Source organism: Giraffa tippelskirchi, chromosome 6, assembly GCF_054371585.1.
Source record: "Giraffa tippelskirchi isolate mGirTip1 chromosome 6, T2T-mGirTip1v1.2.pri, whole genome shotgun sequence".
Taxonomy (NCBI): domain Eukaryota; kingdom Metazoa; phylum Chordata; class Mammalia; order Artiodactyla; family Giraffidae; genus Giraffa; species Giraffa tippelskirchi.
In genome coordinates, this window is record NC_137280.1 from 1,442,079 (window position 1) to 1,549,201 (window position 107,123).

The 107,123-nt window shown below is 42.8% G+C and overlaps 4 protein-coding genes and 2 long non-coding RNA genes across 13 annotated transcripts; 3 read left to right on the top strand and 3 right to left on the bottom strand.

Annotated features, from left to right (window-relative positions):
* Positions 1 to 13,644: 13,644 nt before the first annotated feature.
* On the bottom strand, positions 13,645 to 32,874 carry IMPA1 (inositol monophosphatase 1). Of its 2 annotated transcripts, XM_081504888.1 has the most exons (9): positions 32,811 to 32,874; positions 29,887 to 29,949; positions 29,380 to 29,513; positions 27,508 to 27,612; positions 26,244 to 26,289; positions 23,967 to 24,075; positions 20,500 to 20,608; positions 16,299 to 16,450; positions 13,645 to 15,224 (listed from the first exon to the last, which is right to left on the bottom strand). In XM_081504888.1, the coding sequence occupies exons 2-9, from the start codon at positions 29,947 to 29,949 to the stop codon at positions 15,109 to 15,111; spliced, it is 834 nt and encodes a 277-aa protein (XP_081361014.1). In that variant the 5' UTR covers positions 32,811 to 32,874; the 3' UTR covers positions 13,645 to 15,108. The 2 variants fall into 2 exon arrangements, 1 of the variants encoding a protein (XP_081361014.1); XR_014057895.1 differs by lacking the exon at positions 20,500 to 20,608.
* Positions 24,465 to 28,925, top strand: LOC145511488 (uncharacterized). The gene is made up of 2 exons (XR_014057896.1): positions 24,465 to 27,822; positions 28,105 to 28,925. It is a non-coding gene; the product is annotated as an uncharacterized LOC145511488 (long non-coding RNA).
* Positions 32,875 to 38,670: 5,796 nt separating the features above from the next.
* On the bottom strand, positions 38,671 to 41,951 carry SLC10A5 (solute carrier family 10 member 5). The gene has a single exon (XM_081504889.1). It carries the CDS (start codon positions 41,949 to 41,951, stop codon positions 40,635 to 40,637), a length of 1,317 nt encoding a protein of 438 aa, XP_081361015.1. The 3' UTR covers positions 38,671 to 40,634.
* On the bottom strand, positions 39,356 to 65,806 carry ZFAND1 (zinc finger AN1-type containing 1). Of its 7 annotated transcripts, XM_081504894.1 has the most exons (10): positions 65,735 to 65,806; positions 64,354 to 64,441; positions 62,704 to 62,746; positions 61,898 to 61,929; positions 61,741 to 61,780; positions 58,806 to 58,933; positions 58,629 to 58,720; positions 57,435 to 57,556; positions 45,804 to 45,959; positions 45,458 to 45,710 (listed from the first exon to the last, which is right to left on the bottom strand). In XM_081504894.1, the coding sequence occupies exons 3-10, from the start codon at positions 62,719 to 62,721 to the stop codon at positions 45,540 to 45,542; spliced, it is 759 nt and encodes a 252-aa protein (XP_081361020.1). In that variant the 5' UTR covers positions 62,722 to 62,746; positions 64,354 to 64,441; positions 65,735 to 65,806; the 3' UTR covers positions 45,458 to 45,539. The 7 variants fall into 7 exon arrangements, with proteins under 7 accessions (XP_081361022.1, XP_081361023.1, XP_081361020.1 ...); XM_081504896.1 differs by lacking the exons at positions 45,458 to 45,710; positions 61,898 to 61,929 and adding an exon at positions 39,356 to 42,093; XM_081504895.1 differs by lacking the exon at positions 64,354 to 64,441.
* A 194-nt stretch (positions 65,807 to 66,000) lies between these two features.
* Positions 66,001 to 67,719, top strand: LOC145509076 (uncharacterized). Its single transcript, XR_014055844.1, has 2 exons — positions 66,001 to 66,210; positions 66,274 to 67,719. It is a non-coding gene; the product is annotated as an uncharacterized LOC145509076 (long non-coding RNA).
* A 7,417-nt stretch (positions 67,720 to 75,136) lies between these two features.
* Positions 75,137 to 105,073, top strand: CHMP4C (charged multivesicular body protein 4C). The gene is made up of 5 exons (XM_081504904.1): positions 75,137 to 75,664; positions 96,412 to 96,589; positions 99,160 to 99,274; positions 102,533 to 102,695; positions 103,267 to 105,073. Exons 1-5 carry the CDS (start codon positions 75,235 to 75,237, stop codon positions 103,329 to 103,331), a joined length of 951 nt encoding a protein of 316 aa, XP_081361030.1. The 5' UTR covers positions 75,137 to 75,234; the 3' UTR covers positions 103,332 to 105,073.
* The last annotated feature ends 2,050 nt before the right edge of the window (positions 105,074 to 107,123 follow it).

Consider the following 107,123-nt stretch of genomic DNA (forward strand, 5'->3'; position numbering starts at 1 on the left):
CACCAGGGAAGCCCTCATGCCAGCTTTCTGAACCATTTTCTTTCTTTTAGGCATCAACCCCGGGATTTTATCTCATTTTCATGAAGGAACAAATATTTATTTGTGTAAGTGATGATAATGTGATGAGAGATGGATAAATGGTGTGTAATTCTGCCTCATGGTTTCTTCATTACCCCATTATTTGTCAAAATATCACCATGTTCGGAGAAGGAGATGGCAACCCACTCCAATGTTCTTGCCTGGAGAATCCCATGGACAGAAGAGCCTGGCAGGCTACCGTCCGTGGGGTGACGAAGAGTCGGACAGGACTGAGTGACTCACACACACACACACACATACACACACCATGTACAAAGCAGCAGGCTTTCCATTTTTGTTGCTTCTTTCTAACTGCAGTGAGCACCGTGCCATTCCATTGTAGTTACACACGTATAAGACTGTGACTCCTTAAACTCAGTTCTCAGGTAGAGCTGTTCCATTTTGGGGTGTGGAGTCTGACAAATGTGAGTGTTATCACTCACTAACATTGTGACAAGGGCTAATCAGTTAATAGTGTCATCTCCAGTTTGCATATGCAGGTTGGAAGATGATCCTAAGTAATAAGAGATCCTCAATGGGCCAATATGAGGTTATATTCAAGGGTAGAACTTCTGTATCCTGCATAAATCTCAGGATTAATATGGCCCAATCTCAACTAAATGTGGCAGTCAAAGGAAGCATTTGGTTATAAAAATCATCACTGAAATAAATCAATGTATACCATTTATCTCTTAGGGAAATTTAGTCAATAATGCTGGGCAAAATATTTTTAAATGCCCTTTTTTCTTCCCTTCTATTCTCCTATCTTATAGTTGCTCTAAAAGAAATCTCTCTCTCTCTTTCTCTTTCTGCCATTTTGCCAGATTTTTGTTTTCTTTCATGTATGTCTCTCTCAGCTCTAATCTGTAGATTGGGCTTAGCTTCACTGGTATTTTAGTTTGAGTTTCATTCTCTGCCTTGCCTATTCCCTGTATTCTCAACAGCCATGGAGAGCCTGAAGAATGACTCTCTTTCCTTTCCTCCCACGCCTGCAGTCCTATCTCCTTTTCTTACTTTCCTAATCATGCTCTTAGAAAAAATTTAAAAAAGAATCAAATTGACTAAGATAGAGCAGGGGAGGGTGAAGCTGATCAGCTCATACAAAATCCTGTATGTATGGGCTTAGTCAGTTCAGTCGCTCAGTCGTGTCCGACTCTTTGCAACCCCATGAACCACAGAACGCCAGGCCTCCCTGTCCTTCACAAACTCCCGGAGTTTACCCAATCTCATGTCCATTGAGTTGGTGATGCCATCCAACCATCTCATCCTCTGTCATCCCCTTCTCCTCCCGCCTTCAATCTTTCCCAGCATCAGGGTCTTTTCCAATGAGCTGGCTCTTAGCATCAGGTGGCCAAAGTATTGGAGTTTCAGCTTCAGCATCAGTCCTTCCAGTGAATATTCAGGACTGATTTCCTTTAGGATGGACTGGTTGGATCTCCTTGCAGTCCAAGGGACTCTCAAGAGTCTTCTCCGACACCACAGTTCAAAAGCATCAATTCTTCGGCCCCCAAAGAATGTTCAAACTACTGTACAATTGGGCTCATTTCACATGCTAGCAAGGTTATGCTCAAAATCCTTCAAGCTAGGCTTCAGCAGGACATGAAATGGAATATTATTCAGCCATAAAAGGAAGACTCACCATGTGCAACAACGTGAATGAATTTTGAGGACATAATGCTAAGTGGAATAAGACTGGATCCATCCTTACAGCTGGCCTTTTGAGTATGGAAACCTCCCTAGGGGTTTTACTCATCTTTGTGATCATGGCATCTGGTCCCAACACTTCATGGCAAATAGATGGGGAAACAATGGAAACAGTGACAGACTTTATTTTTTTGGGCTCCAAAATCACTGCAGATGGTGACTGCAGCCAAGAAACTAAAATACACTTGCTCATTGGAAGAAAAGTTATGACTAACCTAGACAGCATATTAAAAAGCAGAGACATTACTTTGTCAACAAAGTTTCATGTAGTCAAAAGAAAACAGGAAGAAAGAAAGAAAGTGAAGTCGCTCAGTGGTGTCCGACTCTTTGCGACCCCATAGACTGTAGCCCACCAGGCTCCTGTGTCCATGGGATTTTCCAGGCAAGAATACTGGAGTGGTTGCCATTTCTTTCTCCAGGGGATCTTCCCGACCCAGGGGTCCGCTTTGTAGGCAGACACTTTTACCATCTGAGCCACGAGGGAAGTCAGTCAAAGCTATGGTTTTTCCAGTCATGGTATGGTTTTTCCATCTAGTCAAAGCTATGGTTTTTCCAGTAGTCATGTATGGATGTGAGAGTTGGACTATAAAGAAAGCTGAGTGCTGAAGAATTGATGCTTCTTTAATTCTTCAATGCTTCTTCTGAACTGTGGTGTTGGAGAAGACTCTTGAGAGTCCCTTGGACTGCAAGGAGATCCAACCAGTCCATCCTAAAGATTAGTCCTGAATATTCATTGGAAGGACCGAGGCTGAAGCTGAAACTCCAATACTTTGGCCACCAGATGTGAAGAACTGGTTCATTGGAAAAGACCCTGATGCTGAGAAAGACTGAAGGTGGGAGGAGAAGGGGACGACAGAGGATGAAATGGTTGGATGACCTCACTGACTCAATGGACATGAGTTTGAGTAAACTCCGGGAGTTGGTGATGGACAGGGAGGCCTGGTGTGCTGCAGTCCATGGGGTTGCAAAGAGTCGACACCACTGAGTGACTGAATTGAACTGAACTGTGTTCCCAGTACATAGACACACTTAATATTGTTGAATGCGTACATGACCGAATGAATGAATCTGACTTTTACTAAGATTTCTACCACCCATTTTCTACTGGATGCTACCTACTTGTTGACAATCCCTGTATCTGCAATAGATGCCTGCTTATTCAGTATCCCCAGCAGCTATTCTAGATCTTTCACACCCCCGCTCATACCCTGTGCCCTCTTCCCACCACCATCATCCCTCTTTCAGTCAACCCGTTCTCTCTTCCCAGCTTGCTGGTGAGAACAAGCTTTGCACGCAACCATTTAAGGTTATGCCTCACAGTCCCCAGCTCCTCCCTGGAGTTTGCTGCTAACAGAGACCTTTTCCAAATCTCACTATTATGATTAAGGGCACACTTTTTCCTACCGAATGTCTAAAACATATTTTGAACCACATGGAACTGTTTTTAAACCCAATGTTTTCTCAAGAAGCCCTGATTCCCCTTCATGTTACCAGTCTCCAGAGTTTGTTTTATGAGAAATCAAAGAAAAAGGAAAATTTATGTAGATGTGTCAACCAGTTTTAGGCTAAAAATAGTTACTTCTAGAAGCCTATCAATTTTAAAACTAGGCTATTCCACATCAAGAAATCTCGCTTATTTTTTCTGAGCTCTAGATAACCTCCATTTTCCTAATAAACTTCAGCAGGACAGAAGTCAGACGGCGTCTGGGCCGCCTGACGGCTCAGGGGTCACGTGTCCTCCTGCTGACACAGGAGACATGGGTTCGATCCCCTGGAGGAGGAAATGGCAACCCACTCCGGTATTCTTGCCTGGGAAATTCCATGGAGAGAGGAGCCTGGCGGGCTACGGCTCATGGGGTCGCAAAGGGACACGACTTAGCGACTGAACAACAAGATGGCTTCCGCGGACAGACACAGAGGATCCGCTCCGCAGAGCTCAGGTTAGCTATGCGACTGGCTTTCTTTGGGTGAAAGATTGCTGATAGGCAATCAGGTTCCCTGGGCCCATGTCAGAATGGAGGAGTTTTGAGCTGATTCAAGATAGAAAAATGCATTTAGCCAGTTTGCATAGGAATTATTGTCAAAAGACTTTGAGGGGAATTATTTGAGCTCGGGCCCTTTAAGTATCTCATGTCTGGTTCTCCAGCAGCAGGAATTGGTGTGACCAATAAAGGTGATTTATTGAAGGAGCACCTTTCAGGAGGATCCTATTAAAACAAAAAAAAACCAAGGGAAGAAGGAAGGAGCCGAGATAAACTATCGAAGTTTAATAAAGTCTGGTCTCGGCGTCCCCCACGGGGCCCTCAGAACATCAGAGAGGCTCCATAGTAGAGCCAAGGCCAGTCTTCCGTACTTCTGTGTCAACCAGGAAGGTGTGTACCTTCCCGGACTAGATGACTTTCCTTGCCTGAGTTGGGGGCAGGCAGCTGTGAGCTGCCAACAGTGACTACTCAGAGCAGCTGGGGAGGGGTACACAGGAAAACAGAAACCAATGTGTTTTGACCACCTTCTGCCAGGCACTCCACTTGGTGCTTTGCATATGTGGTCTTGTGTAATCTTTCTAAACCTGTTATATCCCCATTCTGTAAATAGTCAGCTGAGGTTCACATTTATTCTAGGCTCTGTAGTGGATGTTGTTGTCCAGTCGCCAAGGTGTGTCTGACTCTTCGAGACCCCATGGACTGCAGCACGCCAGGCCTCCCTGTGCCTCACCATCTCCTGGAGTTTGCCCAAGTTCATGTCCATTGAATCAGTGATACCACGCAACAACTCATCCTCTGTCGCCCTCTTCTCCTTCTGCCCTCAATCTTTCCCAGCATCAGGGTCGTGGACGTAGTGGGTGACCACATCTGGGGTTGTAGCGGATGACCACAACCCAAGTTCAAGTTCTGTTATCTTTGACTGGGTTCAAAGCCATTTGTGTCAGAAATAGAGTCAATATGTTGAGAATATATTCCCAGCGTATCATGAAAGGTACAGCATTAATTGAAAATCTAAAATCTGTAAATAGCAAAACTTCTAGACTTTCTGTAATGTTGTTTTATTATTTTTTGACATTTAAAACTATCTATCTTTAAAATGAAAGCTATCACAGGGATTTCAGAAACTAAGCCTTAATTCTGTATTTGCTAAGTGCATGATCTTTGGCAAGTTACCTAACTATTGGCAGTCTGGGTTTCTTGATCTGTAAAATAAGACTTCTGATAATATCACCCAATTAAGGTCATTATGCAGCATTATTTATTATCTAATTTAGATAGTATACATGTAAAGAACTTTGCAAACTAAATATCATGCTCTGAATGATAGTTTTACTGATAATGAAATTTTGTGTTCATACAGCTTTGCAAATATTTTTTATATTTCATAGTGCTCATATTTATTCTGTCTAAATGCCCAAATGCTACTGAATTGATATATTGCAAGTCATTTAGGATGTGGATTTAAGTGACTTAAGTCACCCAGGAAGTATTGGCAGTTAAGAATATGAACATGGTTCTCTTTGACCTCAAAGCTTATGTGATTAGAAATGGAAATAACTGGTGTGTTTATCCAAAATCTCACAAGGAAAATTAAAAATGAAAGTCAACTCTGCAAGGATAGAGCATTAATGGCTTTAATCTAAAACTGTCCATGTTCTCAGCTAAGGAAAGAAAATTGTGTACGTGTGTGTGTGTGTATGTGTGTGCATTGAGTGTAGGAAGGAAAAGTGTATAAAAATAAGTTCTTCCGTGGAGTAGATGACCAAGGAAAAAGGGACAAGTGCAGTTTTCATTTGGAATCAAGTCTTCGGGCAGCTGTAGCTCAGCGTTTAAGGAGCCTCCCCTTTGGCAAATAAGGAGGCATGCTGGCTTGTTCACGCCAGGGCTGGTCCAGAGTCACGTGCTCACCTGGGCTGTACGGCTGGTGATGTGGAACCCCTTTGAAATAAGATTTGTTCCCCTTCAACTGTTATTCTATTATATTCTTAGGAACTTTTTTCTCTCCCAGAAAGCCACAGCCTTGAGTTTTGCTTCAATAATACAGACCGACTTGGCAATGGAAGAAGGCAGACTGTTGCTACAGATTCAATAGGAAATGGTTATAAAAAGGGCTTCAGACCTTTGAGGAAACTGATCTTTCACTTTGGTCTGTTCTCCAAAGAGAAAGAAAATGCCATCTCCTTGGAATGGGGGATGTGAGATCTATTTTCCTTCTCTAGATTGTGTTTAGAAGCCGTGGGGCAGCCTTTCACCCGCCCAACGCCCGGCGTTGCCGGAGCAGGGTGCCCAGCGTTGGCGCGGCAGGCTTCGGCCTTGCCGCTTCTCTTCTCTGCAGTCTCCAGCGTGACCCAGTTCCACCTTCTTTTCTCAAATGAGTGATAAAGGGAACATGACCAGTAATGGGACAGTTTAAAATCACGTGCAATGAGAAGACCTCAGCATCTCACCTGGGGTAAGCCTGCCCAAGGTGGAAAACTGGCTTCTAACCATGAGGACACAGTACTGTGCTCAGTCGCTCAGTCGTGTCCAACTCTGCGATGCCACGGACCGTAGCCCACCAGGCTCCTCCATCCATGGGATTTCCCAGGCAAGACTACTGGAGCGGGTTGCCATTTCCTTCTCCCAGGGATCTTCCCGACCCAGGGATCAAACCTGAGTCTCCTGGGTTTCTCGCATTGGCAAGCAGATTCTTTACTGCTGAGCCACCTGGGAAGCCCAACCACTGGATTAGGAAGCCTGAAAATCTTAACCTTTTGCTTGAACCAGTGAACCAGGGAAGTTACTCAGTTGTGTCTGACTCTTAGTGACCCATGGACTGTAGCCTACCAGGCTCCTTCATCCATGAATTTTCCAGGCAAGAGTACTGGAGTGGGTTGCCATTTCCTTCTCCTGGGGATCTTCCTGACCTGGGGATCGAACCCAGGTCTCCCGCATTGCAGGCAGACGCTTTACTGTCTAAGCTACCAGGGAAGCCCTTTTGCTTAGGTTTGTCATATTCAACAGATCTCCAGGTAGGGTTACTAATGTAATATGGGTATACCTTGACATGAATAGGCTCATTTTTTTCAGGGGTGAAAAGTGAAAGTGTTAGTTGCTCAGTCTTGTCTGACTCTGCGGCGACCCCATGAACTGTAGCCTGCCAGGTTCCTCACTCCATGGAATTCTTGGGGTTTCCCTGGTGGCTCAGATGGTGAAGAATCTGTCTGCAATTCAGGAAACCTGAGTTTGATCCCTGGGTTAGGAGGATCTCCTGGGGAAGGGAATGGCAACCCACCTCACTATTCTTGCCTGGAGAATTCTATGGACTGAGGAACTGGGCAGGCTATAGTGCATGGGGTCACAAAGAGTTGGACACGACTGAGTGACTAACACTTTCACTTGGGGCTTCCCTGGTGGCTTAGACGGTAAAAAATCTGCCTTCAGTGTGGGAGACCCAGGTTCAATCCCTGGGCTAGGAAGATCCCCTGGAGAAGGGCATGGCTACCCCACTCCAGTATTCTTGCCTGGGGAATTTCCATGGACAGAGGCTACAGTCCATGGGGTCCCAAAGAGTCGGATGCCACTGAGTGACCAACATTTTTTTCAGATGAGGTAACTTGATCCCAGATGGTTTTAAAAGTTTCCCAAGAACGCATTTTCCAGATTTCTGGCCCCAGTGACACCTAGGCCCAGGGTCCTTCCTCCGTCTCAGATTTCTCTCTTCCCCAGGCCCCCATTACTGTCATGCCAGTGACCTGTGAAAAGGGTCTCCAAGTCAGCTCTTTTCCATGACTTTTTTCCCCAGCTAAATTTCCCTGTCAGTGGCTTACAACTTGGCAGGTCCCCAGGGGATTCTTCTGTGGGGCTGGAGGTGTGGGTGATGGTGAGTCCAGGGTGTGCACGGGTTAACTCTTTGGATGGACTGTTTAACAGGCTCTTTGGATAACAGCAGTCTTTGGCCTCAGGAGCTTCCAAGCAAAGGAAGGAAACGGCATGAACTTCAAAAGAGCTCCTGCCCAGAGTGGGTGCCACAGGTACTGATTGTTTATTAGTACTTTAATAGCTGCAAATTAATCTCAAACAGACACAGAGGCCAAGACTAGTTAGAGGTTCAGGGACAGCCTGCTTCACCCTAGTTTCCTGGAAATTTAGAACATTTTCCAGTTTTAGCTCAGAAGTTTGGGATCAGTCTGGAGGTTATGGTTATTTTCAAACCTTTAAACAGACCTGAGCTTGTTCTTGGGTCTTTTCCTTGATCAAGTTAGTGTTATTTTATTTATGTCTCGTATGTTTTATACATTTTTGCTTTAAATTCATTTTTCTACTTTCTTATCTTTTTTAAAAGGCAACTTAACTGGTATCGTTTACATATAATAAATGCACCATTAAAGTGCAGTTCGATGAGATTTTAGAAATGTACACACCCATAGCCATCACCTCGGTTAAAACACAGGGTATTTTCACTCACCCAGAAAGTTCTCTTATATTCTTTTGCAGTCATTCCCTCCTTATCCAGGGCACTCACTATAAAATTTCTATCACCGTTACTTTGGCCTGTTCTCAAAGTTGATTCAAATAGAATCACACATTATGAGCTCTCAGGTCTATTTTCTTTTACTCATATTTTTTTTTGAGATCATCCATATTTTTGCATCTGTCAGTAGTTAAGTATTATTCTTTCCCTAACTTCAACATAATATTTTTTAGATTGAAGCATAGTTGATTGACAATGTTGTGTTAGTTTCTGCTGTACAGCAAAGTGATTCAGTTTTATCTACTTTATTTTTTATATCCTTTTCCATTGTGGTTTATCACAGGATATTGAATATGCTTCCTTGTGCGGCACAGTAGGACCTGTTGCATCTCCATCCTGTAGCTAACGATCTGTATCTGTTAACCCCAGACTCCTCCTCAGCCCCGCCCCACCGTCCTCTCCCTTGGCATCACAAGTCTGTGTCTGTGAGCATGACAGAACTTAATTCTAAGCTTATATAATTTATTAAATGTTGAAACAATTTATACTTATTGAAAGTTGGTAAAAATATTACATCCAGATTCTCCTTATGGTAACATCTAGGAAATAAATGTATTTCTACTGACCCATCTATACACACACCTCTGTTCATTTCTGTGTTGATTAATCTGTATATGCACGTGCACAGAAACATAAGCAGACACACAGATTCTCGCGTGCACACACATGAGGAGAAGCTTGAAGTCTCGTTGACACCTCTGATTCCAACCCAGCGGTCTCCAGGGTTCATTCTAACATCTCCCCTTTGTTAATTTGCAACTTCTTTTCTCTGACAGTGAGAAGCCTGTGTCTCATCATCGACAGTTTATTGACTAAACTGTTCAATCTCAGTCTACATGTAAAGTTGTTTCAGAAGAGTTGTTCATATCCCTGTAAGAAACAGAAATTTCAACTAGAGTACAGAGTGCAGTTTCAACTATACACTGTATACGTGCAATATATAGTCAAAAGTTTCTTTTTCTACAGGTGCGTCAAGAAGTGATTCCTCCCAGACCCGCTTTTTTACAAAGATATTTAGACCAGTGTATTTCTTCCCCTTCCCCTCCAGCGGGGTTATGCCGTTCATCTGTAACAAAGTTAAATTCACTTGTTGCCGTCTACATTTAATCTTCCTTCCTCCCCACTGTCCTGGTTGAGTGTTCACATTTTGCATATGGTAAAAATGAGTTTACAGGTCTAGTTCTACGAGGTTTTAAAAGTGTAGAGAGTCATGTGTCCACCACCACAGCAATATTATCTTAGTAGTTATGTCACACTAGTAGTTCATTATTTTTTAGTAATATTCCATTGAAAAAATATACCATAATTTATTTATCTATTTAGAGAAATTTATTTATCCATCTAGAGATGGTTAGATGGCATCACCAACTCAAAGGCCATGAGTCTGAGCAAACTCTAGGAGATAGTGAAGGACAGGGAAGCCTGGCATGCTGTGGTCCATGGGGTCACAGAGTCAAACACAGCTTAGCAACTGAACAACAACAATTTAACCATTTACTTGTTGCTGGACGCTTGGTTTGTCTCACCCAGGCTTGGCCATTCTAGATATAGTTGCAGTAAACATTCTGATACAAGCCTTTCTGTGGACACAAGCTTTTTGTTTATTTTGGTTAGATACCTAGAAGTGGAGTTGCCAGACCATAAGGAAAGAGGATGTCTACTTTTTAAAAAAAAATCTACTAAAATCTTTCCCAAAGTGCTTGTACAATTTTATGTTAACTAGTGATGACGAATGAACATTCCAGTTCCTCCACATTCTCATCATTGTGCTCTATAAGGTTTTAATTTTAGCCATTCTAAAGTTGACACTATGTCACATGGTTTTAATTTGCATCTCCTGCTGGCCAGTGATGGCGAGCACACTTTGATGGCTATTGGCCTGTACCCACCGTCACACCTACCGAGTCACTTGCCTTATTCATACACTGAGAAATATACACAGGCATTGGATACAGGACGCGGACATGGCTGAGAGTCCATGATTCTGCTTGTCACACGTGGTATGGATGTCCCAGTGTGCTACCCGTGCACTTGTTGGTGACCATGGAGGCTGCTCCCGGTTTCTGACTGTTGCGTGTAAAGCGTCTGTGCACACCTGGGTGCTGGCCTCGGCACGCTCAGGTTTCCTGTCTCCGGGTAGATGACTAGGGCTGTAGTAACTGGGCTGTGACCCCTCGGGTATTCAAGGGCGTTTCATTCCCCGTGGGTTAGGTCTCACGGTAGAGAGTTGACTGTGGCTGACACTCATGATGTGTTTGTGTACCTTTCACCCTGGGTTTCCCAGCTGGCTCTGGAGGTAAAGAACCTGCCTGCCAGTGCAGGAGATACGAGACTTGGGTTCCATCTGTGGGTCGGGAAGGTCCCCTGGAGGAGGGCATGGCAACCCGCTCCAGGATTCTTGCCTGGAGAATCTCGTGGACAGAGGAGCCTGGGGGGCTACAGTCCACGGGGTCGCAGAGTCAGACACGATGGAAGCGACTAGGCATGCACCTTTTACCCTAGCTTTATTTAAACAGTTTATATCCAGCTGTTTTATCTTTTGTGTCTGACAGTTCTCAGATCTGAAGTCCTAAGGTGTCTAAATTGTTGCTTCCTGTAACTTTCACTGGTGGTGGCTTATCATGTGTTTGGTGACCTTTGATTATAAGCTCACAGACGGTTGACTTTAATTTGTGGGCACCCCAAGGTCTAAATTAAGAATGCTGTCCTTCAGAGATTTCTATTTGCTCTGGCTTGAAGGCTTCCAGCTGGGAGCCACTTTACCCCCCGCGCATGGTCCCTGGTAAATGCAGATTCTAAGGTCCACCTTTCCTATCCTCCTGTTCCAAAGCTAGTCTTCTGATTTATTGAACACGCTGAATACAATGTACGGAATACACTGAACATGCATCCTGAAGAAAACCTCAGGATTTACTAGTTGGTCCCTCAGCCATCATACCTCTTTTTTAAAGAGACCTTGGGGATTCTTCTTCCATTTAGAAAGCACGTTTTTATGCAGGATTGACTGTTTTGTTTAGAATAGGCCATCAATAGTAGAAACTTATGCGTTCTTTTAAATTTTTTTGTATATGCTCTTCCTAAATTGGCTTAGTCTGGACTTCCCTGCCGGTCCAGTCGTTGAGACTCCAAGCTCCCAAAGCAGGGGGCATGGGTTTGATCCCTGGTCATCGAACTAAGATCCCGCATGCCACACAGCATGGCCAAAAACACCCCCCAAACCCTAAACGGGCTTTCTCCTCCCCTAAGTCTAGCTAACTCTAGTGATTCAACGCAGTTGTTTCCAACTTCCTGCATTGCTGCCTTATTTGCATACTTATTCTTCTGTTCTGTTACTTCTTTAAAATGCCCAGTTACTTTTTTTCACCTCAGTTATAAATAGACAAACTAGCTACGTACCAACTCTTAGTTACTTTTCCTCTACCTACGTACACCTCAGCACAATCCCTGCCTCCTAATAAATGCTGGTTGAAAATGTTCTATCTTCCATATTTTCTGTCAAAGTGGTTTGTGTCGAGTTGGAGATAATGTTTGTTTAGTGAAGAATTTGCTGGAGGTAGAGGGAAGATGGGGAGTTGAGTTTTCTTAGCAAACATTCCAAATGTGACTGTTGGCGGAAGGATTTCTGAGTGGTGTGAAGAATGGAGATAAGGGGTAGGAAGTTTAAATGTTAATTTTCTTTCAAAAGTCATGCATAGCTAAAAACTGTGGGTCATGAAGAGCTTTTTGTTTTCAAAACTGGCCTTTGCCCTGAAGTCAATCACGTCACAGTGAATAACGTGAACGTAACCATGATGCCCCCTAGTGGCCACTTTCTGCCAGCACAGAGGACAAAGTGGAGATGGTCTTCAGCGAACAGATCCGCTGGGAACTCTGAAACGCAGGTGCTGGTTTTCTGAAACGCAGGTGCTGGTTTTCTGAAACGCAGGTGCTGGTTTTCTGAAACGCAGGTGCTGGTTTTCTGAAACGCAGGTGCTGGTTTTCTGAAACGCAGGTGCTGGTTTTTAAGCCACATTTATCCACTCAGAAATCTAAAAAGATTTCACTTTCTCCAGAAAACAACCACTCATAAAAGAACAAACTAAGGCTGAATAAATAAAACCCATTCTCTTAAAAAATAATTAATACATACCAATTTTTTCCCCCACCAAAATATTGACATTTATTGCTTGACAGTCAGAAACTTGACTTACTCATGATCCTTCCTCCCAAAGAGCTCAGAGTATTATGAGGATACAGACATACAAACAAAAACTCTTACTGAGACAAATTCAATATGGGTTTGCATAAAATCCAACAGGTGAGCCAAAGATGGGGTGGAGAGGAAGTGACCTTTGGCTTACGTTTTGGAGGGTGGGTACACCTCTGTTGAATCTGGTAGGAGACGGGAATTCCAGGCAGATGAAGCTTGGATTGGTGGGCTACTTTGGTCCTTTCTGGTGGTGGCTTGATCACAGGCTGCCTGTGGGGCTTTGGCCAAAAGCAGCTGGAAGGAGTGAGTACAGGAGTCAAACAGTGCAAGGATGCGGGCATCACGTGAGGAATTCGGGTTTGCGTGTTGGAAGTGATGGATCAGAGATAAATTTAATCTGGGGAGTGGTGGTGGTGGTGGTGTAGTTGCTAAGTCGTGTTTGACTCTTGCGACGCCCTCGGCTGTAGCCACCAGGCTCCTCTGTCCGTGAGATTCTCCAGGCCAGAACACTGGAGTGGGCTTCCACCTCCTCCTCCAGGGATCTTCCCGACCCAGGGATTGAACCTGGGTCTCTTGCACTGCAGGTGGCTTCTTTATTGACTGAGCCACAGGGAAGCCCAGGTGTATGTTCCGTGGGCTTCCACCCCAGTATCCTTGCCTGGTGAGGGACTGGATCTGAGAACATGGTTTCTCCGGCTGCGCTGGGTCTCAGCTGCGGGCACGCAGGCCCCTCTGTTGCTGCGGGCAGGCGTCGCTCTACCTGTGGACTTCACTGCTCCACAGCAGGGGGGTCTTAGCTCCCGGAGCAGGGCTTGAACCCGAGTCCTCTCAACTGCAAGGGGACTTGGACATTAACCACCGGACCACCAGGGAAGCCCTTTTTTTACCCCCTTATTTATCTGAGTGATTAGATTTTCAGTGAGAGATCTGGGTGTTGGTGTGGAGGAGAGACTGGAGGGGGCACTAGTGACTAGACTATTGTAACAGTTCAGGAGGTAACTGTCCAGCTGTTGCAGGGGAGACGCGGAACTGGAGAAAAATTCCAGAGACTTTCCGATACATTTGAACACAACTGGTGGCCAACTGAGGTAGGAGGTGAGAGGGACGGGAGGGCGAGGCTATCACCTACCTGCCAGCGTAAAATGCTATTAACCAAGAAAAATGTAAGGAGAGGAGCAGACGGGAGCAGGCATTGAGTTTATTTGGAGACACGTTCAGTACGAGATATCTGCAACACACTGAGAGAGATTTTACTCGGCCTCTGGAAGCATGAGTCTGGAGCTCGAGAGAGAGAGTTCTAGAATGATGCTATCTATTTGGGGAATTCCCCAGCCTTTGAGCGTGGCTGACTAAGACACATCTATTGAACAGAAAAGAATGGAAGTGACAGTGACGACTTGAGAGACTGGGTTACAGGACGCACAGCGGTTCCTGCTTGCCTCCTCACGGTTCACTTCTTCCGGGGGAAGGCAGTCGCCATGCAATGAGGACATTCATCTACGAAGATGGAGAGGAAGGGAACCCTCCGGCCACCAGACAGCAAGGAGCTGCCGCCAACAGCCACACAAGCGAGACTGAGGAGGGGCTTCCAGCCCCAGTGGGACTCTGAGATGCCTGCAGCTCCGTTCAACATCTCGGGTGCAGGCGCACGGAAGACCCTTGGGACAGGATTCCTCGCTAAGGTGCCCGGAACTCCTGACCCCAGACTGTGCCATAATAATCAGGTACCATTTAACGCTACTCAGCTTGGGGACAGCGGGTCCTGTGCGACAGGAAAGCGACGCCGGGGCCACACGCAGGTGCGAGGAGAACGGTGTCTCCGGCTCACGGGCTCCTCCTCTGCTCTACCTGCTGCTACTGCCGATTAAAACAGAAGCACAGCCCAAAGTGGCAAGGTGAGTCTTGTTTGGCGCAGCCACTGGAATGGCCTGGCAATACGAAACGTTACCAGGAACGGTAACGTGAAATATAAAACGGGTGACTAGACAGTTCTTATGTCCAAACCTGAAGGAAAATTACAGAATGACCAGCTCATTACTTTCTGTAGCAACTAGGAATTACTACCTTCAAAATACTCATTCTTTCAAAGCTTATTTCTGAATTGCCTCCTATTTGACAGGTACCATGTTTGGTGCTACACTGATGACTAACACAAGGTTTTCTGCAGAGAAAGAAATCTTGGTCTAGGCAGTATTCATTACATACTTCTTACAAATTTAATTTACTATGGCTTTTGAAACTAAAGAAAAAATTTTCCAAAAAGTTAACTGTTTGATTAAGAATGCATATGCACAGAAATAGTAAGTCAAAATTGCACAGGCTCATAAATACGTAGAAACTCTAAATTGCTAGCTGGCTATTTCCGTTGATGTGATAACGTATCTCATCAACTGCCTGCATACTTTGGGAAAGCACATTCTTACCACAGACATTTTTAAAACAATGAACTATTTCATCCATTCTTGCCCACCTACCGTTAGTAAAACACAGAACACATTGTAGTTTTTACATATGGACGCTGAAAGCGGTTTACACCGATCATAGGATTCAAGAGAAACAGAAGGTCCTGAGTCTTGTAACACCGTGAGTGCGTCAGAAACCCTGGAGACACAACCATGAGTGAGTGTGTGAAGCTGTCAGAGTCAATCTTCATCATCTCTTTGGAGAGGTATTATCTCAATTTCTTTGGCTATCCTTTCTGCTAATGTTTTACTGCTTGAAGCAATTACTCTTCGTGACATCAAATCAAATGGTCCACCTAAAATCAAGTATGGAAAATGGTTATATCTTGTAAAAAATAATTCCTATAAAACAAGCATAGAGGTATGTACTATGGTTGATAATAACATTTAATATTTTCTATTATCTTGAAAAAAACCACACTGTGTCATAACCACAATCTTTAAGCTTTGCTAAAACGTGAATGAGTTTCTGAGCATCTTTAGAAACCCCGGTTGCGAAGGCAGTGGGGTCTGACGCGCGTCAGCTTCATTTCTCCTTTTATGTGCCCGACTGTCGCTTTCATTACTCTCGTTACCTCTTTAATGTCTGGAACCTGTCGACAGAAAACCCGAGGCCAGGGATTTGCACACTGCTCTCCTTCCCACCTCAATTCTTTGCTGCTTTTCTCCCAGACCACTGGTGAATTCTTTTAACCCAGGTTCACTCTTTACTTTTCAAAATTCCATCATCCGTGCAGAGAAAGTATGTAACTCCTCCAGGGCCAGGGCAGAAAGGGATGGTGGAGGAAGCCCATGCTCCGCTGCCACCAGGGTCACCACTCAAAGAGCTCCTGGTATGAACCTCAGATTCGGTGCCTTTCTAGACACTTTCTATAGCCTCTCAAGAGTTTCTGGTACTTATCGTTGAAGAGGCTTGAAAGTGAGAGTGAAAGTTGCTCAGTCACGTGTGACCCTTTGCAACCCCATGGACTATACAGTCCCTGGAATTCTCCAGGCCAGAATACTGGAGTGGGTAGCCTTTCCCTTCTCCAGGGGATCTTCCCAACCCAGGGATTGAACCCAAGTCTCTTGCATTGCAGGCAGATTCTTTACCAGCTGAGCCACCAGGGAAGCCCTTTAGAGGCTTAGCCATTTATTATTAATTGCACACTACCATTAGCTTCTCATTTTTGCCTCTGTCTCCCAATATTTGCTATTTTGATTCTGCAGAAAATTACATGGTTTGTCTTGCCTTGAAGAGCTGAAATGTAAACACTGAAAAAAATATTAAAGGGAAATATTAAAAGATACATCTAAAAAAAAGGCCATACTTGGAGGACAGTCCTATAGGTATGGAAAGAAAACGATGCTTTCCTATTTCGCAGTTTTACCTGTGACATCCAGGAGCACTCCGCCAGCTTCAGTCACAATGATGCCAGCACCTGCAACATCCCAGCAGTGAATCCCCATTTCATAATATGCGTCCGCAGTCCCAGCAGCCACCAGGCACATGTTCAGAGCTGCCGTTCCAACACCTCGGATCCTGACAGACAAGACAGGAAAAAATAATTCTTGAAATAAGGCATTCTTCCTTAGCTTCAGTTTCAAATGTGGACTGAGATCACTTGAACCAATCTACAGAATGTTAAAAAAATAAAAGGTGGTACTTAATTTTAAAATCAAAATATGTAAAATCTAATTATCATGATACACTATATAAATGACAGAATGAAGCCTAACAAAGCAATCATATGTAAGATAAACATTGAAACGATGATACTTTGGGAAGAAAAACACTGAAGAAAATGCTGTAATTCTGCTACCGTGGCATGCGTGTATTGTCACTGTGGTCTAGACCCGGGGACGACAGCCCCACAACACAAGGAGCCTGTAGGAGCTTCATGCAAGTGTGCCCCTGGCCACCCCCAGCAGCGCGGGCATCGGCACGAGGGGCCAGGAGGGAACAGCCCTGCCGGGCTCTGCTGACACCGAGGCCTGCCCGTGAGGACCGCTTCAGGTCTGCCTTCTCACTGAACCTTGTCCTTGGAAATACACCAAGTTAGGGTAAGTACAGACATCATTTTATCAGCCATTATAATAATAACTGACTCAGGAAAGAATCATCAATAAATCCTAAAATGACTGATATTTATGCATCGAAGTATCTCCCTGTAAGATACATAATAATTACAATGGGAAAGACGGCAAGTGATCAAAGTTAGCATCCAGTAATGGGACAAAGGGCTCCCCTGGTGGCTCAGCTGGTAAAGAATCCACCTGCAATGCGGGAGACCTGGGTTTGATCCCTGGGTTGGGAAGATCCCCTGGAGGAGGGCATGGCGACCCACTCCAGTATTCTGGCCTGGAGAATCCCATGGACAGAGGAGCCTGGCGGGCTACGGTCCAGGGGGTCGCAGAGTCGGACATGGCTGAGTGACACACACAGTGGAACAGAGGTGCCCTGTCTGCTGACAGAAGGCGCTGAGGAGGAGGACACAACAGTACTTCTGCTGCATTCCTGCCAAAAGCTCACAGCCAACATCTAATCAAGAGGAAATCCAACAAACTCAAGTCAAAAGGCATGCTATAAAGCAACCGCCCTACATTTTTCAAAAATGTCAAGGTCATAAAAGATAAAGACTAAGCAACCGTTCCAGATTAAAAGGCATTGATGAGGGCTTCCCTGGTGCCTCAATGGTAAAGAATCTGCCTGCCAATGCAGGGATACAGGTTCGATCCTTGGTCCGGGAAGACCCCACATGCCAAGGAGCAGCTAAGCCCAAGCAGCACAATTCCTGAGCCAGGGCTCTGGAGCCTGGGAGCTGCAACTCCTGCGCCCGTGCCGGGGGCCTGTGCTCCCGGACCAGAGGAGCCCCCGCAGGGAGGAGCCCCTGAACCCCCGTGGAGAGCAGCCCCCGCTTGCCGCAACCAAGCCCCAGCACAGCCAAATTATATAAATCTTACAAAAAAAAAAGGCTCGATGAGAGTAACACTTAAAGTGCAGCATATGACTCCGGCTTGGACCTTGGATTAGATCTTTCAAAATTTAATTGTCACTATATTAGAAAATGTATCAAAGCTAATTTCCCGATTTTTATAACTGTGTTGTGGTTATCTTAGAGTATGTCCCTTTTATCAAAAATACACACACTGAAGTATTTGAGAAAAAAGAGTCGCCGTGTCTGTAAATTTTTTACTCAAACTTCTTTTTTAATTGTTTAAACCTCTGAAAATAAAGCAGTCAGGTCTGTTCACTGAGACCCTTCATTATTTTTAAGAAATAAGAGGACTCCACATGTCAGTAATATTGTATGATACATGGAGTCTAATTCTTTAAAAAAGAGACAAATGACTTATTCACAAAACAGAAACAGACAGATATTAAAAACAAGCTTATGGTTCACAGAGGAACCATGGGGGAGGGTCAATCGGGGCTTGAGATGAACACACACACCTGTAAGTAAGACCGACGGCCAACAAGGGCCCACCGTCCCGCACAGCAAGCCCGGCTCAGTCTTCGGGGACGACCCACGTGAGAAAGGAGCCCACAAAAGGGTGAATGTGGATGTGCGCGACTGAATCACTGTGCTATACACCTGACACTAACACAACACTGTCAATCAACTCAAAAAAGAGACACTAGTCCACCTATTAAAGGGAGAAAATCATCCCACAACAAGCAATTCTAAGAATTCCAAGATAGACCCTTATAAAAGTGTCAGCCATGAAAGATTAAAAGAAAAAAAATTTCTCAGAGACTCTACATAAAACATGAAATAATTTAAAAGCCAAGAAAATCAGACTGGCATCAGATTTCTCAAAAACAACATACAAAGCAAAGCAACAGTGAAATAGCCTTTTTAAAGAAATATTCTTCATACTTTCTTTCACTAAGGATGTTCTATCCAGCCAAGCTGTCCTCGGAGTTTCAAGCCCACAGGAAAATAGTTTGGAGTATGCCAGAAGTCATGGAATACCGCACACAGGTGCCCTTCCCAAAGAATCTACTAGAGGATGAGCTTCACCAATCTAAAGGCGATAGGTGTTAAAGCAAAAAACAGAGAGCGGTCTTGAACATTCCCTGAGAAGACCAAGTCAGTTTAGTCAGGAAAGCAAAGCTTAATTTAGCACATTTTGAAAAAGTAACTAGACCTGGATCACCTCTTGCTTCTGCTTCTGAAAATTACAAGCAAACCTTATATTGTTTCTCAAGGTTGATATGAGTTAAGCACTAATCAATTCCCTATCATTTCAGACAATTTTATCATAGCCAATCATTTTGAAGAATCAATAGTCACTGCCTTCTCACTGTAAAAGCTGCTTTATAACAACACACAGCTGAGCCTCATCCCATGTTTTGGCCGGGGTGTTCTTAGTTTGCAAAGCGTCTTTTTGGTGTGTGCACAGTAAATATTGAATTCAGTGACTCAATGGTTTTACTTCTGTTATTTCTGAACTTTTGACACCAGGAAAACTTCACAGGACAGTGAGCATTTTATAAAGGAAAAACTAAGACCACAGGATGGGAGTATGAGTGAAAGAATATGTAATAATAATACGCCTGACAAAGTAGAAAGAATGCAACTTAAAACTGTCACGTTGAGGTTTGACAGAAAACAACAAAATTCTGTAATACAATTATCCTTCAATTAAAAAATAAATAATAAAAAAACTAGATTAAAAGGGAGAGAAAAAGAGAAAAGCAGAGCAAAATTACTGAATGTTATACAGGCAACAGGCGGAAGCTAAGCAGCTCTGGAGTCTTTACAGAACTAACAGAACAATTAAGTAAGAAAGAGAATATTAAGGGCATCATAAAGAGTTTTAATATAAAAGAAACCCATGAGAATAAAATTGAATTGTTTATAAATAGAAAAAGAGTACCTTTTTCTACCTTGCATACCTTGTGCAAATAACTTAAAAACTTAGAGAAAGTGGGTAATGCTGAGGTTATGGAAATGTTCCAGATTAAAGGCAATGAAATAGACATGACAACCAAATGTAATGCTAACCCTAGACTGAATCTTGCCCTGGAGGAAAAAAAAAATGCTATAGAAGACATAGTTAGATAACTGACAAAACTAAGTATGTGTGGATAGAAATAGAATAAAATTATGAAGTCAATAGTTGTACTGTGGTTATGGAAGAGAATACCGCTATTCTTAGGAAATAACAAACTGAATTATTTAGGGGTAAAGAGCCACAAACTAAGCAATTTACCATGAAATAGCTGAGGGGAAAAAAGGAGAATATTTACACAAACACACACATATACACAAAGAAAGAGACAGAAAAGAAGGAATGAGAAAATGATAAAGCAATGGGTACAATGTTAATGATAGCTGAATTTGGGTAAGCTGCATACTGCTGTTTCTGATAGGTTTTTATTTCTGCAAATTTTGTTCAATTTCAAATTATTTTCAAATGAAAGTTTTAAAAATCACATTTTAAAATTAGAATTATGGTACTGACTCCATGTCTATTAATTAAAAGTTCATTTCTAAATAAAAATGTATTCCTTAGAATGTCAAATTATCTATAGCATAATATAATAGAATGTTCAACTTTAGGGATAAAGTGAAAAGAGCTTACCCATGGATGGGAAGACAAAGAAGCCTTTCCATATTGGAAAGAATAATTCTCACAGTCTCTGGTGTTCTGGAAGAGCCCAACTCTGTCACCAAGATAGATTTGGTAACATCTAAAAGAAAAAGTTTCAAATAATTACTACAGTTGATCAATAAGAATCCTGATAAAAAAATTTGACACTTATAACTCAACAAATTGGACATTTTTATCCTTCTTCCTAGTTGAATCATATCTGTTTCTTTCTAAGGCTTTAAATATTTATCAATTTTTCTTCTCTTCTAGTCATTTTATCATTTTTATAATCATCAAAAGGACTCTAGCTTCTTAGACTACCTCCCCAAAAGTGCAGAATATAATCAGTTTGCCTACATCCATGATACATTTAGCCACCAAATACCTTACATATTTTTTTTAAAAAGTAGAATTTAGAAATAGTTTATATATAGATTTGAAATCAAACAAAAATTAAAATTAAATGGTACCACTGTTAAGAGAAGAAGAGCCTCTTGATCAAAGTGAAAGAGAAGAGTGAAAAAGCTGGCTTAAAACAACACTCAAAAAACGAAGATCATGGCATCCGGTCCCATCACTTCATGGCAAATAGATGGGGAAACAGTGAGACTTTATTTTTTGGGGCTCCAAAATCACTGCAGATGGTGACTGCAGCCATGAAATTAAAAGACGCTTTCCCCTTGGAAGAAAAGCTATGACCAACCTAGACAGCATATTAAAAAGTAGAGACATCACTTTGCCGACAAAGGTCCGTCTAGTCAAAGCTATGGTTTTTCCAGTGGTCACGTATGAATGTGAGACTTGGAATATAAAGAAAGCTGAGCCCCGAAAAATTGATGATTTTGAACTGTGGTGTTGAAGAAGACTCTTGAGAGTCCCTTGGACTGCAAGGAGATCCAACCAGTCCCTCCTAAAGGACATCAGTCCTGAATATTCATTGGAAGGACTGATGGTGAAACTCCAATACTTTGGCCACCTGATGCGAAGAACTGACTCCTTGGAAAAGACCCTGATGCTGGTAAAGATTGAAGGAGGGAGAAGGGTCTGACAGAGGATGAGATGGTTGGATGGCATCACTGACTCAATGGACATGGGTTTGAGTAAACTCTGGGAGTTGGTGATGGACAGGGAGGCATGGCGTGCTGCGATTCATGGGGTCGCAAAGAGTCGGACACGACTGAGCGACTGAACTGACTGACTGACTGTTGGTAGGAATGTAAACAGGTGTAACCACTATGGAAAACAGTACAGAGGTTCCTCAGAAAACTAAAAATGGAGTTGCCATATGATCCAGCTGGACATATATCCACACAAGACTGTAATTGAAACAGACACATGTGCTCCTACATTCACGGCAGCACTATTTACAGCAGCCACGATACGGAAGCACCTAAATGTCCATCAACAGAGGAACGGATACAGAGGGTGTGGTACATACATATGATGGAATATCACTTGACCACAAAATAATGCCATTTGCGGCTACATGGATGAACCTAGAGGTTACCGTACTGAGAGAAGTCAGAGAGAGAAAGGCAAACACCATATGACATCACTTACATGTGGAGTCTAAAACATGACAAATGAACATACCTATGAAGCAGAAACAGGCTCAGATATAGAGAACGGCCTTGGGGTTACCACAGCGGAGAAGAGGTGGGGCAGGGGAGGATTGGGAGTTTGCGATTGGAAAATGCAAGCTACCACATATAGAACAGATGAACAAGGCCCTACTGTACAGGGAACCACGCTAACATCCTGTGACCAACCACATGGAAAAGAATACGGAAAAGCATACAAATATGTACAATGGAATCACTTTGCTGTATAGTAGAAATTAATACACTGTAAATCAACTATACTTTAATAAAATTAAAATAACTCATCTGACCTCCATTTACTAACTTGACAAATTACCCAATATTTTCCATTCTCTCTTTGAAACATCGTGACCAAAGCTCAACCCTCAACCCTCCTGGCTCACAGGCTACTCCTGGGACACCTCACACTTCATCTCCGCCCACAGCTGAGATGTGTGCCCACCAGCTTGTTCCGAGCCTTGTTTATAACTGTGAACTCTTCTAACGATCACATAACCTGTTTAAGTGACCAGGTTATTCCGAACCTTGTTTATAACTGTGAACTCTTCTAACGATCACATAACCTGTTTAAGTGAAAGAAATAACAGAAAAGGGGAAAGAGTTCTTTCTATGAAATCTGCCATGTTCCTTCAATTCTAAGATGCACATTTTTTTCACATGTTAACATCTTGAAAATTAGGATGTATCTTCTAATCTCTGGGGTCTTAGAGTTCAATAAAAAGAAAACAAATTCAAAATCTGCCCTCAAATTAAGTGCCTGAGGAGAAAAATTATAAAAGCGTAGGAGGATTCTGAAGTTTTTGGTGCACATAAAAGAATCTGAAAAAAAAAAAAAAAAGAAACAAATTTGCAAGTGCAAACTGTGGAAAATGCTGGGATTGCTTTAGGGAAGATAAGCGCCTCCACAACACAGTGAGGTGTCCCAGAGAAAGCAGACTTAAAAAGGCCAATCACTAAGCTCATTACAAAAAGTTAATGCCTCATTTAAAAAAAATTTATTGAAGTATAGTTGATTTACTATGTTGGTTAGTTTCTGTTGTACAGCAAAGTGATTCCGTTGTAGTTTTATATATATATGTATTCTTTTTTGTACTCTTCTCCATTATGGTTTACCATGGGACCCGAATATAGTTCCCTGCACTATACAGTAGAAAGGTGCTCTTGACCCATCCTATATATAAAATCTTTTTGTCTCATTTTAATGGTTCCCAACTTGAAGAGCCTTTTCCCTTTCAATTTACTAATAACTAGTCCCAATGGCCGGAGAAAGCAATGGCACCCCACTCCAGTACTCTTGCCTGGAAAATCCCATGGACGGAGGAGCCTGGTAGGCTACAGTCCATGGGGTCGCTAAGAGTCGGACACGACTGAGCGACTTCACTTTCACTTTTCCCTTTCCTGCACTGGAGAAGGAAATGGCAACCCACTCCAGTATTCCTGCCTGGAGAATCCCAGGGATGGCAGAGCCTGGTGGGCTGCCGTCTATGGGGTCGCACAGAGTCGGACACGACTGAAGCGACTTAGCAGCAGCAGCAGCAGTCCCAATGGCATCAGAGCAGAGAAGTCTAGAAAGAATCTGAGACGCGGGGGCTGAAGCAGCGACCCAATCGTGCTGCGAGGGTGGGAGGCTTGCTCGCTACCCCGGGGCCCCCGACAAAGCCGGAGCCTCATGCGCACACCGCCTGCTGCGCTGCACTTGCCTCTCCAGCTTCCACGACCGCGTCCACAACAGTGGTCACAATGAGAAAGTACAGAGAAAACAGACACGCTTATGAGTCACGCAACACTTGGCGAACTCTCAGGTTAACATGCGAGCACACGGTGTGAACCACACCAGAAATGAGAGGGTGAGCCTACCTTCTTGGTGTGACACCTGTAGTTTTTGACCATTGCAAAAGGCACCTTTTCCTCTCCGGCCAGTGTACATCTTATCCTCCAGGCAACTGTATACAATTCCAAACTCCATCTGTGGAAGGAACGCAAGCTTTCTTTACCAAACCTGAGAATTTTTCTTCATTCAATCGATACTTTTTCTAAGAAAGCAGCAAGAATATCTGGTATGTTGATGTTTTTAAATGGCTAGACTGCGGGCTATTTAAAATGCTGATTCCCAGCTGCGCCCGAGGCAGAGGTCGTCAGGTCGGAACTCTGAGGCTCCTCCCATCAGTTCCCAGACTCGGGTGTACATTTCGACTTCTCTGCTTCCCGCCTCAGATGAAGACAGATCCTTCCTGTTTTCTATGGTGACTCCTTCCTCCTGTGTTACATTTCTCTGAAAAACTGCTCCATCAACGGATTCCTGTCTCTTGGGCTTTGATTCTGGTACTTTCTCGCCAAAGTGACCCTCCCTCACTAAGCCTTCATTACCTTCTCATTTTCTCTTCATTGCCACAGAGTGGTCTAGACTTTGTGTCTCTCACTCTCTTTCTACATTACAATCTGGCTTCTGCTCTGATCATGCATCTCTTGAAACTCCATGCAGAGAGATCATGAATGGACTCCTACGGACCAAACGTCTTCTCTGAAGACCTGGAGGCTGCGGACCACGAACAGTTAACCCCACACTCTGTGTTCCTGGTGGTGTCCTCCTGGTCCTCCTACCTCTGATCTCTCTTGGGGTCACTTTTCCTTCTGACTTTCTTCTCTGCCTAACCCCCAAGAGCTGTGTGTCTCAGGGGTTTCCATTCTTCCTTGTCTTCCAATTCCCTTTCAGCTCTCTCGATTCTTACAGTTTTCCTTCCAGTCCACAAAGTCAACTACCCCTATATGTGTGGCTCCCACCAACCCCATCAACACAGGTCAGGAGCTGTGCTTCGGGACCTAGGCTTGCAGAAACCTCAACCAAAGAGATCATGCTCACTCACAACCTCATCACGCACGCCTCAGTCCTTCCCCATGAGTCAATTTTATCTTGAAAACACTTCCTGATTTTGGCCATTTCCTCAGTTATTCTCACCAATTCCATCTCAGTTCAGAATTGCCCACCTCTCTGGTGTGACCTTTAACATTGCTGGAATTATCTGGCACTCTGCACTGAAAAAACCTCTCCTGGTTTCCTACCACCTTGAAATCACTAAGTGTTCTAGCACAGGCAGAACACAGGGCCTCACGGCCTGACCACAGTAAGCTCACCTCACCAGTTCTGCTCCGACCATTTCCAGAATTTTACTCAAAATGAACATCTTACTGTCGCCCATACACATCCTGCTCGTCTGATTAAAATGCTTTCCTTTTCTTCTTTACCTGGAAAATTCCCAATATGACCCAACTCACATGACCAAATTCTAAGAACCCTTCTATTTATTACAAAGATTTCCTCAAATTGCTGCTGGCAGGATGTGTTACACCTCTTCATGTTCTTACAGTACTTTTTAAATTTTTTCATAGTTCGACATCTAACTTTTGCACTGAACTAGGAATTCAACAGCCCAGAACTGATGATAAGAGAAATGCTCACTTATCTCCTTTTGAAGGTTCTCACTGATTAATACAATCCTGTGCCTAAGATTTCATTTGCACTAATTTATGTTTTTATTTTCAGGGTGTTCTTAACTCTTTTGTGTACATGTTGATCAAATATATCGCAAGCTCCTTGAAGACAGTTACGTATGGTGTTAGTAAACATCATTTATTCCTTTTTATTAATCAAATACTCAAACAGCATGGAAATGCAATAGGTGTAGAGAGTACTCTACTGGGCTTTAGATATAGCAAGTATTTAGGTTCCTGAATATACTCTGTACTTTCTCATCATGCTTGGCCCCTACCACTTCCTCGTCTTTCCCTTTATTAAATGTCCACTAAAGCATTCCTAGCTCAGCATCCAACTCTTCCATTAAACATTTCAGATCCTACATCAACTCCAATCATATTCACATATATAATGGTGATTAAATACTGAATTGTATTTCAGTTACTTGTGCATATTTTTTCCTTGTAAAATCTTCTCAGAAGACACTACCTTTTCTTCACTGGAAAAAAGTATCACAAGTTTAGCAGGTCTGTATTTTATTTCAAAATAATGCAGCTACATATACTGAATAGAGACAAACCTAAATTTATTATGGAGACTCATTTATCTTTCTCAGAAAAGAGAGCAAGGCATTTTACCAACCATAAATTTAAACAACATACCTTTTTATTTACCACAAAGCCAATTGAAACAGCTACAAAAGGAAATCTTTAAAAAAAAAAAACACACAAATTTACCAGGATAGAACTTATTTTCAACAAACTTTTTTTCATAATATAATTGCTTATGATTTTTTTCCTGTGAACAGTCTCATCCCTCCCCAGAACTGTGTGCACAGTATGCAACCCTCTGCATAAGTGCCGGGGGGGGACGAGAATACACAGATGCCTACACGGAGGATGCTTCTCCAGGCCCGACACGTCTCTAAAAGGGTTCACAAGAAACTGGTAACAACAGCCGACTCCAGAAACGGCTTCTGAGAAGCTGGGGTCGGAAGTGGGAAGGCCACTTGGCACCACATGCCTTTCTATACTTTTTGAATGCCAAGTTCCACGAATACAGCTTAAATGTCAACAAAAACGGGATCATACTATCCACTGTACTATAATCTTCTCTATGTTACCTCATATCATGAGCATCTTTCTGCAGCAACATTCCATCATATACAGATCCTACCTCTTAGCTTTACGGCTTGAACAGTTCTATTTGTTGAGATACGTACAGCCGCGTACGGCAACTTCCAATATGACAGCTATGTGTCACCCCACCAAACTCGGCTACTTGTTGAAACTCTTAATTCCATCAGGCTTTCTTCTATATATCTGGACTTATATACTTAATTTGTATATGTATATATGTATTTTTTCAACATATTCTTCTTAGCATGTACTGAATTACATACTTACTTTGTGCCAGGCACTATATTAAGTTTTTATATAAATGTACAACTCATTAAGTCCCATCAACGATTCTATGAGGCGGTACCATCAATGTGCCCATTTTAGAGAATGAAAAAAAAATCACAGAGGCTTAAAAAGATCAAGTAACTTGCCCAAGGTCACAAGGTCACACATTCTAAGCCCATGTTCTTTTTAACAGTCTTTTTCTCCTGGATAAATGCATTCTATAAAGGCACACTCTAGTACTGAGTCAGTTCCTTAATTGATTTCAAAGCAGCAATGTTGCGTGCATACGTTTTTATGTGGTTTCAACAATGAGAAAAAGAATGGTGAACAGGGCACTTGACTGCACAAGTCTGTAACATTGACAGTTCATTACCTCATCCACAGCGGATGAAAATTCTGCATAACATATTTTACAATCACAGAATTCTCTAAAGTATATGTGGTTATCAAAACCATATTGAACAGTCCATTCAGTTAATACACAAACAGTAATTACAATATTAAAGTTTTAAAAACATACCCATGTACAAAGTTAGTTGTTCCATCAATAGGGTCAATGATCCACGTAGGGTTGTTGGTTAAGATACTTTTTTCCCCAGCTGCCACAGACTCCTCACCAATGAAACTAAAAGCAAATATGACAAATTCTGACTCTTTACACTGTTTTCAACAATTTTCAAACCTTTAGTCTACTATAAAACATAACAAATGTCTACACAACTACACTTTTTTATTGTTTTTCCTTCAGACAGATGAAAGTGAGAAAATTTTATTTCCTCCAGAACAAGTCATGTGAAAGATGACAGAATTCAAAATTCTCAAATGTATTACCAAGGTAAGTAAAGACAGATGCTGAAAAGGGCTTTTATTGCAGATGATAACTTACTAAGGAAATGTGGAGGTTTAAGTCTGCCAATTCTCTCATAACCCTCTCTTCAAGAGGTAGAGCTTAACGTCCCTTGCCTTGAGTGTGAATTTGGACTTAGTGACTCATTTCTAACCAAAAAAACAAAGTATACGTGACAACGTGCAATTCTGAAGACTCTGACAAAATGACACTAAGGTTTCCGTCTTATTCACTCTATTTCTCCACCTTCCCCTTCCCTCTGTTTTCTAGGCGAAGCCGCTCACGCTATGAGCCACTCTGTGGAGGGGCCCACATGGTGAGGAAATTGAAGGAAGCTGCCAGCAGACAAGCCATGAGAAGCTGAGGTCACCAACAACCATAAGCGAATGGATCCTTCAGCCCCAGTTGAGCCTTGAGGAGATGGACAATTTGACTATAACTCTATGAGACCCTTGCCAGAACCACGCAGTCCAGCTACTCCCAGATTCCTGATCCTAGAAAACTCTAACATAATATATGTTTGTTATCTAGAGCTGCTAAGTTTTTAAAGAGTAATCTGCTATGCAGCAATAGATAATACAGAAAATATGAAATAAGTTAAAGAGAAAGAAAATCACCCACCAAAATTACTGTATCAATATGCCTTCCTAAAACATACTACACAGTAAATGTCACGTGAACTCTGTAAATGGTATCTGAGTTCACTGGATTTCTTCTTTCCTTTCCTACTTTCTTTGTTATTTATGTCATTTATTCAAAACTGAAAAGTCCTAATAATCATTACCATGAATTTCTTTTATGTCTTTTTCTCTTAGCTATAAACTTTTTTACTGACAGAAAGCATATGCAGCTTTAAACAATTTTTTTTCTCCTCAGTGGCTAAAATACCAGGAAAGGCCGATGGCCTGATCAAGAAGAACTGGCGAATGACAATGTTAAAACTTTAAAATGATGACAATATTTCAATTGTATTTCTGTGCCCATAAGAGAGACAGATTTTAGTATTTTCTCTCAAACTCAAAGCTACCACCCCTTTAGCACCTAAAAATGTTTGCAATGTAGAGAATAAAACTGAACTTTCAAATCTTCTCTATGACAGACATTTGTCACATTAACTTCCCAGCATCCAACACTCCTCTTTCTATAAAGGAATCCAAATATCCCCTGTTCACTGCTCCTGCGAAGTTTGAGCTCAGGGAAAAAACCTAAGTTCAGCAAGTGATGTTTCTGCCGACGATTTGTAACCTTGAGCTCATGGGGTAAGACATCCAAAGAGAGCCGAGTCAGGAGTGAGGCTACCAGCAGCTTCTGAACGATGGCTCCTAACCCTGACCCAACCCAACCCTAACCCAACCCTAACCAGCCCCGACCCTAACCCTGCCTTCCTCCTGGGCTGCTCAGTCCTACTCTCAGGGGTTCTGACACCCTCCAGATAAATTCCAGTTCAGCTTAAATTAAGCACAGCCAATTTCTGAGTCTAAAGTAAAAATTCTTGGACTCCAACCTAGATTTCATTTTTATCACTGAAACTGACATAAGCAATACCTGTGAGATGGATACTTTTCCTTTATGGATGAGATAAGCATTTTTTCAACTTTTTGGTCAGTAGCAGTTACCAAATCAACCGGAGAACTTTTAACCATAATATTCATTTCATTCTTGAGAGCTTCACGAATCACCTAAAAAGATTTTTTTGGTAAGCAAATAGAAAAAGCATATAAGTCATTTTAAATCAAATTAAAAGATGAATAATAGAAATGATTTGAAACAATCAATCTGTCTGGAATGGTATTCTTAAATATTTCTTACCACAATGTATATAAAATAAACTCTTAGTGGTTATGACTTTCTACGTATAAAAACATAGAATCTTACAACTGATTTCGGATACACAACTGTTATCACAAAACGTTTAATGACATAAAATGGAAGTATTCACCCATTAAGTAAATTGAAAACAAATCCAGATCAATAAAAATACATGTTTTGTTTAAGAAGGCAACCACATACTGCCCACATCCATCACATCATGGCTGAGATTTCAGTTCGTACCTCTCCAGCTTGTCCTGCTAGGGTTACTGCATAATCCATGCATTCCTGCCAAGGATCAGCCATCTTCTCAACAGATTCAACACATACAAAGACAAAGCAGTTACAAATCGCTTAAAAAGTCTTAATTACAGAAGTTCGTTCAAAAAAAAATCTCAGTTTGCAAAATAGTTCCATTCAGGATTCACCCTCCTCCTGATTCTAGGATTCTTTTTTTTTTTTCCAGTATTCATTCACAGGTCCACTAAGAAACATTTTTAACCTAGCTTCCTTCACTTCTATTGTAGAAACAGTTTCATAACAAAAAGTACTCTATGAAAGTGTTTTCAAAGGGCCCATACCATATCACATTTTAAAAAACAACAATCATTTGAGGAATGGAAAAGAAATGACACAAGAAATATTCTAAAAGATAGATGCATATTTGGGTTTAAGAATAAAGTAAAAATTAGGAAAAGAATACAGGGAACAGTCAGCCCTCAGTATCTGTAGTTTTGGCATCCATGGATTCAACTGACCATGGATGGAAATTAAAGAAGTTTTAAAGGGAAGGAGGAGAAAGCAGTAATTGAGTATCAGGCAGTATGGTGCTTTGTACATGTAAAATTATTTTTAAAGAGATTGTAAAGATGAAGAACTTAAAGCTCGGTGAATATAACTAATTTGCCCAAGGTTTTATAGACAGATGACACAACCAGAATTTGAACTCAATTCTGAATTGAAAGTCCACTGCTCTTTCCACTGTGACATTCTGAGGGAAGAAAATTCCAGGACTAAAAAAAAAATATATATATAAAGCTAAAAAGGAATTGCCCCAGGTTTCAGAGAGGGCAAAAAGCAAAACAGTTTTGTCTTCTGAACTGTCCAACTTTCCACTGACTTTTGCAGAGAAGACTAAAATAACTCACCACAGGCTTGACCACACTCTAAAATCCGTACCTAGGACAGTGAAGCTTTTTAAGCTGTCAGACTCAGAAATGTGTGGCACCATTTATAAAGTAACCCTAATTGTGCCATCTTCACAGTTGAGAATAACTGACACAGAGTTTCACCCTGGAGACTGGTCTGAAACCCCAATCATGGTGCTCACAGTATCGGAATGGGGAGGAGAGGGGATGGGGGTGGGGACAAAAGACAGATACTTTGAGCTGTTTCTGCTGGCTGTTTCTTCTTCATATATATATATATATTTTTTTTTTTTTTATGCGTGTGTGCTCAGTTGTGTCAGACTCTTTGCAACCCCATGGATTATAGCCTGCCAGGTTCCTCTGTCCATGGGATTCTCCAGGCAAGAAAACTGGAGTGGGCTGCCATTTCCTTCTCCAGGGGATCTTCCTAACCTAGGGATCAATCCAGGGTCTGCTGCAACTCCTGCCTGGGTGGGCGGATTCTTTTACCACTGAGCCACCGTGGGAAGCCTGTTTCTTAATATAAGCATTTAAATGATTTCAGAAGGAAGCCACTTTTTGAGTTACTCAGAGCAGTTCAAGAATTGTTTCTAAGATCTTCTTTCTTCTTTTCACTCGTACTCCCATTCCCTTCTTCTAGGCTTAAACAGAACTGGATGTTCTCACAGTGAATCTGCTTTCTAGCGGGAAACTGTGCTTAAGCCACTCATATCTCCCCCTTCTCACAGCACTGATATGTGTAACTCCTACCAATTCTTCCAGGCTCATTTCAAAAGTTACCCTTTCTTCTGGGAATTCTCCACTCAGAGGCTGTACTTGTTTAATCATTCGAGAGCTGCGCATTGAGTATTTTTTCAATGAGAAGCACATAATAGGAGAACACTGACCCGGTCTTAGGTACTAGATATGATTTCCCTACGAACACGATTCAGCCTTGAAGGACTAACTCAACTGCAGGACTCCTGCTATGTGAAGAGGAACCAAAAGGCCTAAGTGACAGCTCAAGAGATTACGAGAAACAGGAGGAGGGATGTGGCTGGGGGTCATGGCATGGTGATCACCCCTTAGAGGCATGATTTCGATTTGAGAGCCATGAGGAATCATTCCATGGGGGCTGCAGAACAAGACGGACGGGAGGGTGGAGGGAGGAATGGACGGTAGGAAACTGCTCTGAGAGGGAAAGGTGAGGGCACTCAGCAATAGCGTGGATACGGATCATGAAGGAGGGGGAGAGTTTAATGACGCCCAGATTTCCCACTCAGGCACATGGATGGATAACGGTGACATTAACCGGAACATGGAACGACAGGAGCGAGTCAAGTCTGAGATCTGGGTAGGAGGTGGGGGGATCAAAAGGTTAATTAGGAGAGCGTGAGGAGCCTTTGTGCAGCCAAACGGAGAGGTCCATTAGGCCGCTGAGCACACGGATCCTGACCTCAAAAGAGAGGCACGGCCTGCAGATACAAACACGTAAGTTACGTGAGCAGGCAGCCACCGATCGCCGCCTCTGACGGACACTCCGAGGAGGCCGCCACGCCTGGAAGCCCACGGGCCGCCGTCCGTCACTCCCGGGGCACTCGGGGGTCTTCCCCACACTGTGCTCAGCTGTGGGCGCGCCTTCGCCTTTCAACCAGTCTTACGACAAGCCCCAAAGCAGCGCTTGGTCCGCCTTCGCGGGCTCGGAGGCGAACACCTGAGGCGCGCTGGGCGTCTCTGCCCCGCTCGCCGCCTCCTGCCGCCCGTTCGCGGCGGCACGACACGCGGTCAGGGGCTGGCGGGGACCGCCCGCCCCGGACACGGCCGGGCCTCCGGGACCGGCGGGACGAGAGCCGGTGGGTCACCTCATACCCGCCGCTCAGAGGCCCCGCGGTGCGGGCCCGTCCCGGGCCCTCAGCCGCTCGACCGAGGCCTCCGCGCCGGGCACCCCCGGCCAAGCCCACCCCCCTGACCCGCCCCGTGGGGCCGCGGGCACCAGTCGCCCCTAGGCCCGCCCAAATGCAGCGGGGAGACCCGGCTCACCTCAGGTCGGCGGGCGAGCGGCCGCGGGCGCACCAGCCTGTCAGACGCTCTGCGCTTCCGCAGCGAGAGGGCAGCGGAAGAGGGGAGCAGGAGCGTCGGCCCGGCAGGAAGCCCCGCCCCTCGGTCCGCCCGTGGGCGGGGCCTACCGTTGCCCCGCCCACACTGCCCCCCCTGCCCCAAGCTCCGCGGCTCAGAGCTGCCCGAGCCGCCCCGCCCTGCTTAGGCCTTCCAGGTCTGGCACCTTCTCTTATCTGTGCTTCTTTCTCCTGCCCATACATTTGTCTGTAATTAAAAGAAAATTCCTCTCCTCTATTTTGCCATCCATCGCGTCTTTCATTCCTTCCAGTTTTTCTATTTCCATTTCTTTCTCCCTTTTATTCCATACTACTCTTTTGACAAAACACAAACTGGAGGTATGTCTCTAGCTTTGCAACTTTTGTTTGTTAAACCTATGCTGCGTGAAAGTGAAAGAGGAGCGTGAAAACGTTGGCGTAAAAGTCAACATTCAGAAAACGAAGATCACGGCATCTGGTCCCATCACTTCATGGCAAATAGACGGGGGAACACTGCAAAGAGTGGCTGACTACTTTTTTGGGCTCCAAAATCACTGCAGATGGTGACTGCAGCCATGAAATTAAAAGACACTTGCTCCTTGGAGGAAAAGCTATGACCAATCTAGACAGCATTTTTAAAAGCAGAGACATGACTTTGTCAACAAAGGTCCGTCTAGTCAAGGCTATGGTTTTTCCAGTAGTCATGTATGGATGTGAGAGTTGAGCTATAAAAAAAGCTGAGCCCTGAAGAATTGATGCTTTTGAACTGTGGTGTTGGAGAAGACTCTTGAGAGTCCCTTGGACTGCAAGGAGATAACAAGTCAATCCTAGAGGAAATCAGTCCTGAATATTCATTAGAAGGACTGATGCTGAAGCTCCAATACATTGGCCACCTGATGCGAAGAATTAACTCACTAGAAAAGACCCTGATGCTGGGAAAGATTGAAGGCGGGAGGAGAAGGGGACGACAGAGGATAAGATGGTTGGATGGCATCACTAACTCAATGGACAGGAGTTTGAGTAAGCTCTGGGCGTTGGTGATGGACAGGGAAGCCTGGTGTGCTGCAGTCCATGGGATCACAAAGAGTCGGACACAACTGAGTGACTGAACTGAACTGATGCTGTGTAAACTTACACTATATGTTTTCATGTTGTAGGGGTTCATAAGGAGCCTCTTCCAAATGTTCCACTTGAGCTAAAGGCAACTGAGACCTGGTGAATGCAAGAGAAATTACTGTCTCTCCCTTAACTGCTGCTGTTGCTAAGTCGCTTTAGTCGTGTCCAACTCTGTGCGACCCCATAGACGGCAGCCCACCAGGCTCCTTCGTCCCTGGGATTCTCCAGGCAAGAATATTGGAGTAGGTTGCCATTTCCTTCTCCAGTGCATGAAAGTGAAAAGTGAAAGTGACGTCGCTCAGTCGTGTCTAACTCTTCGCGACCCCATGGGCTGTAGCCTACCAGGCTCCTCCGTCCATGGGGTTTCCCAGGCAAGAGTACTGGAGTGGGGTGCCATTGCCTTCTCTGCTCCCTTAACTACCTAGAATTTAAATTGGGGGGTTTTCTCAGGCAACAGTTTATTACTGGAGGTATACTTTATCTAAAGGGCCCATCTACATGGTAGGGCAAATATCTAATTACCAAATATCTGCTTTTCTTCTTATCATTCTCCTATCCTTGGAAGCTCCCAGGACCCATCCCATTCCTTAGCTCAGGATGTTTTATCAGTTCAGTTAAGTCGCTCAGTGGTGTTCGACTCTTTGCGACCCCATCAACCTCAGCACGCCAGGCCTCCCTGTCCATCACCAACTCCCGGAGTTTACCCAAAAGCATGTCCATTGAGTCGGTGATGCCATCCAACCATCTCATCCTCTGTCATCCCCTTCTCCTCTCACCTTCAATCTTTCCCAGCATCAGGGTCTTTTCAAATGAGTCAGTTCTTCACATCAGGTGGCCAAAGTATTGGAGTTTTGGCTTCAACATCAGTCCTTCCAATGAACACCCAGGACTGATCTCCTTCAGGATGGTATATAGTCCTCACTTTACTTTTCTGCCTCTGACCCTCTCCTGCATGTGGGGTCTGTGACCCTCTTATGTTTGTGGAATTCTCGTTAAGTATAAAATTAAATTTGATTTTCTCCTGTTAACTTCTGTCTCATGTCAATTTAGGGCTTCCCTGATGGCTCAGCTGGTAAAGAATCTGCCTGCAATGCAGGAGACCTGGGTTCAATCCCTGGGTTGGGAAGATCTCCTGGAGAAGGGAAAGGCTACCCACTCCAGTATTGGCCCAGAGAATTCCATGGACTGTATAGTCCATGGGGTTGCGAGAGCCAGGCATGACTGAGCAACTTTCACTTTCACGTCAATTTAATTTAGTCCAGCCAGAACTTAGAAGATTTCCTAGAGGAAAGTTTTCTTTCTTCCAAACAATATACACTATAGTTAACCCATGATTAACAGATAGTGGATAGACAGATAGATAGATAGGTATTTGTTGGCCAGAACCAACTGCCCCTATTAAGAATTCTTCTGGTTACTTACCATTTACTGAGGACTTACCATGCTTCAGGCACTTGTGTTTTCACATGCATTATTTTACTTGAATGGTGTGATAGTTCCATGAGAAGATATAATCAGCTGCATCATATGGATGAGGATGAGGAAACTGAGGCTCAGGGAGGTTATTTATCCTCAAGTCACACAGCAAGAGCAAAGCATAGAAAACACTGACTCCAAAGTCCACACTCAGGGAATGTGGAGTGTTGGCATGATGACGTTGCATCACATGAGGGGCAAGGACTAGTCTACGGTCCTTAAAATGTTTCCTCTTCTTGAAATAACACATCTGGCATCATAGTCTTACCATTATAATGCAAGTGGCAGTGCACAGATATAAGATGTCACAGCAGGATCAAGGAAGCAGGTTATTTGGCTTTTTGTATTTGCAGTGATTTCTTCTCTTAGCTTGAGCAGAAGATGGGATATTGTCACCAATGTATTGCAAATGAGAATTCTCAAAGGTGAGTGACATGAAGCGTGGGACCCATTCTCAAACCTCACAAAGAGCGAGAACTTTGTCTCCTTTGAAAGAATGATGCTGCACCTGATTTGTCTAATAAAAGTTGCTTTTGTTTTCTTGATGAAAAAAAAAAACTTCAGAAATTAGATTTTTGGTTCTTCATTGTCAGTTACCTTAAAACAATAATCTTGCCAACTATGTGATGACAAGTGTTGGGTTTTAACCAAATGCAATTTTCCAGCATTTGCAGAAATGCCATGAGTTCTCTTTAAAACTCATTTAAATAAACATGGTCCCACTACTTCGGCAAAGCTGCTAAAATCAGAGTACTGGAAGTGAAATAAATGGATGGACCATCTCACTCCTTCAAAATAAAAACTATTTCAAGCTCCCTACCTCAAATGAGTGGAAAGTACAGCCTTTTTCTGGGAGCCTCAGCTGCTACTCTACAATTGTCCTCAAGGAATTTGGAAATTTCTCAGTCCAAGGAGCTGTTCTGCTCTCAGATGCCTGAATGAAAGTGAAATGAACAGTCCTCCAGTGCACAGGGAGGTCTAGTGCTCAGAGCGGGTTTTGGCGGTGTTGCAAACTGGTTCCCCGCCATCCACAAGACTTTTGTCCAGTGCTGAGTGGTTCAGATGGCTGCCGAGACCTGGTGCCTGGTGCGTTGCTCTTGGCTTCCCAAAGGGGTAATTTTTAAAGTTACAGTCGCGCCTGCAGTCTTTGTTCCCAACCCTAGGTTGTGTACTGTGCCAGAGTGCTTGGGGGTTACAGAGGGCTCAGCTCCCACTGCCGCAGGACAGAGTCTGCTCCCTGGCACGGTGTCTCAGTCACCACTCCAGGTTTCCCTAAGAAGGAGATCCCTCTTAGGGGCCTTTGACACCTTTTCCTACTAGCTGACTTCCATCCACGAGAACCTGGAGGAGAGGTGAGATCCAGTGCTGCTGACACCTTCCCAGACCTGAATGTTCGTGGAGAGGTCTGGGAAGGACGGCCTTTGTCAAGCCAGAGTGCTCTGGCCGTCACCTGCTCCAGTGATGGGCGTCCGGTTGCATTGTATTTGTGTGCTCAAGAGTGACCTTCATCGTGATTCCTCCCCAGCAATCTTGGGTATCTTGCTAACTCTATTTAGTCTCTGGAGTGGATTTCTTTTAAATGGAATCTCCTCTCTCTCTCTCTCTCACACACACACACACACACACACACAGAATCTGATTCTATATACCAAAATTTTCTTATTAGTAATTAATTGTTTAGTGGACTTTGATTAAAAATGACTAGAATTTATAAACACAAAATGGGACTCTTCATGAGTGGAATCTTCAGGATACCTAACAAGGTTTTATGTTTTGACATAACATAGGCTGAAATTGCTGACAGAGTTTTTAGTTGCGGAAAAAAAAATCATAGAATCATCTCTATTAAAGATTGGAATGAAACTTTTTTTTAAACATGACTTTTCCCTTTACCCCTGGATCTTTTGTCTAACCAATCATGGCTGTGTGAAATGTGTGAAAAGAAAATCAAGATGGAGCTGGTAACCAGGATGCCGTTGAGGAAATGTGATTTACGTCTCAGCCCAAATAAACCTTAATATCTTAACACATGCACCCAGAACATCTACCCAGTGTTCCAGAAACTCAAGATATTATCAAGCCCTTAACCTAAAATGACTCACGACAGCCTGTCCCTTAAGGACAATTATTTCCTTTCCTGAATCAAAGTCAATCAAAATTCTTGAACATCCTTGTAACTTTCTCCTGTATAAGCTCCTGACTCTTTCTCCTGTGACACTTGTTCAGGTTTACCTGAATCTGTGTCTCTTGAACTGCAGTTCTTAAAACCTCAAATAAGGCTCTTTGTTCTCTGCAGCCTTGGTCCTGATTATTGCTGGACAAGTTGTTGATATGAACTCAAGCAATTAGGTAGCCTGCTTTATGTCTCTCATTCTTAAAGAACAAGTAAGTAGCTTGAGTAACTTCATCTCCATCTAAACTAGACAAACTTTGTCTAAACTAGACAAAATTTCAGTCTTCCCCTGACACATCTGTAATATAAATGAAATACATTCCAAGTTCCATTCATACACATTTGTCTGCTTTTCAGGGCAAGATCAAACATGCATAGAGTAACCATAATAATTACAGAGTTTACTGTGTGTTAGGCGTTGTTCTGAGGATCTTACTAATGTTAACTCTTCTACTCCTCACGAAAATACCATTAGGTATGTATTATCATTATCGCCAATTTCCACATCAATTTAGGCACAGAGAAATTAAGTAACTTGACCAATGTCACTCAGCTTGTGACAGAGCTAGAAATGAAGACCCAGGCATAACGTGGCTCCTGAGTATATGATATTGACTTTTATAGACATTAATGATTAACTAATACAATGTTTTCTGAGCACCAACTTGATTAAAGGCATTGGTTAAAAACTACAAGGAATTCAAAGAATAATACATGGTCTCTGCCTTCAAGAAACTCCTCTTTCGGTTTTTACCTCCAGCAGAAAGCAGCTGCTGTGGGTGGTTATTACTGTCAACCTGAATCCATCACCTTGTCTGTGGTGTCAGTGACCCAGAGTTTCATGCCAGAATTACAGGCGTAGGAGTTGAGCAATATCTTAAACTTCAGCTGAATCTCTTCCTTTTACAAATTTAAAAACTGAACCGCAGAGAAATGTCTTACTTGAAGCCACAAGGTTAAGGATAAAGTACAACTAGAAAGGCAATTTCTTATCTCCCGATCAGTAAAATATGTTCATGAAAATGTGCAAAAGTCAAAAGTATGCAAGCTTAATTATATTTTATTGCCCTAAGTGGAGATTCCTATTTTAATGGAGTCAATAGTAAAGTGTTTCATGTAGGCAATTATCATTTTATAAAATGAATAATAACCATCCATCACCATGCCAAACCAGGGCTTTGATAAATCTTGGTATTCAAATAATGGATTTGGTAAAATAAGAAAAAAAGAACTATGGTTGTCTTGTCAGTTGGCAAACTGAACAAAAGTTCCCTAACACTACAAGTAAGATGGTGAATGACACTGATAGGAAAATGTTCAAAGTTTTAACCTCCACACTAAAGTTATCAGATCAGTATTTCAAAACAACAGTAGGTATACCAGGGTAAAAAGTTTGAAGTGTGGTAAAATAATTACAGCAGCTAATGCTTGAGGAACGTGTACCTTGTTCTAAGTACACTGTCCATAAGATCTATTAACTCCAATGACAATTTGATGGCGTTTACACTATTATCTCTATTTTTTAGATGAGGAAATGGTACTACAGGGTGATTAAGTAATTTGCCTACAACTACAGGCCTGTGGAATGTGGGAAGCAGATTTATTTAGAGTGATATTTCTCTTTCTTGATGCCCACACTCTCTTTGGAAAAAAGTGAAAACTGAAACTAGATACTAAAAATTGCCTTTGAAAACTCAATGTTAGTATAAAAACAAGCATACTATTCATTTGGGCCCTAGTCTGTGCTTCAACACTTTATTTGAGTAAGCACATAGGAAATGTGCTAGACATTATGTAAAGTATCAAAATGAACATTGTTTGCATTATAATATTCTATTGTTTATATTATACTGTTTATGCTATTATATAAACTTATTATATTGCATTGTTTACATGTTATGTTTATAAAATGCACGTTCAAAGACTTATAGCAAAATAGGGAAGATACAATAGGAACACAAAGAGCTGTAATGCAAGCCAGACTGACTAAATACTATGAACGTAAAACACTGTGATGAGAATTCAGAGGGAATTTCAGTTCCCGGTAGCTAACAGGGATTAGTTAAAGCTTGCGTTTGAGCCAGGTCTGTGAGAGTGGTCAAAATTGAGACAGAGATGATGTGGGACCCTCAGGTTTCAGGGACAATGTGAACAAAGGGCACAGTCGTGAGTGACCCAGTTATCTGCTGACTGGAACAAAGCCTGCGTGTAAAAAGTGGGAGAGGAGATAAAACTGGAAAGCTCAAGTCAGCAGAGTAGGAAATGCCTCACTAGGAATACAGACTTTATTCAAGAGGTGAAAAGGACTGGCAGCAGGGAAAGCACATGATCAAAGTTAAGTTTTAGGAAGATTAATCTGCCAGTGATTGGAGAGTAGACGGCGAGGCCAAAAGCTGGGGAAGAAAGGTTTAGGGAGGCAGCAATCTAGGGCAGAACAAAAGTGGCAGGACTGAGAACGGAGAGGAGACGGACAGAGAGGTACTACAGGAGACTGTCTGTAGGAAACGGCTCTACTGAAACGAAGGGAAGAGGAGGGAAGAAAGGAGAGCGGGCAGAGAGGACCCCGTGGTCCAGGGCAGACAGCGGCGTCTCCGGTGGAGATCACAGGAGGGACACCGAGGAGACCAGAGATGCTCCAGTAAGACGGGCTGGTTTCAAACGGGGATTTACGCGTCCCTTCACCGTGTGAGTGTTTACCAAACGCCTACCGTGGGAGGGCAGCCCTGCTATACACACGTGGGATATATCACAAGGTATTATATTCCAATCCGATGCTATAGAACATTTTCAAGCCAACATAGTTGAATAGTAGTTTCCTTCTTCTGAATTCCTGCACATTTATCAGTCTGGACTGTTCATTGAGTGTTAGGCACATATGACTGTATCTCTCCCCTAATGTCAAGTTTTCAATCAGATCAAAAGTGAGTTGAGAGCAGGAATCATCTCAGATATTCTTTGAATCTCCACAGTAACTCAGAGTAGGAAAACTGAGGAAAGCTTTAACTGTTAGACTGGGGGATTTTTCATTCTTTTGTCTTCTATGTTAAGGATACATCTTTTCTTAGCCTTGTAGAACAGAAGGATCAGTAACATTTCACATCCAGAACACATGGCCACCGTAAAAGGAGCCACAGAAGCTACGTCTGCATCAGACTGTGAAAATGAAAGCTGAATAATGGCAAGGGCTAAGAAGCTATTCAGTACCCCACCTTCAATAGCAACAGTTTTACAAACAGGAAGAGGCAGCATAGAAATTTTCGCAAAAAAGTACCCGAACAACAAACCCAAAGCAGGAACTGAGATGCCCAGTAGAAGCACGTCTGGGTTCATGGTTTTCAGAAACACCGATCCCATGCTGAAAGTCAGATAAATACCTACAAACATTAAAACAAAACTCAGAGGTCTAATGACCTTCTCCAAGAACTTTGCTTTGTCAGGTAGTCTACGCTTGACGGCTATTCCCACTGACATTGGTACAAGGATGAAAAGGAGGGTTGACATAATTTTAGAAATAGGAATATGCAGTGTACCTGATAACCCTAAGATTCTACTGTATATGTACGAATTGGTAGGCATGGTTACCAGGGCCAGAAACGTTGATGTGCAAGTCATCAAAATGGCCAAAGTGACATCTCCTTCCAGAAGCAGCGCAAAGAGGTAGCCCCCACCCCCACCTGGGCATGTGCAGGTGACTATAAATCCAAACGCCTGCACCTCAGGCAAGGCCAAAACCTGCGTCAGAAGGAATCCGCAGAATGGCATAAGAAAAAACTGTATAACTGCCCCAAGAACTACTGGCAAAGGTCTCTTCCACACTGTTTCAAACACCTGGAACTCAATCTTGCAACCAAACGCACATTTATTTAACAGTATCATTGGCAGAAACAGCATTAGGATGTTTCTGTCAATGAGGCTCGATGCCTGGAAAGGACTGTCTTGTCTTTGTTTGAGCACTCTGACTCGGACATTCTTTATCTCTTCAATGAGCCTTTCTCGCCTACCTTCTGAATCCCACAGCTGAACGGTCAGATTTGTCTCTCCGTCTCCATGTGTCACCAGGTTTATGGTAAAGTTGGTCACATCCGATAAGGTCTTGGTCACATTCACCACTTGGAGCATTTTACCATCGTCCAGTTGCACGAGGAGGTAGCTGGAGTTTGGCTGTTTGTCTCTGTAGCTTGACCTTACTACGATGGTTTCTTCCGTCTTTGTGAAAAGCAGTACTTCAGTCTTCCCTGTGTTCAGGAAACTGAGAAAGGATTTCCTGGCTTCTCCAAGAGTCACAGACGACAAAAGCAGGACAATAAAAAATTTTCTAATCATTTTAAAAGTTTAAAATAAGTCACGTATGCAAAACTAGTTAAACTGAAGAACATTCTTCGTGCAGGTGTTCCAGTGATGGTCTGAAGTTGTTAGGTAACAGTTGTTTCTGCTGGATCAAAGTTCAGTAGGAGGGACTGCTGTCCTGTTCAAACAAGTACAGAGCTGTCTAAGGAGTGACACACCCGGTTTTAAGTTATGAAACTTAAAAGACACAGCATTTAACAGGTTCAGTTTATCATGTGGAAACCTAAGCTCTTTCCCCCTGACTTCCTCATTTCTGCCACTGGAAAAACAGCCTCCTGTTTACCTGAATTTAACACCTTAGTGCCATTGTCTTTGAGTTCTGTTCCCTCCTATGCTAAAAGCAGATAGGTTCCAAAAATTTAAACAGATGCTGAGGAGGCCTAAAGTTGAGTACTATTATTCATTCAGGTCAAAATCAAATAAAAATTTACTAAATGCATGTGCTGGGGGCCTGGGCTAGGAGCAGGGTGCACCACAGTCATCAAGCCGGCTGACTCTCTTCTCCTGGGGCTTAGTCCTGGGTGGCTCTATCATTACTTAGGAAACTGCGGAGCCCATAAACTGGCCTTGTAGCAACCTTAGGCTAATAAGTTTTCCCACAACTCTAAATAGTGATCATATCAGTTAGGCAAAAACTGAAACTGTCTGTGGTGTTCTTAGGTAGAAAAGCAATTTCCTGGGTGGTTACCAGATAGCTTGGCAACCTAGAGAAGGCATGTAGCCGTATCCATGGCCAAAGGAACAGTCTGGTTAGTGGACAGTGGCTGCTGGACACTTGGACTCTGACCCAATGAGGCAATGGAAGGCCACTGGGACTAATTTTGAACTCTTCTTCCTTCCTTGTAACACTATTCCTTGTTCACAGCTAGGGGCAAAGATATTCAATTGACCCAACTTAGGTCCTATGCTTGAGGGCTGCCAGAAATAAGGAAAAGTATCAGGCTTTTTGGACTTCAATACATAGACTCACAAATGCTTTCCATTTCCCAGACAAGAGGAGGAGTTTGTGATGCTAAGCAGACAAAAAAAAACACAACAAAACAACAAAAAACCCATTATAGTTATCTACTACTGAGCCTACAGGTCTAGTAGTCTCGGATCGTGTAACCATTTCAGCAGACCCTTCAAGTATCACGACAGTGTCTCATCCAACAATGACAGTTAGGTATTGAGTATTTTAGATCATAAAACATTAGCTCTTCAAAAACTGTCCAAGCAATATTGGACATTTTTACAAGTTTTTGAAAATTTGATTTATGTAGGTTAATATTTCAAATGCAATACATTATCGTTCATAAATTTTATTTCCATGTATCACATTAAGAAAAACAAGATACAGTGTACCAATACTGAAAATAGCAACTGGAACTATTTCTGTGATATCTCAATTAGATTCTCAGGGAACTTCCCTGGTTTAAAAAGACAAGAACAACAAACATGAAGAACTTGAAACCAAAGCTACCTTTATGTTATGTGAACAAATATCTTAATTTACAATTACTGTCTCCCACATCAAAGAGGTGTGAAATGCAAATTTTACTTTCCTCAGATTCTTCCATCTGCAGCCTTTCCCCTTCTCCTTAAAAATTATCCAGAATAAAATCTGACAAATCTGAGGAAAATCTAGTAGTTTATTATTCACGTGTATTTACTGGCTGCTTACATGACAACTAAACTCATTTCTATCATCATGTAGGTTAAATATTTATCTGAGTTTAAAACTTTTTTCAATTTGTAGGTTTTCTACTTTTAGTTCTAGTTGCCTGTGAGCAGTGAAAAGATTCTAAAGGGGAAGGTGGGTACAGTCAACCTTAGAATTATATTAAGCAGACGCAAAGCCTTAAAAGAAAGCCTGAGAAAGTGGTCGGATTTCAAGTCATTTGGAAATGCGACCCTAGAGGCACTTCCTCTCCTGCCCACAGTCGTGTTCTTTTCAGGAGACTGCTCAGGCCGCAGCCCCTCCCTGCACCCTGGACCTATAGTGCCTCCAAGAATGCTGGCACCTGTGTGTCTTCCAACGACTCAGCTCAACTACCCGAGATCAGATTTCTGATGAGGCAGATCCTTCCCGCCACACTGCTTTCTCTTTTCTAATCATGACAGGACCTCTTCTTTGGTCTCCTTAAGTTTAGTTCAATCTCTGCAGCCTTCCTTCCTCTCTTTGCAACCCCCACTGGTATTTTTCCTGGTATGTTTAGCTTTTGCTCAATCCATGAGACGTGTTGGTCAGCTTACTATGTGCAAGGAATCATGACAGATGCTAAGGTATTAGTTGGTATTAACATTTTCTGGTATCTGGTAATATATTTAAGGATTATTTTTACTTCTGGTCTTCTGGTTTCTGATAAAAGAGTTATTTGAGCATAAGCACACTCACTGTATATTCATTTGGCACTTGCCATACTGCTTTCTATTACAGTTTTAATTAAGCATCCATTTCTTCATTGTATCCACCATGGCAGTTAGAATCAAATCCTTACATTTAGAAGGTACTCGAATAACTTGGTTAATAAATGAATGTATAAGCAGCTGATAGAAATCAGAAGTTATCTCCATTCACTGCATGAAAACAGTACGCAGAAAGAATTAGAAATGAAGTAAACATTCCGAGTGTTTTCCCTTAATTAACCCTAAAGCCACTATTCCTGTCTATTGCAAAGTAGGAAAGGGACAAATAACAAACAGAAATAACTTCCATTCTTCTCTATCGTGGTACTTTCTTGAGTACAGACGGAAGACATCAGTCAGGAGCGTTAATTTTAACGTGTTGGTACAAGGTTGCTACTTTTGGCATGTGTTGTGCTTGGGTATATATGAAGGGCCTGTAATGAACTTTAGCTCTCCCATCTTCCTTCTTATTGTAATACATCCATGCTGACAAAATGATGACGTCACTGGAGGGGTTATCAGAGATACGCCCCAAAGCACTGAGGTGGCAACAAAAAAATAATTTCCCCTTCCTAGGCCTGAGATTCCTCATCTACAAACTTTGTAGAGTGAATAAGATGACCTTTAAGTTTCTATGATTCACGTATACACACCAATCTATGCATCATAATGGAGGCAGATACTAAGGCTATAGTTCCCTGCCCCATGAGGCTAGGCTTGGTCATGTATCTTGCTTAAAGCAAAAGGTCATGCATCTTATCTCCTAAGAGCCATTTCTTTCTTCTACCATAAGAATGGTAATGTCCCCTGAAAGGGTCATCGCTTCATCTCAGATTCTGGAGTAAACACACCATAGAGCCGAGTCAGGCCCGTCAGAGCCGACGTAACCACATGAGAAACACACCTCTGTTGTTGTAATTACAGTGTAAACTAATAAAAGGTAATTAGATACAAGAATCTGTTAATAACTGCATGTCAGTTCATGGTTACACTTGAAAACACAAAAATTCAAATTCAATTTAAAAGAAGACTAATAATGTAAATTATGACATAATGGAATTCAAAAGCAACTTAAAAAAAAAAAAAATATATATATATATATATATATAGTATCTGTAGTCCAAGAAGTTGACTAACGAACTTTCCTCGTGATTTCTGGCTTGAGTCCCTGCATGGCTATTCCAAGTAAGAATCAACATTTTTTAAAAACTGTTCTTCATCAGTCAGATATTCCAAGATAATATTTCCACCATTGTACAAAGGACAATCCTCCTTAGCAATCCAGGTTTCCAAAATATGATCCAAGGGTAAGGCCTCTCCTGAGACACTGTGACATAACCTCAATTTCTGTTAAGACAGAAATACGTCATAATGCAGTAAATAAACATGCTTTATAGAGTATTCTAAAACTTTCAGGGGAAAGTTATACCCTGTTATTACCTTAGCTGTTAATCTGTTGTTGTCATTTTTAAGGCTGGCTAAAGAAGCTGCAAAGTCTGTGGCCTTTCCGACGCTCCATCCTCGGCAGAAGAACATGGCTTTCCTGTTCTCTTTGCTCCCCTTAGGTAAGAAAACCTGAAAGTAAACTCTTTCTGTCTGTAAAGATAAAAAGTTAAAATACAGGTTATATACATGAGGTAGACATCTGGTTTTGTCTGGTGACATCTCTTCCTTGCTTCTCCTGGCCAGAGAAGGATTATCCTCTAATGACACAACTTTGAGCGGGAAGACAATCATAGAATCCCAGCGTCCATCTAAATGCGTGGGCACAGGACCTAAGTCCCTAGTCTGGATGATCTGTGCAAAAATAGGCATGTGACCTAAATTAGGCTAATCACTTCCTGGAATTTTGCATTCAAAACCTGGGGGTAGGGAGGAGCAACATTTTTTTCAGAGGTTTTTTAAAAAAGTCTCCACTCCAGTACTCTTGCCTGGAAAATCCCATGGATGGAGGAGCCTGGTAGGCTGCAGTCCATGTGGTCGCTAAGAGTCGGACACGACTACGCGACTTCACTTTCACGCATTGGAGAAGGAAATGGCAACCCACTCCAGTATTCTTGCCTGGAGAATCCCAGGGACGGCGGAGCCTGCTGGGCTGCCATCTATGTGGTCGCACAGAGTGGGACACGACTGACGTGACTTAGCAGTAGCAGTTTAAAAAGTCTTGCTAAATTAAATCCAAAGGTTTCTACAGTTATCCCCCATGCCTCTCAGCCACTTCTGAACCAATGTGGAAAAGTTTCTTCAAAGGAAAAACAGTGAGTCTAACACAGAGCAAGAGGGAAGTCAAGAAAACAGATGGCTTCTCTCAACAGCATTTGAGTCCTGGAATTCAGTCATCCCTTAAGACCAGATCAATGCATTACTTCCCATTATATGAGAAAAGAAATGGCTAGTTAGTTTCAGTCAAGTTTCTGTCTCTTACAACTGAAAAATTCCTGATATATATACATTTCTGTTCACCTGAAAGACGTCACTACATACTTAAGAGACAGCAGGGGCTTTGAAAAAAAAAAGAAACTTTAAAAATCAGAAAAGTACCACGTCAACAAAAGATTCAGAAATTCAGAGATGGTTCCTCTAGTATTATATACCTATATGCTTCCTTTATATTGCATTTTCTTGCAAAATTACAAATGTAAGAAACAAGAATAGAAGCAAGGGTATTTAGCTTCTGAGCTACTCTTCTTTCCTAAAATCACTTTAAAAAAGTGCTGGCTTTACAGACCAATTCCTGCTACAATAAATATTTTGGCATAACTGGAAGGTCTCTCTGGAGAAGGCAATGGCAACCCACTGCAGTACTCTTGTCTGGAAAATCCCATGGACGGAGGAGCCTGGTGGGCTACAGTCCATGGGGTCGGGAAGAGTCGGACACGACTGAGCAATTTCACTTTCACTTTTCACTTTCACGCATTGGAGAAGGAAATGGCAACCCACTCCAGTGTTCTTGCCTGGAGAATCCTAGGGACGGCGGAGCCTGATGGGCTGCCGTCTATGGGGTTGCACAGACTCGGACACGACTGAAGCGACTTAGCGGCAGCAGCAGCAGGAAGGTCTCTCAGTTATAGGGAAAGATCACAATTATTTTAAGAAATAATAAATTCAACACAATTTCCATCTCAGCACTAAGAAATTTAGATTTGTTCAAGACCGGTGGAATGCGTTATTATCGATAACAGGAAAAGAAATTATGGGAAATTCAAGCTTTGGGCCAACTCTGTAACCTCACAGTTCTTGCTCCAGAAACACGGCAATACATATGAAAAGAGAAATTTTAAAAGATATACCCTCACCTAAAAGTAAAAATATAACTATGTCTGAGTATCCAAAATGAAACAGAATGCAGAGTGACCGCAGGCGGGCTGAGCCACAGGCCCCAGGGCTCAGAAGAGGCGGCGGCGGCCGGAGTTCAGCTCATGGGTTAACGAGAAATAAAGAGCAAGGCTACCCGGGTGAGGGGCACCTGCCTCTGGCTGACTGCCTGGAGGCAGCGGCCAGCGTGGGATGGGGCCTCCAGCAGAGGAGGCCTAGGAAGTCACTGTGCAGGCCGACTTAGGCTGCCGCTCACAAAGCCGACATTCAGGGAGGCACAGGGCACCGGGAGAACCTACTGACAGGGAACAAAGCCAGAGCCTTCCAGCTCGGCAATGGATCTGCTGCTGCTGCTGCTAAATCGCTTCAGTTGTGTCCGACTCTGTGCGACCCCATAGACGGCAGCCCACCAGGCTCCCCCGTCCGTGGGATTCTCCAGGCAAGAAGACTGGAGTGGGTTGCCATTTCCTTTTCCAGTGCATGAAAGGGAAAAGTGAAAGTGAAGTCGCTCAGTCGTATCCGACTCTTAGCGACCCCATGGACTGCAGCCTACCAGACTCCCCCGTCCCTGGGATTCTCCAGGCAAGAGTACTGGAGTGGGGTGCCATTGCCTTCTCCAATGGATCTGCAGTGGGCTGAAAATCTCTGCAGAGCAGAAGCAAAAACTGTCAGTCTCAGACTTGGGTTTGGAGCAGAGGGCGTGGGCAGGTGGGCCTGAGGAAGAAAAGGCGAGAGGGAGAGGTGAGTGAGACAGTTAGGAGAGACACAGAAAGAGACTCCTCAACACAAACAAGCAGAAGCTAGAAGCTGAAACTTCGGAACACATCAGAGCTTAGCTTATTATGGGCAGGAGAAACTAAACTTGAAAAAGACATTTTAGAGAGGTATTTAGGATATCTGTGGGTGCTCAGTCACTCAGGTGTGTCTCTTTGCGACCCCATGGACTGTAGCCTGCTGGGCTCCTCTGTCCATGGGATTCTCCAGGCAAGAACACTGGAGGGGGTGGTCATTTCAAAGCTTCCTGACCCAGGGGTCAAACTGGCAATTCATGTGTCCCCTGAATCGGCAGACAGATTCTTTCACCACTGAGCTACCCGAGAAGCCCTATTTAAGACGAGCAATGAGAGAAATTAAAGAATAATATTCATAAAAACAGAACAAACAGTTATAAAACCAAAACAGGCAGAAATGAAACATGAAAAGCTATGAAGAACCAATTAGAAATTAAAAAAAAATTAAAAATACAGTTTCTGAAATAAGAAACTCAAACAATAAATTTCTATAATATTCAATAAAAAGGTTTAATTGATTGAAAGATGGATTTGAGGCAGTCATCTAGAAGGCAACACAAACAGACTTAAGATAGGAATTATAAATCCCTAAAACATGTCCAATAAGAATTTCAGAAAAGAAGAAAAGGAAGCAATGTCCAGAAAGAAAACAACAATAATTTTCTAAGGGTAAGGGATCAACAGCTAAAATGTACCTCAAGGGTCAAGCTGTGTAATTAAAACAAATCCATACCTAGAAACCTTGCACTGAAACTATAAAATATCATCGATAAAAATCTTAAGTTACAAAAAAAGGGTTAGATTACCCATAAAGCAACCAAATAAGATCTACAGCACATACTTCCCAACAATAAACAAAAGGGGCCAATGAACAGTTTATTAGTAGAGTTGAGAGAAGCAAATAGACAATCCAGCTCAAGTGACGGAAAATAAGGGTAGTTTCAGACAAAAAAGACTGAAAGAGTTTACCACAAAGACTGTTGACGAATGAACTACTAAAGAATGTGCTTGAGCCAAAATAAAGGTGAATCTTAAGAAAAAAAGAAACTCAAAAAATATATTTGTAAATTTAAATAGCACCTGACTTAAACACAATCATGTGTAAACAAAGTCAATGAGATGAGAGATACTCAATTGCAGAAAACATGTCAAACTCTTTGTCTTATTCAAGAGGATACAATCTCAAGTAACTTTAGATTTTGAGAGAAGAACTGGTATTTAATCATATATGTTAAAAATTTCAAATATAAGCACATGCCTCTTATCACCATTATTACAAAACATTATATTGGAGATTATATATAATATAGTACAAGAAAATGAACTAATTATTGAAAAGTGAAAACCAAAGCTGTTTGTCAACGGGATATAATTGTATGCCTAGGAAATCAAAGGAAAAACCAAAACAACTTCTAAAATAAATAAAAGAATTTGATGATGTGATTGAATACAATGAATATATACAAATCAAGACCCTTTTTCCCTCCTATGTTAACAGTAAGTTCTGGAAATAGGTACGGGGAAATATTCTGTTCACCAAAGAAAGAAAACCCATAAGATAATTAGAGATGTTTATACGTGTGTGTGCTCAGTGGCTTCAGTCATGCCCAACTCTCTGTGACCCTAAGGACGGTAGCCCACCAGGCTCCTCTGCCCATGGGAGTCTCCAGGCAAGAATATTGGAGTGGGTTGCCGCTCCTCCAGGGGATCTTCCAAACTCACATTTTCTGCATTGCAGCCGGATTCAACAAGGAGTAAGACTTAGATGAAGAAAAATATATAAAATGTTACAGAAGGCAATAAAATATGACCTAAATAAAAGAGAAGACATAAAGTTCGTAGACAGAGAGATAATGTTATAAAAATGTCATTTCTCTCAAAATTAATATATATCATGTAAAGCAAAATCAGGGAAACCCTCAGAAATGATCCTCAGTCAGGACTTGTTAATAGATGCTGCTGGGAAATTGAGTTTACTTTACCTAACTTTGCAGAAATCACTTGATAATATGAAGGAGGTCTTGTATCAATTACTCACACTTGGTGGGTACGGAGGGAGCCAGAATCCCCAGCACAAAGAGGACAAGGCCAACAGGGTATGAAATCCTCCTGAGAAGGCAACCAGGCATTTGTAGGCACTGCTATTCACAGCCTACATCCTTGTGGGAAACAGTGCCAGACATAAGAAACTGCATTCTAAGATCAAGCTGTGTTCTTTTTTGCTTTTCATAATGATTTCTCTCCGTTTCTCCAGTTTGGCTTTTAAAGAGCCTACATCCTTCAACAGTGTCTGCTGGAGTCTGTCACTGACAACCTTGTCCCATTATGACAACCATAGAGATCCCAAGATGGATTAAAAAAAAGTGTATATAATAATCATAAGGTTCATATGGATGAATAAACCAAAAGAAAAAAAAGAACTGCTAAGACAAAATATGGGAAAATATGGATGGGACTGACTTACATGGTCATATGTTAGAACATTCTATAAAGTTATTACACGAAGTCAACCTGGTATTAACATACAAGTAAAAAACAGACAAGGGATTAGAATAGGAAATGCAAAAACAAACCTAGTAAAAAATAAATCTTGAATTTAACATGAAGGTGATATTTGGTATTTCAATTTAATAGGACAAAAATGATTTATTTAATAATTAGTGGGCAAAACTAGCTAAACTCCTGGAAGAAAATATCCTTATATGTTAAAATCAAATTCCAGATCAATTAAAGACAGATGAAAAAAAAATTAAAACCCTAAAACCAAACCAGAAATGAAAGAAAAGACAGACCCTAGAAAAATTTAGAACACTGATATGTCAATAAGGTACATAGGTAATCAAGATTATTTGACAGATTTAAAAAAAAAAAAGTTTCCAAAGCAGACACAGGAAAAGGATCAATATCTATTCTATTCCAAGACTTTCCACAGTTGACCAAGCAAAATAAAAGTGAAATAAAAATAACAAAGAAATGTTAAAAACAAAGAAATGTAAAAGAAAAATGATCACAGGATATGTGTGTGCGGCAATTCAAGGAAGAGCATTCATACATGGCCAATGAACAAAATAAAAAGATACTTAAACTGAACAATATTTTGGCTACTGGACACAAGGACCCAAAGAGCCGACTTACTGGAAAAGACCCTGATGCTGGAAAAGATTGAGGGCAGGAGGAGAAGGGGGCGAAAGAGGATGAGATGGTTGGACTGCATCACCGATTCCACAGACATGAGTTTGAGCAAACTTCGGGAGACAGTGACGGACAGGGAAGCCTGGTGTGCAGCAGTCCATGTGGTCACCAAGAGTCGGACTCGATTTAGCGACTGAACAACAACAAACTGAACAATGGTCAAGGAAACCCAAAATAAAACAATTAGACGATATCGTTTCACAGCCATTAGACTGGAATACATTTTAAAAGATTATATAAACAGTTACTGGACACCACGGGAGGGGAATGGTATGCTCATGTATGACCACAAGAGGCAGTATACTAAACAGGGCAGATGGCAGGTTCTGACCAGGTGAGTGATCTTAACAACACTTCAGATTACTCGTCTGTGAAATGAGGATAATAATATATCACAGGATAGTCGTGAGTATTAAGGGAGGTAAAAAAACGTAGAGCCACAAGGCAAAGCTTGGCATATGATAAAGTCGGTCAGTAAAAGTTCACCACCATAGTCACTGACGGCAGAAATGTAGATCGTTGCAACTTCTTTGTAAAGCAGCTTGATAACATCTATAAAGAGTTAAAATAGACATACCCTTGGACTCAGCAAACATACTCCAGGGAATCTATCTCACAGACACAGGAAATCAGAAATAGGAAACTAGCCACCAAAGCTAGAAACAAAGTGAATGTTCATTAATAGGAAAAAGGCAATGAAACCCATGATACCGTGGATTATCCGTCTTGTGAAGAAACTGATTTGGACCCATGCTAGTTCCCTTGGAGGAGCTGCTGTTAGAAACTTATACAGGAGTATACAGAGCTGAAAGAATATATTATCCATCTGAAACCTGCTTTATTTTTATTTATAGGCTTTACCACTACCTGAAAATTGTAGTATACATTAAATAACCATCTCTTCCTACTGGATATAAACTCTATATGGGCAGGGACTTTAACAATTTACTGTCATACCCCCAGGGCCTGATTTATAGCAGGTATTCAAAAAAAGTGTTGACTAAATGAATATGATGCCATTTTTATGAAATAATTATCCTAAAGCACTCTATCTTTGCATACATATACAAGTAGACAGTTTCACTTATGTAAAATATATATACATATATTAATATATACATGGGTGTGGATATATATAAATAACTTATGTTAGTATATACATATATGTATAAAGGTACAAATATTAATGATACAGGGGGAAAAGTTCTATCTACAGACCTGCATGCTCTGTGGTAAAATATTAAGTGTGCTGAGAACATGGTTTCTGAGCCAGTCTGTCTGATTTGAATTTGCAGTTCTCCACTTACTAGCTGTGTTACTACCAAGTTGCTTAACATTTTAGTACCTCAATTATCTCATCTATTAGGTAGAGATAATAGTATATATTTCACAAGCTGCTGCAAGGATTAAATGTGTTAGAAGAGTGCCTGGAACAAAGTAAGTACTACAGAAATGTCTGCTACTATGTTTTAAGTCATAAAAGAACGGCAAAGTAATGGGAATAATATTACTGGACACTCTAGAGCAGGCCTTCTCAATCACGTCACTACTGACATCTCGCACCAGACAACGCTTTCCCGCGGGTGCTGTCTTGTGCTCTGTGGGACACGGAGCGGCATCAGAGGCGTCCCTGGCCTGTGTCTACTGGTGCCAGTAGCATCCCCGTGCCCGGGGGTGACAACCAGAACTGTCTGCAGATACTGTCAGGTCTCCCTGAAGGGGCACAACCACCCTCGGTTGAGAACCACCTCTTTAGTGGGATGAACGTGGACACAGGAGGGTATGTTTGCCTTTTTCCCTTATATAGCTTTTTAAGTTACCCCTGTTAAAATATGTACTATTTCTATAACTTAAAAATAAGGAAGGCTTCAAAAAAGAAATATTAAAGATAATTATTACAAGAAGTTTATAATCAATGGTTTCTAGACCAGCAGAATATAAAATATAGAAAATTCAATCAATACAAAAGATGACTGGAAAGAAATAAATAATAACAGCAAAAGGACTATCAGCAAAAAACGTAAGACAGAAGAAATATATTTAAATGCTTGTGATCATAATAAATATAAATGGGTTCAAGTCACCTATAAAAGAGAGATACTATCAGATTGGATTAAAAAAAGAAAGTCCAGCTACATACAGCTTACAAGAAACACCCTAAAAATAAAACAACACAAAAAAGTTGAATACAAAGGGATACAAATATAGTAGTAACTATTCACCAAAAGAAAGGTAGTGAATCATCATTATAATTCAAAATAGATTTAAGGCAAAAAATTCATACTGAAGACATAATGATGAAGAAACTAAATGTACCTGATAATACACAACTCAGCAAAACTATCAGAATTATAGGAAAACAAAGTGACAAAACCACAGCTACAGCGAGACCGAGTTGCGTGCGTGTGTGCTGAGTCACCCCCGTCACGTCCAACTCTGCGAGCCCACAGACCGTAGTCCACCAGGCTCCTCTGTCCACGGAACTGCCCAGGCAAGAATGCCACACCCTCCTTCAGGGGGTCTTCCCGACCCAGGGATCGAATCCACATCTGTTATGCCTCCTACAGTGGCAGGCGGAGTCTTTTCCACTAGTGCCACATGGGAAACCCAAAATCAAGTTACCTCCTCTAGAAAAAAACACCTAAATAAGTAGGTTGAAAACGTAAGCTCACCATTCAATGTAAGAAGTTAGAAAAACAACATCAGAGACAATCTAAACAAAGCAGAAAAAGGAAATAATAATATAAAAACAAAATCAGTAAAGCAGAAAGCAAAGAAACAATAGAGAAGTCAATAAAACAAAACATGATTCTTTGAAAAAGCTAAAATGCAAGTTAAAAAAGTAAACACAAACTTCTAGCAAGACTGTTCAAGGGGAAATCAAAGTACAATTGAAAAATATTAAGAATGACTAATGAAAGACACAACAGAGATTTGGAAACATAACAATAAGCTGAAAAATCTGTATTAAACAGAAATTTTTAAGAAAAATGTTATTTACCAACATATATTTCAGAAGACATAGATTATCCAAATAAACCAGGAAACTATTTAACACATTAATTAGTATTCAAAATTCTCCCCCCTACCAAAGGCAACAAATCTGAAGGTTATAACAACGATTACCAAACCTTCAAGAACAATATGCCTCTATTTCAAAGAATAGAAGAGGGAAAGCTACTCAACTAATTTTTTTTGTTACTAAATCACAGGACAAAACAGTAAATAATATATTAGTGAAACAGTTTAGCAGTACATTTAAAAAAATTATATACCACAGTCAAGTGGTTTATCTAAGAATATATGGGTGATTCACAACAGAAGATGATCAATGTAATTTATCACATTAGTAAGGAAAAAACTCTATATAATCATCTTACTAGATGGAGGAAAAAAATTATAGCAATATTTAATACCCATTCCTGATATAAATTCCTAGAAAACTAGGAATAGAAAAATATTGTTAACCCAAGGAAGGCTACTATCATAAAATCTACAGCAAATATAATATTTAGTGATGAAACTTTAGAATTATTTGCATTGAAGTCAGAAAGAAGATGGAGACCCCTGCTATCACTTACATTATCTAACACTGTTGTGGAGATTTCAGCCAATACAGTAACACAAAGAATAATAATGAGGAGGAAGAGTAATAGAAAAGAAAATTTGAAAACAAAAACAAAAACCATGCAAAATTATCATTTGCAGAAGATGTGACTGCACAGAAAACTAGACAGGAAATCTACAAAATATGGAAACTATTAGAGTTTATCTGCTAGATAGAAAGACATTATACAACAACCACCAATAACCAAATTCGGGAAATGTTAATTAAAAAAAAATTACCATTTATAATGGCAGCAAAAATTATGAAGAGCCAAAAAATAAACTTAAGAAAAGACACCTAAATGCGTATGGTAGGCATTACAGAATGTTATTTAAAGACATAAATAGAGACCTAAATACCATGGTGATGAATAGGAGGAATGAAATTTTAAAGATGTCCACTGTCTCTTTCTTAAAATTTTGCACAATTTCTATCAAAATCACCATTTCACAGAACAGGACGAAGTGATCCTAAAATTTTTACAAAAGAACAAATGACCAAGAAGAGACACAGCTGGAAGCCAAGATGAGGTGGACAGCCTTCTCCTACTTACTACTGTAGAAGCTACTGCAATTAACACAGGACGGCACTGATGCAGAGTCAAACCAAAGGAACAGAACGGAGACCCCAGGCCAGTCCCGCACTCACAGGACCTGGTGTGTGACAGAGGTGAGACCGCAAGGGTGAGCCCCTCACCTTCTCATGTTGCCACAATGAGTGACCCCTCACCTTCTCATGTTGCCACAATGAGTGACCCCTCACCTTCTCATGTTGCCACAATGAGTGACCCCTCACCTTCTCATGTTGCCACAATGAGTGACCCCTCACCTTCTCATGTTGCCACAATGAGTGACCCCTCACCTTCTCATGTTGCCACAATGAGTGACCCGGCGGGTGAGAGGGGGAGGAGTAAACCTCTACTCCGACGTACTTACAACTAAGGTCCAGATGGAATAAAAAGGTAAACAAAAAAATGCAATAAAACTTTTAAAGGAATATGTAAGTAAATAACTCATTTTAAGAATGACAATCCTAAAGAAATCATTAATAGATTTGAGTGCGTTGAAATTTAAAAAGTCTGGATCACTAAAGAGATCAAAAACAAAGTAAACACACGCTATAGACTGCGAGAAGATACGTGCAACGTATTTAATCAAGAAAAGATCAGAACTTAGAATATACAGACTCTTATAAACCTTTTTAAAAGTTCCAAACAACCCAGCAGAAGATACGCACAAAGGATGTGAACAAATAATTCACAAGAGAAAGACAAATAGCCAATAAACATATGCAAAGTAGCTGAACCTCACTAATCACAGGGAAATTCAACTTTAAACCTCAGTGACGTGTCATTTCAATCTGTCAGACTGGTAATAATGAATAATACCCAACACTGGCAGGAAATGATGAAACAGTCAGACACTGCAAGAAGGAGATGAATCAGTACAATTACTGACAATAAATAACTGACAATATCTAATATATCTAATAATAAAGCCAAAGAGGAGCAAACATTCTCCAGTTTTCTATTTCTAGGTATGTTCCCTGGAATAGCATTCTTCAATTTGATGGTCTCAATCCTTCAGGGGCTAGAAAATCAACAGTCTTTAAATAGAATAAAAAATATCAAGAGTAGATACACATCCTTGTAAGGCTAGATATTACCTACTGAAACTGTGTTTAAGGTATGTATGTAGGTACACATGTACTGGCTGGTTATAGAAAATGTAGGTGATAATATGGAGTTTGAAAGAAACTGCCTTAGAGAAGTGTTCCCACGTGCACACAGGGTGTGCACTGTCGAACCGTTTACAACAGCAAACTTGGAAAAGAAATCTGAATCGTGTTCACTGTGGTATATACATACTATAGAAAAATGTGAGCTACCAAAATGAATGAAAGAGACTAAACATATCAGCATGGATGTGTTTTAAAAAAATGATACCAAGGGTAAAAGAACAAAGTCGAAGGATACATATGGCTTACTGCCATTTCTAGAACCTAAAAAAACTTGTAAGACTATTATTTATGCAGGCTTATAACTTGTAATATTAGAAATGATACATATCGAGTTTAGGTTTAGTTGTTACTAATGAAAGGGAAGAGTACAAAGGGAGCTCCAGTCGTATCTGGAACTTTTTTGTTTCCTAAATATCTAAAACCCACCTGTGGCAATGATTTATCTCCAGCAGCATGCATCTTTAATTTCATCAGTGCTACCTTTGCAGCTGTTTCACTATTTTTTGCACCTTTCCGTCGTTTAGTTGCTGTCTCTCCTGCCTTGGAATCTAAGAAGCAAGCATAAGGATATAAGCAAATAGGAACTTGCACATTTTCCAGTTTTATTAACTGTGGCCTTGAAATATACATGAATTACATATACTAGAGATATACGGAGACCACATTCATTTTGTAGATATTATATTTACAAGAACAATGGAAAAATACCACTGAGTGGACGTAAGTGAGCCACACATTAAAAAAACTCAAGTTATATGTGCTTCTTTCCAACTTAAATCTATTTAATCCAAAGCAATCACTAACACTTCTACAGAGAAGTGTTACAGAAGATTTTTTACTTAATTAATAGAATTTAAATTACTATCCTAAATATAAAATGAAAATTCAGTTGAGTATGTTGGCAGCGAGACTGGTCAACGTCACAGATATATTCTTTCCTCATATCTCAGATTATCAGCAGCATTCAGAGGACAGCTGACTAGGCTGAAACTTCAGTTTGTTTTAAGGAATCTCTCTCTCTCATTTTTTACAGGGTTTTTTATACCTTTACATTTTATTTTTTACCCTGATCTTTACTTGTTTGTTTCTGGCTGTGCTGGGTGTTCTTTCTCTCGTTGTGGCGAGTGAGGGCTCCCCCCTACTTGCGGTGTTCAGGCTGCCCTTGAGGAACACAGACTCCAGGGCACATGGGCTTGGCTGCCCCACAGCAGGTGGAATCTTCTCGCATCAGGGATTAAACCCGTGTCCCCTGCATTGGCAGGTGGATTCTTAATCACTGGTCCCCCAGGGAAGTCCTAACTTTAGTCTTTGAAGAATGTAAACCACTACTTTAGCCTCATGAATGTAATTTCCAGCCAAGATGGTTAACCAGCTGATACAAGTGCTCCAGCAAAAGAGAACATCTGCCGGACATTTCCATGGAATTTCCAAATTTCCATTGGCTAGGTAAGACTGAAAAATACTGTCACAAGAATGTCCTCAAAATCTATAGCAAGTTCTAACGATCAGGGCTGCTAACAACACCTTCCATAACTGGCAAGCGGACATAAGCAGCAGGGCTCTAGAACTCATGAGTACACAGCAGTAAGTCAACAGCAAATGTGCTTTCCAGATACTTGCCAATAATGTCTTTGACAAGCTTCTGAGTGGCAGCCATACGAGGCTTCGGGATTTCCAGGTTTTCACATCCATGATCCGACTGATGACGGTGTCTGTGAGCAACAGGAGAGTGACACTAGGTCATGTACTTGCACGTGACTCAAACAGACATACACTTTGAATGGTCGCAGTGGTCACCTCAGGCAAAAGTTCTTCTCACAATAGGGACATACAATGGGCACAGGCTCTCTTTCAGCACAGTCCCTGAAACAGCATGGGTGAGATGTACGGGTATCTGACTTCGGTCTCTCATTGATTACAGTCACCTGAAAAGGTAAAAGGGGGGCATGGCATCATATTTCACATTTAAAGCAAATCAACAAATCTATTCTAGATATCCAGAGCATTCTTGCTTCAGCTTATAAAAGCAACCCACACAATCTTGCACAGATGAGAGTAATTGTGTGCAAAATGATTACTGGGCTGACTGCTCTGTATTTGCAAAATTTTCCTACTGTGGTGTGTTTATCTTCTAAGTCAGGTTAAAATGACTACTCTCTCATTCTCCATAATTTTAGTCTTCTACTTTGTAACATACTACACAACAATGTCCCAATAATAGCTCAGTTGGTGAAGAGTCCTCCTGCAATAATGCAGGAGACCCCAGTTTGATTCCTGGGTCAGGAAGATCCCCTGAAGAAGGGATAGGCTATCCACTCCAGTATTCCTGGGCTTCCCTGGTGGCTCAGCTGGTAAAGAATCTGCCTGCAATGCAGGAGACCTGGGTTTGATCCCGGGTTGGGAAGATCCCCTGGCTAAGGGAAAGGCTACCCACTCCAGTATTCTTGCATAGAGAATTCCACGCACTGTATAGTCCATGGGGTCGCAAAGAGTCAGACACAACTGAGTGACTTTCACAGACTAGGTAATCAGCCCATTACTCCTCAACTGACAAGTCATATTTACTTTCCACACTGATTTTAGAGGCTTAAATATATGTAAAAGAACACTTAAAATTATATTTTTCCATGATACAGAGAGTTAAAAACAGTTTTCACAATGATGTAATATTCTTTGTGTATATGCTCAGTTGGTTCCGATCTTTGCAACCTCATGGACTGTGGTTCCCCAGGCTCCTGTCCACTGGATTTCCTGGGCAAGATTACTGAAGTTAAGTTGCCAATTCCTTTTCCAGAGAATCTTCCTAACCCAGGGATAGAACCTACGCCTCTTACATCTTCTGCATTGGCAGGCAGATTCTTTACCACTAGTGCCACCTACTGAATTACTAGCAAATATTACCCCAGAGGAAAAAGATTTTATGAAATTAAAAAAAAAAAAATCCAGATCACTTAGGCCATTTTGAGTACTAAGTAACCAGGTTTCTAGAGTTAAATGAACTCAGTTGACCCTTGAACAACTCAGGAGTTACGGTACAAACTCTCCACACTGTTAAAAATCCAAGGATGTCTTCACAGTTAGCTTTCCATATCTGCATTTCTGCATCTGCAGGTTCAACACTTTGTGCAGTACATATTTAGTGAAAAAAAAAAGATCCACATGTAAGGGGACACACACAGTTCAAACCTGTATCATTCAAGGGTCAATGGAAACTGCTTGAAATCCATGACCAAACGGTATCCTCTATAAAAATATAGTTACATCTCATTGGAATTAATTTATTAACCATTTTCCCAAACTTGTTTCAATGGTCTAAAGGTAGAAGATTTTTATTTCACTCTTTAATTAATAAGATCTAACTGAGAGACATTGTATGAGACATTCATAGCAAGCAAATTATATCACAAGAAAACAGAAAGCACAGAGGTTTATAAGCTACATGAGAAATAATGTTTACCATATGACTCTATCTTTTCTCTCCAGTTAATCCTGAATAATACCAGTATGTTAATTAATTTTTATTTCCCTCAAATCACCAAAACTTCAGAGGGCCAGATTTTGACTAAAGCTCATTTAATATTAATTTTTATAATTGAAGAGAACAGATGTAAAAATCCTTGGTAAAGTGTTTGGTAAATGGTGGGAAGGAATAAATATCAACTACAAAATAGGAGGCAAATGCTTCGAAATGGAGTGAATTCAGTTTAACTTCCTGCCAACCTCTGACCCAAAGGAGGTGGAGCAACTTATCTGATTACAAATTCAAAAAAATTAATTAGGCTCAGCTTTCTGTTTATTTCCTAAGAGGCCCAACCTGGTGCAGCACTGCTGTGACGGGTGGCAAATCCTCCTAATTCTGGATTTTCTTTGAAGATCTTTTCGGCTCTACATTAAGCTTCATCATTCAACTTATTCTTTACCATAAAGATGATATTTTGGCTTTTATCTAACAGGTCTTTTTAATTTCTTGATGTGGTCAGAATTAGGGTAGGGATTTTGCTGGACTACAGGTTTGCTCCTGACGATCTAAGGCTGATGGAGTCAGCACAATTTATTACCACAGAATCCTAACCTCAAGCACCAGTGAAAACGAACACAACAGTGAAGCAAGCTGGAGGGAGCATATGATAAGGATGTTAATTCCATTACATATTTATAAATATAGAGCCTGAAGCTAAAAGTGGGCTACCTACACAGAACAGTTGTATAAAGGAATGACAATTATAAGAATAAAAATTTATAAATACCATGTAGACGAGTTTATCTTTAAAATAAATTGAGAAAAAATATAAGTAACAGCCTCTTATAAATCAATTTAGTATGTCAAATTTTAATCTGCAGTACCCTGGTATTAAATTGAATCAAGACTTCCCTGGCAATACAGTGGACAGGAGTTTGCCTGCCAATGCAGGGACATGTGGTCGATCTTTGGTCCAGAAAGATCCCACATGCCGTGGAGCAACTAAAGCCCGTGGGCCACAACTACTGGAGCCTGCGCGTTCTGGGGCCTGTGAGTCACAGTTACTGAAGCCCAAGAGCCCGGGTCTGAATGCCGCAACTACTGCACCCTGGTGCCTAGAGCCCACGCTCTGCGACTGGAGAGGAGTCCCTGTTCTCTGCAACTAGAGAAAGCCCATGAGCAGCAATGAAGACAAAGCACAACCAAAATAAACAGATAAGCAGAATCAAATTCTGAAATGCAAACATGTTTCACCAGCAGATACTAACATACCTCAGGACAGCTATGGGACTCTCTGCTCCTGTGTTCAAGGCTTAAATAACAACAGAGAAAAATGTTTATTTAAATGTAATCAAATAACGTACTTAAAGATAACTGCAGAAATTTGAGATATTTTAATGGTTAGATCCTTAAGATTAATTACACTCACCCCACATTAACAACTCTGCATACAAGAATAAGCTGAAAAGACAAATAAAAGACAGAGTACCTGAAGTCTCAAAAGTTTTAAAACCCAACTACTGTTCAACTTCAATGTGAGTGCAAATAATACACCTCTCAATTACCTTTTTACTTTGAGTGTTTTAAGGTGTGTGAAAACAGACTCTTTTGATTCCTTTTATTTCTCAAAAATAACCAATAATAATATGTCAAAGGAGTATTCTAGTTCTGAATGACTTAAAAATATGTACTATTTTTATTTACTTCTAATAAGTCTTTCTGAACTATCATCTGAAAAGAATTTATTTTCAGTGCTCTATTAAATAAATTAAATGCCTGATACTTGAAAGTTTAATTGAAAACACATTTTCCAAAATTCTTGTTTGTTCCCAGGTTTTACATTGCATGTAATGTATGTGCAAAGTACCCAATTTAAGAAATATATAGGATGGGATCTTTTCATTGTATTAATAAAAATAAAAACTAATAATCATAATTGGATTTTTAAAATCATATTCTTTACATTATGGATATAGTCTCTCCTTGTGATTAATATACATAACTTTTACATAAAAGTCACACACATAACTATAGAAAGTTTAAAGACTAGCCGCATATATGCATAAGTAGTCAGAGCCTATGACTAATCTGTTTTTCTCAAGTGATTATTCTAGTGAATATCAGATATCAATGGCTAAAGTACAAACTATTTTAAATCATTCTGCTTTTTAGAAATAAATCTCATATTATAAACAATAAAATTACTCCCAAATCCTGCATAAAAACTTAACTTACCAAAATACTCCTGAACATCCATCACATACAAATGGAAGAAAATCTAAGATAAAGGGAAAATGTTATATGTTCTGGTCAGTAACTGATTTTGATCTAGGTTTCTTAAGTAAAAAGAGTCAAGTAATGACCTGTGGCTACAGGAGAACTTTCCTGTTGAACAATAACCTAGTGCAGCACGGAGGAGGCACCGGCGCCCACCCCAGGGCTCCTGCCTGGGGGGTCCCAGGGACGGGGGAGCCTGGTGAGCTGCAGTCCATAGGGTCGCACAGAGTCGGACATGACGGAAGTGACTTAGCAGCAGCAGCAGCAGCTAGTGCAGCAAGCAGTGGTTAAACAAAAGCCATTACAACCTCAAGTACTCTGAGAGTAATCAGATTATCAAGAGAGAAATATTACTTGCAGTGACAAACTAAATCAGAAAAAAGAAGTCCTGTGAGAGTTTTTCCCAGATTTACCAGATGTTACTTCTGAGGACCACGTAGCACAACAATCCTGCATTTGAAGTGACAACCTTGGATTTCAATTTTGACTGCACTGCTTACTCACCTAGCAACACTAGGCAAGTTACTTAAAGGTGGAGCTTTGGGTTTTACACATCTACATATGTACACACATTGGAGAGATATATATATATATTTTGATACAGTATATGGTACAGTGCATGTATATGTATACAGAATCAAAAATAAATTATTAGGTAATATAGATAAAAATAGAATAGATATAAGTACATTGTGTTTGCGCACATATGTATATGTGTGTGTATGTATATCTCTGTGTGTACATATCTGTTACATGCCACACTTACTTCATAGGGTAATTGTAAAAACTAAATGAGATATGTAAAAGAATAGTAAGATAATAACTGTAATTAACAAGAATAATTACAACAATTCACTTGTTTTGAATATACTCAAACTCTGAGAAAAATCCTGGGGTGACTAGGTAGAGACATGTTCAAAGAAATTCCAGAAATTAAATAGATGGATTGATAGTGAAAAATTTAGCCCTGAATTGTTTCTTTCCTTGCTGTTAAGGAACAACTAAGTTAGGACAAAGCAACAACCAAGTCAGGAAATGAATTTTTGGAAAGCACATGAAAGTATTCGTTTTTAGATGTGGCAATTGACCATAAGTCACAATATAATCATTCATTCTCTAATCTGCTTTCAATGTTCCTCATACCAAATTACAGTGCGCAGACAAGTGAGGCTGGATATATCTAACACACTGGCTTTACACAATGAAAACAGAAAGTACTGCACTTAAGAGAAAGCCACTATTACTCCAAAAGATCTCATCCTACAGGGTATCTTAACCCAAAAGAAAAAAGAGGTCCTACTGTAGTCCAGGGCTTCCCTGTTGGTGCTAGTGGTAGAGAGCCTGTGCCTGCTAATGCAGGAGATGTAGGAGACGCAGGTTCAACCCCTGGGTTGGGAAGATGCCCTGGAGGAGGGCATGGCACCCCACTCCAGTATTCTTGCCTGGAGAATCCCATGGACTGAGGAGGCTGGACAGCTACAGTCCACGGGGTCACAAAGAATCAGACACGAAAGAAGTGACTTAACACACATGCACAGTAACCCAAAGGGACCCCTGGCTACTTGCTGCTTGTGGGACGAGAGGACTCTAACACAGTTCTTCCCTCACCTGAGAAGCGAGCTGAATGCACTGTCAGTATTGCCCTGAAAGCATGATACTCTAAGCATCCGTCCATACCAAGCATGTAGATATACATCTGTCAAAAAGAGAAGAAAACTGAAATATACATTACTCTGCAAAACTTGTATGTCTTTTTAAAATGGGAAAAATGTACATGCTTGCTACTTTTAGAGACTTTGGTGACCAACTAAGCATTAGATGCAAACTAAGAGGACCCAGGGGTAAGAGTTAAGATTAAGATAATTTCCAAACACTTGACACCATTCTTCTGTTCACCCAGAAGCTAAATGAAATTTAGTACACTCACAATATCCTCTAAATCTTAACTGCTCTCCACTAGAGACTTTGAGAGGTCTGAACTCCAAAGGAGCCAGACCCTGGCCTCATCTCAGTGCTTATACTTTAAGAGTCACCCGAAGTTGTCAACAAAGGTCCCTCTAGTCAAGGCTATGGTTTTTCCAGTAGTCATGTATGGATGTGAGAGTGTGACTGTAAAGAAAGCTGAGAGCCGAGGAATTGATGCTTTTGAACTGTGGTGTTCACGAGCCAGATGTGATAGCGCCCATTTGGAGTGCAAGCCGGGTGCTGGAGACAGACGGCACTCTGTGGGGCTGCCTCTAGGGCTTCAGGACTTGCCTGCTGCACATTCCTAAGGCCTGTGCCACACGCCCACTGGCCGTGAGCTTGAACTCCGGTGTCACAAGGTCTCTCAGTTCAGCAGAGAGAACATCACCTGAGCAATGCTCTAAAACGCAGCGAACTACCCTGAGAGCTTTTCTGTGGAAATGGCCGTATCTTAGACCCTTACGTGGGCCAGAAGCAAAGCAGCTGCTCCGTAAACGTCTACTGAGTCAGGGACACTCAGAACCAAAGAGAGCTGAGAGAGCACAGAGACGCTCCCAAGGCAAGGCTCGGGGCCTTCTCGCTGGCAGTCCGTCCCCTGAGCAGCCAGCAAAAACGAGGCCCAAAGCTGCCCCAGCCAAGTCCTTCCCTGACAGACACCAGAAGGGCTGCGGACGAGGACCCAGGTCGCCGCGGCGGGACGGGGCACCCTCCCGGTTTCCACATCGAAACACGCTCCCTCCCGGGCTCGTCAGACACGACGGGCGCGCGCGGCTCCTCGGCGAGGCGGCCTCGGAAGCCGGAGCGGGCGCTGCTGGCTGTGCTTCCAGGAGTCGCGCAGGCCCCTCAGGGGGACAAGCCGCTCTCAGGCCCCAGGGCCTCCAGAAAGGCTCCCACCAGGCAACCGCGGGGGTCGCGGGACACGCCCTGCCCCTCCTCCGCCCCGCGCCGCCGCCCTCACACCCCGACGCCCCGGAGGCAGAGCGCGGCCCGGACCCCCGAGGCCGGGGCTGGGGCGCCGCATCACCTAGTCGCCGGCAGCGTTCCACCTGGCAGTGCCGCCCGACGTCCAGCTCCGCCATCTCCGCGCGCGCGAAGCGCGGGGCGAGGGGCGGGGCGGGGCGTTGCGCGGCGCCTGCCGGGAGCGGGCGGGGGGGGGAGCGGCGCCTGAGGGTGGGGCGGGACGAGGGGGCGCGGAGGGGGCGGGGCCTGAAGGCGGGGTAGGGCGGGGCTAGGGGGCTGGCGCAGCGGGGGCGGGGCGAAGGGCAGGGCGAGGCCGCGCGCGGCGCCCGCTGGGAACGGGCGGGAGGGGGTAGGGCCTACAGGTAGAGGCGTGGCCCGTGCCGAGAGGGACGGGACTCTCCGAGCGTCCGGAGCCGGAGGAGGGGTTGTTGACCTGTGCGGCGTTTCCTTGCGTGGAGGTCCTGTCGCCCAGTCCTTAAAAAAATACCCAGTTGCTTTTCTGGGAGATTGCGTGCTTGTGTGCCCGCTGTGCCTCCTCAGGTGTGTGTGTGTGTGTGTGAATTCAGGAGATTGCGTGCTTGTGTACCCGCTGTGCCTCCTCAGGTGTGTGTGTGTGTGTGTGTGAATTCACTTCACCCAACTCCAGGAAGCGTTGTTTTGTTCAAGTGTTTGCAAGAAGCAAGTGAAGTAGACGGACACTGGTTCAATTCCTGACTCGTCCTATATCAGTATTACTTGACATAAGTACTCCTTGCAAGAGAATCAGGATTTTTAAAATGTAGACGTTTGTTTGTTTAACGTTCTGGCAGGAAAAAAAAAAGCCTCTAGCTCTTGAAGTCCTGAGTGTGCACTCAGCCACCTAGGGCCCCTCGGTTGAGAGAGCACAGACTCGTTTAACACGTATCCTGAAGAAAGCTTGTGGTCGTTCCATGGGGAGGTAGGAAGCTTCATATGCTTGATGAGTCACTTCAAAGGTACTGAGAAGAGAGAGGCTCTTCTAGGTGGGGTTAAATGGATGCCATGCCACTGACATGACACCACACGACTCAGTGGATGAGTGACAAAACTGTGCTAAGGACAAGAACTGTAAAAGTATCCGACGCGTCCTATATAACTTTGAATATTTCCCCACAAATATTCATTGAGGAAAAGGGGGAGTGTGGATTAGGAAACAGGTGTCCTTACGTCAAGATTTGCTCTTGAAAAATCTGTTTAAAATTTTCATCTCAGGCTTGCTTGGGCCTGGAGAGAAACTTTAGATTTTAGAGCTGGAAGTAGCAGAAGATATCTGGCTATCCCAGCTTCCTTCTTTTTTCTTTTTTTTGAAGATAGATAAACAGGTTCAGAGAAATTAAACGATTTGCCCAAGTTAGTGGAAGAGTTAGGACTAAAATTCAAGTGTCAACAGCTTCTTGTATTTTTAAGAACCAGTGGCTTGGAGGAGATTGGTGATTTAGTCACCAAGTTGTGTCTGGCTCTTGCGACCCCATGGACTAACCTACCAGGCTCCTCTGTCCACGGCATTTCCCAGGCAAAAGTACTGAAGTGGGTTGCCATTTCCTTCTCCAGGGGATCTTCCCAACCCAGGGATCAAACCCCCATCTCCTGCATTGCAGGCGAATTCTTCACCCCCTGAGCACAGGGAAGCCCAGCTTCGGGGAAGGGATAAATTGGGAGACTGGGATGACATGCTCATTACTATATATAAAAGAGATAATTAGTCAGAACCTACTGTATAGCACAGGGAACTTTACTCAATACTCTTTAATGGCCTATATGGGAAAATAACCTAAAAAAAGAGTAGATAATATGTATAACTGATTCACTTTGCTGTACTGTTGTTGTTGCTTTTAAGTCGCTTCAGTCATGTCCGACTCTGTGCGACCCCATAGATGGCAGCCCACCAGGCTCCCCCGTCCCTGAGATTCTCCAGGCAAGAACACTGGAGTGGGTTGCCATTGCCTTCTCCCTTTGCTGTACAGCAAAAGGTAAAACAATATTGTAAATCAACTATGCTCCTAAAAAAATAAAAAACCAGTGGCTTATCTAGATTTTGTATGTTTCTTTATCTGATAGCATTAACCAATGGCAGATTTTCTAGAATTTTACTGTTAAAGGTTCTAGACAGGTGGCAAATATTTATTTATCAGTGCAATAATGATGGAAATGTTTTTGTTTTTTCAGTTCACTAGCGTGGGAGTATAGGAAGCATTAGATGGTTCCACAAACTGGAGAACAATTATACCGAAGAAGTTCTCACACTGTTGTGAAAGTTCTAGGACCCCCAACAGATTTCCCAGCCTGGGGATCCAGCAAAGGGACTGAGAACCTCCAGGGAATTTGACTTTGGAGGCCAGTGGCATTTGTTACAGAACTTCCACGGGACTGGGGGAGCAGGCTCTTGCAGGGCACAACAAAACCTTGTGCGCACCAGGACCCAGGAGGAAGGAGCAGGGTCCCCACAGGAGGCTGAGCCAGACTTGCTGCGAGGGTCCAGGAGTCTCCGGCGGAGGCGTGGGTCGGTGGTGGCCTGCTGTGGGGTCAGAGGCACTGAGTACAACAGTCCTGGCATAAGCCCTTTCGAAGGAGGTCGCCATTAGATGGTGAGGGTAGTCAAGATCACAGTTGCTAACTCTTCCATCTCTATTTAGTCTCTTTGCTGATTTCTCCTCACGTTGCTGTTTAGTCGCTCAGTTGTGTCCGACTCTTTGCGACCCCATGGACTGCAGCCTACCAGGCTCCTCCATCCATGGGATTCTCCAGGCAAGAATACTGGAGTGGGTTGCCATTTCCTTCTCCATTGGGTCTCCATTATTCACAAGGATGTTTAGCTTAGTGAGGACAAACTTTACCGGTAAAGCTTTTCACAATTTCCAGCCTCAGTAACAACCACTTCCTCTCAGGCACCCTATTCCCCAGTCATTTTCATAATACACCTTCTGGCTCTTTCAGATGTTCATACTTTTGCACATGCCTTTCCTTTGCCCTTAAAGGTCCTCTATACCAGAGTTTTTCAAACCTTCTTGAGAATAAGGATCAGGTAAAGTGCTTGTCAATAAATACAGCTACTCACACCTTTTCCGGGGTCTTGTTTACAGGGTCCAGGATGGGTCCTGGGAAGCTGTGTTTTTAACGAGGGCCCTCTCGATCATTCTTATCATTGGACCAGTTTACCAAACAGGTTCCACTCTTACTCCACCTTCAGAGTTTAATGCTTTTACCCTTTCACCTGGGAAAGACTTCTGAATGCACAGGCAAAAATTCAGTCCTCCAGGACATTAGCCATCTGCTATAGTAAGTGGGACTTGAAACATATTTTTCTTACTAACACTAACCAGGCAAGATTATGATTTATCTGGCCAAAAGAAAAACAAAAAACAAACAAAAAAAAACAAACTTCAGTGGCTTCTATTAGCTACAAAATAAAATTTGCACTTAAGTCAATTTAGCAAGTCCTTTGAGTAGCTATTATTTATCAAATATGATTCTCGGTTTGATATAGAATTGATTAAGACCTTATCTCAAGGAGCTCACATGATCTAGGAAGGAATGACTCTGCTTGGCATTTACAGTCTTTCAGATCTTGGCCCAACACATCTTTCTGTTCTGTTTACCTCCCCAGGGCCCCTTCATACTCACAGTCTCAGGCCCTTCACCCTTGGTGTTCTTCGTACCTGGAATGCTATTCCGTCTCCCCTTTGATCTGGTTCATTTCTGCTGTTCCTTTAGCTGTTACCACAAGTATGTTTTCCTTAGGAAAGTCTTCTTTGTTCTTCCTGTCTAGGACAAATCCTGCTTTTGTAACATTCACTTTGTATCCCCTCCAAGACATTTGTCCCAGATTTGATTTTCTACTTGTTTATACGATTATTTGATTAATGTTTGTCTTCCCCTCTGTACTGTAAGCTCCATGAGGACAGGGGGCTGTGTGTGGTTACACAGATGTTCACTGTATAACTGTTTGTTAATCTGTCTCTATATGTTTATGTAACATTCAGTAGATTTGTTGTATCCCTAACATTTATCTTGCACAATATATTCAAAATCAAATCTTGAAAATTTATTTAAACCTAACAATACTGGAGAAGACTCTTGAGAGTCCGTTGGACTGCAAGGAGATCAAACCATTCAATCCTAAAGGAAATCACTGAATATTCATTGAAAGGACTGCTAAAGCTGAAGCTTCAATACTTTGGCCACCTGATGTGAAGAACTGACTCATTGTAAAAGACCCTGATGCTGGAAAAGATTGAAGGCTGGAGGAGAAGGGGACCACAGAGGATGAGATGGTTGCATGACATCACTGACTCGATGGACATGAGTTTCAGCAAGCTCCAGGAGTTGGTGATGGATAGGGAGGCCTGGCGTGCTGCAGTCCATGGAGTCACAAAGAGTCGGACACGACTGAGTGACTGAACTCAACAATAACAACAGCTAAAATTTTGGATTATTTTATTATGTATCAGGCCTTAAATGAATCATTTAATCTTTATAATAACACTTTAAGACATATGCTGTTATTACCCCCATTTCATAGAATGGCTTAAAAATTGCCCACCTCCTGCTTCCCTGTCCCTAGCATCTAAAGCTACTCTCCTTCTCTGTCTTCCCACGGACCTCTCGAGCAATTGTAGTTACCAGATATTCTGCCCTGCCGCGTGGACTAGTCTCTCGGTCTGGGAGGCTCTCTCCTTTCCTCACTTAGCTAGTTTTCTCCTCCTCATCGTCCAGCTCTCAAAAGAGTTTCTAGGACCTTCCCTAGATCAGATCAGCTCCTTGTTATATGTACTAGTTTTCTATTGTTGCTACAACAAAGTCCCACAGATGTAATGGCTTGAAACAACACAAATTTATTATCTCACAGTACTGGACATGAAAACTCCTACAACCAACATGTTGGCATAACTGTGTTCCTTCTGCAGTCTCTTGGGGGAGAATCCAATTCTCCAGTGATCTTTGTTAAGAATCAGGGGCTTCCCAGGTAGCTCTAGTGGTAAAGAACCCACCTGCCAGTGCAGGTAGACGTAAGAGACGTGGGTTCAATCCCTGCATCGGGAAGATCCCCTGAAGGAGGGCACAGCAACCCACTCCAGTCTTCTTGCCTGGAGAACCCGATGGACAGAGGAGCCTGGCGGGCTACGGCGCATGGAGTCACAAAGAGTCAGACATGACCGAAGTGACTTAGCACGCATGTGAAGAATCAACTTTGGGAAGGTTATGTGATAAAGATGATGCTGAGGTAGATGGGTTACCTCTCCTTTTATATTTGTTAAGTGGCTGGTGTTCTACACTTCACAGCTCAATCTGAGAACCCTTAGATTCTTTAATTTCTTTCTAATCAGGGATGGACAGAGATATGAGAAAATATGGATACAGAGCTATGCAGGCAAAACTCAGTCACAGGCACCATAGATCTTCATTATCAATCAGAGCAATAAAACTTTTATTTTTGCAAAATTATTGTTTTTCATAATGGCTACTTTTGTATTCATTACTGTGATTGTGCTATATACAATGACTATCTAGTTCTGAGAAACAAATAAAAAACTGTTGATGGAAAGAATGTGTGCGTGCTAGTTGAGCTGTTTAATAAATAACTATTTGATGATGATTCTGCAGTATGTTTAAAGGGTAATTCTTCTTCTGCTGCTTTGGAGAGTTCATTTGGCATTCTAAAAATGGATGTAATTTCAAGGGGTGACCAAAATGTATCAATTAGCCTGACAGCTAAGTCTTTTTAACAGATCTATAAATTTCCAATTTCCTTTGCCATCTTAACCATGGTAAATCATTCTGAACAAGATCATTCTTTTGAACAACAGCCTCCTTATTAGCTGAGATCAATTGAGATTAAAAAATGAAAAATACACTAGATGCTGAGAACTCTTTATGAAACCACATTTGTAGGATGAGTATTGAATGAAGATTAATGTGTTATTTTCAGCTTCTACATCATTGATTTAAACATTCATTCTCTAAATCCCACTGCTGGATTAAACACTAATGTATATTTGGATGGCTTGCTTGCTTGCAAGTGTTATCTTTTCCCTATTGAGATTACATATTAATGGAAGGGAACGACTTTTAATTCAAATGTAGCTTGCTTTGCACACCAAGTGTGTTTTTGAAAGTGTGACACACTAAATTGAGTAAAGTAGATTTTTCCATTGACGTATAAATTAATGATTACATCCTTTATTTTAATTTCTGACTGATTTTCATTTGCTCTTTGGATACAAAACAAGATCCTTAGAATATCAGGTGGCCCCTCTGTGATCAGCACTCAGCTGACATTTAGAGACAATCTCACAGCTCCCTGCCCTTCTGTCACCAGAAACCTGGCCTTATTTCAAACCCTAATTCTTTAGACTCAATGCTTTTCCACATAGCATCTGAAATATTAATTTCCTAACACTCCCTGCTTTATTTTTTCCATAGAGTACCTTGCTTTCTTAATTAATTGTCCATCATTTCCTGACTAGAAAGTAGGCTTCAAAAATGCATGGATTTTAGTTTCTCTTTCTTCACTGCTGAATCTCTAGCATCTAGATCTGTGCTGTGTATCGTATGCACTTAGAAAAAATAATGAATGAATGATTCCTTATCTTGGAATACCAGTTTCCCTTCTCTATACCAAGCTATCCTCTATTCATCATTCAAATTCCATGTTAAATGTCACTTTTTCAAGCCACATTTTTTTGACACCCAAGACAAAATCAACTTTATCTACAATTTGTTCTGACAGGTCTCTGTCCTTCTGAGTTCTCCATAGCACTTATTAAAACTTTAACTTATAGTCTGTTATTTGCGGGATAAGTTGCTTACCTCCTGTCTTCTCTCCTAACCTGTAAAACGCCTTCATCTTGTTCTTAATAATCTCCTCACTGTCTACCATAATGCCCGAAACAGAGATGCTCCGTAAATAGCTGTTGAATGAAAATATGGATAGACGGATGACCAAGCAGCTCATTGTAACTTTCCGTCCCTCTGTTCCACTTGTTCAGTGTTCTCTCAACAAAAATATAGTGTCTAGTGAGCCAGAAAGGAATGTTTGTTCTATACTGGAGTGGTTCTTATTTAAACATACCCCTCTATGAACTCAGTAATGCTTGTACGATCTCTGAAAGTCGATACCTCTTACCAGCCTCTTTACTCCCCGTGTTATTTAATTAAATAAATGCTCTATGAGTTTCTCCTCTGGTCCAAACCACACAGAGGGAAAGGTCAAGTAAACAGTAGAAAGACCAGAAGCTTTAAAACAAAATGATTTTTTACACTCACTACCTACGTGAACTTGTCCAAGTCACCAGCTGAGCCGGGTTGTTTCTCTGTCGGAGCAGCAGCAGCCCCTGTTTGGTGTGGTTGGTGTAGGGGTTACTGAGAAGACGTGGTGTGCTCGCCATATAATGGGCGCTCAAATATGGCACCCACTGCTCCTGTTACTATAAGGTGAGTTCCCAGATGGCAGACTCTATTTGCATTCCCAGCACCTTATGTGTAGAATACTCTCAGTAAACTTTGGTTAAACTGACCAGCAGAATATGTGCTATTTCTCCACTCTCAAAGGGCTTAAAATCTAAGCAAGAAAATAAGTTCCAAAACAGATTTATGAAACATTTAGATAATAACAAAAGATAATGCTTATTATAGTGTAACATACACAAGATTAGATGTATCACAGTTCATAAGTGCTTTGAATGACCAGGCAGGAAATGGTAAGAGGTGGAAGGCTATAGTTATTGGGAAATTATAAGTTCACATGTTTTTGTATGTAATACATGGGACAGTAAGCCTCTTACAAAAATATCCAATTTGTTTGTCAAAATTCAATGCTGGATCTATCAATGTTGTGTAAAATGGATTGAACTGATGCTTCTGGGTTGGTGTGATGGCAGACAAAAGTGGGTCACCGGTCTTGAGTAGCAAGGTGTGTCTGTCATAGTAATGGATGCTTCTCCCCCTTTAATAATCAGTGGGTAGCTAATGATCACAAATAGGTCCTGATGGCAGTGGGTAATGTTGCTCAAATAGCACTGTATTATGTGGAGGACATCATAGCCCCGGAAAAGTATAACACAGACTCAATCCCGTATTCCACATCTTTGTAGCATGCTCTGCACAGATTTTCAGTTGAATCGCATCATCCATAACCATTACCTATTGCTGTCCTTTCATCTTACCAAATTCTTTGTTTGCAGCTCTAATAGATGGGACTGAGGTAGTGAAAAAGGAACAAAAGAATGTTGCTTTTCTCTAAGACATTCTCTCCCTTCTGTTACTGAGGTGTCTCTGCAAAGGCATCTGACATAGATCCAAACACAAGGAGGCCCCGTTAAAGGCTCTGTGTACACTAACAGTCACACTGAATTGAATGCGGCCACCAAACACAATCCAAAGTCCCCACGGTAGGAAGAGAGATGGTCCTCGTCTCCCACCACTTCAAGCCATGTGAGGATGATCTAGAGTCCACCCATGCCCAGTGGCAGCCAGCACATATCAACCTGCCCAGAGTCTACACCTGCGGCGACAAGCCCAGTCAGACCAGGAACTCTGAGAATAAGCCACTTGGCATCACACCTGCATCACAGAGGCAGACAAATGCCCCTGCAAGCCGATGCCCCCACCCTCCTACCCACACAGGCACACTGGCACGAACCGACCTGAATATTCTTGTTCACAAGGACAGAGACCTGACCCTGTGCTCACACACGATCATAGACAAAAACACACAGAACGCACACGTGGAACACTAGCATCTTGTCTTTCCAGGCCAGGTCGGCAAGACACATGTACATTACACACCAGTTTTCAGGGGAAACAGTGACAGACTTTATTTTGGGGGGCTCCAAAATCACTGCAGATGGTGATTGCAGCCATGAAATCAAAAGACGCTTACTCCTTGGAAGGACAGTTATGACCAATCTAGACAGCATATTAAAAAGCAGAGACAGCACTTTGCCAACAAAGGTCTGTCTAGTCAAGGCTATGGTTTTTCCAGTGGTCATGTATGGATGTGAGAGTTGGACAGTGAAGAAAGCTGAGCACCACAGAATTGATGCTTTTGAACTGTGGTGTTGGAGAAGAGTCTTGAGAGTCCCTTGGACTGCAAGGAGATCCAACCAGTCCATCCTAAAGGAGATCAGTCCTGAATATTCATTGGAAGGACTGATGCTGAAGCTGAAACTCCAACACTTTGGCCACCAGATGTGAAGAACTGACTCACTGGAAAAGACCCTGATGCTAGGAAAGATTGAAGGCAGGAGAAGGGGGCGACAGAGGATGAGATGGTTGGATGGCATCACCGACTCGATGGACATGGGTTTGGGTGGACTTCGGGAGCTGGTGATGGACAGGGGGGCCTGGCGTGCTGCGGTTCATGGGATCGCAAAGAGTCGGACACGACTGAGCGGCTGAACTGAACTTCGGGCCCCGCACTAGACCCCCGGACAGCGGTCTGCGCTTCCCTGAACCGGCATCAAACTAGTCACCGGGCCCGGGTGAGTCCCCAGCGTGGGTACAGCGGCCCCGTCGGCCCTTCCAGCTCTTTCCTTCTCTTCCCTCCGGATGCCCGGGCCGGGCGGCGCCGGCCGCGTCCGCCTGCTGTGCCCTCCCCTCCCGGCGCGCGGGGCGGGCCCGGCAGCCAGGAAATGCCCGGGAGAGGGAGTCACCTGCGCCCGACGGCGTGCGGACTCCAGGGCGCCGCCTCCCCGGACCTGGCCGAGACCCGGGCGGACGTCGCTCACCTGCGCCCAGGCGCGCCCGGAGCCCCGATCCCCGCGGACCGCTGCCCGGCCCCCCACAGCCATGAGCAAGTTGGGCAAGTTCTTCAAAGGCGGAGGCTCTTCCAAGAGCCGCGCGGCCCCGAGCGCGCAGGAAGCTCTGGCCCGACTTCGGGAGACGGAGGAGATGCTGGGCAAGAAGCAGGAGTACCTGGAAGGCCGCATCCAGAGAGAGCTCAGCCTGGCCAGGAAGCACGGCGCGCATAACAAACGAGGTAGGCACCCCCCGCCCCGGCCTGGGGCAGCCCCGTCCGTGCCCCCGCACCTGCCCGGCCTTTCTGGGAACTGGTGATGACCCCCGGGCCGGACTGGGACAGGGCTGAGCACATGGTGATGACCCCCGGGCCGGACTGGGACAGGGCTGAGCGCAGCACCATCCTAGATGGCGAAAGAGGAGGTCACGCCAAAAACCTCAGGCATCAAGGCGAACCGCAGTTTAAATTCAGTCTTTAAAAAGCTCAAAGTTGACACAGAAGCATGTGTGATGAACAAAATATCGACATTTAAAGTAAAGACCGGATTGGTGTTATTGGTTCTTTTCTTTTGCAACTGGCTCCTGTGTGTTCTGGAGAAGGAAATGTCAACCCACTCCAGTATTCTTGCCTGGAGAATCCCATGGACAAAGGAGCCTGGTGGGCTACAGTCCATGGGGTTGCAAAGAGTCGGGCACGACTGAGCGACTAACACACACACCTATGTGTTCTGTACAGCCTTTTTTTAAATTTTCAAATTCATTTTAAAATGTGATGTTTTGTTCATCATCGAGTTTTTTGCCTTAATTTTGAATTTCAAAAATATTCCAATAAAATCTTACTTGATGATAATTTTTTTTTTTTTGGTGCCGCTTTAAAGTTTGCCCCTGGCTTGTCTCACGCTGGCCCAGTCCTGCTGACTCCAGCAGTACATATCAGCTTTTCTGCCCTGTGTTTGTATTTTGAATCACACCTTTTAACTTGCCTGTAAATCTCCAGGGAAGCATATTCTGGTGCGTTCTGGTTTCCCTTCGCTGTTGAAGACTTGAGTTGGTGGTGGTGCCATTGAGATATGAAAAAAAAAAAGTCAGAGATTTAAATATTAATTCTACCACTGGCTATTGCCACTTGGGAAGGACTTTGAGTCAGTCATGATTCTGGGTGCTTCTCTTGCACCTTGAACCCTTCGTTCTTTGCCAGGGTGAATTGCTGTCTTCAGTGAATAGGTCTCTCTATAGAAAACAAATCTAAACAGCCCCCGTGGCGCATCTAAAAACCCAGCAAGAAGTTGAAATGATTTGTTCTTGTAACACAAGGTCAATGGCAGACCCAGAAATAGGGCTGGCAATTCGGGACTCTGCTCATCACCAAACCCTGAACTTGCACCCTCAAGAAGCTGGGCTTCTTGAGTCATGATGAAGCCTTGGGAAGGTTTAGTTGGCCCTAATGACCCTGCCATTGTTTAGTGCTGGAAAGGAGTCCTGTCTCTTGGAATTGACCTTGGAAGTCGTGCTCTTCCCCCCGGAACGTGCCTGCTGTGTTTGTGCCCATTTTATGACCAACAATAAAGAAACCAGGTTTCGTTTTCCTCTGCTCTTACGTACACCCTTGTCCACATTATGGCCTGTTTTAGAGTTAAGTGCTGGTTTCTATTTTTACTGCATGTTGGAAAATATTTTGGGATGTTATTCAATGGCAGTTTCTGCAGAGAGACTCCGACATTAAGACTTGCTAAAAAGCCACTGGTTGCTCTTTTCCTGGGTCCTTCCTCTTCAGTTTGGTAGGCGCGCTGACGTTTGCTTAGTGTCTGTCAAAGAGGTGTTTTTTTTGTTTGTTTTGTTTTCCATTTGGATCTGTTTGTAGTTTTATCCACAGTGGTTGTTAAGTAAATATTGGCTTAAAATATCTGAAAAATAAAAAACATCTGCTTTTGTGAAGTGGTGGAAATATAGATTTGCTTTCAGAAGAAAATAATGTAAAATACTATAGAAGGGTTCTTGAGGTGGCAATACACTAAAGTGTCTATAAGTAGACTTTATAAAGATACACACACACAAAGACAACACTAATAAGAACATCAATCTAACTTCCTTAAATCAGAGTAGCTACAGATGTAAGTCTCAAGTTCAAATATTAATAATCAATTGATGTCAGAAAGGCCATTTATCTTTTGTCATTTATCCACGGGAGCTTCATTGGTGTAGCCCTCTCCTGGTTCTGCAGTGGGCCTGGAATAGGAAGAGTGTGGTTGGTGTGAGGTCATCTGTAATCTGAGCTATGAAAGAATCCAGTCATAGACCATGCGTTGGAAACACTGTCAATATCAGCATCTTCCAAATAAACCAAGTAACTTCACATGCTTATGGCTACTATTTTCCGTTAGCCACTAAGAAATATTTTCACACACATAATGAAGCCAAATATACTTAGTACTAAAAGGGCCTTGTGCTGCACAATGTCAGTGTTAGAATGGCTGTAAATTACCCGGTAATCAGAGTGACATATGTACCTGCAGGTAAAGTTTTACTTCTAGAGGTGGTTAGTGAGCTAACATGCTGTCAAGAACACTCGTTGGGTGGCCAGTTAACATCATTTCAGAAAGGGCCACACTCCCAGACAGAACAATCTTAAAAAAAGAAAACTTTTTCTTTTGTACTGGAGAATGGCCGATAACAATGTTGTGATAGTTTCAGGTGAACGGCAAAGGGACTCAGTCATACATACACATGTGTCCACTCTCCCCCAGACTCCCCTCCCATCCTGCCTGCCACATAACACTGAGCAGAGTTCCCTGTGCTGTACACTGGGTCTTTGTCGGTCATCCACTTTAAATATAGCAGTGTGTACACGTCAATCCCAAACTTCCTCACTATCTCTTCCTCCTATTCTTATCCCCCTGGCAACCATAACTGCATTCTCTAAGTCTGTGAGTTTGTTTCTGTTTTGTAAATAAGTTCATTTGTATCGTTTCTTTTTAGATTCTTTTTATATTCTGCATATAGAGAATATCATACTAGTTCTCTTTCTTTTTGTTACTTCACTCACTATGACAATCTCTAGGTCCATCCTTGCTGCTGCAAATGGCATTATTTCACTCTTTTTTAATGGCCGAGTAATATTCCACTCCAGAAGGAAATGGCAGTCCACACCAGTGTTCTCGCCTGGGAAATCCCGTGGACAGAGGAGCTTGGCAGGCTGGAGCCCATGGGATTGCGAAAGAGTTAGATACAACTGAGTGGCTAGACAACAAGAACAATATTTCATTGTGTATGTGCCGTGTCCTCTTGTTCCATTCCTCTGTCAGTGGACATTTCGGTTGCTTCTACATCTTGGCTGTTGTAAACAGTGCTGCAGTGAACACTGCACATTCTGGGCCAGTTCACATTCTTCCATGATCTCCACAGCAGAAGTTTTGACAGTTAGCAACCTCAATGTCAAAAATGGGTTTTATTAGTAAAATGAGTAACTGTTATATTAGCATAATAAATGTTAGAAATGGGATTTCATTGTTGAAATTGTGGATATTCTAAACATGTGGTTTGGCTAAAACAGTTTAGAGATACTTCCTTGCTCGCAATGTAACGACAGGCATTAAGAACGTATGAGGGGTATAACTAACATTAGGATGGTGCCTGGGGCTTGGTCAGATCAGTGCGGTGTCCAGTCCTGCGTTCAGGGGGGTGTCTGACCTTGCATAGAGCCTAGCACCCTGCCAATGAAGGTCACTATCTCTGTTCAGTGAGCTTTTCATATCATGTATATTGGACTAAAAGACATGGAGCTGGGGCTTCAGGGAGCTCATAAAACTGGTTGACAAGCTGTTTTTGCCTGCTTGGCCAAGATATGTTTGTTTAATAAGTGTATCTGCAGGTCTGAGTCTGAAACTTGCTTTCATTGTAACTCATTACAAGGCTGTGCAGTGGGGGCTAATGCTTCCTTCAGACTTCTCTGGCAGTTACCACACTCTACCTAATGAGCCTGAGTGAACAACAACCATGGTATCAAGGCCCTGTTGAACTGAAAGAGTAACATTTGGAAGCAAGGTCTGTAAGTTGGTTAAAAACTTGAGAAGAGTAGAAATTCTTTAGTACAGTTCATCTGGATTACTAGGATAGAACTCCTTTATAACTAACCAGCCATCTGCTTTGTGGAAAAGCACACTTTTTAGATACCACTTAATTTCTTTTTCTATTTCTGCTGAGCACTGTCCTCGAGAGCGTCTTCAATCCTCCTGTGAAAGTTGCCTTGATGCTCGGAGGATCCCACCCCCACAGATTCTAGTGTAACCGGCTGGAGTGAGGCTGGAACATCAGTTTTTGAAAGTGCCTCCGGGGGTGACTCTGCCCTGTGGCCAGGGCTAAGGAAGAGGAAGCTAAATCCATGGTCATGTTAATGGGGTGGAGATACAAGTGCTTCCTAACCGTTTTCATATCGTGGCACCCATGAGCACTGATAACATTTGTATGTGTCACTGGGATAACCAAGAACCAGCGCTGCTTCAGGACTTTTTAAAAAATTGTTTTTGTTCATTTATTTTTAAATTTTTATTGGAGTTTAGTTGCTTTACAACGTTGTGTTAGTTTCTACTGTATGGCAAAATCCCTCTTGTTTGGATTTCCTCCCCATTTGAGTAAAGTTCTCTGTGTTATTCAATAGGTTCTCATTAGTTATCTATTTTTTAAAAAATTTGTTTTAATTGGAGGATAACTGCTTTACAGAGTCGTGATGGTTTCTGCCAAACATCAACAGGAAGCAGCCACAGGCGCACATGTCCCCCCTCCCGTCTGCCGCCCACCCCACCCCCCAGGTGTGGCAGAGCTGGGGGTGGGGTCTCTGTGTCACCCAGCAAGCTCCCACCCGCCGTCTCTGTTACATGTGGCAGTGTGTGTGTTCCCACACTGCTCTCTGTCTTTTAAAAAAAAATAGTTTATTTATCTATTTTTTTACTTTACAATATTGTATTGGTTTTGCCGTACACTGACATGAATCAGCCATGGGTGTACATGTGTTCCCCTTCCAGACTCCCCTCCCACCTCCCTCCCCATCCCATCCCTCCGGGTCATCCCAGTACACCATCCCCAAGCGCCCTGTATCATGCATCGAACCTGGGCTGGCGATTCGTTTCACATATGATAATTTACATGCTTCAGTGCCCTTCTCCCGTATCATCCCGCCCTCGCCCTCTCCCACAGAGTCCATAATACTGTTCCCACACTGCTCTCTCAATCCGTGCCACCCTCTACCTCCCCGCTGTGTCCACAAGTCTGCCCTCTGCATCTGCGTCCCCACTGCAAGTGGGCAGTGATAGTCGTGTTCAAGGACTCTTGACCCCCACGTGGGGGCCTCCGCCGCAGACGGTCTCAGCATTTCAGTGCCTTGCAGTCCTCTCCTGCCCCACCGGTAGTGGGACACTTAGACCTTAGGTCCCATTCTAACCTCCCTTAGGAGGCTTTGTTTTTTTTTTGTAAAGCTGATATCATTAAGAGATGGCCACAGGGATTCGCTTAACTGTAATATCCCTCCTCAGTTTCCATCAAATGTGTAAACATTTGACAGAAAGTAATAAACTGTGGAAAAGTCTGAAAGAGATGGGAATACCAGACCACCTGACCTGCCTCTCGAGAAACCTGTATGCAGGTCAGGAAGCAACAGTTAGAACTGGACATGGAACAACAGACTGGTTCCAAATAGGAAAAGGAGTACGTCAAGGCTGTATATTGTCACCCTGCTTATTTAACTTATATGCAGAGTACATCATGAGAAACGCTGGGCTGGAAGAAACACAAGCTGGAATCAAGATTGCTGGGAGAAATATCAATAACCTCAGATATGCGGATGACACCACCCTTATGGCAGAGAGTGAAGAACTAAAGAGCCTCTTGATGAAAGTGAAAGAGGAGAGTGAAAAAGTTGGCTTAAAGCTCAACATTCAGAAAACTAAGATCATGGCATCCGGTCCCATCACTTCATTGCAAATAGATGAGGAAACAGTGGAAACAATGTCAGACTTTATTTTTTTGGGCTCCAAAATCACTGCAGATGGTGACTGCAACCATGAAATTAAAAGACGCTTACTCCTTGGAAGGACAGTTATGACCAACCTAGACAGCATATTAAAAAGCAGAGACATCACTTTGCCAACAAAGGTCCATCTAGTCAAGGCTATGGTTTTTCCAGTGGTCATGTATGGATGTGAGAGTTGGACAGTGAAGAAAGCTGAGTGCCGAAGAATTGATGCTTTTGAACTGTGGTGTTGGAGAAGACTCTTGAGAGTCCCTTGGACTGCAAGGAGATCCAACCAGTCCATCCTAAGGGAGATCAGTCCTGGGTGTTCATTGGAAGGACTGATGTTGAAGCTGAAACTCCAATACTTTGGCCACCTGATGCGAAGAGTTGACTCATTGGAAAAGACCTTAATGCTGAGAAGGATTGGGGGCAGAAGGAGAAGGGGACGCCAGAGGATGAGATGGTTGGATGGCATCACAGACTTGATGGATATGAGTTTGGGTAAACTCCGGGAGTTGGTGATGGACAGGGAGGCCTGGCATGCTGCGGTCCATGGGGTTGCAATGAGTCGGACACGACTGAGCGACTGAACTGAACTGAACCTGGTGTAGTAGTGAGAGCCTGGGCTTCCAAGCACGTAGCCCTGGGTGTGATCCTGGCCCCTTCCTGCCACTTAGAAGCAGGTGATTTTCAACTGTTTGCTGGGCCTGCCTGAGTCTCAGTCTCTTCATCTGCATGAAGTTGATGATAAGGTTGATCCTCAGAGCTGAGGGCACTTGACTTTAGAGTGTAAAGCCCTTAATTCAGTGCTCTATAAGCAACTGCCTTTGTGATAACGCGGCAGTTTTTTAAAGGTGAGGTCGGCTCCCACACTGGCTCGAGCCTTGCTTTCTGAGATGACACGCGGTGAATGCAGCCCTCTGTCCCATGCAGGCCGTCCGTGTCTGGAGGCCACGGTCAGCCTCACCCTAACCCTGCAGCCTCACACCAGGGCCCCGAAGAACTGGGTGAAGAGAACGACCCCGTGTCAGTGGGGTGAGTGCCAGGGGCTCAGGTAACGGGAGACAGGCCGGGACTGCGGGGAAGGTCCCCGGGGAGGCCTCACTGACTGGGTGGCCTCCTTTCTGAACAAAGCTTCTCAGCATGGGGGCCTCAGTCCAGCCTCACCGCAACCCTGGAGGGTGCGGTGGAGCTGTGCACTTACAAGGATGCCCCTAAAAATTCTAGTTCAGTGGCTGAGTGTAGGGGTCGGAAGCCTGAACTCGGAACAGGTAGCACGGTGACTCGGACGCGGTCTGAGGGCCTGTGACCTGTTCAGCGGCCGGGTAAAGGGGGGCGCTCTCTCCGCTCTGCTTTTCCATCTTCCGTCCCTCTGTTTCTGCCCTCCTCCTGCCGCCGCCCAGATACCAGGACGGGAAACGTCCACCGCCTCGCGTATGAGGAATGAGGACTGTGAGGGAACATCTCCCGGGCTTCTGGCAGGGCCTTTCGGGCACCGGCGTTAGTTTTCAGTAGGAAAGTCAAGGGTCCTGTAACTCCAGAGTCATTGTGAAGGGTCCCAGGGTCCCCCAGTATTCAGAATACCCCCAAGCATCTCAGAATGAAGTGTTCTGTTTGTTTCTGACTATCTTATTATTTTTACCACACTATACTCTGAGTCAGGGAAAGGAACTTTATTCCTGGAGCACTACCGGCTCAGTCATGTGCAGCTCTTCAACTCCGTGGACTGCAGCCCGCCAGGCTCCTCTGTCCATGGGATTCTCCAGGCAAGGATACTGGAGTGGGTTTCCATTTCCTCCTCCAGGGGATCTTTTCAACCCAGGGATTGAACCCATATCTCCTGCATCTCCTGCATTGGCAGGCAGGTTCTTTACCGAGACCTAAAATACCCGAACCAGCCCTAGGAGCTCTATTCACTTAAGCTGTAACTTTAAAAACCTCTTGCTTTCCTAATACCTCCTTCTCCCCTCTGGGCCCTGGCAAAGGTCCTACATAGAATTACACACTCACTTACACACTTAGGTACTGACCAGCTCAGAGTTGTGTCTCTTTTTTGCTGATACAGTTTGAGTTTGTATCTGCTTTTTTCAGATGCCATATTAGTTGTTCTTTCTTCAATTGGACTTGGAAAGAGTTAAAAAATCCCAGCCAGATTTACCCTTGCCCCTTTATTTAAATCAGTATGTTAAGCTTGCATTCCATGTTTTATATTTATGTCTATTCAATATCATCTTATTTTCAGTTGTCTTAAAATTAGGATTTTTAAATTCCAATTTCATTGTCTTATGTATGAGACATAAGACATAGTGACAAACTAGTCAGTCTTAAGGAAAAACAACCCTGAATGCTCATTGGAAGGACTGATGCTGAAGCTGAAACTCCAGTATTTTGATCACCTGATGTGATGACTCATTGGAAATGTCCCTGATGCTGGGAAAGATTGAGGGCAGAAGGAGAAGAGGGCATCAGAGGATGAGATGGCTGGATGGCATCACGGATGCAATGGGCATGAACTTGGGCAAACTCTGGGAGATGGTGAGGGACAGGAAGGCCTGGCGTGCTGCAGTCCATGGGGTCACAAAGAGTTGGACAGACTGGGCGACTGAGCAACAGAAACAATGTGTGAGCAATTTCTTTAGCTGAATCAGCTGCCTTTGTTGTTGTTGTTGTTGTCCAAGTATTTGTTAAAATATAACAAAACTTCCCTCGTGGCACTAGTGGTAAAGAATCGCCTGCCAATGCAGGAGACGCAAGAGATTAGATCCCTGGGTCTGGAAGATCCCCTGGAGAAGGAAATGGCAACTCCCTCCAGTATTCCGGCTTGGAGAACCCCATGGACAGAGGAGCCTGGCGGGCTGCCGTCCATGGGGTCGCAAAGAGTCAGACACGACTGAAGTGACTGAGCCCGCACAAGGACAGAGCCTCGTGGATGCTCCTCGAGGCTTCATTCCAGGGTCCTGTCTGCACTGTAGCAACACTGCTTCATGTGAGATTCAGCTAAGGCGAGATTACCAGTCTGACAGCTCAGCGCGGAGTTCAGTTACTCATTAGCTGTGAATACACTGACCTCTGTCTCTGGCCCATATATCTTCCCCCTCTATTTTTTTCTCTTTTCCCTAACAATGCCTCAGCATACCTTGTGAATTATCTTCCTAAAACCAAACTATATTCACACGCCTCTGGTTCACAAATGCCAGTTTATGAACTGATAGTGTGTTCGCTTCATCAGATTCACCTGGAGAGCTTTTAAGCTGCCCCAGCAGGAGATTCTGTTTCAAGAGATCGGAGATAAGCCTTAGCATTGTGGTACTCAGCTTTCTGGGTGATTTTGAAATATTTAAGCTTAGAAAGCCAGTGGGTGCTCCATATTTTTTCTTAGGGTCAAGTTTCAGTAACCCAAAGAAAAGAAGCCTATGGGATTAGGTTTTGAACTCATTTTTCATCTTTGTGAACTTGAATTGACTTCTAGTTACCACTGGCTTTTCTACTTCCTCGGAAACTAGAGTATATAGTGTTTCTGTTCTAGAATCATTCTTTCAAGTACCTGTGGCACAAATTTTGACAGTTTGCTGATGTATTATAGTTCCTTATATGAGGCTAATTGTTAGTGTTTTTTGTATTATATAACATTTTATGTATGCAGTTAACTTTTTCCTTCGTGAATTTGAAGCAATATTATAAATATAGGAACATTCATTTGTTATTATTCTTCCATTCAGCAAAAATATCATTTTCCATGATTTATGCTATCTTTATTGAATCAGCCAGAATAAAATAGAATAAGATAGAAAATTTACTACTAATACCATGATTATGCCAAAATCCCATGGTTTGTGTAGCTTTAGGAAACCATGGCAGGCGAAGACTGAGCTTGCCCTCAGGTGTACTTATTATTAGTATGTTTCTCAGTAGTTAGGACTACTTATTTCAGATCAGATTTTATTTTCAGGGTAACAGAATAAAACACAACTCACAACATATGAGATATAAGGCAAGAGCTCCAATTCTGAGTTTTACAGTTTATGATGCCTTGCTTTGGGGCTCTGGTTTGGAAAGGACATAACTAATCTATTTTGGTATTCAATGTTTGTTATATGCTTGAGTACACGTGAATTTATTTGTGCTTTTAAGGGACAAAATTTTCACTAATGCTTAAAATACAGAGATAATGTTGAGGGTTTATTTTTTAAAGTCACACTCTCAATCCTCTGCTTTAGAAAACTGCAGTCAGAACTTCTAGTATATACTGGTAATTTTAGTTTCTCCTACTTTTTCTATCATTTGATAGACGTTCTTACATACACAACTGGCTCAAAAATTTGCAGAAGGTGAAGGAACAAAAAAACCAAGAGTATGGAATAAATATAAAGCAAATAGTAAACCATTTCCTGAGTAACTAACTTTCTTGTACCAGAGATTTTAATTACTTACCCCAAAGAAATGGTGCTAGTAGGGAATTGTTGTTGTTCCATTGCTAAGTCGTATCCAACTCTTTGTGACCCCGTGGACTACAGCACATCAGGCTTTTCTGTCCTTCACCTTCTCCTGGAGTTTGCTCAAACTCATGCCTATTGAGTTGGTGATGCCATCCAACCATTTTATCCTCCATGGCCCCCTTCTCCTCCTACCCTCAATCTTTCCCAGCATCAGGGTCTTTTCCAAACTCACTGGAAATAGCTAGGACTTAGTCTGAGGTTTATATGGCTATACTTTAAAGCAGTAAGAACTCTTAAACCTGGACCAGAGGCTTTCTCAGCCCACGTTAAGCCTTTGTCTCAAATAGTTCTACCTTGTGGGTAATTCCAGTGAGGGGATGGGGGATAGCTAAAGCCCCACCTGTCATCTGCTCTGTGCAATCTCCATCAGCTCTCCTGAATCCAGCAGTCCAGTGACGGAAATACCAAGTGTAACTGCTACCCTTGAACAAAACAAGCTCTCCAAGAGCAAGCAAGCAGGAGTGGTGACTCTAGAAGTACAGGAAAGGAAAAGTGGGTTATTCTCTGCTAAAAGTTGGGAATCCCTGCATTAGAAGTTCTTTTTTTGCAAATTAAAATTTAATGTCAATCATCTAGTTTAAATGAATGAAGTTTACACTTTTATATTTGATTACAGATACAAGAGACAATTGTGTGGCCAAACATTTGACAAGCACTTTGGATATATCATTCTCTGTTTGAACATGCTGCTGCTACTGCCGCTAAGTCGCTTCAGCCGTGTCCAACTCTGTGTGACCCTATAGACGGCAGCCCACCAGGCTCCTCTGGGAGCCTGGGAATCTCCAGGCAAGAACACTGGAGTGGGTTCCCATTTCCTTCTCCAGTGCAGGAAAGTGAAAAGTGAAAGTGAAGTCGCTCAGTCGTGTCTGACTCTTAGCGACCCCATGGACTGCAGCCTACCAGGCTCCTCCGTCCATGGGATTTTCCAGGCAGGAGCACTGGAGTGGGTGCCATCGACTTCTCCATATTTGAGCATGAATTTCTAGCAGGTCTGTTCGCTTCCCTCACATAGTGCTGTGTGTTGTTTGTCATAGTGGGTGTGCCTTCTTTGCTGTAGCAGGGACATTGTTCAACAGGCCTTTCAGTGAGCAGTGCTGTTTACATTACCAGTTCTTTCCATCTATTTCATTCATGTAAAATGAAAGTCAATGTAATCTTGGAGTTTTTGAATAAAGATATTATCCTAACTCAGAACTTCTACTGTGTTAACTGCGGCAAGAAAAAAAGTTACAATTATGTTAAGCCAATTTATATGGATATGTAGTTCAAAGATCATACACCCAAGAACCTGTGTTTTATCCTTTTTTGAGCAATTGGACTACTTTATTGATGTGAACTATATTTGCTGAGTGTTTTCTCTCACATTTGAAAAACTAAAGAATAGTGCATGTCGTTTATCACCAATGTCAAGTTAAATGTGTTATTTAAGAATTAAAGGTGTTGATAGTGATAGCTTGCTTCGGGGATAGGAGCTGCGGAGTCCTCCCTGGGGAATAATCATCGAGTCACAGGCAGTGGGAACCGAAGGGGCTCTAGGGACAAGGTTTGTGGCTTGTCAGGAGCACCTACAAGGCACAGCAACAGTGGTTGGAAATACTGGTATATCATGTGAACAAGGAATGCTTACTTACAAGTAGAAAAGAGAGGCACATCACACACACACGTATATACACACGCAGATACATATATACACACTCATGCATATACATGTATACATATGAACACAGATGTACACATGCATGCATATACATACACACATGTATTCGTATATACAGACATACACAAACGTACACACACACCATACCAAATTACATCCATAGGTACCTATGTCTACCCTGTAGAATGAAGCATAATCAGCTGTTTCAGAGTTTTTCTGTTCAATATTTGCTGGTTTCAGGTTTATACTTTTCTCCCTGTATTCTTGGCAATAGCGGGCTGATAGAGGCTACCAGTGTGTGAGGTTACCAATGATACTAGTAGCAAAAAGAAAACTCATCCATTCAATTGATTATATATTCTGCCTGGTCACTTAATTGGGTTTTTACAAAGAATATCAAGTAGGCCTTAATGAATGGTTCGGTATTGTGTTCCAATAACAAATTAATTTACTTGCCTGGAAATTGACCTTGGAAACAATTAATTATTTTAAAAAAATAGGAATTTCAGTGGATATTGAAAATGAGTCTTTTATGCAAGGCTTTCTTCCTTTTTCGTCAACTCAAGCCTGATGGCACTTTGAGGTCATGACCTTCTCCTCTCAGATTTATCTCCTCTCATGATCTCTTGGGTGACATCCTGACATTAAGCATCCGCTCATCTCCGAAAGAGAGTCTGAGCTTTCTAGGATGAACAAGATGAACATTTCTATTGGAAAACAACTTCCGACTCCCTTGTCTCTTTCTGTCTTTCTGCGGATGGGTGAGGACACCTCACTGTAATCTTTCATACCGTACAATATTAATCAATACTCTTTTTTTTCCTTTTTACACAAAATTCAGCCCACCTTTACTAGCTGCTTAGTGACATTCCCCTTCCAAACGCCCTTTCCTCAGAATGTCTCTTACTTACTTTGTCCGATCTCATTCCTTTTTACTGTTTTCTCAGGCATCTGCTTTACCACTGTATAATCCGCTACATCATTTCTGTGGTCTAGTCTCCTTTTACGGAGAAGGCAATGGCACCCCACTCCAGTACTCTTGTCTGGAGAATCCTAGGGACAGAGGAGCCTGGTGGGCTGCCGTCTATAGGGTCACACAGAGTCGGACACGACTGAAGCGACTTAGCAGCAGCAGCAGCAGCAGTCTCCTTTTAACTTGCTATTCATCCTTTTTTTTATGACATTTAATACTGGTGAGACCTCCGAAAATGGGATCTTGCTTATAAGTTTCAGCTAGTGTGGCAAGCTGGTGTGATTTGCTCTGATGTCTAATGTATCTCAGCCAGAAACTCTGCATCATTGAGTAGGAGACTTGCAGTAGGGAAGAGGGTGGAGGGCCTTTGTTTAACACCTTTCCTCACTCCTGGTCCTTCCCGGGCCGTGTGTTTGAGAGTCCGTGTAGACAGTCACCCTGACCCTGGCTTCATCTGCATCACCTCCTCTGTGAGGGTGTCCCTCACCCTCCAGAGAGTAGATACTTCGTTCCTCCCTGAGGGTTTCCCTCGCCCTCCGGAGAGGCGATGCACTCCCCCGCGTCCCTTCTGTGCCTCATACTCGTTCACTCTTTCCCTCTGCGCCTCCTCTGCTACTTGAAGTGAGCATGTCAGTCACTCAGTCGTGTCCGACTCTTTGCGATCCCGTGGACTGCAGCCCGCCAGGCTCCTCTGTCCATGGATTCTCCAGGCAGGAAGACTCGAGTGGGCTGCCATTTCCTTCTCCAGGGGACCTTCCTAAGCCAGGGATCGAACCCTCATCTCCTGCATTGCAGGCAGACTGTAAACCATCTGAACCACCAGGGAAGTGAAGGATGTACCTTATACACACTAGTATCCATGGAGACAGTTCTGTAAGATGGTACTGTTGCTGAATGATGGATAAGTGAATGAATGCTCATTTTATCTTTTGCCTCCTCTGAGATCGTAGCCTTCTTTCTTCGTCCCTGCAGTGGCCTAACACAATGATGGGCATGTGGTGATGCTTCAGTACATATTTGTGGAGTGACTGAAAGTGAACAGATGAGGAATATATATATATTATATAAATATAAATATATATATTTTAATGAAGAAGGCCAGGGAGAATTCATTAAGGCCTGGCCCTGGACAAATATGAGTGTTAGAATTCTCTAACATTTCACTGGCTGTTTCCCATCTAACCTGTGACTTTGAAGAGAGACGTTTTGTTTTTATCCCATTTATGGAACGCTCACAGTGCTTACTCAGACTGTGTTTTTTGAGACCAATAACAAGGAGCCATAAATTGAAGGTACTGGGTAATGAATCAAGTGAGTTTTATGTGAGTCACAGGACTTGCGTTAAAGTTTCTCATATAAAACAACATGATTATGAGACTTCTCAGTTGAAAACAAAAGAGAACCATAAGCAGTTATGTGTGGCATACGTCAATTAGGCGCTGTCTAGGATTAAATCTTCCAGGCTTCGTGTTTTTAGGCCTTCTCCAGAGATCACCCATTCCTGGGGGAGAGAGGAGCTGTCATAATGCAGTTGCATATTTCACAAACAGTTTTGTCTATAGTCCCTTGGTATGATGGTTCCAAAAAGGTTTTTCCTTTTTTGCCACCTGATGGATGAACAATGGACTCGTTTATATGCCTTGAATGAGCAAAGAACAAATCAACCTTTCTAACCGGGGTGCCCTGTACCTTATCTGAGTAGTGAAACTGCAGCTCTTTCCTGCTGTTTGAAGTTATTTTTTTAACGGGTGACGAACGCCTTCCTCCTCTGGCAATGTGATGAAGTCGCACAGGGCTAGTTGAACTTTGGTTCAAGTGGGTGATTCTTACATTTCAGCCCCAAATCCTCAGTGTGCTGTGCAGTAAGGGCTCTGCCTGTGTCCCTTGGCAGAACACACGCAGAGCATTGTTCTGCAGCTCCGTCGCTGAAGGAACATCACTGTTAACTCAAGGAGACAAACCCCGACAAGCTTTTCCCCCTCAACGGAGGACAGCAGATTCCTTTGTTTTCAAAAGAATGTTCCCCAGGTTTCATCAGCTGCCTAAAACCACATGTAGGAGCTTGGAAGATTGAGTTGCACATTTTACACAGGTTAAATTACAGGATTCTACAAGTGTCCTTCTTTGCAGAATCTGGAGGCAGGCTTGATTTGCAACATTTGTTGCATGTCTTTGAAAAAAAGATACAGCTGTTTCTTTCCTAGATTGGTTATTAGGAAACAAAGTGAAAGCCTGTCCAACTCCCCGTGGGCTCATGGCATCACCCTTTCATGAGAAACAGGTCGCAAAGAGATCCCTGATGCGTGCACCTCTTGGCTCTTTGAAACAGAAGCCTTGTCTTAGTGTCCTAGCTTGCTGTGCCAGACAGAAGCTACAAGGAGTGCCAGTTGTCCTGGGGCTGGGTCCAGCCATGCAGACCTCATCAGTTTGGCTCACACAAGGTTTTTTTGAAAATGTAGCTCAGTTTTTCAATGTGAAGGATTCGGGAGGCAAACCCCGATGTCTGGCTTGTTTTGAGCGTGTGCAGGACTGGACGTGCAGCTTCACGGCAGCGGCGGGCGGGAGCCCAGCATTGCTGCCTCCACGGGTTGGGCTCGGCCTCTCCTGGTGGCCGGAGGGCCCACTTGTTCCCGCTGGTCCCTGATCCTGGAGCCGGCGTCCAGTCCACGCACTGTCCCTCTCGCGCTGTTTTTATTGTTATAGTCTCTTTCGCAAAGGTGAGAAAATAAAGAAAGCCTTTCCCCTTAACCTCTCTTCTCGTTCACTTACCTTTATTACTTGCTGGCTTTCAGAATTTAGGATTCTGATCCAGGCCACTGTGTAGCTTGTGGTATGTGGATTATAGTGTAAGTTTAGACCTCACATATTGGTGAATTTTCGAATTTCTCCCAACTATTTTGAAGAGCCAAAACCATATGTGAACACAAACATTCAAAACTGTGTCCAAACCAAAACTTATTATTATTAATAAAAAAAAATTGGCAAGGTTGGGCATGATATCATGTGGCTTCCACCATATGGTTTGACATCTTGTGAAGGAGATAATGATAATGATGAAGGTTTCTAATATTTATTAATCACTCACCAGGTGCCAGGCTAAATACTTTACATATATTATTTAATTTAATCTTCAACAACAACGTGAGTTTTATTCCCATTTTCCAATAAGCATCTATGGAAGGCCATGTAGCAGTGGATGGGTGGAGGCTGGATTTGAAAGGAGGCAACCTGACTCCAATGTTCTACTTACATCTTCTGTTATTGTTGTTCGTGGGGGCTTCCTAGGTGGCTTAGTGTTAAAGAATCTGACTGCCAATGCGGGAGACCTGGGTTCGATCCCTGGGTCAGAAAGATCCCCTGGAGAAGGAAATGGCAACCCACTCCAGTATTCTTGCCTGGAGAATCAGATGAACAGAGGAGTCCGGCAGGCTATAATCCATGGGCTGCAAAAGAGTTAATGTGGCTTAGCAACTAAACAACAACAGCAACAGTTATTGTTCAAGTGAGGAAGCATCATTTAAGGAGAGTTAAGGTCACATACTAAGGTTATTACACACAGGTTTAACTGCTATAGGTAGGATTGAAATGTTGATCTAGTGACCCCAAAGCCTCGTCTTTTATACCAAATTATATTTCTCGATTTGTAGAAAGTAATCTAAAATTAATTCTTACTAGGAAACGTGGCATATTTTTAAATGAAAAAGTTTTGTGAAGTTTTCAAAATAAAAAGAAAATGTCTTTGGGTTAGTGGTTCCAAAAGAGCATAGACACCGAGGCTGGCTGGCGAGGCAGGCAGGAGACGCACTTCTGGGTCGTCAGGTGGAGACGTGTATTTCGAGTTTAACTCCTCAGGATCCTCTGCTGCATTGTAGCATTTGGTGCTGCACCATTGAAATGCAGAGCTGCTTTCTGATACTGTATTCCTGTTAGGGTGAGCTATGGTGAAAAGACAGGTAACTGGTTGCCCAGAGGGTCTCAGAAACAAGATATCCATGGACTGAGAGTTTCAGATTAGCAGATGCAAACTGTAATATACGGTGGATAAACACGGTCCTACTATACAGAATGGGGACAGGATTCAACACCTCGAGGTAAATCATAATGGAAAAGAGTATAAAAAGAATGTGTAAAGGTATAACTGAGTCACTTTGCTATCCGGCAGAAATTAATGCAGCATTGGAAATCAGCTGTCTTGTTGTTTAGTCGCTAAGTCATGTCAGACTCTTTGCTACCCCATGGACTGTAACCCGCCAGGCTCCTCTGTCCATACTTCAGTAAAAGAAGAACCAAAAAAGAAATAAGATATACAGTCTCATTAACGAAGGAATGTTATATAAATCACTGTTTTTAGTAACAATATTTAGTTGCTCAGTCTAAGGCGGTTTCCATAAATGATCACTAATTCTTAGACTAATCACCCAGCCTCTGGGGGATTCTGTCTTCCTTTTCCAGCACAGCAGACTGAAGCTCAGAGAAGGGAACTGACTTATCCAAGAATATCCATCTATTAAGTCAGGGAAGAAAAATTCACCCTCTGGCCTTGAAGTCATACTGTTTCCATTATACTGTGCTGTCACGGTGCACAAAATTATCAGATTTATTTGCTTAACATTCATTCATCTTGTCTTCTGTGAAATGGATCAATGATAGTGTTTACTCTTGCAGTTTTTGTGAGACTTAACAGTATCACATGTTGCACACGAAGCACTTCACACCAGCTTGGTGTGAAACAAATTGTGGCTCAGCTGGTGAAGAGTCCGCCTGCAACGCGGGAGACCTGGGTTCGATCCCTGGGTCGGGAAGATCCCCTGGCGAAGGATAGGCTACCCCCTCCAGTATTCTGGCCTGGAGAATTCCGTGGACTGGAGAGTCCATGGGGTCGCAGAGAGTCAGACACAACTGAGAGAGTCTCACTTCACTTCACTGCAGATGCTACATAAAAGTTGGGTTTTGTTTTGTGTTTTGTTTGGCCGTGAGCCCTGAGCTGGGTCAGGTGCTGGGGAAACAGGTGAATAAGATACTGTATCTTTGCACAGAGGGCTTATACTCGTGTCGGGGAGATGGGGTCGAACAGATTTTATTAACACAGAATTGTAGTCCTGTGTGAGGGGCGCCGCGCACTGGTGGCCCCGGGCGGATGGCACCGCTCTGCTCGTCCACGCGCTCCTCTCCGCAGGGCGGAACCGTGGCCTTGTGTAGAAAGGCCCTTGTGCCAGAGGCCGCTTTTTTCTCTTTTAGTTTCCTTCCTGAAGGACAGATTAAATAAATACATAAAACCTGTGCTTCGAGTTAGGAGTATGTGCGGTTCATTCCATCCCGGAAACTGCGGTGTTGCCCCGGGGGGGAGGCGAGGCGACCCTGGCCCTTGCCCGCGGGCGGAAGGGACGGAGGCAGAGTCCCCACCACGAGGGGAACAGCAGGATGTCCGCGCCTACCGCGCCTGTGGCAGCTGCAGGAACGCCCGGCCCGCCTGCTTCCTCCCCGCCCCGAAAGCAGGCCTGCCCGCTGGCGCGCCCTGCCCAGCCCCAGGGAGAGGCTTGGTGGAGAAACACACCCCTGTGACCATGACTGCAGCAGCGACTGACAGCAGACCTCGGTGTCTGCGGGCGTGTTGCCTTAAGGTTGCTTCCGGTGTCCTGGATTGTCCTCAGACTTTTTTTCTTTTTTTAAATTTTACTGGAGTAAAACTTAATTCTTTTTCAGAAAGGGTACATAAATATAAATTCTCTAAATACCTATGCATCTTAAGATGGCTTCATTTGTTTCAAACTTAAATAATTGCTTGGATTTTTACAGAATTCTAGCTTCAACACGTTGGCAAAGCTGTAGGACACTGTGCTGTTGCTGTTGAAGAGCCAGCCTTTCTTACCTTTACTAACAGGATCAGTCTCATCCCTTTGTCAATGATCCTTTCGCTTGTTTCCTCTCTGGAAACATTTAAGATTTTCTCCTTTCTTGCCTCGGAGAAACTTCACTGGCAGAGATCTAGGCACGTGCCTTCTGCTGTTTGTCTTCCCCATCTACGTGTTCAGTGAGTGTGTGCATTCTGAAGAATCATCTTCCTTCGTCTTTGGGAAACTAGACTCTTTAATTTCTTTTTCTTTTTCATCATGTCGTCACCAGTAACTGTCTTTCATTTATTTATTTGGCCGCAGGACATGGCTTGCAGGGTCTTAGTTCCCCAACCTGGGACCAAACCTGGGCCCTCTGCAGCGGCAGGGCAGAGTCCTAAGCATTGGGTGCTCAGAAAGTTCCAACGTATTCTTTAATTTCCTTATTGCTTCTTTCCCCTCCATTATTTCTGCCTATTTTCTACTGAAACTGCTGCTTATTTTTATATTAGTATCCATACTTCCCCTGAAACATTCTCTCTCTCTTTTTTTCTTTTGAACTTCCTGTAAGATGGATGTTGGATTCCTTGGTTCTGTCCTCTAATTTATTACATTATCTGACTTTTTGTTCTTTGTTCTGGTAGAATTCCTTAACTTTATATTCCAGGTCACTACTTTAGTCATCAGCTATATTTATTATTCTACTTTTTAAACATTTAATTTATTTTTTAGTTATGTTTTTAATTTCTAAGAACTGTTTCTTGTTTTCTAGTTGCTCATTTTTAGGACAGCCCATTCTTGTCTTATAACGCAATAGTCTCTTGATCTCCCTGTACACACTAATGTAAGTTTTGTTTTTAACCAATTTTTATTTAACATATTTTATTCTCTATCTCTCTTTTCTTGGGTTCATGATATTATAGGATACAAGAAGCAGTAGTAAGAAAACAAGCCAGCAGACCCTCTTGGTTTAGTGTAAATAACTGAAATTGTGTCTATGAAGCTTAATGCAGTTGTTAAGAAATATTTCCTTAAAAAATTGAATGAATAATTTTAAAAACTGGTAGTCATCTGGAACTAATAAAAGTAAGATATTTCAGTCAAACACTTGGGGTGTTGGGGTGTTAAGACAATCTTGTTTAGGAACAATTACTTTTATAGATACTGATTAATTTTTAACATGAATAGAAAGCTTAAGTTTAATTTTATGTGTATATTTTAAATACAAAAGTATCCAGTAGGAGAATAAATTCAGTATGTATAACTATCCCACAATTAAAGGAGAATAAAATGAACAAAGCAAAATTAATCTATATATAGACAAGAAAGCAAAAAGAAAATAAAAAGCATAATAAACAAAAGACACAAAAAAGATGATGGTAAGAAGACCATGTTGGACAAATATCAGTTATTACAATAAATAAAAATAACTTAAAAACTTACTTTAAAAGTTGGAGACTATCCAAATGGTTAAAAATAATCATACACATTAAACATTCAAATATATTCTACCTGTTATAGGCATACCAAAAAATTTTTTTTAAAAGTTTCAAATTGAGGCCCACATAGAAGTATTACAGGTAAATTTCAACAAAAAGAAAGACGAAATATTAATTTTCGTTAATGCTAATATATAGTATATAAGTATTAATTTTATATTAAACGTTAATATAAAACAAAATGGAATGTAAGGTAAAGAGGATTAAATGGACAGCAAATAATATGGCAGCCCACTCCAGTATTCTTGCCTGGCAAATCTCATGGACAGAGGAGCCTCACTCACTCACTCATTTGGAGCTCGGCTGTATCTGACTCTATGTGACTCCATGGACTGTAGCCCGCCAGGGTCCTCTGTCCATGGGATTCTCCAGGCAAGAACACTGGAGTGGGTTGTCATTCTCTTCTCCAGGGGATCTTCCCAACCCAGGGATCGAACCAGGGTCTCCATGGTTGATGCCGAGTAAATGTCTCTTGAGCAAGTGAGCTTACTTAAAGCTCCTTATAAATGTGGCTTCTCCCTTATTTAGCTGCATTACAGGCCCTGAAAAGGAAGAAGAGGTATGAGAAGCAGCTCAGTCAGATTGACGGCACGCTTTCCACCATTGAGTTCCAGAGAGAAGCCTTGGAAAACTCACACACCAACACGGAGGTGTTAAAGAATATGGGCCTTGCCGCGAAAGCCATGAAAGCGGTTCATGAGAACATGTGAGTGACGGTCTCCCTGAGTCTTACGTTCCCTCAGAGCTTTGGAACTCTCTGGTGGCTTGGGCCGGGAGGGCCTTACTCCTGTGAGACTCTTTGAGATGTTGGAATGGAATGCTCCCACAGAGAAGGAGCGGAAGTTTTAACATATTAGCAAAAGAAGAAAAGATCATGCGAAAATAAAGGGCATTCATTTTGCCTTTAATGTTTTCCAGGCCTCACTGTTGTCTGATACTCCACCTGCAAATATTTCCATCCTGTAATTTTAAAAAGCCTTAAATGGTAACATCCGTGAGGGTATTAGAACAGTACAATAGTGACTGTCAAACTCTGAAGAAGCGAAGTTGCTCACGTGTGTCCGACTCTTTGTGACCCCATGGACTGTAGCCCACCAGGCTCCCCCATCCCTGGGATTTTCCAGGCAAGAAGAGTACTGGAGTGGGTTGCCGTTGCCTTCCCCAGGGGGTCATCCCCTCGCAGGGTCAAGCTTTGGGACGGCTCAGACATCACTACTTGAGAGAACAGAGATGCCCACGCCCCTTCGAGAAAGGTCGGGACTGGGCCTTTTGGTTTCAACCAAGTTCTCCGGGTGATTCTGAGACTAAGCAATGTTCGAGAACCATTGGCATACAAATAATAGATATAACTGTGGATCTGGGGCAGATTTTTCTGGATTGTAACCCCAGATCCTGCTGACTGCCCTTGGACAGTACTTTGTCTCCTCCTGATTCAGTTTCCTTATCTGTAAGTTGAAGATAATAACTGTCCTTACCTCATGTGGTTCTTGTGAGAGTCTATGAGAAATGAGATACACCGCTGTTAGGAGTTCCTGGCGTAAAGGAAGCGCTCAGTCATCAATATTCATAGCGGTAGTGGGGCTCGCGACTATTTGCTTTTCATTTGCTCCGAGAATCAATGCCTGGGGCCTAATCCTTTCCTGAGCTTAAATATGATGGTGAAGTTTGGGCCAAAGGTGTACAAGGTGAATGATTGTCTGAGGGATGTGGAGAAGGTTCCATGGATGGGAGAAAGGGTGGGGAGAAGCCGTGGTCAGCGAAGGCTGCTTTGCTGACATTTTCCTGTCCTGATAACCAGCTGACAATCAGCCGTCATTCTGACAGCTTCTGAGGGATCATTAGATTCGCTCTCAGAGTCACCACCCTCTGTCGTTGCTGTGAGTTAGGTGCTAACTGTGTTACAGAATCACAGCCTTCCTCCCAGGCAGTTCAGCCGCATCATCCCCGGGTATTCCTTTTGGGAATAATTTACTCCTGGGCACACACTTCAGCTGTACCTTTCACGTGTGATTTTTAAATACACGATCCTACTATCTTTGTTATAAATATAAGAAGTAGAAATAAGGGTGGTCGGAAGACGGCTCAAGGGGGAACTGGCGGCCTGCGCCTGTGTCCTGCCCGGAGAATCCGGGGACAGAGGAGCCCGGCGGGCTGTGGTCCGTGGGGTCGCAAAGAGGCGGACATGACTGAGCGGCACAGCACGGCACAGCAGGATGGCAACGTTCTCGCTCTGATCACTGCACGAAATGCTGTCAGATGTTCAGCGTTTCCTATATGTGGTGTCTGGAAAACATGCAAAGTGTTTAATTCCACTGGGAATGACAATTTCAGCGTTAGTGGCTCAGTACTGAGTAACCTTGTTCCTTCTCCGGAGCCCGTCAGCGTGGCGTGGCTTCAGAGCTGCAGGGCTGATGTGGAGACAGGATGCGGATGCGGCCGCCCAGACCCAGCACTCGGACCCGAGCCCGGGGGGCTGCAGGGGCCAGAGGGCTCGGTGCCAGGAACTGGCTCGAGAGCCGCCGCCGGCCCTGGGCCTGTGATCCCTTTGCTGCAGCTGCTGATTCTTCTCAGGCCTTCAGAGGCCTAACCCTGCTCTCATCCGTTGCCTCCCAGCCCATCAGCGGCCGCGGGGAAGTTCTCAGGGAGTCAGAATCTCAGGGCTACATGGCATTCTGGAAAATAGATCTCTGGTTTCCAGAGTCCATCTTCTATAAAAAGTGGCTCTGATGGTGGCTGCTGAGTGCTACCCTAGCTCAGCTCACTCATCGTGGTCCTTGCTGACCTGTGGCATGGTTTCCTGCAGAATTAATACACAGCACGTATTTACCTGTTTCATATGCCCTTCCAGCCTGGAGAAGGAAATGGCAACCCCCTCCAATATTCCTGCCTAGGGAATCCCGTGGACAAAGTCTGAGCCTGGTGGGCTACAGTCCATGGGGTCGCAAAGAGTCGAACACGACTTAGCACCTGAGCGTGCCCTACCAGACAAAATTTCGAAATGGGTCTACAGGTATGCCCCCTCGTGACTCCCAAAGGAATGGCTATCAATTTAATTTACATAATTTAAAATATGTGTGCATATACAGAATTATTAATTTCTTGAAATGTAAATTATTCTTAAAGTTGATAAATCTTATCACCAGGTATGTTTATAATCCTACTGAAATAACTAAGAGTTTATGTAAAACTGACTCACTTTTCTTAGGGGATTGTATCTAAATTCATCATTTTAAAGTAAAATTCTACAATATTTCAACAAAACATTTTGTTTTCCAGGGATCTGAACAAAATAGATGATTTGATGCAAGAGATCACAGAACAACAGGATATTGCCCAAGAAATCTCTGAAGCATTTTCTCAGCGAGTTGGATTTGGCGATGACTTTGATGAGGTGGGCGACACAGTTGTAAAGAATGGAGCGCCGTGGCCACTGAAAAGGACGTCTTCCTCCTGGGACTTCCCTGGAGGCCCACTGCTTACCAGCTCACCTTCCAATGCAGGGGCTGTGGGTTCGATCCTTGGTTGGAGAGCTAAGATCCCACGACGTGCTTCAGGGCCAAAAACCCAAGACATAAAGCAAGCAATATTGTAACAAATTCAGTAAAGACTTCAAAAGTGGTCCACCTCAAAAAAAAAAAAATCTTGGGAAAAAAGATAGCTTCCCACCAGCATGTGAAGCAAGCAGGTTTCCTTACACATGTCCTTTAATATCATTAAATGGTATTAAGTGGATACATGATATCTGTTAGAAAAACACCTGTCTTAAGAGGGAAATGAAGTATTGGCAGCTCTGATTTAAAGGAAAGATTAATATAGTTTGGCAAATAGCCCCCTAATTAAGTTCTCAGCTATTAAAGAAAAGCAGCATGTGATTATGTGAAGTCAGTGAGTTTTAATTGTCGACGGGCGCCTGAACAGCCCCATCACGAGAAGTTGAGTGCTCACACATCTGGGCAGGGCAGAGCAGACGGTGTCACTCTGCGCGGGACAGGCAGGTCACGCTCGTGTTAACTCAGGGCTTATGCTGCCTCTGTTTATTACCCGGGCTATGAAGCAAATGTGGAGTGGCATTATTAACACACACTTTCCACTGAGATGAATCAATCCAGTAATAACAGATATAATGATACTGGTGAAGTCTGCGCTGTGGATTTCGATTGTCCTCCTCAAAGCTCACACAAGAAGGACTGCTGCATGTTTTGAAACGTTTCAGCCGAGCATGGCAAAGAATCTGACTACATACATTCATGTACTGTCAAAAACAGCACATCTAGTAAGTAAGATGTAGTTCCACAGAAGCCTTGAAAGTGAGGATTGGGTGTCAACAGCTTTCTTGTTTCTATACTTATTTTATTTCATCTCATTTTTCCTCAGTCTCCTATTTTAAAAAATTGAAGCGTAGTTGATTTACCAATGTTGTTTAGTTTTGGGTGTACAACAACGTGATTCAGTTATACATACACATAACTATTTTTTTCAGATTCTTTTCTCTTATAGGTTATTATAAAATATTGAGCAGAGTTCCCTGTACCATGGCCCTTGTTGGTTATCTATTTCATATATAGTGGTGTGTGTATGTTAATCCCAAACTCCTAATTTAACCCCCCATCCCTTTCCCCTTTGGTAACCACGAGCTTGTTTTCTATGTCTGCTGGTCTGTCTCTTCAACAGCTTTTTAAATGATGTGGACCACAGCTTGGGAAAGTGCGGCTTTCAGGCCAGATCTTTCCCGAGTTCTGTTTTTGTTTGGCCTGTGGAGCAAGATGGTTTGTATATGTTTAAATGACTGCAGAAAACAACAGCAGCAATGACAACAGCCACACAGAAGGCCACTCGACAGAGACCATCTGTGGTCTGCAGAGGCTGAAATATCGCTGTCTGGCCCTTCCCAGAAGTTCGCCCGCCCCTGGCTAGCTGCGAGCATTCGGAGTCTTTATGACGCGGTGCAGAGAGCCCTGGGCTCGTGAGGATGCCTCGCCCTGCCACGTTCCACTAAGCTTTGCCAAGTCCCTTCCCTTTCGGACCCTCAGTTTCCTCATTTATAAAAGGAACATGACGATCACTAGACTCTTCTAAAGTTCCTTAAATTCTAAAATTCCTTTACCAATGAATAGATAAGTGTTTGGTACCTGAAATCTGAAAATGATGGAAATGATTATATCTGTTATAGAAAATATCAGTCTTTTCCGTGCTGTTACTGACCGTCAAGCACTGTTGGCGACTCTGGGCACACATTCAGTGTAGGATACTGTGGGCACACATTCAGTGTAGGGTGCTGTGGGCACACATTCAGTGTAGGGTACTGTGGGCACACATTCAGTGTAGGGTACTGTGTTCTGCTATTACTAATATTTGCTATATTTGTTCCTAATCGTTCTTTTGAGCAGAAATAGGGTATCAGAATATTCATTCTGAAGGTATTTTATTCACGCAGCCCGTGGAGAAGTGTCAAGCCAGCAACTACCCTGAGACACTATTTCACATGGCCTCATGCTCCACACTTTCATGTTTATTTCCTTTTCTGAGGTAGACATAACAGTTCTCAGACAGCTCAGCTCGCCGTCTGTCTGATAACATGGTGACTTGATCCAGTGTTGTGGTTGGCGTCAAGATCTCCACTCTTGGCCATAGTATTGTTACTCTCATTTTAACATAGCATAATTACTTGTTTGCGAGCCTTTCTCCTGCATTCCAAAAAGCTCCTTAAAGGTAGGGGTTGTTGACTGGACTTTGTCTTCTGGGCCCTGAGTCCATGCCCAGCCAGGCGTGAGCTCTCAATAAATTGGTTCCGTGACAAAGGAATAAATGAAGAAATATCCTTGGCGGAATATGAGTGTCTCAGGTCACTTCTAATGACAACGACCTCAGAATTATGATGACAAGTTTAGTTTTGACTCCCAACCTCACTCAGGGGTTTGGACTCAACCTGAGGACTCTTGGAGCCAGTTAGACCTGAACTAGTCATCTCAAGTCATATCATATCTGTCATAAGGTGGCTTTTACCCTCAAAGTCTCAAACTGGACTTGCTTTTCTAAGGTTCTTGGGACAGAGTAGTTTAAGATTAAGCCAGACTGTCTGGAACTATTCCTAACAGAAAGAAATATAATGTACCTACCTGGAGTTATTCTTAACTCCAACACATAGCATGGTTTTTATTGGCTGTGGTAATTTAACAAAGGAGCCGTAGTATCTTTGATTCTTTTTACTTTTGGTATGTTGAGGTTTTGCTATATCTGTTTTATTTTCAGTAGCATTAGCCAAAATGAAAATATATATTTCCTCTAATTAAAGTTTCACAGATTCTGAATTCTTAACAGTAGAACATAAAAGTTACATTGCAAAAATGACAGGCAAAGTGTAAATTTTCTAGAAGCTCTGGAGGTTATACATTCAGCTAGCACAAATTACTTAAAAAAAAACTGTTGACTGAAGTATTATAAGATTAGCTACAACAAATTTGCACAACCCCAAATATTCATATTTTAATTACTGCTCAGTGTTGCAAAAAAGACTTAGTCATAAAATAAATATTCCATTTCACTGGATTCTCACATATCAATTGGGTAGCAGATGTTTTTGTTATTGTGTTTGAGGAAACCCACTTCTTGAAATGTTAACTCCATAATTCTTTCTTTCTCCTATGTTCAGGATGAGCTGATGGCAGAACTTGAAGAACTGGAGCAGGAAGAATTAAATAAGAAGATGACAAATATCCAACTTCCAAATGTGCCTTCCTCCTCGCTCCCAGCTCAGCCAGACAGAGGGTCGGGCAGGATGCCCAGCGCGTCCTCTGCACACCGGTCCCGAGCAGGTCTGTGCCTCGCCCCAGCCCCTGTGGTCAAATACTGACCCAGCCTAACCTCCAGGCCTATCTAAGGGGGCCTCTCCTGTAGACTTCCCTGGCGGTCTAGTGGTTCAGACTCAGTATGTCCACTTCAGGGTGTGGGTTTGATTCCTGGTCAGGGAAGTAAGATCCCTCAGGCCCTGTACAGCCAAGAAAAAAGAAACTGTCAGAGCAAGGAGCATGTCTGGGCTTCCCAGGTGGCGCCAGTCGTAAAGAGCCTGCTTGCTGATGCAGGAGATGTAAGAGACACAGGTTTGTCCCGGGGTCAGGAAGATAGATCCCCTGGAGGAGGGCATGGCAACCCACTCCAGTGTTCTTGTCTGGAGAGTGCCATGGACAGAGGAGCCTAGTGGGCTACGGTCCGTGGAGTTGCAAAGAGTTGGACACGACTGAAGTGACTTAGCACACACATCTCTTTTAGCACTTATTTTTCATTTCATAAACATAGACCTTTTAATAAATCTTACCTGTTTTCTGTGCTGAGGGTGTGGATGTCACCAGTGACTGATTTTTATCCTTTTTTTTTTTTATGTTCCAGCATCTTCTAGGAGGACAGAAGAAGAGGAGGGTGACATCCAACATTTGGCAGCTTGGGCTACTTAAAACGGAAGTTTCGGACACAGCTGTACATAAGACACGCAGATTTTTTTGCCAAATACAGAAGCTAACACAGATCCTGTTTAATATTTATACTGGATGGATGATTGTCTTTTAAGCCTCATAGGTAAAAGTTAAAGGAGTCATGTGTAGATTTAGGATCCCTTTAAGATGAAAAGGGACTTCCCGGTAGCATTCTGGAGGAGCTCTTCATCCGATAGGAGGGACCATTCTACCTTGTTCCCTGCTGTATTTCCAGTCTTGGCACATAGTTGGTACTCTCTATGTATCTGCTGAAAGAAAACTGAATCCTATTAACATGTGAAACATATAACCAACTATAAGCCACTTAAGAGTGATGTGTTCTGAACTTTCCTCCCTGTGCGAATACAGGCTTGCAGTGTGTGTCCATGTTAGGAGATTTGTAGCCCAGGGTAAATGTACAAGAAATACAACTCTTCATAGGAGAGGCTTCTTGTAAAGAAGTCTTGTGTGAGTTTACACATAAATAGTTTCATTGAGTTTTGCAATTCAAAATCTTAAAGGAGTTTTAATTGACATTTATTATGCCAATTAAGCTTGGAATGGGGCAATGGCTGCATTTCCCAAAATGTCTGAAAGCGCTAACAGCTTCCACTGCTGATCGAGAATCTCCTGGGTGCCATTTAGCCACTTAGGGAGCTGCATTGCCGTTCCCAGGCCATTATGATGTTATTACGGCTTCAGCGTGCTAAATGTGTGCCTGTTCATTCTTTTCTGTTTTGGGCTCTCTCGTGCATTTATTTACAATTTATGTCATATTCTTTGTAAATACATAAAAATACAGGCAATTAAAAATATATCTTAGATAAAATTTGGCCATAATGATTTTTAAATGAAAGTAATATTCAAAATTCTGTGTTGCCCATAATGTATCATGGACCATGAAATGACAAATGTCATTATAGGAAATGATCTGGTAATTCCCAACACTAGCTTAGGGAATACAAGGTCCAGTGGGATGGAAACAGCGCTATACTTGGATCCTGTTCCTGCTCTGCCAGGAACACAATGCAACTAGGCAAGTCACAAACTCAATCTGTGTTTTTTTACTGAGAAACCTAAGGGTTGGACTTGATACGGCTGTCCTTTCCGTCCTGCCACAGGTCTTTTGCATATGATGTCCTTCTTATTAGTCTTTCTACCCCTCACAACACAGCTACCACATCTTACTTACTTCTTCAATCTCAGTTAAAACGTCCTTTGTTTGGGGAAATATTTTCCTGATTGCAGACAAACTCAGGTCTTCCTTCTAAAAGCTTTCATAGCCATCTGCTTTCTCTCCTGTCGCCTGTCATGGTTTATGTTGCATATTTACTTAAATGATCACTTTCTTATTGTTTTCCCCTCCTTTGTTGGTGTTCCTCAGTCCCTAAGTCGTGCCCGACTCTCTGCAATCCCATGGTTTGTTTCATGGGGTTCTCGTGGCAAGAACACCAGCGTGCTCCGCCGTTCCCTGCTCTGGTGGACCACGCTTCGTGAGAACTCTTTAGTACAACCCGTCTGACTCGGGGGGCCGTGAACAGCATGGCCCTCAGCATCGCTGAGTTCTTCCAGCCCCTCTGCTGCAACAAGGCCGTGGTCCACAGAGGGCTTCTTCCCGCTGCACTGCCGCTTGGAGGGCAGGGGCTGCGTCTGCCCGTTCAATCCAACCGTGTGTCTCTGCACAGCCTGTCTCATGCAGTTTTCATTTAATAAACATTTATCAATATTAAATGAAAGACTATTTTTACCTCTTTTGGGTCATGATAGAATAACAGGAACTGGATTTACCTTCTACTCTCAAATAACTAGAGAACTGAATGGAATATATGAAGCAACGGTTTTCAGACATTGGACAGAAGGCAGCGCGAAGAAGGAAATAGATGAAGTGCGAACTTCTGTTCCAGCTCACTGCCTCCACGGAGCCTGGTGGTCTTACCAAGGGGAGGAAATGCAAGGGGAGATTTCTGGAAAGGAGGTGCTACACGGAGAGGCAGAGAGCGTGCTGGAGATCCGCAGACCGGCCCCTTCAAAGTTTTTGGCTCAGAACTGATCTGTATACATATTTGAGGAAGTGGCTGACACAGGAGGGAAAGAAGCAGGCGGGTCAAACCCGAGCTCACACAGGGTGAGGAGAGCGTGTCTCCATCAGCCACAGGGGAAGACCTCCTACTAAAGGGTATCAGATTGAGTCCTTGGAAGGATATTGCTTCATTAGTGAGGTCAAATTATGCCTAGACTAAAGGCTGTTCTGGGTCCACCCTAAAAATCTTAAAAGTGAAAGTGTTAGTCACTCAGTGGTGTCCGACTCTGACCCCATGGACGGTAGCCCCAGGCTCCTCTGTCCATGGGATTCTCCAGGCAAGAATACTGGAGTGGTTAGCCATTCCCTTCCTCGGGGTATCTTACAGATCTAGGGATCAAACCCAAGTCTTCCGCGTTGCAGGCAGATTCTTTACTGTCTAAGCTGCCAGGGAAGCGCCACAACAAGGTTAAAAGTAAGTTGCAACAGGATGAAACGATTCCAAGTAACTTCACTGCATCCCAGAACAAAACCCCCAGATGCTTAAAGGAATATAAAAGCTAAAATTAATAACAACAGAACAACTAAAATAAACCTGGCACCCAACAGAGAACATTCCCAAAGCCTGGCATCCAATAAGAAAATTTCAGGCATGCAAAGAAGCAGGAAAATATGACCCATAACCAAGAGAAAAGTCACACAGCAGGAGCGGACTCAGAAGTGACACAGATGATAGAATTTGAAGGCAAGGGATATTAAAACAGCTACTATAAATATATTCTGTATGTTCATTAAAATTGCTACAGTAAACACACCCCATATGTTTGAAAAGGAAGAGAGAAACATGATCACAATGAAGAGAGAAATGGCAGATATAATAAAAAAAAATCCAAAATGAAATTCTAGAGATGAAAAATATATTATCTGAAATGAAAAAACAGAATATAGTAGATGGGAGTAACATCAGATTAGACATTGCAGAAGGAAAGGTTAGTAAACTTAAAGACATAGCAACAGAAATTACCCTAAATAAAACACTAAAGAAAAAAAATGGGAAAAATAAGGCAAGAATAAGCTTTGAGACCATATTAAGCTGTCTAACATGCAGGTTATTGAAGTCTGGAATTTTGGTGCTGGACTGGAGGAATTTTGGGAGGAGGGGTCTTGTTTGGGGTAGGGAATGGAATAGGATAGAAAAAAACTTTGTAGAAATAATGGCTGAGAAATTTCCAAGCCTGACGAAAACAATAAACCTACAGTTCAGTGAAGCTCGTGTGCATGCTAAGTCACTTCAGTTGTGTCCGACTCTTTGTGACCCCGTGGACCATAGCCTGCCAGGCTTCTCTGTCCATGGGATTCTCCAGGCAAGAGTCCGGAGTGGGTTGCCATTTCCTACTCCAGGGGATCCTCCCACCCCAGGGATTGAACTCACATCTCTTACATCTCCTGCACTGGCAGGTGGGTTCTTTACCACTAGAGCTACCTGGGAAGCCCTCAGTGAAGCCTAACATACCTCAGGCTCATAAACCTCATAAACGAGACCTGAGACATGTTTGGACATCTCTCCCTAGCTAGTTAAACACACATTCCTAGCTAGTTCTGCTAGATCTGTGAGGTCCAAACAGTATCCAGTAGCCATATGAAATGAGCACTTGAAACATGGCCAGTGCAGCTGAGGAACTGAAATTTTAATTTCATTTAGTTTTAATTAATTTCAATGTAAAAACTAGTGTTCAATTCAGTTATTAGACAAC

What these genes read in the sequence shown, in the direction of transcription:
- CHMP4C (XM_081504904.1), top strand. Translation starts at nt 75,235, where the DNA reads ATGCCCGGGCCGGGCGGCGCCGGCCGCGTCCGCCTGCTGTGCCCTCCC. An exon ending in CGGCGCGCATAACAAACGAG is followed by an intron (nt 75,665 to 96,411) that starts GTAGGCACCCCC and finishes TCCCTTATTTAG; the next exon opens with CTGCATTACAGGCCCTGAAA. An exon ending in TTGGCGATGACTTTGATGAG is followed by an intron (nt 99,275 to 102,532) that starts GTGGGCGACACA and finishes TCCTATGTTCAG; the next exon opens with GATGAGCTGATGGCAGAACT.
- ZFAND1 (XM_081504891.1), bottom strand. Translation starts at nt 64,441, where the DNA reads ATGTATATCTACATGCTTGGTATGGACGGATGCTTAGAGTATCATGCT. An exon ending in GCATTCAGCTCGCTTCTCAG is followed by an intron (nt 62,747 to 64,353) that starts GTGAGGGAAGAA and finishes CCTTTATCTTAG; the next exon opens with ATTTTCTTCCATTTGTATGT. An exon ending in ACAACAGATTAACAGCTAAG is followed by an intron (nt 45,711 to 45,803) that starts GTAATAACAGGG and finishes CTGTCTTAACAG; the next exon opens with AAATTGAGGTTATGTCACAG.
- IMPA1 (XM_081504888.1), bottom strand. Translation starts at nt 29,949, where the DNA reads ATGGCTGATCCTTGGCAGGAATGCATGGATTATGCAGTAACCCTAGCA. An exon ending in ACAGGTGTCACACCAAGAAG is followed by an intron (nt 20,609 to 23,966) that starts GTAGGCTCACCC and finishes TTTTTCTTTTAG; the next exon opens with ATGTTACCAAATCTATCTTG. An exon ending in AGTGCTCCTGGATGTCACAG is followed by an intron (nt 15,225 to 16,298) that starts GTAAAACTGCGA and finishes ACTTGATTTTAG; the next exon opens with GTGGACCATTTGATTTGATG.
- SLC10A5 (XM_081504889.1), bottom strand. Translation starts at nt 41,951, where the DNA reads ATGATTAGAAAATTTTTTATTGTCCTGCTTTTGTCGTCTGTGACTCTT.